The 144,179-nt window shown below is 40.2% G+C and overlaps 3 protein-coding genes across 21 annotated transcripts in view; 1 reads left to right on the top strand and 2 right to left on the bottom strand.

Moving 5' to 3' along the window:
- Nucleotides 1-22,961: 22,961 nt before the first annotated feature.
- On the bottom strand, nucleotides 22,962-26,651 carry p2ry1 (purinergic receptor P2Y1). The gene is made up of 2 exons (XM_063493162.1): nucleotides 26,374-26,651; nucleotides 22,962-26,118 (listed from the first exon to the last, which is right to left on the bottom strand). Exon 2 carries the CDS (start codon nucleotides 26,087-26,089, stop codon nucleotides 25,028-25,030), a length of 1,062 nt encoding a protein of 353 aa, XP_063349232.1. The 5' UTR covers nucleotides 26,090-26,118; nucleotides 26,374-26,651; the 3' UTR covers nucleotides 22,962-25,027.
- Nucleotides 26,652-51,785: 25,134 nt separating this feature from the next.
- On the bottom strand, nucleotides 51,786-114,753 carry LOC134640831 (muscleblind-like protein 1). Of its 19 annotated transcripts, XM_063492809.1 has the most exons (11): nucleotides 114,615-114,753; nucleotides 93,923-94,936; nucleotides 72,198-72,368; nucleotides 67,010-67,234; nucleotides 63,945-64,184; nucleotides 61,878-61,931; nucleotides 60,894-61,044; nucleotides 58,950-58,985; nucleotides 58,031-58,122; nucleotides 57,646-57,715; nucleotides 51,786-55,480 (listed from the first exon to the last, which is right to left on the bottom strand). In XM_063492809.1, the coding sequence occupies exons 2-10, from the start codon at nucleotides 94,094-94,096 to the stop codon at nucleotides 57,659-57,661; spliced, it is 1,200 nt and encodes a 399-aa protein (XP_063348879.1). In that variant the 5' UTR covers nucleotides 94,097-94,936; nucleotides 114,615-114,753; the 3' UTR covers nucleotides 51,786-55,480; nucleotides 57,646-57,658. The 19 variants fall into 19 exon arrangements, with proteins under 19 accessions (XP_063348879.1, XP_063348877.1, XP_063348892.1 ...); XM_063492807.1 differs by lacking the exon at nucleotides 57,646-57,715; XM_063492822.1 differs by lacking the exon at nucleotides 58,031-58,122.
- A 28,504-nt stretch (nucleotides 114,754-143,257) lies between these two features.
- The window catches only part of LOC134641693 (succinate receptor 1-like), a 2,657-nt gene continuing 1,735 nt past the window's right edge, over nucleotides 143,258-144,179 (top strand). Inside the window, exon 1 of the mRNA XM_063494202.1 lies at nucleotides 143,258-143,393. The gene's annotated coding sequence lies outside the window, so the exon portion shown is untranslated. The remainder of the gene's footprint in view (nucleotides 143,394-144,179) is intronic.

Raw genomic sequence — 144,179 nt, 5'->3', positions numbered from 1 at the left:
TAAATAAATAATTCCACAAAGTTACAAAATAAAAGTCATATTTATTCATTCATTCAGTATGACCTGAAGCAACTGAGCCTATAAACTCATACTGAAACATTTTTACAGAGAACATAGAGTAGTGGAGCCAATGGCTGTTTTTTACAAACAAAGCTTTTCTGCAACCACAGAAGTCACCTCCCGCTGGTCATTGCAGAGAATAGCAGTATAAAGCACTTGGGCTTGGTTTAGGTTCTTAGGCTAAATTTTCACACCCAGAGGCTATGTACATCTTTACATTCAGTCTAGGGGGTGGATGTGTGCTTATCCTCCACATCCACCTCCTGTTTGTGACCTGAAAACCGAACTACAAAGGCACTGGCTCTACATACATCCACCACGTGATTCCAAGCAAAAAAAAAAAAAGCATTTCTGACAGCTGCAGAAATTATGGGTTCACATTTATGTTTATTTTGCAACAGCCTTGTTTATCTGCCTCTACTGATGATGACATTTACATCATATGCACACCAGTGCATGACTTGCAGATGCAGAAAGTATCACACTGATGCAAGATAGGCCGCTTACTGCAGCAAGTCACAAACTGTAATAGATTCCTATTTCAGTTTTAACTGAAACTAACACTTAAACTCAGTAATTCAGGTTTCAGCTGATGCACTATAGGGGTTATAAAGCTCTACTTTTCAAAAGTTGATCAACATCTGAGTTCAATTGTGATTACAGGTCCAGATCAATCTGTCTCCTGCTTCATAAAACAGAAGAGTGAAAGTGTGTTCTTGATCTAATAGTTTGACAAAAAAAAAATTAACCTCGGCTTTTCTCTAAATATATCAAACATGTACTTAGCAAAGTTTAGCAGCTTGACACTGACTGACTTTTCCAGAAGTTTATGAACAGGTGTTCACCCTGATTGCATGTTCCTACAGAATACTGGGGCAAGGCTTTTGGAGACAGCTTTTGCATTTTTTTGACAACATGTCTTTTCATCTGATCAATATCACTGATTGATGCTAGAAGTGCTGTGGACAGTGTAGAACCTGCATTTTACAGTATTTTAACAGTATTTTTTGAAGTTGTCTTGGTTTTTGATTCATTTTTGTTGAAATTATAAATGTCTGTTCTGCACTTTCCATCAACAGTTTTGTTTTAATATAAATCTGCGAAAACAACGGTAAACTACACTTGAAGCTACTCAGTTGAAACAAGACTGGGCTGTAATTCTTAACCCTTACAATTTTGCAAATTTGTTCCATATCTATTCAGATGGATTTTAGACCCACAAATGTGGGAAAATGATAGTTTTAGAGAATCTTGAAACCGTAAAAGTGTGTGCAAAGTTCAAAAGGGACCTTGACACTGTCACAGTAATTGTCTGTGTTCCCACCACTTTTCCCAGGTTCTCACAGAGACAGGCTGTTGCTGGACTTTGACAGATCAGTGTAACAGAGTAAGAGTCGTATATGGTGCACAGAGGTCAGAGGAAGCCGTGGCACAGACATAAGATGTGTAATAGAGCAGCATGGTGCTTAGCACTGTCACCTAACAGACACAAGGTTTCTGCTTCAAATCTGGGTGCTCCAGCTTCCTCATTCAGTACAAAGACATTCCTGTTGGGTTCATTTTTTTACCCTTAACCAGCGAGAGAGATAAAATAATTGAAGTGTACAGAATAAAATGTTGTATGAATGTGTATAGGACTTGTGTGTAGGACTTGTAATTAAACACACGTTGAGTAGTCAGTAAGACTTGAAAAACACTATATAAATGTGAATACATTATGTTTGTATCCACAGTGTAAGAAAATAATCAAAAATGAACAACATTCACACTCACAAGGTTTCCTACCACCACTTTGAATGCAGTATTTTGCAAATAAATATATAAATCTTGTGTTATAAGTTTTAATTAAAGGTGAATTAATATTGGTAATCAAAGATGATTTTAGATTGTAGTTTACATAATAAATACCAGCAATTTCAGAAAGTTGTTTCCATTTTAATTTTCATTTAAATTATTAAATTATTAAATCAATTAAAATTTTTTTAAATGAAAACATTTAAATTATGATGGTTGTTATGTTTTTGTTACTTAACTAATATGCACTTATTATGGGTGTATTATGGTATTATTATGGGTCAAAACTGACCTGCACCACACTGTGAAGACAAAAAAAGTGAGTAGTATGTAAAGGTTAAATGAAAACCAAAAATACTTTTCCTTAAAGAGTCGTTAGCTCAAAAGCTATGAATAGATGGACCAGAGGATCAGGTCTGTCTTACGTTTCTGCATTGGCATGCATTATCCAGTGGAGGGCAGCAGACCTGCATCCATCCATGTTGATGTGGTGACATTTTGTACATTGAATTAAAGGCAGACAAGAAGGAAACCCTCAGGTGAGTTAGTTATTAAATTTTAAGCGTTATTTTACACAAAAAGGAAAAAGAAATGCCCAGGAAAATGTGTGGGAGTTGACATGTTACTGTTATATGATTTGTTGTGAAGTGCTATATGATTTTGTTTTTGTTTTTTTTTTTTTAAAAAATGCAAAGATTCTGAAACAGGGGCATATAAAATTCACAAATATACCACAAAAGAAGATTTTTATTTAATATTACTGGATAAGAATTCAGTATTGTCCAGAGGAAATGGAGACAAACGGCTGTTGTGTTCTGTGAAATGCCACTATTGTCACCAACAATGCCAGAATAGTCTGGAGAAACTGATGGGGCCATTCAATCTGTGACATACAACTTTTTAGCTGATCAAAAAAATTAATCAGAAGAGCGCATGAGGATATGTAATCCAGGACAAGGCAGAGGACAAAAAACAGAGAGGACTGGTAAGCAGAAAGAAGCAGGGTGACAAAGAGAGGGGAGACACAGGGTCTTTCATGCAGACCACAAAGCCGGCCTTTCATGTGTGGAATTTGGCCATCATTAATAATACATACAACTCTATCCAGTTCAGTACAGCTGAGTGCTGGGGGTTAAAGTTTAGGGATGAGAGTCACAGAAGCCATCATCATCACAGTGAAGAGTCTGACATTCCCACTTCCTCAGTGAAGCTGATGGGGGAAGTTCGTTAATAATGAGAAATGCTGTAAGCGAGTGTGTTCGCTTCATGGTTTGGAGTTTGAAGGTTGCCTCGAGAGACTGCAGCAGCATTGCAAGTATTCTTGTCATAAACAGATGTCATTCGGGAGAATGTGAAGTCTAAGGTTCAGTGTTGTGGTCAAAAGGAAGCTACTGAATCCCAACAGCAATGCCATTACTGCTGCTGCAAACACAAAGGGAGTAATTCATCTGTTAAAATAAGAGGCACTGTTCCTCTAACCTACTCCAAGCACACAGACACACACACACACACAGTGGAAACAGCTTCGAATAAGCACAAATAAAGTACTTCATATCTCTTTGCCTTCCGCCAATGCAGGATGTGCTCGAACAACATTCAAGTTCGCACTATGAGAAAATATTTGTGTGTCAAAGGATGCCTGCACTTCAGGATCTTTTTTTTCTTTAACAATTTCATCTCATGTTTAACTGTATTTATCTAGAGAAGGACTGAACAATAATGAAAAACCAATGTGGTGTCTTAGCAAAGCAGCTGGTTAAACTTTGGAAATTTAGTTAACCAAGTGATTTCTTTTTTTTTTTTTTTTTTTTTTTTTTTTTTAAACCTGTCCCGTTTGGTTCTTTTGCCATCAGAATTATTGTCTAAAGGCGAAGAAAGATGCCCAACGGATTTACTTTACCAAATGGACCATCCCAGCCTTGCCGTACTGGTCCATTTGATTTACCTTTTATTGTTTATTTTATTTTATTTTATTTTATTTTATTTTTTTTTACTTGCTAGATACGGGACAGGGGAAAAGAAAAGGGAGAAAGAAAGAGGGGGGAAAAAACAAAACAAACAAAAAAAAAAACAGCGGAGAAGAGGGACGGGGATAAAGGGCAAAAAACAAAAACCAACAAAATAAGCAGACAAAAAATACATATATCGATCACCTGGATCACCTGTTGAGAAAGAAAAAAGAAAACAAGCAGAAGAAAACGAGAGTAATAGAATAAACAACATCACAATGATATATGGGAATATAACACTAAATACTTAATATTAAACATTATTGTGCAGCACGTAAGATCGACAGCGCACAGTGTGCTTTGAGGTAGGAGCCAAAAAGGGTGTAGTTTGTGTGTGTGATCACCTGTGTGTACACCTGTGAGCATGAGCGCGCTTGTATTTAAAAGGTTCCTTAATGTAATGATCTGCTAGAGGGTGTGGGGGGCCACAGTCCCATCCTCCAGGGCATGAAGCAGGTATGGAGGAGATCAAAACTCCAGACATCCAGAGGCCCCCAGAACACAAGAGACCAAGGAAGACCAACAGAGGGGCAGCCGCGCCACTGTCCCAGAAAGAGCTGAGGAGAGTCCCAGATGAGGGATCACTCAGCAGCCGCGGAGCAGAAGCCAGGGGGGGTTGCAGTGACGTGCCCGTGAGCTCCGCCGGCAGCCAGCTGTGCCTGAGTGACCGAGCCCCAGGCCGAGAGGCCGAGGGCACCCCACCCCCGAAGTGGCCCGAGCGAGCCCCAGGTTCCAGGCCCCGATAAGCAGCCACCAAGGAGTGAGCCGGTGTGTACCCGGACGCCCACCCCCGGACACAAAGAACCACCAACGCATCGATGTCTGAGATCGTCTGCCACCGGCAGGGGAAGTGGTGGGGGGAGATAGGCCTCCAAACCTTGGAGGGCCTGAGATGTCCCCAGAGAGGTGGCATCTGATACCCAACCTGACATATAGACACAGACATACAGGCACACTCAAATACAAACATCCATTCCCACCCTCATGCTCTCATAGGCAATTACTCCACACTCAACCAACGTGGAGACAGACATAAAGAGACGCTGTACACACAATCACACTCCCCAAGCGTACTCTAAGAACCGGGTCTAGGTACCCTTGCCCCTGGAGGGGGAAACTGCACCCAGACCCAGGTGGTGTTACCCTTTTCCCTGCAGTGGGGAGAAGCAGACTGCCCCGACTCCGCAGCAGCAGGGAGGCCCCACACACCAGACCCCAGTCGGACGGCCAACTCCTCCTCCTAGCCCCCCCGCTCCAGCAGGCCGCAGAGACCGGGGGTGTGAGAAGACTCCAAACCTCCCTCTACCCGCTCATATGTAGTGTTGATGTATATGTGTTCTAAGGTGCAATTAAAACCCAGGAGGGCATAGAGCTACCTGCCAGAGAGCAGCAGGTAAGCGCATAGCCCCTCCTGATAGCCCTCAATGTCTACGTGTATTTAAAATTGAGAGGTGGGCAACGACGCCAGGGGTGAGGTGTACACCCTGATGGTAATTTGGAGTCCGTGTTGTGAGCCCACCCCCAAGATCCTATATGTATGTGTTATGAGAGTGTGAGTAATGTGAATGTCTAAGTTGTGAGATAAAATTGAGGCAGAGGCAGCCAGAAGGGGACAGAGGGGGGGGATGCCTCCTCTGCACCCTGGTGACACACCCCTACCCCAAGGCCCTGCATGTGTGGGTGATTGTGGTGGAGCGGGAAGAGGGAGGCAGCTGGAGATGGGGTGGGAAGAAAGGGAGGGGCAAGTGACCCCTCCCTGGGGCCAGCTCCCCCGCTGACCCCAGTAGGCACCCCCATGCTCTGCAACCAGCCAGGGAAAGGGGGCCCAGGCCCATCCGGACCAGGGCCCAGTGCAGCAGCGCCGCCCGGCCCCACAGAGCCCGGGACAGCCCACCCGACCCCACTACAGAGAAAACTGCACCCACCCCATCATCCACTCATCTTCCAGACTACACAAGACAATAGACGCCCAGGCTGAGATCTTCCTCTACCTCTCCTATATCTCCCCCTCCTGCAGAGAGAATTCCTGAGGAGAGGAAAGCTCCTGCAAGATGTGACAACCTCCCCCACCAGTTGAAGAGTCCCCCAGGTGGTTCGATGCACTGGCGGCGCCCTGCGCCAGGACTGGGCCCCCATATACCCACCCGCCCACAACCCCAGCAACACACCAACCAGGACCCGAGCCCCCGAGGCCCGGCCAGGGCCCCAGCCCAGAGACGGAGCGCCCCCAGAACCTCACGCCCGTCCCGGACCCACCCAGGGGCAGCCAGGCTACCAGGTCAGTAACCCACGTCCATCAGCACAGACCCTCCCCTAGCCCCGCTGCACGCAGCCACGAGGAAACCGTCACCTAAGAGCCAACAGAGCCCTTAATTGGCCATGACCGCTACCCCGGGTTGAGCCCCCCAAGGAAGATGCTCCTGGGGAACCCCTCGACGCCCCAAGCCTGTCCCTACCCCCACACCAATCACAACAGTGAAGGTGGGACCAAACTATGACCCCCCACCCCCACTAGGTGATGGAGCTGATCAAAGGAGCCCAGAGCAATTGATCTGATGTGGTGGCAGAGGCTGTATCAAGACTAATGTAATCTAATAGATAATTTCTATACTGGTTAGAATTAAGATTATTTTTATTTTTCCAGTTCATGAGGACTGTTTTCTTGGCTATGCATAGGGCAGTGAAAACCATGTGGGCTATATTCTTTTCTGAAGTGACATTATCTAAGCTGCCCAACAAACACACTAAAGGAGAAGTTGGAATGTTACATTTCAGACACTTCGATAAGTCTTCACATATCTCACGCCAAAACTTCTGAACTGGTGGACAGAACCAAAGAGCGTGGATATAATTGTCCAGTGAATTGGTTTGGCAGTGTGAGCAGTTGTTGGTAGACGTAAAGCCCATCTTGAACATCCGATGACCTGTATAGTGCACTCTATGTAGTATTTTGTATTGAATTAATTGAAGACTGGGATTTCTAATTAGATGAAAGGTTTTTAAGCAAATCTGAGACCAGAAGTTTTGGTCTAAGTTAACTGATAAATCCGCTTCCCATTTTGCAATAGGAAGTGATATTGATTCATCTATTTTAGAAAGCATTCTGTATATTTTGGATAGTAATTTGGGGGTTTTAAGAGTAAGAAATTGAACCACACTTGGTGGTGTTTGTAGTTCAACTTGACCCGGTTTAAATTTCTTTTTTACTATGGATTTAATTTGTTGATATTCTAAAAATCTTTTCTTGTTGATCCCATATTGTGTAACTAGTCTGTCAAATGAAATAAATTCTGTTCCTTCTAGTATATGTTCTAAATATTTGATTCCTTTACCACTCCAATCTGAAAAGTTTATCATATTATTGTTTTGTAATATGTCAGGGTTGTTCCAGATAGGTGTACGTTTGCATGGGATTAATGAAGACTCTGTCAACTTCAGAAACTCCCACCATGCTGTCAGAGAGGAGCTAATGTTGACGCTTTTGAAGCATTCATGTCGTTGAATGTTTGAGCTGATAAATGGTAGATCTGAAATCTCTAGATTATTGCAAAGTGCTTGTTCTACATCTAGCCAAGGTTCATCTAAGAGGGTATGTTTTAGCCATCCTGAGATAAATTGGAGCCTGTTGGCTAAGAAGTAGTGCTGAAAGTTAGGTAGTTCTAATCCTCCTTTATCCTTGGTCTTTTGTAGTGTTTTTAAGCTTATACGTGGGGGCTTATTTTTCCAAAGGAATTTGGACATATATGAATCTAGAGATCTGAACCAATCTTGTGGCGGTTTAGTTGGGATCATTGAGAATAAATAATTTATTTTTGGTAAGACCATCATTTTTATAGCGGCAACCCTTCCCATGAGTGATATGGGTAGACATTTCCACCTAGCCAGATCGCCTTCTACTTTCTTTAAAAGTGGGATATAGTTTAATTTAGTTAGATCTGCAAGCTTGGGAGAAACATTAATACCTAAATATTTTATATTTCCCGATTGCAGTGGAGTAGAAGAGGAATTATGGAAGGAGCAATTAATCGGAAGGACTGTAGATTTTGACCAGTTAATTGAGTAATCTGATATTCTTGCAAAAGAGTTTATCAATTCAATCACCCCAGAGATATTGGTTTGTGAATTTTGGAGAAAGAGTAGCACATCATCCGCATAAAGGCTGATTTTATGTTCCACGTTCTTGCATTTTATGCCCTTAATTACTGAATTCTGTCTAATTGCTGCTGCTAGTGGTTCAATAAAAATTGCAAACAGTGAAGGGGAGAGTGGGCATCCCTGCCTGGTGCCCCTCAGGAGACAGAAGCTGGAGGATGTCTGGTCATTTGTTCTGACACAAGCTGTTGGGGAATTATATAATATTTTTAACCAGCTGATGAAAGAAGATCCAAAACCAAATTTGTGTAAAGTTGCAAATAGAAATTTCCAGTTAACTCTGTCAAACGCTTTTTCTGCATCTAAAGAAAATATTGTAGTTTCAAGGTTTTTACTGTATGAGTAGTCTATCAAATTAAGTAATCTACGTGTATTTGTTGATGAGTGCCTACCTTTTATGAAACCAGTTTGGTCAGGATGAATTAAGAGGGGGGTTATTTTCTCTAGTCTCTTCGAGAGAGCTTTGCAGATTATTTTAAGGTCTACATTTATAAGGGATATTGGACGATAGCTTGAGGGATATACAGGGTCTTTGCCTGGTTTTAGCAGGAGAAAAATGTTTGCAGAATTCATATTTGATGGGAGTCTGCCATTTTCTTTGATTTCCAACAGCGTTCTGTAAAAATTGGGGCTAAAATCGTCCAGAATTCTTTGTAGAATTCTGCAGGAAAGCCGTCTGGACCTGGAGCCTTATTATTGGGCATACTTATCAGGGCTTCCTGGAGTTCACCTGGTGTCAGTGGCGAATCCAATGCCATTGCTTGAGAGTCTAATAATTTTGGGAGAGTTATGTTGTCTAAAAACTGATCAATTTCCTTTTTAGATGGGTTTATTTGTGGTGAATACAACGTTTTATAGAAATCCCTGAAGATGTTGTTTATTTGTTTCGGGTCATATACTGTATTCCCAGATGAGTCTTGAACAGCACATAGAGTTGTTTTTTCTTTATTTATTTTTAGCTGGTTTGCTAGAAATTGACCGGATTTATTACCATGTTCATAATTTTGTAAGCGTAGTCTTTGTACTAAGAATTTTGTTTTTTTATCAATTATCTCATTTAATTCTAGTTTTGTTTTGCGTATTTTGTTCAATGTTTCCTGATCTTGGTCGGACGCATAGGCTTCTTCTAGTGATTTGATGGTTTTTTCTAATTCCTGGATATTTTTGTTTTCTTTTTTCTTTTTATGTGATGAGAAAGAAATTATTTTACCTCTCATCACAGCTTTCCCTGCTTCCCATAGAACAGAAGCTGATGTTCCGGGAGTGTCATTAAAGTCTAAATATGAAGTCCACTCTTTTTTAAAATATTTAATAAAGTCTTCATCTTTAAGCAGTGATGTATTAAATCTCCAGTTTTTACTAGGCGTAGTATTATTCTTGTGCATTAGTGTTAAAGATACAGGAGCATGATCGCTGACAGCTATAGGGTGAATCTCAGTGTCTGAAATGTCCCTCAGCAGTGAGCTGCTGACCAAAAAATAATCCAGACGAGAGTAGGAGTGATGGACATGTGAGAAAAAAGTATATTCCTTACTGGTGGGGTGAAGGGAGCGCCATGCATCGCAAAGACCAAAGTCGCTCATATACTGTTTGATTATATTTATGGACTGCCAATTACGCTGAGTTCCTGCTGTATTGAGCCTATCCATTTCTTCATTTAGTCCAAGGTTGAGGTCGCCTCCAAGAACAAGTGTGCCATCTAAGTGTTCAGAGAGTGCACTGAAAAAACCGTGAAAGAATGAGGGATCATCAACATTTGGACCATATACACTTACAATACATAGCTTTTTATCAAGTATAGATAGTTTAATGATTAAGAATCTGCCCTCTGGATCTATAACTGTATCGAGTACTGTGAAATTAATTTTTTTATGGATTAAAATTGCTACTCCCCTTTGTCTAGAATTATAACAAGCTGAGAACACATTAGGAAACTCAGGTGTTTTAAGTTCATTCGAACCTCTAAGAGGTCTGTGGGTCTCTTGTAAAAGGACAACATCTGCCTGTAGTTTTTTGAGTTGGTTAAATATTTTTAACCTCTTTTCTCTGGAGCTAGCTCCATTTACATTCCATGTAACGAATCTTAGTGCACCCATAGATGTCTGTGTATAACTAGGGGTGTGCGCTGTGTGTGTCGCTTAGACAGGTGGAGAGAATACATCACTTGTTCGTAAATAAAAAGAGGGGGAGAGAGAAAAAATGTGTGGTGAGATGCTCCCTGAGTCTGACTATGTGTGTGCATATTTACTAATATGAGTACGCTTGGTTTAAGTGTGTGTATCCTATACGACTGTGTGCGCTGTCTGATGTAAATGTGCTGCCGTTGAGCGCATGGCTGTGCGTGATCGTGCTGTGCGTATGTGTCCAAATAAAGGATGTTGTTTGTGGATGAGTGTGGAAGCAGGTGATCGAAGCAGTGAAAGAAAGAAAAAAGAAAGAAAGAAACCAAGGACAAGGGTGAGCAGCATAAAAACAAGAGGGGGAAAAAAGAGAACAAAAAACGAGAAGAAAAAAAAAAATCCGCAAACATTCCGATCAAACCATTGACGGAGAGTGACGGTGTTAATTCTGCTATGAAATCACACCTAAGATGTGATTTGATACTAGTAAGTTAAACAGATGTTAATGCAAGTTAGTGTGAGTGGGTGGGGAAAGGGTGTAGCGGATTCTTATCTGGTGTGAAGTTAATACAGCCACGGAGTGATGTCGGGGTCGCGGTGGAGCTGTCCGTCCACGTACAGCCGGTCCACAGCGATGACAGCGCGGGAGCCCTTCTGGATAAAGCTGCGTCGGATTGGGAAGAGGACCCTGCGTCGTTCCAGGATCTCTTTGGGGAACTGGTCGTTCACGCTGAAGTCCGTTCCTTTTAATTCCCTGCCGCGGCTTTTCACCTGTTCCTTTTGTTTGTAGTGGCCGAATTTGGCCACGATAGGACGTGGTCTCCCGGCCGCAGCCCGAATGGGGCCGAGGCGATGCACCCTATCAAAGACGATGTTCTTCACCGTGTCCTCGGGCAGCTTCAGGTGGGTTTTGATGAAGCTTTTTACCGTGGTCTCCGCGTCCTCTCCAGCGGCTTCTGGAATACCAGAAAATACCAGATTATCACGCATGCTACGAGCTTGTAGATCAATAACTGTTTCTTTTATTTTTTTATTTTCTCTATTTAGCTGAGTAACATTGTCTGTGAGACATTTCACCGACTCCCTTAGCGTGGCATTTTCAGCAGCGAGCGTTTCCACCTGCTGCTGGCTGAACTCCAGGGACTCTCGCAAGGATTTAAATTCCCGGTGAAGAATCTCCACCAAGGACAGCCTTGCATCGAAACTGGACAGTCGTTGGTCGATTGACTCCAGTATGTCGACAATATCTTTGCCGGCTGGCGATGTTGTGCCGGGGGAATCTGCTGGGCGAAGTCTTTTCGACGACGGCGTGTCAGGTTTGGCCAGGGAAGCTGCACTCTGAGCCTTCTTCATCACGAGATCCTGGAAGTACTGATCAATGTAATCTTGGAGAGCCTCTAAACTCTCCCCGTTGTTCTCCAGGGTGTTGGAGATGATTTAGACAAATGTTGTTAGTTATAAGACAATTGATAAGTGTATTTGGTTATACTGAAGCTTAAAGGAATTTATTCAAATCTAAACTACCATTCGCTTTAATTTTCCGCCAAAATCTCCGGTGTCTGACGTCAGTTACAACATGAGTCGCTTACCTTGTCCGTCACTTCCGTCACTTACCTCTCCACTTCCCCTCTTCACCAAGTGATTTCTCACAGATGTTAATCTGGAAATGTTGTTGGACCCTAAATCTGTGGTTCACATTTAGGCTCTGTGGTTCAAGGTGGTTTAAAGAAAAAAAACCCATCTGTTATGATGATAAATGAGAATGCTCGTTTGTTTGCTAATGGTAGCTCTATTTCCACACAGATGGTAACTGATTTCAGAGAAGTGAAAGCAGAGCCAGCAGCAGCTTGTCTAGTACGTTATTCTCCCATCAGTCTCCTGTCAAAGACCAGAGGTTTATCCACAGTGTGCATTAGCAAACAACCTGCTGCAAGCTGCTGGCCTCTCAGCTTGACAAGCTCTAGCCAACAAGGGCATAGACCTACCCCATACAGATTTTAGCATCTCTGTTTGTCAAGCTGCATTAATTCAGGTTCCAGAGGCAAGAGCCAACTGCAGCCACAGGATGGGAAATATATAACGGATGGATGCAAACAGATAAGAGACTTTATGACAGAACGCTGTCTGAAATGAAAAAAGAGAGACGATTTTACTTTGATATGTTACAATGGATATTCATTTTTGGATTTCACTTCACAAGCCCTGCCTGTCTTCCTTGCCCTCAAGGAACACCACTGCTTTGGATGGACTGTTTCTTCGCCTGACATTATGACTCCATGCATCTAATCTTTACTCAAGCCAGAGTTTAAACTTTTCCACTAGACAGACTGTGATAAATGAATATATTAGAACTGTGATCTAAATGAAAGACTAAAATCAGTAGTCCCCAGCAATGACTTGATTATCTTACCCCACTCATTTATTTTATAAACCATTCATTTTATAAGCCATCAACCTGCCAGGGACTGCTGATAAAGAAAATAGCCCATGAGGCTAAATCTGGCACATTTACATAATGGATCCAAGTTCTCATGATAATTAATGGGTATTTTCCCCTTAACCAATCACGTAAAGACTTCCTCTGTGGGCTTATGGAGTTAAAACCAATGCTTTTCATTAGCAATCATAACTGTGTAATCACCAGTGTTGGGCAAGTTACTTTGAAAAAGTAATTAATTATAATTACTAGTTACTTCTTCAAAAAAAGTAACTGAGTTACCATATTCTAAAAGTAATTAATTACTTGAAAAGTAACTATTGCGTTACTTAAAAAAAATGTCTAAGCCTCTGGGGTCCAGGGTATAATTGGCCATTTTAACCACTTTTAAATTTTCCCTCTACATTTCACCTTTAAAAACTATTTACTTTGCCTTGTTTGGTATCATTCTTTTCAGCACAATCTCACGTGTCTGAATTTACAGTTATGTTTTCATTTTGATATACTGTATTAGCACAATTGATCTAGAATCAAAATCAAAAAACATAAAATCCGAGTAGAAAAAATGATATTTTTACTGTAACAACCACAAACATGTTCATTGAATCATATTTCATAACTTTAAATGCAAATATAAATTGTGAATTTTAAAGTCATATGCACAAGTTTTGCAAACAACAAGTTATTTGCAGCTATTTACCTTTTACTCTTTTTTACAACCATTTCAAACTATTTACATAACAATCAGGTGTTCTGCATTCAATAAGATGCCACACAAATTATGTGTTTTCTACCTGGAGACAGCAGTCACCTCATTGTTCTGACACACAACACAAAACTATACACAACACTACACACTAACTACACAAGACAACACATTAACTACACACTCCAAACATGCTAAACCTCACAAATCTCTCAACATCTCAAAACTCTCTCTCTCTCTTTTTCTGCTGTCGCTCTCTCTCTCTCTCTCTTGGTCACTCCTAAAACTTCCCCCTCTCCCTAAACAACAAAATGTCATGTTGCCATTTCATTTTTTGATTGGTCGACATTGTGCATTTTTCCACCAACACAAACGGGCTGTTTGTTGTTTTATTTTATTATTTCTTGGTCATAAGCAGAGAGTGCTTGCTAGCGCTGTCCTTAGACAGCAAACGTGATGAAACTATTGAGGAAAAAACCCCACGTATATATTGTTTATCATGACTCTGGTTTTACGTGGCCTATCAACACAATTAAAAACTGGTATATATCACCTTGTTGGTTTGTCATCTTGAAGTGGTCATGTGATTGGCTTACCACGACTACTGTATTCTTCCTCAGTCAAACAGCAGCACTTATGCGATTGTTTTGCCCCCTTAGCTCCAGGTGTTGTGCAAAAAAGTGATCCTGGGGCAGAAAGTGACTGCCGCCCACAAGAGAACGCGCAGCTGTTTAAAGCTGTAGCGCCCAGATTACTTACAGCTACTTCCGTGCAACTGATATAAGGTGCGGTAAGCTGAACACAGTTTCAGCCGTCTGTTTGTTGAAAAATAGTAACGCGACCGCACTTGTTAGTAACGGTAACAGCGTTGTAACGATAGGAATAGTAATTAGTTAGATTACTCGTTACTGAAAAAAGTAACGCCGTTATTCCCATCACTGGTAATCACCAAGGCTAAACTAATCACCAAGCCTAACTGCAAAAGTCATGGATATCATGGATTCAGTAGCAACATAGAAGATTAAATTACTTTGTTAAAGGCTTGGAGTCATTCAGCCTTTGAGTAAAACTAAAACCTATTTTAGTCTTTTCAGTAAAATGATAAGTGACCGTGAGCCATCATTCACAATGCCAGTACTCTGAAAGTGAAGGCACTAACTGAAAGTCAGCCTTCACTGATTTTATTATCTTCTTCTGTGTTCTTCCTGCTTTCTCATGTCAAAATTTCCTTCTGTAGAAAGGGCAACAGAAATACAAATATCCACAATAAAACCAGAAAAAAAGAATATATACAATCAGAAACATAGATATCATGCTGTAATCAATGTTCTACTAAGGCCAGTTTCTCAAAAAGGAATAAACCAATTTTGAAGAGACCTGTACTACATGTGGATATGAGGGAGAAATGTCTATATTTAATATGTATCAGTACGTACATGACCTTAAACCCACTGCCTGCCTGCAAACCTCAGAGTCCAGCAGAAGTGACTCACACAGCAGCCACCCACTGTTATCCTCAGCTAGATCAATATTCATTTGATCAGCTAGTTTGTGTGTCCCGAGACCCGCAGGCTAAAACTACATGCAGGTGCATGGCAATTTTTAGTCAGACAAAGGTTTCTGTTCAAAGTAGCCTCTGAATAAATCATATCGATGATCATTCAGTCATTGCTGCAGTACCTTGGCTAAGTTTAGCAGGGAATCCAGGACAAGTAGCTCACCTTACACACATACACACACATTAGTACAGAGAGAATAACAGACATAGGAAACAAAAGTTTGTACAGGAAACTGTGGTATGGTGCACTTTTGTCTTAACGGTCATTTTAAGCAATCGTAGTTTCACTGAAAAATGCACAACTCCTTTTTTAATGCTTATCACTTCCACTTCATTTTCACTACATCCCCCTTTCACTTCCCTCTGTGAACCAGCGCACTGAGACACTATTTTGTTCTTGAATCTGTTTTTGTCCAGAGAGACAACTACCCCAGACAAGACATTAACAGGACACCTGTAAAGTAAGTGTGTGTGTGAAGTATGTGCATGTCCGTGTACGTGCATGTGTGTGTGTGTTAGTTGCCATTCTTCACCTCGCCTAAACCCAGACCATTAATCATTTGCAGACATTCGATGGCCACTACACTCTCATACTGGCACCACATGAAGCCTACACAGACATCTGTGAAAACAAACAAACACACACACTGAACTGCTAGGATTAATAGGGTGAGGCAGCCAAGCAGCACAGGATAATAGAATCTAAACAACAAGGCTGGAGGGGAAGAAAAAAGAGGAAAGGAGAAATAGGGGGAGGCATCTGGAGACAGAGTGACTAATCACTGTACGACATCGAGAATGGGAAGGGGAGAATATAGTCAAGTTAGAGAGGTCATGGGTGAAACGGGGAATATGAAAGCAGGTGTTGTATATAAAAACTGTACGTTTTATTGCAATTTTGTGCCTTTCTTCGATTAACGTTTGCCCCTTTAAGATGTGGGCAGGCGCTGATGCTTCAGTTTTAGAGGGCAGAATGTTTCATCAGCTGTTTTCTTGAGAGGAGAATGCACTTGAAGCTGATTGTCTCTTTCAGCTAATGGAGAATGGGTACAGAGTGCAGATGCAGAGAGTGGATGCATCTGTGCATGGGCTTGTTCATATTTGAGTGTATGTGTGTATGTGTTTGTGTGTACCTAGAGCTGAAAGAAAGTATGTTACAAATCAAAAATAAAATAGGTGGTGTGAGAAGACAAAAAAAAGGATTACACACTATTTTCTGGCAGACTTAATTTCTGTTCTAGCTAGCTGATGAAGCCTTGTCTTCATGTGGGTTTAATGGGGAATGACGGGACCTTCCCTTAGTACATTTTACACTTTAAACACACCTAAACCAATAGTGCTGTAGTAATAAAAGCACAATGCACCCAAGAGTCACCTGCTAAGCATGCAAGGAAAAACACTCCTCCCTTGGGAGACTTCATATCTGTGGTTGATCAGTAATAGGCCAAGATATGCTCTGCATGGTGACTGGGTACAAAAATACTGTCAGTGTGCACGTTTCTGAGAAACAGCTACACATCCCATAAGCGCAATACAGTGTTAAATGAATGAGGCGCTAAATTAAAAGAACTCTGAACTCATTAAGTTGGAAGAAGCTAAATCAAAAATACAAAGGCAAAGTAAAATACCAATTAGCACCATGTGTCAGGCTCAGAAGGGATCTGCAGTCGCTGCTTTTTCATGAGTGTTTTCAAAGCTGCCGTTGCTAATTAGATTCTAAAGAACTTTTCAGTTCCTTCGCAATGTTTAAAACTATATTTATTCAAAATCTGACGAATTGTCATTGGACTTGTTTCTAATGTTTTGCTTTGCTGAAGCTGAAACTTTTGAAACACTATTTTCCAGTGTTATTAAAACTGCAACACCCTGCAGCGCTACATGCTGAGATTCTTTTCAGCCTATTGTGATTATATGAATTTATGGCACAGAGATTTGACCACACAGTTGCACTAATAATTATGAGCTAAATTTGTAAGAGCATTCCTTTACATGACGTTTCACATGCTGAAATCAATGTGCATGTCGCATGGTTCAATGCTCATAAATCTCATAGAGGCTTTTGAAATGTTTACACTTTGTTTTTCAGTGCTTTCTTAAGCACTTTGCTCATTTTTCATTCTTCAGTTAGAGAGCAAATAGTTGAACCATTAGTGCTGAAAATATTTGGAATGTGGAGAGGCAGAACGTGTGGGTTTACACAATGTTCTGCTTACACATTTTCACATATGAATTCCAGAGAAATTTGCAGGATATAGTATTGTCCCACCTACCCTTTTGCATTTGCATCACACGGTACATGAGAAATAATTTGTTTGGTGTAGGTGTGGAAGCTGCCTGGATTAAGGGTGCTGTTTACTCTGAATTCACCCGATTCTTTCCTTTTTCAATTCCCATCCTGTACAGCAGGAATGGATGAAATCACATGGACTATAACATGGAGCTGGCAGGCTAAAGACATCTGTATTTTCACTTGAACCATCCATCCATTTTTGCTGTGAGGAAACTGTGCTAACCACTGTGCTGCCCACTTGAACCTTGGTCAGGTAAAAGAAAAGTTAAGGGCTCCAGCACAAGTGGGACAAGAGTTCTGTTCATTGCTCACCGTGGCAAGGTGAGGGCCTGCTATGACATCATTCAGAGTTAGGTGCAAGTGCAAACAGAAAAGGCGTGTTAAAGATGTAGTTCCTCGGGGAGCTGGAGGGAACATATATTAATTAAACATATATTAATTATTAATTAAAGGAAAAGACTGAATATAAGGATTTATTAATCCTTTTATTCTCATTTCAACACAAGCTCCAACTATATACAGCTTGCAACAAGAACAGTGTAGTGGTTAACAGATTTTCTTGTCAATTTCTTTGATTCAGGCCAGAGACACAAATCCTCTTTGGGTTTGTGTCAGGAAGGGCATCTGTTGTGAAATGAAACATGCACACAAACCACTTGCTGTGGTGACCCTTTGTGACAAGGGAGCTGCTGAAAGTAGCCTTTTTAGGTGATGTAAAGCTTTATTTATTTATTTATTTTAGGTCAAATACTGTACAGGAAAAAATAAATTGGAGTCATGAACTTAGGATATGAACTTCTGGCAAAAGCCCTGAACATCAATGCCCTGACCCAAGCTTTAGGGTGAAATTTTAAGAGACTCTTAAGTCTTCCGCCAACTTAACGAACAAATAACCATTTGTGGCCATCTTGCAAGAGTCACCATAATATGATGGATGCTCTTAGAAGCCATGTAATGGCCAAGACATGACTCCTCAGCTTCTGAATATTTTCTACTTCTAAATAAAAACAATTCTGAATAAATTCAGGAAGTTGAATGAACAGCATTCAAGTCACATCGAAGCAGTTATGAATCTTCATGGGATGTTTGTAGAGACATAAACTCTTACACACCATGTATGCAGTGCAAACAAGTGAACCTGTACAAAATGAAATATAATACCTCTCTATAATTTCTGGTTACATGAACATTTATAATGCAGACTTTATTGTTTGGTCAATATTTCCATTATTCACCTGCTCTGTATAGTACTGTGAACTGAGTTCACAGGAGTGCACATATGCAAAACACATGAAGCAGATAAACAGGTTGTAAAACCAAAAGCCAGAGTTATTTTTAGGCTAATTTAGACTCAGAGAATTCCACATCAAGCATTTTCGACACTGTCCAAAGAAAGAAAATCCAATAAACAGGTACAACTAACACAATGAAAGAACACGATGAAAAACTGTGGTGACAAATACAAAGGAAGTAAGACACACGGACAACTAAAAAAGGAAAAGTCTGAATATAATTGCAAAGATAACTAGGTGTGGGAAAGACTTGGGTAAAATTAAGGTCAGAGAAAGGAAGGGAGGAAAGGGATACAAAATAAAACAGGAAGTACAGTGCTGGCATGTACACAAATACAAACACACAGTCTTCGTGTGCATTCACACAACAGGAAACACAGAAGATAAAGAGATAGGGAAACATCAGAAAAGAACCAAAAACAAATTATGGAGCACAGCCAAGTAAAGGGTGTAAGTTAGAGCATATCAGTGACTTGCTCTAAAATTCAGGTTTTCCATACACAGAAGCTCAATTTCCATTTCTGCAAATACACACACAAGCCCACTGTAAATATGGAAGTGTGAATGTAATCTGCTGGAACATAAACTTTGATTTTGAGAGATTTATCATCCATCCTTCAGCAGGGCAATGAGCAGACTGATAGGCTGCCAGCTAATAAAAGCATTAGACTCTCAGTAGAGTGCATAGCTCAACATCCTTTAGAGGAGTTTCACAACTTACGGACAAGCTGCAGGCAAAGGGAAGCCAGTTTTATATTCTTCCTTTATTACAGCAGGCCGTAGCTGTAGCTAAGTTAGCTGTAACTCTTAATTTTATTCCTTTTTTTCCCCTTTTTTTTTTTACATGTGAATGTTCAGTGATTCCATTAAAAGTAGCTACTGCTGAAGGCTTTGCTAGATTTTTTTACGTTATAAAAAGCTCTTGACTTTCTATAGTTCATAGTAATTTCAGGGTGTATTTAGGCAAACACATCCTATCTTTCAAGAAAAGGGCACCAGACATTAAACAACAGACAAATGATGTGAATGGAAGACCAGAGCAGCAGAACATGCACGAGCCTCTTCAGTTATTAATCTAATATGTTATTAAGCAAGCCTTTGTTTCTTCTGTTTGTAACCCTCCCCTGCCTCATCCTTTAGTAATATCCTGCATGTATACTGTAATATGGAGTTAATAAAATGCCTTCATGTACCCTTTTCTATCTTGTGTTTCTTGCCTCTTTTTCCCCTTATGTTTTTATGTCTGCACAACACATTTGGTATCTCCTCAGTTCTCACCTTCTTGTTCTAACACCTTACCTTATCTTATCTCGTCCCTATATTCCCAAGCAGTAGAAGCCCTTTAATTTAACCTCAGTTCATTTTGCAAGGATACTTCCTATCTCATAACTCTTATCAGACAGTCCAGCCTTTCTCTGCACTGTCTGACAGCGCTATCATCACCCAGCACTACTAGGCCCTCAGCAAAACTGCATCTTTTGATATCGGTTAAAAGGGAGTTGACTTTCCTTCTTAGGGTTTCTCTTATTTGGGGTTAAACTGCTTGATGGGCTAATTTTTACCCCACTGTACAGAATCAAAGGCGCAGGTTTGTGGATGTTAGTCAGTGAGACAATCGTTCAAGCTAATTGATGACGATGCCAAGAAGCGGCAGAAAATCAACAAGAAGCGAGACAAGAGTGGCTGCAGAGATATTGATCATAAACCTTATGACAGCAAAAATATGACAGCCCTTCCTCTGCCTCACACACCCCCTCACACACTTGCTGCTCCAGCCTGATCTAATCCTTCCACATCTTATATGCAATAACACACTTCTATGAATGGTACTGGCTGCAGTCCAAGCCATACGCATTTGTGGTAAGTGTTTAGAAAAACACTGAGCTACCACAGAGTATGAAATTCTGAAAGTCCCCATTCATTGCTGTGCATATTCCATACGCTTATTCCAATATGCTCACTTCAGCTGCATTTCTCCACCTATTCCAGGAGGAGATAGGCTGAGATCTGACAGGGAGAGAGAAAGAGAGAAGGACAGCACCCAGCAGCGGGAAACACAACACTGTGTCACGTAACAATCATATTATGCGATAATTACTGGTGCATTCATATCTAAGCGGCAGTTTAATCTTTCAGCCGTGTATGGAGGAGCAAATTTTTCCAATATTTTATGCACTGTTGGCTGGTTTAATTTGCTGGATAATTTTACATACTCCATATCAGTCTGTAATTTTAGCATCCAAAAGATAGCTGTGGACTTTTGGTACTTAATGTAGTTGGTTTATTTCACTGTTTACAAATGCATATAATATGTGGACTGTAACACAGCTTATTTCTCTAGCTGACTTTCCCTGGTGAAAAAAAAAAAATCCATGGCTCCATATCCATGATGCAAATCTCCTGTTCTGCCGCATCCCAAAGGCGCTCTATTGGACCAAGAATTTTCAGATGATTTGAGCTTCGTGACATAGTGTGTTATCATTCTGGAAGCAGCCATTAGAAGATGGGTACATTGTGATGAGAAAGGAATAGTCATAGTCAGCCACAACACTCAAGTAAGCTTTGGGGTGAGGTGAATGATGATAAACTCATACTGAGGGGTCCAATGCGAGCTAACAAAATATCCCTCACACTATTACACCGACTCCAGCAGCAGTCTGAACCACTGATACAAGGCAGAATGGATCCATGCTTTCATATTGTCTGTGCCACATTGTGACTTTACCATTTAACAGTGCAGTACCAGGCAATGTTTTTCCCAACCTTCTGTTGACTAATTTTAGTGATCTTGTGTAAATTGTAGCTTCAGTTTCATGTTGTTTCGAGGGACTCTTCTTCATTGTAACAAGTGCTTACTTGCCTTCCTTATCAGCACAAAACAGTCAGGCCATTGTCTTCTGACCTCTGACATCAACAAGGCCTTTTCACCCAGAGAACTGGATATTTTCGGATCATTCTGTGGAAATCCTGGCGCTATCACTCTGCCTGACATACAAGTAAACACTTATACCTGTAATACTTCTAATCTTTTTTCAACAGCAGCAAAGCAAGTTCAGGTTGATACCTGGCCTCCAAAGTGTCATCTTAGTTGTGATATTATAAAAACACACACGCATTGGCAAAAGGCATGCTGGTTTGCATTTGGGCATGCAACAACAGCTTCAGTCCTTTCACAGGTATGCCGACTGCCAATGAGGTGTGAACTTTCCCTACCTGTCCGGCAGTGTTTGGTCTGGTGTTAGAGTGAGGGTTCTTCTTTCTCAAGCACGCTGCTGGCTCATATGGGTGTGGTTAATGGGAAATTTTCCATGAATTGTTTTCTTTTCTTTTCTTTTCTTTTTTTTTTTGTTTGAAGTCTAGGATAATATCCAAAATGTGTCAACACAGTCTGACATTACCAAATAAGTGCAATAAATTTTACCACTGTTCTGCTGTGTGGTAGGTTGATGACTGATAGGAGCAAGTAAACACATGTTAATATCAAAGCACATCAGTATCAGTACTGCAGCGCTGTAACCAAGAGTCACATAGCGAAATGTTTTTATAACATATTTACTTGGCTGCAGGAGCAGGAAAACACATAACTGGTTGTGTGACTTCTCTTGAAAACTGCTCCATGTTCTGCACAAACAAACAGTTTCATGCTTGTAAAAAGCACTTGAAGCTTTCCAGAGCATTTAAATTGTCCCAGAAGTGCAGTGTTTTCTATAAGGTTTTGTGCACGTGTCTTGTAATATGTTACTATTCAATATCATGAGGCTTTTTCAGAGTTCACTGATAACACAGAAAAAATTGGAAACTTATGTAAACAGAAGTTCATATTGCCTTGTGGTTATTGCAGCACTGTCACATGACGTGAATGCAGCCACTACAATTTGTAACCTAACCACAGCCTTCTCTTGATTGTTTGTATCACAGGACCACACACTGACATTTTGATTACATTTGTTGTTTTGCGGTTAGTGATAGTTTTTGGCTTAAGCGGACAGTGCCCCCTGTGATGGATATGGATCCCGTTCCAGGTCCCACTGTAAATCTGTAGAACAAAGCTGTGTGTTTTGGTTTGGCTGTCTTGACTGTGATTACTCTGTGGGCCGTATACTACCAACAGGGTTCTCTAGAAAAACAAACACAAATTTTCTTTCTCTGCAACTCCCATTACTCTTTACACTTGATTCTTCCTTCTGTTGTCCTCCGTCTTCCCAACAATTACTCAACTAACATTCTGCCTCAGGGTAGTAAAGTAAAGAAAAGGTTTTTGTTTTTTTTTCTGATTCTAAATTCAGAAACGAGAGAGGAGGATGTTGGAGAAAAAAGGTGAAAGGTGGCTAAGATGGCAGGGAAGAAGTACTGGCAAGCATCCCAACTGTTTGCAAGTCAAGATTTGACGCCCATGCGCAAAAGCATTGATGTTGGCAAGATATCTTACTTTGGCTGAATTTAACCTTCCTTCCATGTGCATGCAAACAGTAGCTGCTTTTGAAAATTAAAACACCACTACCTAACAAACCAAAATAAAGGCTACAACAGCCACCCACTGGAATAAGGTCTTCATTGCCTTCAGGCTGTCTCATACAGACACACGCACAAACAGCGAAAACATACACACACACATTTGCAAAGGCCAGATATGCAGTTTGCACCTCAAAGCCAGGAAATCAAAAGCCGTTTGTATTCACGGGCGCTGTGTGGAGGAAGAGGGTTGGTTGCTTTCCTGTGCCCGCAACACTGCACCGCCGCCGGGTCCTGGCGACAGCTTCACACCCCTGTCTGCTTCAATGGGTCCATGGCATTGTGACGGACACAAAGGAAGTCTTAGGATAAGCCAGGAGGAAAAGGTGCCACTCTTTATTCCTGACTCGTCCCCTCATTTCCTCCTAGCTGTGCTAAAAGAGAAAGTCAAGAGCAGTGACGAGAACAAGGGGGAGCAGCGAGAACAGAGCTCTGCACGAATGTCTCCAAAACCAGTGGCGTTTGTTCTCTCACACCTCTGTGAACATTTAAGCGAGGGTGCGTGCAGCTGGTACAAACAAGGTGAAATTATACAAGTGCTTATAAATTGTCTACTGTAAATACAAAGATGTACTGACACAGATATGTGTGGCCCCGTATCTCCTGTACAACTGATTTACTTCCTTCCTTGACACTTATAAATGACCACATTAAAGATTTACAAAGGAATTAGTACAGACAGCAAACATTTACACAGACCAGGGTAAAATATATACCAATAATTTCTCCAGAATGTTTACAACAGATACACAACAGAAGTGATTATCTGCCAAAACTCGGACACAGTGCACCATTTACTTTGAGGTATCTCATACAAACAAATCTTCAATATGTGGATTGAGTCACAAAGCAGGTTATAAAGTATGTGTGTGTTTATGTGTTTAGATCATTTAACCTCCTAAGACCCAAACTCTTCCATGGCATGCATTTTTAATTTCTCTTTGATATTTGGGCATATTGGGACCCAATGAATGTAAAAACAAAGAATCACCAGATTTTTTTTAAAATTTTGATAAAACAGTGGCAGTATAATGTCCTCGTAAGTGGATATCAGGCCCTTGCAGAGCAAAATTTAGTATTTTGGTCTAGAAAACCCAAAATGTGATGTCCACGTATGTGGACGCCAGGTCCTAGGAGGTTAAAAGCTGATAGTCTTTATTTTGTAATATACACTTGAGTTCTCAGAATCTGTTCTGGTGATTCAGTCTGATGATACTGATAATGGATTTTGATAGTAGGCTCATGCATGAAGATCTGCACTAAAGATAGCGACAGTTAAAAACACAAAACTAATCTGGAACATCACGATATTCTGCATAGTCCACCTAAGAGAAACAAAGATATTATTTTTAGTATCATATACACAAAATACTGTCATTATTTTAGTAGGTAAAAGGAGTGAAACTTGCGGTAACAGAGCCGTTGGAGACCTTAACCTCAGAGCTGTCAGAATGAAAAAGTAGTTGACCACATTTCACACCCCTTCAGTAATGGATGTAGAAAGAAAGGAGGAGGGGTAGGTAGCCCTCTAAAGGGAGAGGTCCCAATCGTAGTGCATTACAATGTCTGTATGGCACATCCATGCAGCAATCTCAGGTTCAGTGCATTTAGTTTTTTCCTCTAAAGGAAAAAAAAAACATCATCCCATGTCCACTTCCTTAGGCACAAGCTCTTAGGTGTTCAATAGCTATTGATTATTAAACATCAGCTTGTAAATAGAAAATGTGCTTCTAAGTCCTATTTTTACTGAACAAATGAATGAACAGGTTTTTAGTGCCTGTAGGAAAACCTATTTCCCCGAGCCTGGTTCATCACAATGATCACTAATGATAAGAAAGAAGAGTGATTGCTCAACCATTTAAAGTACAATACAAGTACAGGACGATACAGTACAGTAGCTTATCAATATCAACAGGCTGCAAGCAAGCGATATTTATCACAGGGTTAAAATGACTATTTATCCTACAGTTTTATAAACCGTTGTCCAATGAATTCTACATACAGTGTTCAGGCCACACAGTGCATTTATTTCTGCCAAGTCCAAAATGTTTTCTAAAGCTAAAAGAGATCCACAACCTGGTACACACAGGTACCTCGTTACAGCCTCCGGCCCCCATTCTCCACATACTCAGCTAGGCTGTTAAGCGCTGTTTCATCACTCTTTGATTGAAGGACATTCTCTCCTTTCCTCGAAGTCTTTTTAGTGGCCCGTGACAGCTTCCTCCTGAAGGTGTCTCCAGCCAGGAAGTACAGAATAGGATCCACACAGCTATTGAGGCTGGCCAGACCCCGTGTCACCTGATAGGTGGCATAGACGCGGTTATTAAACTCACACATGTCAGGGGTTTGGAAGTACAGCCTGGCCCTCATGTTGAGGTTCTTCATCACATGGAAAGGCAGGTAGGAGACGGCAAAGACTGCAAGCACTATGATAACTAGGTGAATGGATTTCTGCCGCAGAGGCGCATTGTTCATGTCATTGCAGATTAATGCTTTGACAATCATGCCATAGCAGCAAAAAATGACAATAAATGGGATGCAGAACCCAAACACCGTCAAAGTCATACTGTAGATGAAATACCCCGGCAACTCGTCCTCTGTGGTGGTGTCGTAACAAGTGGTTGCATTACGCTTTAAGCCAGTCCGGGAATAGTAAAGGATGGGGGACATGCTGATAACAACCAAAACCCACACCAGTGCACTGGTAATAACTGCATTTTTCTTCTTCAGTCGACCCAGAGACTTGAGCGGGTGCACCACCCCGGTGTACCTGTGAACACTGATGCAGGTCAGAAACAGAATACTCCCATAAAGATTCACATGGAATATAAAGCGCTGCAGTCGGCACAGAACGTCCCCGAATATCCAGTCTGTTTTGTTGAAGTAGTAGAAGATGAGGAAAGGCAGAGAGAGGACGTAGCAGAAGTCAGCCAATGCCAGGTTGAACATGTAGACAGAGATGCTGCTCCAGGGTCTCATATGGCAAACAAACATCCAAATGGCCAAGCTGTTGCCCACCAGCCCAGTAATGAAAACTAGGATGTAAACAGTGGGCAGGTAATAGAACTGGAAACCTGTCTTGGTGAGGGAACATCCTCTTGTGTGGTTGTGAAGCTCTGTCACATTCATTAGAGAGGTCAAGTTCAAGTCTGTGGTCATGGTGTCAGGGGCAGAGGAACGTCCTTTCACTGCATGAAAGCAAAAGACACATGAGTAAATATTTAGTATCAGTTGAACTACATCAGGTTAAACTGATCTGTTTTTCACACGGTATAGGCTGGCTGCTTTGTTTAAAGACGAACTACCCTGAGTTCAAAAAGCAGTTGTGCGCACACTTGGCATTCAATCGCTTAATTTAGCAGAATTCCTACAGTCCGACAACCACTTGTGACTGAACACACACGGAGCGAGCGGGGGAATGACAGGCACATTACGGCACTCACCGTTGAGGCAGAGTTGTATTCCACATTCCTGAAGCCTTCACAGTTGAAAAGATTTCAGTCAACACGCTGACGGGGCGTCACGAGCTGTCAGGTATTCCTCCCTTCTCCTTGCAGTAATGGAAATTGATTAAAAGTTGCGATTTCCTTCGGGTTGGCGCTGATACACTTTAAGGGAGTGGAAAATCTGCTGTCTGTTCGTCACGCGGGACGAAGATTTCCCACAACAGCGGCGGTGGGACGCAACTGAGACAGCTGCAGGCTCTGGCATGAAGAGCAGCAAACAGGATCCGTAAAGAGAAAGGAGGCTCTTTACGCGCGAGAGGGGAGGTGCGCACACACAAAACCACCGCACGGTTCCCAAACGCATTTTCTGCTGCTCCCGCCTCCTCCTTCATCTGAAAGGCGTGCGACAATTCATTCTAAAGAAACAGGCCTATAAATAATCGCCTTTGTTTACCTTTAACAATTGATTGTTATGCTAGTTAAACTCACTTGCTTACAGTTGGAGTCAGTTTCAATTGACGTCCCTGCTGTTAAAATATAACCTACGCAGATCTGAGATTTTATTTAGCTGTAGATTAGTCTAAGTATAGATTCACAAAGCAAAAAGTTCCCTAAATAACAATACTGTTTTTCAATTTGACATCTAGTGGGAAATGTTAACTATAAGAAGATAAATCAAGGTGATTATCTATTCAAAATATTCTGAAAGTTATTATTGCTCGGTGGTTATAGAAGAAAAACAAATACTATTTAAGTGGGAAGTGGGCAGACTCCTCATTTACTATAGTGATTTGTCATATTTATGGGTTTGTCTTTGCAGCTCTTATTTTGCACGTTCCTCCACCATTACTGTCAAAGCTTAGACAAAATAGATGCATTAAAAAATCTAATGTGTTTCGTATACATGGAGATCGATGATCAGTTCGTGTCTCCTGAAAAGCTGAGACAGACAGCAACATTGCCAAGGACAAACCAGACACTGGCAGAGACATAGAGAGGCTGGTGGAGAATAGTGAAGGCTGTGCAATGACCGAGCCAAAGGTTAAGTTAATTTAGTTGCGATGCCAAACATCTTAAAAATGGTGGAAAATGCAGCGAGCCAAGATTCAAGCAATAATCTAATGGATGGTATTAATAAGACAGACAATAAATGGCCACCATTAACTTGGACGAAGATCTATCAGTGGATATAAGATAAGGTAAAGTTCACCCCCACCCCCCAAAAAATAATAATAATAATACATTAATACACAATTAAATATATTGAGCTTAACAAAAGTGGGCAAAAACAAATGGCAAAACTCCATCAAGGCAGCTCACTCCATGGGCAGTATTTACTTTCAGTATTGCATTTTGTATATATTCATTTTGTTTCCTTTGTTGTTTTTAAAAACACTTTAATAAGTTTGTAGTTCTGTGAAATTACAGATTACCTTAACAGGAATAGGTAATGGAGGCTTGACAAGACTTTCTTTAAAGATATTTTGGGGTCAGGTTAAAAAAAGGCAAATGTGAATTGTAAAAGTGAGATCAAAAGGAACATTACATTTGGATAAAATCTATAATATGGATAAATATATATAGAGAGAGAATAGATGTTTAGAATCCACATATACCAGCATAATTTCCTAAATGCTGCCGATACAAACAAAAGCAGTAGAATTTAAAGCATAGTTTCAAAGATAAGACCTTTTGTGAAAGTTTGACCTTATTTGACCTTGAAGAGGTAATATCAGTATAATTCCATATATGCCTATATGTTGTCAATATAAATAATTACAGTAAGAAACCATTTTAAATGGTTCTATATAGCATAATTGTCACTTTGACCTTGAATTCAATCTGTTGGCTTTGAAGGAGAGGTCAGAGGTCAACTGTGACATGATATTTTAAATCTTTACATGGTACTTGCTATCCTGACAATACACACAACACTTCAGATCAGAATCATAGCTTCTACGTTGTACGGCTTTTTGTCAATTTTGACCAATAAATCATTTAGTTGACATTGAAGATTTTGGTGGATGTAAGACAAGTTTTAATGGATCGTTAACGTGACCCTACTCTACAATCTACAAAGTTTTATCAGAAATGACACCAGTCCTTTTGAGCTTACGTGTTCACAGGCAGAGAGAATGACACGCATGCCGACACTAATAAAAAGATAACCACTTCACTGGAGGTAATAACATTGTGCAAAGGTTACTGACAAGAAAAACTGGTATGACCCCCTAGACTAATTAGCATACTTTATTCCAAGCAACTGCTTCAAGATTAAACTAGAAAAGTGCTTTCCTGGTTCGTTCTTAAAAGCGCCAAAGATATATGCTTAACAAGCACAGTAGGTTTAGTTTCTTCCAGTTAAAACGAGCCTGAGGTTTTGTGTAATACTGTGAGTATGCTATAGTTAGGAAAAAGTGCGTGATTATGATGTGTAATAAAATAAATAAACTGAAACTACTGAACTCAAGTCACAGCTTGGCAGCCAACATGAAGATCAGCTATTAGCTACTGTACAGAGCTGCTTCATCGCAGAGTTGCTTAACAGTCACATATCAAAGTTACTCTCCCGTGAAACTGTATCATTCACATGAATGAAGCCATCACATGAATAGACGGGAGAATGCAATAGAAAACCATTAATGGAAAAAACAGTTGAAAGGTTTAACTGTGTGTAAACATTAAGATTAGGAAATGACAAAATGAAGTAATAAGCAGAGAACATATAGGGCAAATTTGGTCACAACTATGCTTCTTCCACACTATTTGAACATTTGTGGCCCCATACACAGTTATAAAGAGTCGTTTAAGCATCTGTTTTGGAAACTTGCAGCATGGCAACTCTCTTTAGGTATATAATCAGTTCAAGATATGAGATATGATAGATTTTGCATCGGCCAAAAGTGAAGCATGCTGGTTGTAGTTTATCCTGTCAGTGCACTACAAACACAGCAAGTATGCGCTGTTGGGAAAGAGTCAGTCAAAACAGATTTCTTCAGGCTTTCAGCAGAGCAAAGATTGGCATGTGACATTTAGATTTAGAGTGTATGTGCTTCTTCTGTTCTGTCTAACGTGTGTCCACGCCAAGCACTTGTCTTATAAGACCGAAGTTAATGGAAATATGTAAATCCAAGGTTTTGAGGCAGGATTAGCAAAGTCAAAAAAATGCTGCCTGCACTTGCCATTACGTTTCCTGCCAAGGACTCTATACTATTTGGCTCTGGCCTCCATTTTCTTCCCCAGAGGCTGACAGGGACAGAGACATATTGAGCATGGCTGGATGCTCACAGTAAGAGGAATTTAAATCTAGAAACCACCAACACTGGCAAGGTCAGTGGACCACAGCCTGTCACAAGAGCAATTATGCTGGGTTAAGATTTTCACCACCTTTGTAAAGTTTGTAAAAAAAATAGTTGTGATTCACCCATTTAGCAAAGACCACAAATAATAAAGAGTATGTCTAAGGGGCTTGGACTTCTTTAAGTTGCCTGAAGATGTTTCACCTCTCATCTGAGAGGCTTCTTCAGTTCTAAGAGCAATTGGTGGAGAGTCCCAGATTTTAAGCCCCATGGGAGTGTCCCCAAGAGGCTCATGGACCGCCTGTTGATCCTCTACCTAATCACATGAGCCAAGGAGTGAAAACGCGTGTAGGTCACAATCAGCCAAGGTTTCAGGTGAACCTGCTGTGAAACCTAGCCCAACCCTATCATGTGATGTCCTGAGGTCAAAAGACCCAGGATGTGAGTGGGTGTTAAGGCGTCTAGGAAGGGATCTCAAAACTGGATTATAGATGGCAGACAGTTGATGTTGTAAACCACAGTTTACGACATCAACTGTCTGCCTCCTTAAACTACAATGACCTGGATGACTTCACACACAGACAAAGAGTGTGAGTTTCTACAAGTCATTAATACATATATATATATATCATAGTTGCTTTTATATATTATATATATATATATTTTTTACTTCCAACGGCTGCTGACATTTTGATTAAATATACCTGAATTCAAGAATGAGGTCATCCAAAAGATAAGTTTGCCTCAATTCCAGGCTGTAACCTCCAGTGAAAAAAGATGTCAAACACTTAGAACAATAAAACACATAATATACAAGATTTGGTAGTAACCTAGAACACTGCACAAAGGGATGGACCGTCAACAAAAATAAGTGATTTCTGGCTGCTCTGGAGCTTTCACTGATATCACATTGGTTTTCCTTAGCAGACAGAGTTGGCAGTGTTTAGTATTGAGGTTTATATTGTCCTAAGTATAATATTAAGTGTATAAGGCTCCAGTCACACAGGCCTAGAGACCACTCCACCACCATCTAGCAACCACTGGAAAAAGACATCCATATTGCCTGATTGGTTGGCAAGAGGCCAATCAATTTCCCAATTTCACTGGGAAATTGATTGTTAAAACCCCAGATACACTGATATTGAGACCAGTAGGTGACGCCCTGGCAACCACTGGTTGCTAAGATATAATATTGGCAAAAAACCAGTTGGCGAAAACCTTGTGATTGTTGCTTGTGTTGTACTTTTCATGGAAAACTCCCACATGTCTACAAGCAGTTGGCAGCTACTCTGAGGTGTTTTTCTACCGTTCAGCTCATAATTAGATATTATTTACAGACAGTTTGATGTCTTTTAGGCAAACTACAGGTGACTGCAGATATGTGCTAGCAACTAAACCAATCACAAGGAGGTTTTTGGTGCACCACATACTTCACAGCCAATTTCACCTAGTAACAGCCAGCAACCTCCAGTGACCACTCGCCAACTGCTCGGGGGAATACATATTTTTTCCTTAAAGCTGGTGGTTGTATCACACCAAATATGACAGACAGCTCTCAAGCAATGTCTGCATGATGTGATGTGAGGAGGTCCTGAAGGTGATGACATTTTTCTCACCAAAGAATTTTCCCACAGTTGACATGGATTAAAAATTAAATAAAAAGTATACACATCAATTTAAATATTTAAAGTTTATCCAAAAAAGCACGTTATGATTTGTTTGTTTTTGATGAAACATTATAATGTAAATTATAACTGCAAAGTTGAAGCCAAAAGCAATGAAACGTAGCCTTGAACATCTCAGTGCACTCGGGGGGTTTGTAGCTTTAATGGTTAGAAGCTAAAGGTGGCAATCACATGACAGACATTCTTGTCTTTTGAAAGGATCATTCATTTTTATATAGATTTCAATTATGAATGTATATGTATAGTTAAATGGTATCGATAAATCTAGTATGAAAAAAACTGCAAGCCCAATGGCATAAATTCTGCACTCATTACAATGAAAAAACACTGAGCTGCATGATGAACATAATTTATGGATAAACCTGGCCTGACTTTCCCTTACTCTGCGCACACAGTCATGGATTTTGGTGAGTCAGCTGTTCCCAGTCAGAACCAATCCATGTCTGAGGGAGCAGTGTTCCCTGCACATGCTTCCAGGTGTGAAGCTAGATAAGGACAATGCTGAAATTACCTTCTGCAGCTGTCATGGCCTCACCCCCATGGATGATGGCCTTCCACTTCAAAATATCTCAGCTGTCAGTTTGATTTGTGTAAAGGCAAAAAGAGAGCAGCAAGAAGCACGACTTTAATTCAGGCACTTTAAAACAGGTCACTGTTTGAGAGCGATAATTGAAGCCAAAGCACGTTCTTAACTTTGAAAAGCCCTTTGGATCCTATTGTTTCTCAGTGGTTTCATTCCCAGTGCGAAAATTCTCTAAAGCTATTCCACATATCGCTGATATGATCATAAAGTAAGCTAGAAAGCACAGAAGGGGAATTCTATTTGTCTCCATCTCTGAGCTGTGTTCATTTACATCCTATTTCACTGGCTCCTCTCACAACCCATTTATTGCAAGTTGAGATGGCTATCAGTGTTTCCTGCTTATTTTAATTTCATTAGCTGTGGAGGAACTGTGCCCCTGAAAAAGAAGTAACAAAGATTAAACCCTAAGTCGCATTAGTATAGTTACACCAACATGTATCTTCCTCAGAAGCAAAATCTAATTTGGCAAATTGACATGTGTGTGAGAAAATTATTTCCCACTGTATCTCCTAAGCTCCAATGAGTGTACCCCAATTAGCTCTTTTGTTCTTCTTCTGTCCTGTCTGTCATCTTTTTTTCTTTGACAGTCTTTTCCCCATTTTTTTCTGATACATTAAAAATTTTCCAATTCCAGCCTCATCACATCCCCACAAGAAAACCAAAACATGCATGACTGTGATGAGCATCTCAGCTGGTTCTGATCTTTCTTATCTACGCCCAACAGACTGGGGTGGAAAATAATGAATTTTTCTTTTGCAATTATTCTGCATCACTCATCTGTTCTGCTTTCTTTTTGGGGGCTCTTTTGTGTCCCATGCTCTTTCTTTCATTTATCTTTACTTGTTTAAGATGAACGTGGCATTTCTTTCTTTTTCCTTGAGTGAAAGAAAGCCTGCAGACGAGAAATGGCTGGAGTTTAAATGAGATTAAAACTAAAATAGAATAACCAACACTGGAACTAATGGTAGCCTGTGTTTTCTCAAGCCAGTGAGTGGCTGTGTTCCCAGCCTAAACACCTACCAGCCTTCTCTGAGGGGTCTGGGAGAGCAAAACCTTTTGCCACATTTCCAGTAAGAGCACGTCTGATTGCCTGCTTTACTTTTCCCCGCGAGACTCTTGTTGTAATTATGCTACCAAACACAGTGTGACACAATCTCTGGCTCAGTTTTCAAAAATGCCAGTGCCGTGTTTAAAATAGCTATTAGCAGGGTAGCAGGGCTCAGATTTTGTTTTCTAATAATAATCTTTTATATTTCGGATGATTTATTTTAAATTACATTTTTTTAAGTTGGTGTTGAGAATGTGTTGTTTGAAAGACGGTTCAAGTTGGCAGGATGAATAAACTGATTGCACAGCTCTAACTATGATGATTTGTGTAATCCCTGTAAATATATAAATCCATGCTGGGTCTCCAATTGCACACTTCCAAACTTACACTCCTCATTTCAAGTGCCTTAAGTGTGTGTTCTCTAACAAGTATAGCTACACCCATTTTGTGTTAAGGTCAACAACTAAAAAGTTGAGTTTGGAACCCTGCACAGTAAAACAATGTGTCCTCCAGTTTGAGGACAGCACATGTGTTGTTGATGTGGCATTCATGCATTTTAATCTGTCCCGGAAGACCACGCCTAACAAGAACATGTGTGGCCTGATGCTCGATAAGTTGGGTTACTATTGCCAATCAGTATTATCTGGTTATAAGTAACAGCTTTATAGAAGCTCACACCAACAATGAAGCCTATAACAGCTAAAGAGCAAGATAATTTCTAAGTCATGGTTGGAAAGGCCACACCAAATCAATGCTAATTTTGCTTGCTTCTTAACAAGTTTGCCCTATCATCCCAAAAGGTGATAATATATGAATGCTGTGTTCACTGCAAATATTGTTACTTGTAAACATATAATTTTAGTAACCTTGAAAAGTTGTTATTCATCTAAAGTGCCATGCTGATCTGCTCGCCTGCTATGATTGGCCAAGAGCAAGCGTTCTCACTGAATGGGCCTTGAAAGAAAGGTCAGTTAAGTCAGGAGCGCTCTTTAGTTTTTAGTAAACAGCTTGGTTGTGTTCGCACACACAAGCACACACATGCTCACACAAAGGTCAGCTGCTCCCTAGGGCTCCTCTGCCTGCAACTGTGATCAACAGGCTAAACCTTTTGACCAAACCTACGTACAGTCCTCTCTCTTCATCTTTAATCTCTCATCTCTCTCCATTTTCCTATCACTCTAAATGCATCCGCTTATCCACTGTGTGTCCAACTTAACCAATTGGCAATGCATCCATTTACATTTGTTGGCCCATATTTAGCAACTGACTTTTTAGAACCTGATCAATTCAGTTGAATGTCACAGAGGCTTCCTATCAAGTAGAGTGAAGGTCAGTGTGTCTGTTCTGTCTAAATACCACAGTAACATAGTGCCAGACCGTTTACAGTGGAGAGATTCAAAAGGTGGCTGATATTTGAGCTTTTGTAAGCTGCAATGTGAATAGAATTTTTTCATGTTCTTCTTCTTCATTCACCAACCCTCTGCATGTCCTCCTTTGCTACATCCATGAATCTTCTCTGAGGTCCTCCTCTTTTCTACATCCTGGCAGCTCCATCCCCAACAACCTTTGCCCAATATATCCACTATCCCTCCTCTGCACATGTGCAAACCAGCTCAGCTTTGTCTCTCTAACGTGTCTGAGCTGTCCCTCTGGTGTGGTCATTTCAAATCCTGTCCCTCCTGGTCACTCCCACTGCAAATTTGAGCATCTTCAACTCTGATGTAAACTTTCACTTTCGCTCTTGCTGCTAAACACCACCTCTGACACTCTCCATCTGCTCCACCCTGCCTGCACTCTCTTCTTCTCGTCTCGTGTCCACTTTCACCTGCTTTAGTTTGTTGACCCTATTTAAACTAATCTACTTTCACTGCCTGTACTTGCATCTAAGCAGTCTCCTACCTGTTGCCTACTCTACATATAGCTCACAATCTCATATGTGAAGATGAGCCCATGGTGACTTCTGGCTGACCTCACCTGTCCATCATCAGAGCCACATGTATGCTCGGCACCATCTTCACATACTTCTCTGCCACTCCCAACTTCCCATTTGAAAAAAAACCCCACCTAAAATCTGAGTTGATTAACAAGTGAGGCAAAAGATTTTGAGTGAAAAGGCACACGTTAATACCAGATGTTTTTTCTGCCTAAATACCTTCTTAAGTTTGTTGAATCTAAGGTGAGATGCAGTCAGAGACTGTTAACATAGAAGCTTCAGTGTCATGAACAAGTATGTACTTGTATGGACACCTACAACAACAGGCAGCAGTTGGGTATAAAGCAAAATACTTCCATGCTGGATAATTTAGTTCAACAAACTTGGTGAAATTTTTTTAAAAAACACTTCAGGTAATCACAGTTTGGGGATTTGTCATCTCATTTTCACACCAAGTACAGTTTTCTTCATAGAGCCAAGTTAAGAGAAATTAGAGCCTTTCTTCAAAAGTCTGTGTTTTTCTTACCTTGTTGATGTTTATGTTTTAATCCAGTCATCAAGACAGCAGCAAATTCTTAATAATTGACAGTTTACAAACTACCATCTATCCGTCCATTCGCTTCCGCTTATCCTTTTCAGGGTCGCGGGGGGCGCTGGAGCCTATCCCAGCTGTCATAGGGCGAGAGGCGGAGTACACCCTGGACAGGTCGCCAGTCTGTCGCAGGGCTATCACACAGAGACAGACAACCAGTCGCGCTCACATTCACTCCCGCATTCACACCTATGGGCAATTTGGATTAATCAATTAAACTATCCCCACAAACTGAAAGTCTTTGGATGGTGGGAGGAAGCCGGAGTACCCAGAGGAGGAAGCTGGAGTACCCGGAGGGAACCCACGCAAACACAGTGAGAACATGCAAACTCCACACAGAAAGACCCTGGCCTGATGGTGGAATTGAACTCAGGACCTTCTTGCTGTGCGGCAGCAGTGCTAACCACTGTGCTGCCCGTTAAAAAACTGTTTACAAACACTTTTTAAAATTTTCTGCTTAAGAATGCATATATACATAAAACACTGGAGACTGCAAACCTGATCGCAAACCTTTAAGATATACTACACTGAACTTTCCCAATCAGCCTGCATCCCAGCCTGCTGCGCCTCCTCATCGGCATCCTCTAAGGAATCGCAAGAAACATGAAAAAGATCAAAAATATTGAGTTTGTGATATTTTATACTATGAAAAAGGTGACAAATGCATTTTGAAAGTTGTCAGGTGATATTCTGCTGACAGTGGGGTCAATCTGCTGATCCTCTTCTTATTCTCCCTTTTCAAAAAGTACAGAGACCTTTCAGCTGGTGGTATTCGTGGTTTCCAGTGAATGGGAGTAAGTCATCTGGCAATTAAGGATGTAAATGCTTTAATGGAGTGGGCAGCTGCAGTACACTGAATAAAGCAAAAGCAAATTTTGAAACATCTTTGTGGATGCATTAATGTGCTAGGTAGTGTGATGACTGGCCTCCACAGTCTGACATTAGAAGTCTTTAAAAGGATATATTCTGACATGCATGGCACTATTTAAATGGACACTTAAAAAATCTGCAGTCAGACCATGAAAGTGTATAATTCAATATTACCTTTTTTTTTTCTTTTAAAGTAATATTAACTATAGCACCCTAAACAAGAAACAGAGCTTTCTAAAGTCACAAGCCAAAGTGCACAGTATTCATTGTTTTTGCAAAATGATCACCACACACACAAGGGACAAAGATACAGGAAATCTTTCTCGCAATTTATTGTGGATATTATGAATTACTATGAAATTTACACATATGTTCGTTACATTTATACATGATGTGGTTGTTCATGGGTCTGTGTGCATGTACTTTGATGTCTTACAGTCTAAACAAGACCAGTTAAAGTCTATGACATGGCAGCTGGATCAGGAAATAGCTGACTAGACATTTCAGTTTTATACACTTTCATGTAATCCTTAACCAGTAAAATAAAATCTGTGCTGATGACAAGTAGTTAAACTAAATGTGACCCTTAGGCCATGAAAGATGCTTTTATTCAATCCCAATTTTATTTGTTTACCTCATGGAAAACCATTTACAGGCCAAAATACATTTTTCAACAGCGAGGCTGTAAAAACAGACAAAGACAAAGGCACATAACCTGATATATGAGAGGAGCAGGGTTAAATGATCAACCATGCCCAAAGTGAGTTCAAAGTATCAAATGTAGAGTGGTGAGTAGGAAAGCTAGCAGTAAGGGTGAATAATGGAGAGAGCTTTCTGTTAATTTTGTTGTCCCAGTGACTGGAAACAAAAGGAAACTGAGATGTTTCAAGCAAAGTGGGAGTGAAAGAGGGTAATGCTGCATTAGCGTAAAGCTTCTTGTGTGGCAATATAGTGGAGCTAATGCTGACTCACAAAGACTAAGGAGCTTAATTAAATATACAGGATGTACATTACTATGTTTTCAGGAGAGCCTCTATTGATCTGGGGATAGAACTAAGTGACATTACACTCAAATATTTAAGGATCATTTTCATTTTTACAAATCTTATCCATGAATTTTGCACTAAAGAGTCAAAAATGTGTTGATATTTCTGTGCATATTCACGTGACTTTATATTGTTTGATTAAATATCCTCTCTTGTATGAAAGAAGAAAGGAACAGCCATCTGAATTCAAAGTGTCACATGTTTATTCTTAGATCGTTTTAACTTCCATCACTTTAAAGCCAGCCTTCCTTTAAGCCAACTTTCTTCCAATTTGCTCAAGTGGGAATTATCTAATGTCAGGAAAAAGAAAAAGAAAGTCAAGTAACACAATTTAAGGAATACAAGTAAAAATGCATATATGTATCACTGAAACTGCAGTCTTGAGTATGTAGGAACAATTATCAATGCATAGCAGAAAATCCAGACTAGTGTAATATTCCCACAAATACAAAAGCATTGTTTAAAAATGAAATACTCTTATGAAGAGCTATGCCTTTTGCTTGCACATGCACAGAGCTCTTTATTTGAAACTTTCGCTATGTTTGTGATCATGTTACAAATGTGATCACCCACCAGAGAAGCTCTGATTCACACAACTGGAATAAAGCAAGACCATTAAAGATGGCAGTGACAAATGGAGGGAAAAAGGGATTAAAAAGAAAAGAGAAAACAAAGTGTCAAACTTTTCCCATTAATGAAGCAAACTGGTGTAAAACTGCTTCCGAGTGTTTGATAAATGAGGTGTTGGATTTTTAAAAGCAATGTGCACCAGTGAAAAATACCAAATTTATTATATTTGAGACAAAGCATCAAATGTAAGAAGTAATTCATTTCTCTAGAGTCGGTACTGTACGGTGTGTAAACGAACATGTCTAAACGTGCTTCGTGGCATTACAGCATAATCAGCAATAACAATGAAAGAGAGGGAAAGGAAGACTGAATGAGCAAAGGAGAAATGAGAGGGTAAAAATGGAACGGGCATGATGCAACAAGTTTATGTCCTTATTCACTTGCACGCCGTGTCTCGTTCTCACACACACTTGCCTTTAGCCATGCAAGAAAATTAATGCAATTAAGTACTTTTTATCACGTTTCAAATAGGGATTAACCAAATTCCAGTTCCCTCTTGATTCGATCATCAATTCCATGGTTTACCACAAATCAGCTTGCCAATGTCTCACAAATAATGAGGAACATTATGTGAAGGAGTTGCAGTTAAGGGCCATCCCTGTCAGACTGTGAGTTATCAGTATTCGGCACCAGGAGAGGTAGGGAGATGGATGAATCCCAGGAGGGAAGAAGGCTTAAAAGGCAGATGAAGGGACGACACATAGAGAGGAGAGAGATGTGACAACGGGAAGCATTAGTACAGAGAAAGGGACCAAAGGGTGAATGAATAAAAGTGAGGAGGAGGACAAGAGGGAGACAGTCAGAATATAAAGCGCCAAACAGAGAGGGAAACTGGCAGTTATGAAAGGAGAAAGGAAGCAACAGTGTGTTACATCTGGAGAGGAGGGAGCGCCAAGAAGTGAAACAATTCATCCTTTCTTATTATTGAAGGCAATGAAAGAACAGGAAGGCAGCAATGCACCATGGGAGTTCTGAGGCATATAATTGGAGATGAAGAGAAGCGGGCCAAGAGGCAGGTTCAAATTGAGTAGCCCCGAAGAAAATCATTTCAGACTGAGAATGAATAACTTTTCTAAAAGTATCTAACTTTTGGAGTGTGAAACGGTTACTGTGAAGTTTGGCTTCAAAGGTTAGAAAAACTATTTTAATATCCCAATAAAAGCACAAACAGCTGAAGGTCTAACCTTTAAACCTTTTGGAGCCATGGCACATATTTCACATTAGAAAAATCACACGGCACACCACCAAAAAAAATGTCACAAAAAGCATATTGATAATTTTTCCCTGTGCACCAGGTATAGAGGAATTGTCCCTTGCCCCACAAGGGACATTGGAGGAAAAAAAACATGAAGATGAACTTTTGCGAAATCCCGAGTTACCTTTGCGAGATCTCGCAAAATAGGCCGCATCCTTTGGAGGCCGACAGCTCAAAGCTGACCAGGAGGTCAAGGTACAATGTGCTGGGAATGCGGTGTTCTCGCCAGCTCTAGTGGGCCTCGACCTCCCAGTCACCTTCGAGCTGGTGGGTAACAGAAGTCTCCGAAAACCTCAGAGCACTTTTGCAAATATGCGATGTCTTGATAAACCAAGCAAATATTTGAAGTTTACACAGCTACATTCTTGCCTGAAAATATCTGAAATGTTTATTTTGTGACTTAGAAAGAGTAATATTAACACTAAGTAGCTGCCGCTATTGTTGGAAAGTGGAATTGCCTGGGCCGCGCTATGAATTCTGGGATAGGTTGGGCCACGAAGGATACACCCGACCCATCCATCAAATTCAGGGAAATGAAGGACGCATTTGGAGCAGCCTTCGAATTGGGACAGCCTTCGTCGCCTGGCTGTGACGTAATCGGCCTTCAAATGCGGCCTCCGAAGGATGCGGCCTAACTCAGGATCTTGCAAAAGTTTTGTGGGATCTCGCAAAAGTTAATCTTCATTTTTTTTTCTCGAATGTCCCTTGCGGGGCTCCTTGGAATTGGCTTGGTTTGTCCCCAGTATATCTTTTTTGCTTTCTTCTGACTACTAATCATGCTAGGGCCTTCATCTGGATCGTCTCACAGCATGATTGTTATGTAATTTCTTCTTCATCTTCTTCTGTTTTCCTGGCAGTTGGCAACCAATTTAATTAGAGCAGGTAGTTGTACTGCCCTCTAGAGGAAGATAATGTAATTGTTCTGCCCGTTACTCACACCGAGTACTAATCATGTGGAACCAGATAAACTTCCACGGCACACCTCTGCAGCACAGTGTTTGGGAAACACTGCTTTAAACATGCAGTGCTGTGAAAAAAGTATTTGGGCACTTGACGACTTTTACATATTTGACCCAATTAAATGTTTCAAATTTTCAAACAAATTTAAATTTTGTATTAAAAAAATTATTGGGTAAATACACAGTGCAGCTTTTCAATAAAGATTTCACTTGTTTAGGGGAAAAGGGCTCCAAACTACTGGCCCTGTGGGGAAAATAAATCTGCTGTATACGTGATTTGTAGCAGTGCCACCCTTGGCAGCAAGAACTGAACTAGCAACTGAGTGTTTGCAATAACTGGCACTGAATCTTGCATATCACTGCGGAGGAATTTTGTCCCACTCTTCTTTGCAGAATTGCTTTAATTTAGCAAGATCTGAGTTTTTTTTAGTATGTTTGCGATCATGGCTAAGCATCTCAATAAGATTTACTTTCACTTTGCTTGATTTTTTTCTTTGTTTTGTTTTGGTTTTTAGCCATTCAGAGGTAGACTTGCATAACCCAAGTATGCTTGGGCTTCGGGGCATGAAGTGATGACCAGACATTCTCCTTTTTCTGGTAGAGAGCAGAATTCATTCATTTGGCAAATATGGGATGATCCTTTGTCTTCTTTTTGGTCTGCAGTGGTTTTCTGGGCTGTAAGGACAGCAGTGGAGCTCTCCTATGGATGCCATTTTTCTCATTTTTAATTCATGAACCTTAACCGAAGCAAGTGAGATCTACAGTTCTTTCGATGATGTTTTGGATTCTTTTGTGACCTTAATGAGTTAATAAGCTCTTAAAGTACTTATGATAGCCCAGCCACTCCCAAGAAGGTTCAGTATTGTTGCAAGTTTTCTTAATTTGCTGTCTCAGACACTTAGAAACGGCTTTGTAATCCTTTCCAGACAGACAGATGTCAGTGACTTTTTTTTCCTCAGCTGTTTGTTTAGATCATGGCATGATGTGTTGCTACCTGAGTTCTTTTAGCCTACTTCTTTTTGTCAGACAGGTTCTATTTATATCATTTCTTTATTCAGCAGGTCAGTCTGTAATCAGGTCTGGGTGTGGCTACTGACATTGAACTCAGCTTCCCAAACAATGTAGTTAATCACAGTAATTCATGATTTAATAAGAATTACTTTCTTACATAGGGACAGATAAGTTTGGATAACTTTTTTAAATAAATAAAATCCTCATTTAAGAACTGCAGTTTGATTTACTTGGGTTGTCTTTGTATGATATTTAAATTTATTTTGATGATCTCTTTAAAGTGCGACAAATATGGGGGGAAAAGAAGAAGAAGAAATTAGGAAGGGCAAATATTTTTTCACAGCTTTGCAGCTGTAGGAGATGATGATGTCAGAGACTTCAAGGCATTAGAGTTGGTGGACATTAGGGATGTTAAAGAAAGCTATTTTTTAAATCATGTACAAGGACATGAGTGGTCCTGATAACTGTGATTTAATGGCTTTAAGTAGCAGATACTATAGACAATGCTAATGTTAATTAGTCTCAATATGGAAAGCAAATCTGTGCTCCAGTGGTACTGAAGCTTCCTGAACAGCAGCTTACTTACAGATGAAGTTATGATTTTAAACTTGCTCTCCAGTCATTCATTCACTGACTCTGTGGTGTCCTTATTCATTTATTGCAACTATTGCTTTCCCCTTCCCTCACATTCTCCAGTCTTTTTTCCTTCCAGCGTATCTCACAAATGAAACCAAAGAAAAGTTATGCTACATTTTTCACTTCACATTAGATAGCCGTATGGTCTGGTGAGCACCATTTTTCCGTGCCTAATAAGGTAACAGAAAGGATTACAAGAGCGTGTCGGTCCAACTTCAAAACACGCCTTCATTTCATCCACTGGAACCTGGTGATTTTTTGCTAATTATTAATAGTAGATCTGCAGATATACAGATTATTTGATTTCACAATCATACAATCCAACAGTGACCCAGATAAAAACTGTGTCCTGAGCAGCTGTGGGTTTGGGGGGAGGGTTCAGGGGATGCTTGTTTTTTTGGTGTCTCTGACTGTCACTCTGGTTTTAAAAATTATTCACAACCAGGTTCATAAGAAGCTGCGTGCCTTATGTTTGGCTGTCTACGTGAATACAGTCAGGCCAAGGTCACATCAAGGAACACAGTGGTGGGATGGGCCGGGGAACAGGAAATAGCAGAGAGCACTATTTTTCTCCACCCTGGTGGGTTTTTAAAAATACTAACATAATGTACAAAGATTGTGTTTAATGTGCCTTTTGATGTACTCTACTGTGTGAGTTCAAGGGACGAAAAAAAATAGAAACAAATGTAAGCACCAGAGGAAATGAAACATGTTCTGTGATAGCTGTCTTTTGTATACACGGCAATAAATGCTTCCTGTTTCCTGTTGGTGCCAAATAATTAAAGCTAAAACAGGAACAAAAGCAAACAAAGAGGAGGTGCATGAGTCCCAAAATGTGATGTGGCATGACATGCTAGAAAAGAGTTAACTGATAAAATTCACTTTTTTCTTTCTTCTGTTTCAAAGTGTTACATGAGAAAGTAAATACCACTCTCCCGTCTGGCCGTTAATCATATGATTATGCAGACTGATCTCATTTATGCTTTTTCATTGACGATGAAAAAAAGAGTCACTACTAATGACTTGTTTACAGTAGACGCAATGGAATGTTCAGTAACAGAAGGCTGCTAGGTTGTTTGTTCACTTGTTTGCAAGTAAGAAATGAGCTTAGATTTCAGTTATTGGAGATAAAGTATTGGAATTTCAGGAGCGGGACCACACCTCCAAACACGCTCCTTCCGGTTCTCATCTATATATGTCCCCCCAGCTCTACAAGCTGTTCATTCTCGTTTATGTGCCACACCCACCTTCCCCTTTTCAATTCTTTAACTCCTTCACTTCTGTTTAGTACATGGGGATCTGCCAGGCCTGGGAGCCGCAGCCAGTCCTCTTCAAGGTCTTCCCCAAACCGCAGCTCAACTCATGTCCAAGCCATTCATCTTTACCTACTAAAACGCTGTCAAACCTAAAATGAGGACGTGGGTCCAGCTAGTGAATACAGACCTAGACCTCCTTGGCAACCATGGGTCACAAGGGGAAAATGGACACTTCAAGACCAGCTTGTAAGTAGTTGCTGGAAGTTGCTGTGAAATTGGAGTTTCTATGTGATTCTGTGAATTGACTGCAAATATGGTGCTGTACCGCAACCCCCCCTTTGTGATTGACTTGAATGCTACCAGACTGCTACGATTGTCCCTAGTATACTTGGAGGACACCAAAACATGTGCCAACTACTGACTGAGCAACATTGAAACTGTGAAAAGTATAACACAAATTGAAAATGCCTTCAAAATCAAAGTTGCACATTTTGAAACATGTGGATTGCAGCATGTTTCCTGTTTGCATCTCACTTTTTCCAGTTTCACTTCTGCTTATGGTGAGCGTTTGCAGACAAGTCAACTATGGGCAAGTGCAGCAATACACTAGCAACCAAAGTAATCACAAAGAGGTTTTTTGGCAATGCACACTTTTTGCGACCGATTTCACCTAGCGACAGCCAGCAACCAGTCAGGGAATACAGATTTTTCCTGAGTGACCTGTGGTTGCCAGGGGTCTCTATGCCTTTTTGACCAAGGCCTTAGGGAAACAGCTTGTCTTGCTCTGCTCAAAGGTAGGTAATGCACTGCCTAGAATTCAGAGTAGTAGTTCACTCAATTCCTAAAATGTAAAAAGACATATAGGTTTTAAGGATTTGGGGAAAAAAAAAAAGATGGTCACATTTCTGCACTAAGCCATGCTCAGCATATGATGGCTTATGTCACCATTAGAGCACTGGACCACTCTAGTTTCATTTGTACATTCCCAGAATCAGAGTCAATCAATCTTTTCTTTCCACTCACAAGCAAGAAAGTATACACTTGTGCAACGTCAAACTCTGGCTTTTAGAAGACGTGTGTGTAGCCCAGTGAGTAATGAAAAAGCAAGTTTTTATTGGATATTTTTGGGATTCAGAAAAGTGTCAGCTGCAGAACCAGAAGTAGATAAATGAAGTTGAACCTGATGAAACACAGCGAGCATTCTAATGCATGCATTAGAAGTGGAAAAAAAAGCATATACCTGGCATATCATGTGCCTTACAACAAACTGCCTTTGTGACTCTTCCTAAATCAGAGTGAATTAATTAAACCACCTGTGATTTAGGTGCCAAGTGTCGCTGTGCTGATAGCCTCAGTGAACAGGCTGCTTTATGAGCTAAACAAGAACGACACAGATGGACTACATAAGAGTGAGGGGTAAAAGAAAAGAATAAGCTGTTGAGGAAACCCATTAATCAGAGTAATGGTTTAAGGGTAATACATATACACACGCAAAACATGAGCGGCATACTGATTTCTGCTCTGTCTTTACATTCAAAGCCTGTGAAAGGGCGATCCCGACCAACCTTCTTCCATTTCTGCCCTCGCAGACTGCAGGGTGACACTGTGAAAGAGTTGACTTGAATCCATTCTGGCCTCTCACTCATGACTCCTCATTTCATCCTCTAGCAGTCCACAGTCCTGTCACAAAGCTGAAGTTTGGCCGACATAGCAGCTGTTGTAACAGATTTTTGTTTTCTCTCATTCTTCCTGTGGGCTCTGGTATCACTGTGAGATTTTTCTTTTGGGGTTAGGATTAGGGTTTGTCTGTCTCAGTGCAGCTCTTACTCTCCATCAGGTCCTCCCAAGTGCAGTTTCATATTTCTCCAAATAGCACTGCAGCTCTACAAGGAGAAACGTCCGGCTAATTAACTCACAATAAGGGATATCATACAGTGTGCCAATACTACAGCATGCCTCTTGTGACCTTCAGTCTCTCTCATTTATTCCCGTCTTTGTGCGCTACACGTAATGCCGAGGGACATCCTGTCACCAAGTGAATAGTGGCTGTTCATCTCTGGGTACAGCTGTGCCCTCACTACCCTCTTTGTGTGACCCATATTCTGTCAACAAAAAGCTCTGCCAGTTGTTATGTACCCCCTTCTTCTTACATTATCTAACAGCTAAAATATTCAGTCAACTACATTCTATTCGGTATCGGCTAAAGGACACACTATATACCTAAAAGTTGATTTGATTTTTTTTTGTCTCATTATATTGCCATATAAATTATGAAATGGGACAGATGTGCCCACTTTCTTGTTTCGGTTTTATAAATTATAAACTTTTGACTAGTAGTGTGTATCTGGCTTAGAGTGCACATTTATTGCATCCAAGGCTGGTTCAAGGCTTCTAACCTGGGACCAGTGGAAAAGCATGCCACCTGCTTGCTGCCCACTCCTGACCTGGGAAATGCAGGGGTTGGATGCAAAATGTGTTGCACATCATCTCTTTATAACTAGCTCCAGCCAGCTGTCAACTGTCTGTTACTGTCCCCGGCATAGATGGCTGTTGAGAAGTCCAGGGGACTTCCATCCATCGGTGGTACGCTCAACACACTGGTGCAAGATACAGTAGGCTACAGGCTTACCAACAACTAGTGATTTGTGGCTAAACTGGTAAAGCATAATCCCAATAGAAGTTTGTCTTGCTTGGACAGTTGAGTTCCAGTTGGTGGTGTTGTATGTTAAATCAGTGCAATTGCATCAGACTGGTGTCCAGCAGGGGTGGGGAAGTCCATGTGTGTGCTGCACCTTGAGGGGCTCATATGTAGCCATGTGAATCCCCTGCAGGACAAATAGTTATGAAGAGACTAGTATGTTGGCAGGGAGGGCTTTCATAAAAGTTGCTAACCTTTTCACTGCACAAATGTAGCAAGCAAGCAAGAGTCAAACCTTGTTAGTACCAACACCAGAGAGGAGGATAGTGTTACCGAGGGACCAACATCCCGTCATACTCCCTAGAGTATGACGGGATGTTGGTCCCTATCATATTTGATTTGAGATATTTGCAGGTAATTTTTGGTCAATTTATGGGGCAGAATAGATGATTTATTTACAAGGTTACAAGACTTATGGTCCCCTCTTGCAGCCTGAGTGCTACTGGCCAATCACATTTAAACTGGCTTTGATTTGTTGCTGTTAAACAGTCCACATGGAGAGGAAAGAACAGATTGCGTCTGGTGAAATTCAATCTGAGAAAGATTTTGTTTTTTATGACCTCTATTTGCAAAAAGTGACTCACACTCCAAACATTAAGTCTTGGCCTGGAAATGGTTTATTGTATTTACTAGGACATGATCCATAAACATTTTTTGGAAACAACATTTAATAGTTTATAATATCAAAAGACACCATAGCTGAGGAACTCATGAGATCTTAAACAGTAAAATGCATAATATCCAAGGACACTGAAGAAAATGACTTGTTTGAGTCAGTAGCAGTTCTATCTGAAATGAACAGAAGATATAAATTTCGTGTTAGACGTAAGTCAGACAGTGTCAAAACCATCTCTAAATAACAGCCTTTCTAGGGTTGCCTCTCGCTGATAGCTTTACTGCAGATTAAACTAATACAAAATCATGTAGTTGTCAAGTTGTTGCTTTGAAATCAACACATAAGTGAGAAGTTTGATCTCAACTCTAATTTACAGCTAAAAATGTTCAAGGTTTTTAGTCAGGCCTAAATTGCAGCTATGCATCCAGCATCTTTGGACAGGCTTCAGTTTCACGACTCCATCAAAACACAACCAAACACATGCGTGTTACTGGCAGAGCAACAGAGAGCTGCAGAGATTCTGCAATGGACTTGAGCTGGTCGGATTTATACCTCCCTTCTTGCTGGAGGAGATGCGATTAGCTTAACATGTGGCAACTCTTCCACACTCTCTCTGTTCCACCAACACAAGAAAATATTCACAGACACTTACTGTAAAGAGACACACGCCAGCACATTTCTGTAAACAAACACCTGGATGCTGACAGACACACACACACACATACACACACACAACACTCCCACTTACACCATAGAGAAGATCGGGCATTTGAGCTGTGCTCCAGGTAGCAGTCAGTGAAAGTCGTAGTGACTCAGCAGTCAGACAGCAGTGAGGGAGAGACAGCGACATCACTTAAGTGACGGTGGGGACATTGGACAACAGAGCAAAGTAATAAAACCATTCCGTTAAAGTAAAGGTGACAGTGATAATCTATGCTGTCTGTCTTTTTGATCATTGTCTATCAGCCTTGGAATTACCTGTCATAAATCCCTTTATGATGCCTGTTTTCTAAGATTTATTATTTACCTCTGGACCTAAATGGAAAAACACGTACGCTCCCTTTAATGTCATTGTGCATTTTGTTTTTCCTCTCTTCCTTTATTTAGCTCTCTTCCTCTTTCTCTAGCTCCTCGTCCTTTCATGATTGCCTTCATAATGAGGTCAGAGCATTAGTCCATTATTGGGTCACTTTTAACTGCTTTTCTAACCCCTTACTAGAGCAGACACACTGCTCTTTACACTGTATCTACAATTTAAAAATAGAAGGACTCTTTTTTTTTTCATTACACTTCTCAACATTTTTCTCCCCTGAGAGGAAATTCATTAAATGACATTTATTGTGTATTAATGCACACTTATGGCTGAGTGCTCAGAGTGCAACTCATCTGCTTTTTGTCCACATGGCAACTTGGCTGGAGGTTTCAGTCTTCTTGTATTCACACAAACAATGCACACACACACACACACACACACACACACACACACACACACACACACACACACACACACATTCAGCTTTATATATTGTTTTAAAGGGAACCTAATTGAAAAAAAAACTATGACATGTTGAGGGGGTAGTAGTAAGTGAGATTCATGGTGTGTTGAGGACATGAGGTCATATATCATACTTTGTGCAGCAGGCGACAGAAGCTGCCATTATTGGATCAGCACTGCTTCATTAAACCTCCACACGCCGTTGGACAGAGAGATGAAGGGAGGGGGAAGGAGAGGGAGAGAGACTTGAGAAGGAAAAGTGAGGACAAAAGCTGTGACGGAAAGGGAACAGACAAGGCAAAAGAAGGAGGCTTATCACTGAGTGAAGGAATGGAGAGAGGTAAAATAGTTTTATTAAAAGACAATGTAAAGAAACCTCAACCATCCAAAATGTTCTCTAATGACTTTCTTGTTTGTTTCAAGCAGATAATCTGCCCTCGCCTGACAGTTTCCTTTCAGTGCTGTCAACATTTCCCCAGAAATTTAAATGATGCGTTGGGTCAGCAGCCCACCAGATCTTACAAGTTCCACAGGTTGATTTCCCAACATTTTTCTATCAGTCTAATCATCATGTAATTTCCCTGACATCTCTCATTGTCATTCTGTTTGATTTAGTCAAGATTCAGAGCAAATGGCATCAACAGAAAGTTATGGAACCTAAAAACTGTCATAACTTTCAAAAGTGCACTTTGAACTGGGCAGCACTTTTTTGGAGATGAATGGAGATCCGTTTGGATGCCATAAAAATAATGAACTAAAAGATAAGATTGAAAATTAGTATGACCACCTTGCGGTCTGCTTAAGAGTTGCAACCAGCTCCAAGTAACTGAAAAGAAACTAGCAAGGAACAACCATTCTATTAAGAGAACCATCCTTTATGATATCTACATTACTTTATCTTTTAGTTGTGGGCATATCAAATATTTAGATAGGTTATTAATAATAGCTCAGGCTTTGTTGAATAGAATAAAGATTTGGCATCTAAAATAGATTAGGCACTCCTTTACTTGATATTGGTATGGCCAAAGGAAGGGACAGCGTCAGAAGCAATCATTTCAGTCTATATATAGACTTATTACTAATTTAAAAAAATGAACTGTTCAGAAGCCCTAATTCACAAAGAGAGGGTGCCATCTGGTGGGTGTTCTTTGAATCGCACTTTTGAATCACCATAATGGTCCAGCATACGTGTTGGGTCTCTGAAGGAAAAAAACTCGACACCAAAAAGCTCCTGAAAACTTGAAGTTATACATTTTTGTGAGTGTGTAATAAAAAAAAAACAAAGAGGAAGAAGACGGCTGAGTGTGAACATGCACGTGGTCTGTCCTGTGGCTCCTGAGCACTGGAAATACAACTTGCTGACAGCAAAGATGGTGTAATCCCGCGGCAACTTGATCTTTACTGTCTCATCAACATCTTCTGTTTTGGCTGATTAAAGATCCTTTCGGATTATATGGGATAAGGAAACATTACCAATGTTAGAGAACTCTGGGGTTATTTTAAGGACTAAAATGCTGACATAAAACTTTACAAAATCTTTCTTTAATTAAAGTATTGTGCCAACAAATCAAACAATTCCTCATTCTAATTAGATAGCTTGCTTTTTAAAAGACTGCAGCCAAGTCACGTTTAGATTCTATCGGTTATTGCATCTCTATCTCAATTAAAATCTTTCCTCTTAATTGGAAATTTCGGCAGGTAGGACAAACTGATCCATCATATATAGAGAGAGATAAAACAAAATTTTAATGAATGCTACAGTATAAGTGTAGCGAATTGCTGGCTGGAATAATTTTGGTTTTGGGGCGGGGTTACATAAAAATTACACGTATTTTATTTGAAGACAAAAATCTTTAACTGTACACGATAAAGACCTATCATGTTTGTAATGTGAGTTTAGAAAACATTAAATTCCTACTGATTTTGTGTGGTGGCTGTCATGTATCTTGACATCATCCGTTGTGTGGTTGTAGTCAGCTATGACTGCTGAAACAGAAGCGCTTAAATTAACTAAAAGCTGAAGCCTGCAGCTCATTAGCGTTAGCTTGGCAGAGAGAGTGGAAACAGCTAGGCTTTGTCTTTTAAAGAAAAACAGGTCGCAGGCAGAAATTTTATTTGTCTGCAATGAAATAGAATTTCAAGGCATTTTATTTTCAATTACAATGTAAATGAAAATAAAATGCTACACCCCTCCCGTTTTCATGGGAAACAACGGCATAATTATATTGTAAGTAAATTTAAGTATTGTGTAAGTCATTTTAAGTTGTGCAATTTTATGGTAATTTTGCAGTAAAACAATATTTACACATTTCAGATACTAAATTTACTGTATTGCGCTGTGTAGTGAATAATTGACGAAGACTTGTTTACCTTTTAATACTGCTCTTTTATTATCTGGATACGAACAGAATGTGTAGGCCTACCTGTCAGGCAGGTCGGCTGATTACAGATGCCTCAAACACAACACACTCACGCTCCTCTCTCGAATCAGGCAATGTTTTAATGCTGCCACTTTTAGCCACGACTTCTAAGAGAGGGCGCCATTGAGCCAAAAAACCGTCGCAAATACATTGCTGTTATTATGGGAATCACAGTGGAATTAGATGCAACAGTAACACTGTTGCAAAGGTAACTTACAAGAGAAAAAATTTGCAGGTCTGTGGAGCCAATTTAGTTTATCTTTCACAATCACTGTTCAAAAATACATTTCAAAAGGAGTATACAGGAAAGCAGTGTCCCCTTTCCTGAAAAAAATCCCTGTTAGGCAAGGTTATGTAAGATGGGGAAATATCTTTTGTTTTGCTGCAAAATCATGCCAAAACTATGCAATGCTTCAGATTATAACAAACTACTTAAGTTTACTTATTATTATTTGCTACCTGTGGAAAAAAAAAAGACTTGCTGTGCTCTAATTCTAGTGTAACAACATTTATGCATTTGTGGGTAAATATAAATAATTTCAAATAAAATTAAGTATTATGAAGTGTTACTGTGAAACATGTAAAGGTCACTTGTTTAACACTGAATATTCTGCTTAATACAGCAAACATGTGGCTTGGGGGCCACAATCGCCCCACCAAAAACTCAAATCGGGCCCACTTAAAGGCTTTGGAAAATATGAACAAAGACAAAAATTTTAGACTTTTAGCTGTATTTTTGTAAGTTTTGTAGTTTTTTAAATGATAAAAACTCCTGGGATCAATCATAATACACCAGACTATTGAAGTCATTTGATGTCAATAGATCAACATTTAAATAACATGTTTTTTTATAGTTAGTCTGCACAGTTTCAACAAAAAGGATAGAAAATAAAATTATTATTATTAATTATTACTACTCACAATTCAGTCCCAAAGAGTCGTTCTGACAGATTTCTTCTATTTACTATAGAAGCATTTCTTTATCGTTTACTGTAGAAAAACAGAGACATGTTGTTGAAATAGTGCTTGTTTTTTCTTATATGAAGATATAACTGAGGGTTTCAGTGTGTGGTTAAACTTCTTAACAATGACAGAAAGGGAAGTTTCACCGGTGTGGCTCACTGAAGGTCAAAGTGGCCTGTATGTGGCCAACAATGTAAAATAAGCTTGACATCCCTGGTTTAATACAAAAACAAAGATGAATATGTTGCGTTAAGCTTCATTTAACACTTGTGCTACACACAGCCAGGATAGCCGCTCGCTGCTTGTTGTGCACAGAAATGAGCTCTATTATTGTAATTTGTGTTCCCTTAAATTACCCAGAACATCCCAACCTTGAGCTCAAATGAAACGACACATTTTAAACATATTCTCCTTTACTTGAGTTCATTTGTAAATTTTTATTACATTTTTTTTATTCATAACAGCAAGAATCAAATATAGCAATGCAGGCCCCGTGAATAAAATGAGTCACGTACTTTTCTCTTAACTCCACACATCCATCAGTGTTGGCACAGCACACCACAAGCTATACTAACTACCTCCATGACTGGAATTATTGCATGATGCTATAGTTAATAAAAACCAAGGCAAACACAATCCTGTGCGATCCAGAACATACCACACCCCACCTCTTTATCATTTTTGATTTCTTCTCATATTTCATTCAGATGATTGGATTTTATGGCTTTAGACTGTTGCAATCAGTGGTTTCCTCTACACGTGCTTTCCAGACGAGGTGACTGGTATGCAAACATGACGCATCCTTTCAGGGGGCCCGGAACAGTAAAACAAGCAGAAACAAACTGCGGCAGAAGACAGAATACATCATCTTAGCACTACAAGCAGAGAAAACAAACGACAAACCAAAAAAAGTTCAGTTTACATTATATCATAAACGTAAGCATGCGTGCTTGTAGAAGATGAGAGATGACTAAGATGATCAGGACAAAATTTCAAACTAACTGGTTAATAACCAAACTACGAAGCAGTATATCATTCTGCAGTTATTCTTAAATTCTGACCTGATGTTGAACTACGATCGGGTTCGGTCAGTTTCATCTACTAGAAGCACAGCTTACATAAACATAAAGAACATACTTATAGCTATGGTGTTTGTGTTGCATGTATTTTAACTCTCCAAGTGGTGAAACTTTAGTGAGTATATTCTCAGGAATCTTTTTTTTTTAAATAAACCACTATTCTATTTTTATATTTTTTAATATATATTTTATTCCATTACATTGATAGAATATTGTATACTGTAAATACATCTTTCTGTGTAAATGTTTTCTTAATCAATATTACTGTGTTGTGATTTCTTTTTTTAAACTGTATATGTATTTCCTTTAACATGCATTCCTCTCTGAGTACAGTAAAGAGACAGGACGTGTTGTGATTGGTTGGGCCTGGGCGGGCGTGGCCATGACACACACCTGTGCAGTACAGGCGGGTTGGGGGACCAGACAAACCCAGTCAGGCCCTTACCCTGGAGGGTAGTGGACTCCTCCTCCGGAAGGTTACCTGGCAAACTACAAGCTGCTGACAAAAAAGAAGAGCAACACTTGGCCTTTTCTGAAAGGGGTAGGAGAGTGAGAACTCGGTGCCCTTTTGATGCAAGCAATTTTGTTCAGCCTTTCATAAGATTTTTTTTTTTGTTATCCTAGCAAAATTCCTTGTCTTGATAGACATTATTTTTTTTATTCAAAATAAGATCTCAATATACATGATTCTCTCTTTTTTGACTATGTACAGAAGTGCAAAAAAGTCAACCATTATCACCTCAAGATTCCCCACCCCACCCTTGTTGTTTGCAGATGGCTGGGTAAGAAACGAGAGTTCAGACTCAGTTTCCTACTCGCCACGTTCACCTGACCCCGCCAGCAACGCCCCCAAAAGTGATCAAATATGCAGCTTGTTTTCCAACATGGCCCAATTTCCAGGGAGAGTAAAAACATTAAAACAATAGTTACTATTTGAAATGGATACAGTAGAAAATAACATCTTTACTCTAAACATCTAAGAACTAGATTTTTATAATAGTCTTTTTTTTTTCTTATATGACTAGTTACAAACCTTACAATCATTAAAATATTACTCGTTTATTGGCGACGGTTGCCACAGCGACAACCTGGGCCTCTCTGTTCTATTATTTCATTACTGTTAGATACTCATATAAAACATCTTTGTTCAAAGAAGACAAAAAAAAGACTAGCGAAATGAACAATATGCATACAGTTCAACAATATGCATAACGTAGAAAATATTGAGTTTACAATTGTAATCATACTAAAATTAACATTACATGGAATTTCAGGGAACTGTGCATGAGGAACACGCAAACACACACACTGTACCTTATATTCATTATAAGAAAGATAAATATAATAAGCCAAACTGAAAATCTGAACTAATATCAAAAAAATCATCCAAACAAAAAAATAAAACAATTGTCGTTGTCTAACAAAGAAAACCACAAGAGAGTTAAGAAAACACAGACAAAAAAAGTGACAGTTACATAGTGCTCTCTCTCTGTGTTAATATGGCGTGGATTAGGCAACTGGATGGTTCAAAATGGCATGTTGCATTGTGCTGACCCGATAATACATTCTAAGGCTTTGGATGAGTTATACAATCGTTTATATTCTTGCCACTTTCCCTGTACTATCCACCAATTGACTATGCCTGAAAAAACACCCAGAATATTAAAAAATAAAATAACATAAAGAGTTCTAGAGATCTACTCCAAACACTCGATCCTTCTTTGGGCTACATATTTTTAAGAATTTAGCCCCACTAGTCTATCCACAACACCTAACAACAGTGACACGAAAAGACTTTGGCTGACTATCTGAAAAACAGTTCTCAGGTAGACATAAGAACAAATACTCTTAAATATGTCTGACTTTATATACACTACACTGAATTTACTTTAACCTGTCTTAAAATATGAATAACGATACCAATGAAAAACAAATCGGGTCGTACAGGTCGCGTATTCGCCAGTTGCACTGTAGATTTTGACTTCTGTCTCACAGCAGCGTGGACATCATCTGATCCTGACCCTGTGGTGTCTCACCCAGGCCGAGATCTCACAGTCTACTCGTCTGACGTTTAGAGTCAACAGACTTAATGGCCACACAGAGCTCGGATTACGAATCAAGTCATTTCACGTCTAAACAACTGACATCAACAACAAAGTTGAAGAAAATAAAATTAAAAGCTAATCATTCAGTAGAAGATTTATGTAAAGCACACGATCCGGGGACGGTCATCTAATCAATGGGGCAATGGCGCTCTTAGGGAATCACAGACAATGACGGGCTATGACATTGGACACTTCATGCTGTCCAAAAGAGAAAAGAGACGTATTAAAGGGAGTCGTTGAGTTGCAACACTTTGTAACACTGCTTCTATACCATTCATGTAGTTTGAGATGTATGGCACTTTACAGGGATGCCTGCAACATTAAAGACATGTGCTTAAGAGATAGAAAGGTAGGCTACAAAGGTTTGAAAGACACCTCACAGACATTCAGTTGCTATTTTGCCTCTGAGTGCACTCATGTAATTTCCCTTATATCTGGTTTAACAAAATCAAATCATTAACAAAATCATTGTGCATGCATATGTGATTCAGTCAGATTATTTGTTTCGTTTTCCTCAAATGAAATACAAGGTGCACCTTTGTGTAAACAAAAGACCAACAACCGATGAATAAACACGCACAACGTAAGTCATGATTCTTGGTCAACAGACGTACCGATTCAGTCGACTTGTTCAGCGACTGCTCCACACATTTACCTTATGTTAACATTCAAAGTGTGTCTGGTGAATAAAGGTCAGTTGCCTCTACAGAACGCAAGGCAGTCTTTGATGCGATGTTGTTCTTTTCTCTTGTTGTGTAATAGTGTGCATGAAGTACACATGAAAACGCTTCTAACAAACTGTGCCTCCTATGCTAACATGCAGATTTATTCCAAACCAGTTCGGTCCTCCGTTTCGCTCCTGATGTTACGGGCATGAAGGGTGACCACTAATCTTGGACTTGACACCAGCACGCTCCAGCTCCATCTGAAAAGAAGTGCATGAAGTACAGGGGGTCAGTTGTGAGGAACGACAAAATGGCGTAGCAAAGCTAGTGAGTTTACTGCTGACTTAGAGTTCAATCAGACAAGAATGCTGATAATGGAAGCCTCAAAGTTTCTTTCTAAAATTTCTGTCTAAAACAAATGAATGTTTGGTTTCCATAGTAACTGTGAATTACAAACTGTACTGTGCAAAACTCTTGAACCACCCATTTGTTTTATTTATTTGCTTATATATACATATAAAGCACTGATTTTTTTTTTAATGTGCAATCATATATAGAAACACAGCATGTAAGGCAAAAACTGATAATTTACAATTTTAACAACCTTGAAAGTCAATACTTGGTATGACCACCTTTATTCTTCAACGCTCTAAGGGAAGCTCTCTTGCAGTTTCTTCAAGTAATAATAATAATAATAATAAATTTTATTTATAAAGCACCTTTCAAGACACCCAAGGACACTGTACAATAGATAAAAACACATAATAAAGTAGTGTTCAGGAGTAGTTGTACAAGATTCTTGAAGGACAATAATGTGATCCAGGCTTTGGAAAACCACAGAATAACTGGAAAATGTTCCACTTGTTTTTCTATCTGCTGTTACTGCAGTGTGTTTGCGATCACTGCCCTGCTGAAAAGTGAGGCGGAATTGCACGGTGGATCAAAATGATGATAATTTCATCAGTTATGTTCTCCAACACCACAGGCTGAAATACACCTCTAAACTTTGACAGAGCCTCAACACTGTTTTACAGAGGTCTGTAGATGCTCACTGTTGTACTTGTCTTCTGACCTCCTCTTTGCATATTGATGATGATTTGAATCAAAAATTCAAATTTACTTTTTAACAGCGTCTTGAAAACAATTCAGCAGATCCATTTATGATGGATCAGCTGAAATGCGGCAGCTGTGTCAAACTCCTTGAAAACAAAATCTAATGAATGAGAGGTGGCTCAAAACTTTTGTACAATAGTGTACAAAGTTATAGTTAGGGAAAATCAAGGCAAACAAAAAGGTTAAATGAAGATCTCTGAGGGGAGGCAGACTTAGGGCACACTATTTCATGCACTGTTTCATGTTACTGAATATTAGAACCCATTAGCTGCACAATTGTCCAATATGAACATATTTCTTAGAAGCACAAGCTGCTTTAGAACAAGATGTGATATTTGACATATTTGATGTTGCTTATTTGTCATCAACATTATTAGTATTTTATTATTTCATATATTTTATTTACTAATTTCATTTTTATGAGTTTTATATCGACACAGGTTATATCAATCAATTCTATAATTCATTGTTTATGTTCTACTTTACTAAAACACTTAAAGATCTGAGATATTCACAGCTGTATTAAAAACAAAAGATTTTTTTACGATTTTCATACTGATCTTAAAAAAATATGTAAAAGTATGCAAACACTGAGCGGCTGAAATTAATTTGATCTAGTTCAGCTGTATGATGATTATCATATCGTAAATCTCATCAGCAGGGAATCAGGAGCGCAAGAAAATCTGATGGATCACTGTGAAAACTTCCACAGTGGCCAAGTCATACAAGGCAAACAGGATATTAATTCATCTCTGTTGGCTTGTGCTGTTTGATAGTGTGGAAGGTACGCTTATTTGCTATTCCTGGCATGTTGTAGCTGCTGGCAGCTTACAAGCTAGTTAATGTTTCCAGCAACCATTTAGAATCACAACTTTAAATATTGGCAAACATTTCTGTATAAATTTCAACATGCAGGGAGGGAATGTAAACAGATAAGCACTAGACGCTCTACTTGGCAGCTTTTAATATATTTATTTATTTATATTTTATTTAGTTTTTTTTTTAAAATTCTACCTGTTTTGCTGTGTTTCTGTTGATTATTCTAAGCTAAGTTAAGCAGCTCCTGACTCCAGCTTCATCTTTAACCTTCAAATATGAGCGGAGACGTAATCCTCTCTTCTAACTGCTACCAAGTAAGTGAACAATTTTGTTTTGTAAAAAACATTCTAGATTAGAACCTTAACTCCCCCAAAAAACAAACAAAAAAAAGCTTTTGCAACTCTGTCACATCAGGGGTTTGGAGGTCTTTTTCAGAGGAAAAACTTTTATTGTTCGAATGCATTGTGTGAGGTGCTGGAGGTGCAGTACATACTGTTCTGAGACTTCTACATCTGGGTCACATACTTGTGACTAGTCAGATGGTCTGCAGATATTATTGGAATCTGATTGGGAGGAGAAAAGACAAATAGGGGAGGAGGGGGGAATGGGAAGACAGAGGAGAATAAACAGAAGGGTCTACTGCAATGAGGACAAAACACACTGGAACCACAACCGCTAACAAGGATAAGCATAGCGATTATGTCTATAATCACAAATTGAGATATTTAGAAATAATTAGCAAAGACCAGAGGTGAGCCTTGTGCACCACTCATGCATTTTTCATTTCATTCACATTGAAATCGTACGATTAGAGGAGAAAAAGTCAGAGGTGATAGCAGAGGTGAAAGACTGTGAAAGAAGGCAGGAGAGGAGCAAACCTGATTGGCTGTTGCTGTTGCAAAGGGAACACTTGTGGCAGATGTGGTGGCTGCAGACACAGTGGCTGGGGTAGCACCGTGCATCATGGGTACTTGGAGGGGGAAAGATCACACAGGCAGTTGAACCAGAGCAGATTTAAAGCTTTTAATGCTTGACACTTCATTTGTATGTCTGTGTATAGAATGCTGATAAACATGAGATCTAAACAGCTTCAGATTTATTGTCTGCTTTCTAGTGAGCTTTAACATTTTATCTACAAATATCCCAGCAATTTGCGTAAACTCATAGCAAGTCACCTGCTGTGGAGAAAGAAAAGAAACGTCAGGGAAATTATTTAAATTGCAAGGCTAATTGGAAATTGGACGAGCATATCATATCAGGTGGCAGCGTGTTATTTTCTTGGCGGGGAGCATTCAAAACTGAATAAGAGAGTTCACTGGGTTTTGAAAAAATTACAGTACAATTACGATTGCATAAACTTCACGCAGCATCTCTATCCTTTCTTCCGCTACCACTGATAAATCCTCATGTTTATATGGCATTTATAACCAGACAGTATAATGAGGTGCTCAAGAGGTTAAAGAGCTTGAAATGTAAGTTAAACAAAGCAGGGGTCAGGGGATTTTGAACTGCAACAAGCATTAGGTGACAGACAGATCTGTGGTGAAGCAAAAAGGTCTACAGTACAGAATAGTAAAGCACATCATTTCCAATTGCAATTACACAAGTATGCTCACAATCAAAATTTGCAATTTACATTTTAATAGCCTGTGTTGAAAAGACACTGAATATTATTTTGAGTACATTTCAAAGTCTAAATTAAAAAAAAAACAAAACTGTGCTCACTTTATGTGGTGAGTTAAATGAGTGTGACTACAATGGGTTCAAAGATAATCAATAAGGAAAGCTGGCACCTACCAACACTTGTTGCAGGTGTCATGCACAATATCGAGCCTGCCCATCATGCATTGCAACAGGGAGTGGAGTGAATAGGGGGGAGAAGAAATCAGCAAAATGCATTACAAGTGTTACAAAGTCAGACAATATTGGATTCATCCTGGATATAAACATGTGAACTCTTTCATAGAGTGGCCACAGCTTATTATATAACAGCTTTGATTATTATTACTTTCATGGCGTGCAGTTGCTGTAACTGCACATACTGCATATTTAAGAAAACATGCATGAAAGTTCTGAGTGGGAAGAGGTGTGAAAAACTGAAAAGAAAACAAAACTTGCTGGCCAACTCCAGTTTACTGTTCAACTTATCCATTAAACTGAAGGGCAAATTAAACGCTACCACTACCCCAATTTGCCTGTCAGGGCCATGGCAGCTGTTTGTACGGTGACAGGTTTGAATGGCTTGCTTTTTAAGCCCTCAAACAGTGTAGCTGTAGTGATCTGACAGTCCAATAGAGTGGGACATATGAGGATCTGAGTATCTGAATGTCTCACAGATGGGAATCGATGGCAGGCTATTCTTAGGGTGTCAGAGGAGAATATGGGGCACAGTTAAAGATGACTATGCAGTGCCCAAAGAAGAGCATTTAAAAAAGCTGTGTGTGTGTGTGTGTGTGTGTGTGTGTGTGTGTGTGTGTGTGTGTGTGTGTGTGTGTGTGTGTGTGTGTGTGTGTGTGTGTGTGTGTGTGTGTGTGCATTTTGTGCATGCACATGTAGTGTACACCTTGGATATAATTTACACTGGCAGAGAGTGAAGAAGTGCTCCTCATGTTCCAGGAGTCGTGGATTGTCTTGCCCCATTTTTCAGAATTTCGGTTCAGTTAACTAAGCCATATCTTGCTCCTCCTGTTCCTTGTATTTCATATAATGAAAAAGTCTTATAATGAGCCCATTTTGAGCCCAAAATGTTGATTTGTAACTAATTTAATTAAATGTATATTTCCCATGTAAATGTCACATCAAATGTTCTACTTAATGAACATTTTAATAAATATTTAAATAAATAAAAACTTTGATTTATTTATCTCAGTTGCATCTTATTCAAAATTACTGCTTCCTGTTTATTAGAATGATCTTTTGAGCATGGTTTATATGTAATACTAAGGGTGTTTTCACACCTGCAGTGCTTAGTTCATTTAAACTCTGGTTTGTTTTTTTCCCTCAGTGCGATCATTTGGGCAGATGTGAAAACAGTAATTGGACTCAAGTGTAAAACAATCGCACCGAGACCCTTTGGTTCCAAATGGACTCCAGAGCAGTTCGTTTTTCATCTGAACATGATCCGACCCAACTGCGTTCCAAGTTTGAGCTAAAAAAGTTCTGGTTACCATGTATGCTTTGTATTATGAATGCGGCAAGGTACCATAAATGTGCCAAAGTCTGTGCGGGCTACCAGGTAGCTGTGAAATGAATATAAACTCTCCACTAGTCTAGAATGCAGCACCTTCTTCCTGTATTTACTGTTGTTTCTCCAGCCCCAGACTCATCTGGCCAATAAGCAGCCTGAATATTTTCACGTGGTTTATAGTGAAGCATTTTGGTTCACTTGGATTTCTCTGTGTGTGAAAACAAACCAAACCACCGGGAAAAGCTACAAGTTTACAAACTCATGAACTGACTCGGGCCAGAGAAAACGAATATAGGTGTGAAGACATCCTAGCACTGCCTGCCTGTTTATAAATGAAAAAAAAAATAAACCTTTTGACTATTTCTCTTCCCACTTGTGACACCAAAGTTTTGACCATGCAGTACATATATGTGCAAATAACACTGTGCAAGTTTTTCCCCCATCATTTCACACATTCAGCCAGTCAGTGCAGATGCCAAACCATAATCAAAGGAGTGTGAAATGTGAATAGGATTACTGCAACAAACACCAGTTAAAGAAGACTCGGACCTTACCTGATGGTATGAAGGCAGCCTGCTGCTGAAACTGCATGTTGGCCAGGGCCTGTTGGTACGGGAATACACCAGCATTGAACATAGTGGTGGCACCGTTGGCTTTTTCAAGTGCAGGTCTCTTTGGTAAAGGAGGCAAGACGGGAGGGAGCCCCTGAAGAGGGGACAACATCAAAACAAAAGGATGGGAGTGAGGGAAATCGAAGTATGGTAGCAGTGACATTCAGGACAGAGAGAAGAAAGAAATTCATTAGAAGATTAAATTGCCCATCAAAACAGCGATCAAATATATTGGCAAGCAAGCAGTGGACTACATTACTTCTGTCAGAGCAGGCGGACAGAGGTGCTAGCTGACAAAAAAAATGTGTGACATATATCCTACGACAAGCATAAAAGTCCTCAAGATATTGTCATGAACCTTTTTACATGATTTTAGAATATTACAGTAGATACCGTCAATATTTTGCTGGCTGAGAACTCGAATTTTCCATAAAGGGAACTTAGCAGCTGTTTAATATAAGCTGAAGCACAGATTGTTGGACCATCAATGGAAGTGATGTAGTTAGGGAAAGCTGCGCTGTCAGCTCCATGATAATAGTAAACTATACGCCATGTTAAGACTGTCATGACACCTCTTTACCAGTTATGCATGCAGTATGGGAAATGACCAACACATGCAAAGACTACCATAGCTTATACCACAATAAACTTTTGCATTTCCATGCTTCCAGTGAAGTGTTTTTTGAGATTCACTTAAGGTGATGAACTGACATTGGAAAATGTAGTACATTTCCAGTTTTGTGCCACTGTCCTTATTCTTCGCAGATGTGATTGGAATCTGTTTTTAATCTTAAAACGTCAAACCAAAGGTTACAATCAGTTCATCACCCTTCAGTGCTTTCTCATTTAGTTAGTTAAACACAGCTTCAAGCTATATCTATCACACCACAGCTGCATGCCAAGCTAAAAGGTGAAAGGTCATAGTACCAGATCAAAAGTTGCGTCGAGGGGTCGCTTCAGTGATTTGACAGCCGACTGAGTCTTAATTAGCAGGCAGCGAGCACATGATGGCAATGGGCCAATGGGGTTCAAGCGCATTAACAAAAACCAGCAAGCGAAGGTGCGTCATGGGGGCAGCAGTGCAGTGTGGGTTGGTGAGGAAAAAAAAACAAACAAACAAAAAAAACAAACAAACAAAAACAAATCATTGGAATGCAATATACAACAATTACAAGACTTGTGCATGCACATTAATGGCTTTAGGGTTACTGAAAAGAATTACAGCCCTTGGCAAACTTTGCTGTCAGAAGAAAGTTTTTATTTTCATGAATACGAAAATTCTATGCTATGGTCCAGAAAAGATTATTAGCCAATGAATGAGCTTTGATCAAATACATTCATTTGAAACAGACTATAAATATTATCTAATGTGATTCTGCCCTCTGGTCCAGATGCACTGCTTTCTTAAAGCCTGTGGTGGCTGGACTATGGCAACTGTACTGAAACAAATTTCCTAAAGTGGCACATGACACTTGGTCCTAGGCCCGTTTTAAGGGTCTCAAATGACTGCAATTTCCAGTACTTGTGTGATTCTCCTCTTCCCGTGTTTTCTGTTTCATTCACATGATTTGAATATACCATAAAAAATCATTGACATCTTCAGATGTGTTTGTTCCTAAATTCTTACTATAATGATCCTAGGGTACATGTATGTATCCTATCTCCTCTTTAACTGGTGGGCCAATCTGAACGAAACTTTTGTCTCACAAACAGTGATTATGAAATTGTAGATACATTTTAAAATGTTTTATTACTAAATCCTTTGTCCTGTCTCTGTCCCATCACCCCCAGCTGATCATAGCACATGGCTGCCCCAGATGCTGCTTCTGCTGGAGGTTTCTTCCTGTGCAAAAGGATTTTTTCCTTCCCACTGTCGCCAAGTGCTTGCTCATACAGGGTTGTCTGATTGTTGGAGTTTTCTTTCTAATATTATAGGGTCTTTACCTTACAATATAAAGCTATAAAACACTTTGAGGTGCTTGTTGTGTTCTGGCGCTATATAAATAAAATTGTATTGAATCGTGTCATCCCCCTGCGAATGCGATGCTGTGTTCTCTGTTTGAGTTTGTTTCATGTGTCACAACTAAATACTCAATGAAGACTTTGAAAAAGCATCACAGGTCTGGCTATTTGTAATAAAAGAAAAAAAGAGAACAATAATTTAGTCTAATTCTATAGATACACTGTAGTAATAATTATCATTGTGCCATTATATTCATACTAATTGCCATTTTATATCCCAGGAAGTTACTACATTTTATTTGGAAAAGATAAGATTGGACATGAAAAATGGCAGGCCTGCTCAAATTGTGCTGAATCGATAGAAATAAACAGAAATGAAAGGTTAACTGAAATAAAGCTGACCCATATTTTTGAATTCAATGATGCACAATATTATCTACTGTACAGTACTTGGCGGAGGACGACCTTTTTCCTGTCTCTTTAGAGAAACCGATCGCTGCATTGCGGAAACAAGATCCAAAATATGCCGCAGTCTACACAATTGTCTTCTCAGCAAAAAATGTTACACATCTATTGATTGTGAAAAAGCAAAATGTAAAACTAACAAAGCAGCAAAACAAGGAGGAGCAGGCGAGGGGAGGCTCAGTCACATACTAGCACGATTACTGCTGCTGCTAATAAAGCACAGACTGACACAAGCTACAACTGTATCGTTTTAGGGCGTACTGAGTCAGAGCTGCAGAGGCACAACGGAGACTAAAGGTTGAGGTTAAAAGCAGGGTAAAAGGTACTGGCTCAAGCAACGCTGTCGATACATAGAAAATTATCTCCAGATAAGAGAGTATTTGTGGTGCAATGCTTGTGCTCCAAACTAAAAAAGAAATTATTTTTGGAAAAACTATACGTTTTAAACTTTAATGTACATTAAATGACATTTAGCTTTAATTGTTAACAGCAGGTTATGATATTGTAATACATTAATGTTTCTTAGTTTGATTTGCTTTTGGAGGTGTAACGTAAACAGATACCTACCATGGCTGCAGCAGCTGCAGCTTGGTTGACTTGGTGTTGGGCGGCTTTGATTTTGGCCTGCAGGTGAGCCGGAGGGTGAAAGTACTTGCACTTCTCCCTCGAGCAGCGGCCCTTTATGTAGTCCATACACACGGTGACTGTGTTGTCGTTGGTGTCGATCATGGTGCTATCTGCAGGATGGGCAAAGCGACAGTCGTTCTCCCCACGTGTGCAGTTACCCCGCTGATATTCCCGGCATACCTGGGGCAAAGGTAAGGATTTGATCATAAACCTAACACACATACACACACATACACAGTTACACACATAAGTTACAAAGTTACTGGTGAGTCCACGTGATAAAGCAATCAATCTGCTCTGTCATTTCAGATGGTATCAGACAAGGTAACCGATCTTAATGATGGGTTCAGCCATTAATGTTGATTGATAAGCAGAACAGATCCTAACCAACGTTTACAGACTCATTAATCATACTGCATTCATCCATTATTTAAATGAGAACTGTTTTTGTTCTTCCTGAGTCTGACAGAAGGGGGCAGCACTTGCATGAACAATTGGGAAAATGCCTTCTTCATTCTGAACGTACAGACTCAATGAGGCTCATGGGAAATATGAAGCTGGTTACCCTCGAGGGAGGCTGTAGCTGATGTAATTGTCAGCCGCTGGCACACAGTAGCAAACACACACGCACACACACACACACACAAAAGGTGGGTGTATATATATTATAAGGCAGCACTGTTTTTTTTTTTTATTTAGGCACTTAAAGAGCCTTGCAATAACTTCAGATCTCTGCTCTCGGCACGCCATCAGACTGTTGAGTCTGAACTGGATTCGAGACGCAATCCTCCACCAAAAGAAATGCAATTTCATGGTGCGTTGTATTGATCTATCAGTTACTGTGATGGAACAAGCCATTTACTAAGTCTGTTTACCAGTCTCCCTGTCTGCGTGCATAAAGGTTTTGATTTGTGGTGGACCGGCTGCCAGACAAAAGGCCACCAGCACCGTTATCTGCAAACTGCTCTGTCTCCAGTCTTGACAGCTCATCATCTACGTTCACTGACTGCTGTGAGTGATGGCGTTTCTCTCTTTGCCTGTCCCTTGTTTCTCGTGGGTACCTCTCCCTTTCTCAGATATGTATGCCTACACGTGCACACCACCCCACCACTGCTAACCAGTAACTACTGTTACTTGTCTTATTTTTTTTTTAAACGAGAGACTGCCTTGTTGTCAGGCAGATGTTGTAGAGGCGGGTGAGGGAGGGAGGAAACTTGGAGAGAAGGGAAATGTAAGCGTGGTTGACGAATATAGAGTAAAAAGACGAGGATGGAGATGGAGGAGAAAGTGAGAGCCTTTGGTGATGAGGTGTATGTAGGCTGTCATAGGAAAAAAAAAAAACAGAAGAGGACTGAATGATAGGATTTGATGTTCTCGGGACCAGATGTCTAGTAGTGTGTTTGTCTTTGCAGTTACAAATTATTTAGAAGACGCTAAACCACTAAAAGTGCTTAGTTAGACAAACAAATGGAGGGTCTGCTAATCAGATTTCTGTCCCTATGGTAACTATCCCCCTGAGCCACTTGCATCACCATGGTTGCAGGTAACCAACATATGACTTTATGCATGCTGAGATGTTGCAGCATACCATATGTAAGGAAAAGACAGCGAGACTTCTGGAGAATATTTTCTCAGGAAAACTGTCTGGGGCATTGTCTTCTAAAATAGGAATTTCTCACAGCCTCAAGGAAACAGTCCGTAACACATCAACTGAGCGGTATGTGTGTCGCTCCACAGAATTCCAGCTATGTTTACTTTGAACGACACACACTGGAAACTGAAATATGACTGGCCCCTTTCTCTAAGATATTTTTAGCAAACCTAGTTCCTTTCAAATGAAGAAACTAGGATATGAAATCTCCTCATCAAAAAGCTTCACCCACACATGCAGCCTCACTACCTCTCCTGCAGCCTGACCACCACAGATGCCGTTGACCAACAGGCCTCTCTATCTAAAAGGAAAACAGTGGAATGAGGAGAGTATTTCTGATTTGGTTGATAAATATTTCATATCCTTTTGCTATCGATCTTTTGCAGGACAAATCGTTTTAATCCTTAGTCTGAATTGAGAGCTGCATGCTCTCCTGCTCGCAGCGTCTTGCCTCCACTTATCCTTAACCTCTACAGCATGACTTGTACTAACGCCTCCATAAAATTCAGTCAGCGCCCTTTGCTTTGTTTCTGGTATCTCTGTCTCTGCCTGCTCCAACCCCTCCCCTGATGACCACAACAGGTCTACAAATTGATTTCCTATCTTCCGCCTTCATCTCTCTTTCCTGTCAGTGACCTGTTCTGTCGCTCTGCATGTTGTCCATTCATTCACTTGGTCCAGAGACTTACTCAGCCTCACCCCCATTAATTACCCAGCTACCCAACATTACATCTTAAATGTAACCTTCCTGCATTCTTGCACGCCTCCTGCCTGCCTCCAATGATTTCTCCATTATTCCGCTGCCACTGTTTCTCGGGTGGGGCTACATAATGGATGAGATTGACTTACTGTCCAATTAATGATTATCTGAACGCAGCTGGAGGAGGGGCGCTCATCAGGTTTCAAAGAACTAATTGCTTTCCGAGAAGAAGTAAAGATTTTTCTGAAAATGACATATGTACATTATAACCCGAGCTTGTGCTAGACAAAGTTATCCCCTTCGTATCGATAGAGTCAGCAATGGTAATGTTTGTGGATGCTTTCATTAACATCTCATTCTCTTGCTTAAGTCTGAGAAATAACTCTGTCTTGGTAATGGCATGTAGTTAGTGTAACAGAAATGGTGTACATACACAGACGTACAAACAAGACAGTTAATATTGAATAGACAGATCCTACATCTGAAAAGCTTCTGTTAGAAAGGTGTGAAAAAGGTATTTCTCCCAATCGATTTTTATAATCTGGGAGCGGCAAAGGAATCACAAAAAATTATGCAAATCCTCCCGATGTACTTATAAATATTTTTTCCCCACTTTATTTGCAAATGTGTGTAAATGTTTGTGTTCCTCCTCACCTCCAGTCTGTCTGTCCTCATGAGTTTCTGCGCAGCAGCGGCGGCAGCAGCAGCAGCAGGTATGGGAACGCTGGGGTTGCTGGTGACCAGTACGGGGGCACTGGGCAAGATGTCAGCGGGCATCAGGCCGGGCGACACAGGGCCAAGGTAGGGGTTAAATGCAGCAGCCGCTGCTGCAGCAGCATTGGCATTGGTTGCAAGGCTGGGTGTGACTGAAAACATGGGCTGAGAGCACATGCAAAATAAGAGAGTTGGTCAAAATTGATCCACAATGATTTCTCACAGTCTATATATAAAGATGCTACATATATAATTACATCGTTTCTTCCTCATATAAATATTACCCTGGTGGATATACAGCATATGAGGCAGAAATAGAAGATTATCAGTAGCAAAGCAAAAAATAGGAACTCTGATTGTGGATGTGGAAGGAAAGATGCAAAAACAGATAATTAACAGGCTTACATCTGAGGAAAAAGAACATGGCTGCTTGTCTTTCATTTGCACTAACGCGCAGAGCAAGCGCCAGTATGTGGTGTCACCTTCTCCCATTGATCAGATGGAATCACATGCTTCATACCCCAGATATCACACAGTTAGCAGTACTGATGAAGGACGTCAAGCTGTATGAGCATGTGAGTGGGGAGAGAGGCTTCACTGTAAGATAAAGTACTGCCTGTATGCGTTGTACTGGAGTTTGACAGAGAGAGGAGTATGCACTGCAAAGTTTTCCCTGCCTGATCCTGACCTCAGCCCCAGTCTAAGGATTGTCTTTTGAGCCCCTGCCAACAGGACACAGTGAGTAATAGAGGAGCGGCAGCCAGGGCCGTACTGATACATTCTTCCTAAAACCTCCTCACTGCTCAGCGATGACTCAGAAAATCAGAAATAATTCTTTCGGCACTGCCCTCTGGAATGTCTGAAGAGTTGTTTGCAATCATAAGGTGCTCTGGAAAAGCAGATGTGTCTCGCTCCAGGTGCTCAGATATCAGTTTGAGATATTTGCAGCTTGGGGTTTGGATGGAATAAGCATGATGTCATCTAAAACATTTGCGGTCATGGGGTTTTAACTATGCAGTGATATCATCTTGCAAAGAGTTTGAAAGCTTACTAATAGGCCTTTTTTGGAACACGTCAAAGTTTCAGTATCGATATGAAATTGAATATTCGCATTAATTAACAAAAATGTTATAACAGAAACATCTATAATTGCATACAGGGCTTAATTATGGTTCAGCAGTATTTGTTTTCACTATTCCCAGTAAAATGTCTTATCCCCTCTTTTTCTGGTGCATGTTTGCTGTTGTTGTTTTTTGCATAACGGTGGAAAACCTAAAGTTAAGTTTTGCTGAAAAGTCCCCACTACAATTAAAATGATCATGACGGTAAAATGTGACGTAACAGTCATTGCACAACTTTATTTATCTAAATTGTGGTTTTACCAATTAGCCACTGAACTGATTATAATGGACTTTTTAAACAAGTTTAAATTCAGATTTGAATATTCTAAGATTTGTACGTCAGACGCACTGACCTAGTTTGACCTTTCTTTGTTGTAGTGCAAACACTTTGCCACATGAGCCATAACTTCAGCTCCTAAATATTTAAACACAGAGATGTGGCCAATTACACCCCACCACTGGAATGTCATTGGATTGTGGCTTTCATGCTTTGACTTATTTTATTTTCAAAGAGGATCTGTACTAAACAGGTCCTTTCCTACTGTGAGTGAGTGACAACCAGATGTGACAGACCCTAACCACTTCACTGTGTTCATGGTCCAATGCATGAAATTAAAGTAGGTTACCTACATACACTGAGGAAGGATGGATAGCTGCAGATAAAAGAAAATAAAGGGGGAAATAAAATGTGGTAGAGATACTAAGGGTGGAAGAAGGAGACTGAGCTACAAACACAAGGTGAGGTTAGGAAGAATAAAGTCTGATTCCTAGAAAGGTAAGTACCCGGTTTTACCCTTTGATCCCTGTGCACAGAACATGCTCTATTTTCTTGACTTTTCTTTGTAGTGGAGGTCTAAAGCCATCTCTCCTCACTGCTGTCATCCTATCTCCTTCACTTTACCTACCTGTCTTACCCTGCCCATTTATCTATTTCGGCTGCATTCCCTTCTCCCTTTCTTCTTCTGCTGTGTCCTTCTTTGTCAGCTTGTCTTCCTGCTTCTTCTCTCGTCTTGCTTTCTCTCTCCCCATGACATAAACAGAAAGGAAGGCTTTGCAGTTCCAGGGAGATCTATACTTCTTTAAACCCCATCCCTCCCAATGGGGCTCTCAACTCAGCCTCTCTTTTCTAGATAGGGTTGATAAGCCATCAGCTAAGTGTGCACTTGCAGATGTGCGTCCAAGCATACAGAATCTTTTGAACTCCTTTGAATAGTGTTAGACAAATTCACTCCAGTGCTCTCACTTAAACATAAAGGGACAGTGGAGATGATAGAGGAATTACTTCAAGCCTGACTGGCAGTTCTCATTGTTTCTGTAAGGTCTCTGGATCGGTCATGGAAGGATTCATTTGGCTGAACGGGGCTGTGGCTATCACCTTGAACATCCTTGGAGCATGCTGCGCATATATAGAGCAACATCTTAACTCAGTTTGCTGTGTGTGTATGTTATACGGCTTTATGGATGTGCTGCTAATCATTTAAAATAATTCCCTTCATTGCCTTATACCAGGACTGGCTATCCATCCATCCATCCACCCATCCATAGTTAGAACCTAACCCAACTGCCTATTTAATCCATTCTGATTTGCTAAACATAAATGACCAAAATAAAGGTTAACTTACTAGTTTTGTAAAGCAGTTACTAGTTTTTTAGTTTTCTATATTATGCAATGTACAAACGAAAGGAAAAGTAAGAATAAACTTTCATCAAATTAACTAATTCTGTCAATTCTCTTTAAGCTAAACATTTTTTTCAAACTCAGTCACAGAACTGTTTTTCATGGCTTTCATGTTTTTCAAGTTCATTTGAAGAACACTAAACAGACAAACAACCCTACCCACTGGCAGTCCTATGATCAGCCCGAGTGCTGATCATATGATTGCCCTTATGATCGGTTTACATTGGACAAATGCTATAAATATTATTTTTAGGGGGGTTTAAAATCAGGAAAAAAAAACTTCTTTATTAACCCTTACACACTATTTATACTTCACACCTTTGTAATATGGTCCTATTTGGAATGTATTTGTTTTGTTGAATGCGAAACTGGCAAGAACATTCTGGAACTGCTGGGATTTATTATATAACCACGTATAACCACTAAACCTATAAACACTGTCTTTATTGTTGTCATTAAGCAAATCCTAGGAAATTACCAAGTATAATTATGAATGTTAATTTAGCAATAATAAACCGTTAGATGACAAAGCACACAAAATTGCTTATTGCAAATTAGTCTGTGCATTCACAGCAGTGGTAGGAAACTTTGTGTATGTGTACATGTAGAATACATGTGTGACTGTTTTTCCTATACTCACTGAAATGGCAGCTCAGGTGCTTATATAATATTAGGAATCCCCTAATCCCACTTTTGATCTGTTTCCGGTAGTTCAGTTACCTCAGAATAAATAGATTCTAATCTTTTTTATTTTTAGATTATTTTGTTGTATTGCAGGTGTTTTTAGTTGAAATTGTGTGTATCTTTTGTCTGTGTCAAGGCACCCTGTGAACTCGGCATGGATTCTAGTCCTTACGAGCGTCATGTCTGATCGATCTTGTGCTATTTCACATACAGTGCTTAACAAATTATCAGAACACCCAGTATAAAGTCTGTGTCACAGATGATCTTAATTACAAAGCATAATTACCAAATTACCAAAATCACTGCTATCATTGTTTCTGTAATGATTATTCCACCAGTAAACATCAGCTAATCAAAACTATGCTCCTAATGTTAAAATATAATTGCTGCTGTTATCCATACATTTTCAAATTTAATGTTTTACAAAAGAGTTGAAAAAATAACTAGAATGTCATTAATTAAGATTAAGATGCAACATTTCAATTATTTACTTGCTGGACAAACAAAAATGTATGTTATGCTTGATTAATTTCTGACTTCTCAGAGGGAAGTCCAGTGTGCCGACTATTTGGGTCTAAAATGTGAATTCAGTTTGTTAGCTGTTCAATAAATACCAATAAAACAAGACAGCTTTCTGAAATATTTGTGTTTTTTTGTTGTTTTAATGACAAGTCGTCTAATAAATTTGTTAAGCTCTGTAGAGTGGTAAGCAGTATGTGCTGCACTGACACTCGATCGAGCCAAAGTTTATATTGTGCTGGCCACTGTGCTAAATCTGTACTGTGTAATTTTTTTGTGCCTGCTCACTGTCTTCATATAGAGTATGTGTGTCTGCTTCCCATCATTCTTTGTTACTACTGGTCATGTCAATGCAGAAGCTTCCGAGACAGCATGTTTGCATTGCACCTTGCCAAACCATTCATGCACGGTACAAACCACAGGAAATAATGGTTTTCAGAGGGCGGCGGTGCTGGTGCTGATGTTACATTTCGGGCCCTCTACAGGAACCTGGGCAAATATGGTGGGAACGCAGCTCTCGTGACAGTGTCAGGTCTCCTTTGAGCTGTCACTACTGTCCCATAAAAAATTCACACTGACATCACATGTGCAGTTACACAGTTTCAAAATTCACTAAAACCACCATTTTGACACAGACTAGTGGACATAAAATCCATCTAAATGGATATGGGCCAAACAGAGCCCTCAACTCATTACCACCAAAGGACTGACAAACACAAACACTTTTACAAAACACCTTACAATACAATGTAGACTCAAAAACAAAAAAAAACTTACACAAATCCACTACAAACTGGACCTGGGAACAATATGCTTATTTGCACACTCAGTCACATAGTTAATGAACACACATCTAAATTATACTATATTTGCAGATTTTGCATCTTGCACGTCTTCGTCTTGTCTCGTCTACAATATATTGACGAAAACCCTGAAAACGTGGCGAACCGTTCCAAGTCGATCTGAGTAGGTACTAATGGAAAACTGACTTTTGACCATGTCTACATGTCAAAATGCACTCAGTTGCTGCTATGTGATTGGCTGATTAGACATTTTTGTTAATGGGCAGTTGAACAGGTGTACCTAATAAACTGTCTGGTGAACTGTCTGGTGAGTGACTACTCACCACTGGTTGTAGCTGTGTGCCGGGCATCATGGCGTTAGCAAGCTGCATCTGCTGGGCCAGCATGGCCATGTTTTTCTGCTGGATGAGGTTGTTTCTTCCATTGATCTCCAGCTGGGTCTTTAGGTGAGGAGGAGGATGCAGGTACTTACAGTTCTCTCTGGAACAGCGGCCCTGATGGGATGAGAGACGAAGAGAAAGGAGGAGACAAGGAGGGCAAAATCAAGGGAGGGGGGTGGGGAAGACAGAGACATGGGAAGTGGTGGATTAGAATACTGTTCCCTTTAACCACAGCCTAATGTATAGAAGTAATGAGCCTTGAATTAAGTCGCTGCCCTCCTATTTTACCGGCGCTGACCTCACATCCTTGACATCTGGGCCTGCCACTCTTTTTGCCATAAAGCAGACCAATCAGTTCTGCAGAAGATGTAGGCTTACCACCTTCTCTATTTTCTCAAGGTCCATTGGGAGACAAATTAGCTCCAAGAGCAGAGATAAAGAGGATTAACTGTCTATCTGCTCTTTCTAAGAGATTGTTTTACACAAAGCAAACATTCAACAAACACAATGTTGCCGTGTGCCTGTGATAAAAGGAACACTTCATTGTCTGGAAATTATTTTTTTGGTTTCATTTGTTTATTATTTGATCAAAATCACGAACTTTGTGATCATAATTTCTTCAATGCTGAAATAACATCTTTAAATTAAGTCTAATTTTAAAAGTAAAAACAATTGCGTTGAATTGATTCGGCATTGTTGGTCTAACCCCAAAGAAAATTTGTTTTGGGAATCTAAATTAGCAAAAGCTCCCCAGTCTCCTCCATCCTACCACCTAAGAAGCTGTTCAACTTGATGCTCGATGTTTTACAAAGCCCTGCGAATCACCATTGATCTCCACTCAATTCAAACAAATGAGCCACGTGTCAATATCGGACATAATTTCAGTAAAGATGAGGCGGGAGAACTGATGCAGGATCGATACGTGATTGGGGACTCCTGTGACACGAAACATAAACACATTATGGCAATCTAATGCTGTATTATGCTACTATGCTAGAGACTGTGGTCTGTGTCTGTGCGGACTCACTGCTGTGGGTGCTTATATTCATCCTGCAGCCAGCAGCCCAAAGGGAGGAGAGAATGTAATTTACACTCTCATAATGCCTGCTCCACTGAACACTCCCCTGGCTAGGTGTAATATCTTAGATATCTCCACCTCTCTTTCACTCCCCCTTTCTCCCTCATTCTCTCCCTTTCACATCAATCCCCATACATCCTGAGCCCCGTGCTGATATTTGCTCTCCTCATCATGAATACAGAGCAGCGCAAGTGCCGACGTACTGCTGTGATCTGTGTATATATTCATGTATGTGTGCAGCATTTGTACTACTCCTTGCCTTTGTCAGCTTCTCTCTCTCTCTTCTTCTTGTGCTTCAACCACCTCATCAAAATGCATCCTCAATCCATCTATTCCCATTACTGCTTTATGTAAATCTTTTTCCAGGGGGATTGGGAAACCAGCCCTGCGACAACTCCACAGTGTCCCCTCCCATGGGGAATTAAAGGTTGGCTGTCATGCAACTGCTTATCTCAGTGAGATTACCTGCTGCTCACTGTGGCCTACTATGACACCTTCCTTCACAGCCTAACACATACACTCTCCCACTCTGGCTTTATGCTTAACACCTCTCTTCTTTCTCCTCCTTTCACTTCCTGGTCTTGCTCTGTCTCTGCCTCTCTCCCATTTATTCTGCCTAGCTACAGCATGAAAGCTACTTTGCATTGGAGAGCAGCAGAATGTCAAGACTTCATCCAGCATTTTGATTGGCTAAAAGCTGTGAGGAATAGTATTCCCAGCCTGATCATTGGCCCAAAGGCACACATTGACAATGCTCCAAGTCATCCCTCCCGGTACATCCCTATGTGGCTGTAAACTATTGATCAGTGTTAATTGGTTAATGTCTTTTGATTTTCAGGGTACATTCCCTCTGGACTCAAGCATGTCAAATCCAGCCGCGTGTGTGTGTGTGTGTGTGTGTGTGTGTGTGTGTGTGTGTGTGTGTGTGTGTGTGTGTGTGTGTGTGTGTGTGTGTGTGCAATCAACTGTGACAATGCGGCCCCTCAATTACATAAATTACAGCTCTATCTGAGGGCTGTAATTTATGTAAGCTCTTTTTCAGCGGGGTTCCCTGCATCAGTTTTTAGTGGTCAAAGCTCAAAAGGTTTTAAACACTTACGCATTTTAACAAGCCATACTGGGAATAAGCTGCAAAATAATTACTTCAAGAATAAGAAACTTTTGTAAAGGTTTTTACAAAAGAAAAAGTTTAAGCTTCTGGTAAACAGGTGGTGGAAGTGCTTTTCTATGACGAGCAAGAATGTAGATGATCTCATGTTGCCAGTTTTTTATCGAAATATTTATATAAAAAACAACTACTTGACATTCTGGTGCTTTTAACTGGCGCCACTCAATCGTCACTGCAGTCAAACAGTGTTATTTTCAAAATAACATGGACAAAATTCTTAGGTTATGTTTTCGAAAAAGGCATTTTCTTTCACGAAGATGAACAATATCAGCAAATTACGTGGATCCTGATGAAGACAGAATCTGAATTATCGTTTATTGGCTACATTCAGAAAGGTCAGCACCCTGATATATTCATCCCCCTCTATTTTCACCAGCAGGCCCATTATCTATAGCAGCGTTGTTGTTCTCTGAACAATGCCATGCATGAGCCCGAGGTCCTTGCCAATCATTGTCTGTGATGTTAATGTTTTGGCTTCTCTCCTGTGCCTTTTCACCTGTCTGCCTGTCCTCCATGGAGACGTTAATATGCTAACAGACTGCCAGCATCTGTCTCTCAAGACTCTTCTTCTCCTCTCATCTTATTTTTGTCTCTTCTTCTGTCCATTCTTCAGGTCCAGTTCTCTGCAACTCCCTGCCCCATTCTTTCTTCTTAAGAATTAAGAAAGTTTCACATGTTTGGTTCACTCTCCAAATAATGGAGGTAGCTATTCCTCAAATCCAGATTCTAACACTTGAACCAATTTACCTTCCCAATATTTGCAGCAAAGAATAGTTAAATGGTTAGCACTTTAAAGACAGGAAATCACTTTTCACTCTTAAGGTGTATGGAGAATAGAGCAATCTGTTCTTAAAAATCACCTTAGCCTCATTAAACCAGATTTCTCCCGTGTTTATTATAGTTCCACACATGCAGGTTATTCTGGTTCGGCACCCAGTACCAACTTTCCAGCTGGTTTCCAGCTTCACTATATAAAGGGGAGAAATCTCATTAGCTTTATCATGCACACCTGTCCCTCCAACCTCCCTGACACTGCCCCTTGAGCTCACAGTACCAAACCTCCCCTACAGCTGAGCCAGCTCCGCCACAGTAAGTAACAAGGAAGTCTTGGCCAAGATGATCGACAGCTACACTGAGAGTTTCTGAAACCCACAGAGGCAATAAGTCATAAGTAATAATAAGTTATAAGTCAGTAGATAAACTGATTGATTTCCAGATTGTGAGTTTAACCCAGAAAATCTGAGTTTTGGTCGACAGTGCAACATCCTCGACGTCTGGGCAACCACCTTCGGTTGCAAGGTGCAGTCGCAATCCTTGTAGAAACTGCAGTCCCTCTCACACAGATTGGAAAATTTTTACAAATAATTGCTTACTAAATTGCTTGCTAACTTAATAAATGCAACAAATTGTTACCAGATTCCAATCAATCTGCCCAGATGAGCAAAACTCGTCTGTGATGAGTCTCTTTGCAACAGCGGACTTAATTCATTTAAATGCAAGGTGTTTAAGTTCTGGTTATATTCCTATATAATAGCATGGCTGCCAAGTACCTATGTAGTTTTAGAGCAACAGAGGCAGTCAGCAGACTGACTGTCTCTGTTGTTTTATCACCGTCTTGACGTACCAAATTCTCTCTGAAAACGGCACATGACTGTGAGTCGTCATAGACCAGGTCCCTAACTTTAACATGGCCATTTCAAGGCATTTCAAGATCGCAAGTTTATTGCACACCATTGTAATAATTCTGTGACTGAAGCCGGTACAAAGATTAACATATCAATTTGTGTCAGCATACAGTGATAGATAAGTGAGTGGATATCAAAAGATTTTTATTTTATTCTGAAATCTTTAATCTTAAGGAGACCCTTGGTTGTGACTTGTGGGGCACAGAATTGTTAATCATCTGCTTTTTGTTTTTTCCTAATAAGTATGTCATGTATTTATAAGAAAGAATAAAACAATTTAATTTCAGGAATTATATAAACTATTACTGCTGTAGTAGTAGTAGTAGTAGTTGTTGTTGTTGCTGTACTATTAATACTACTATTCCATAGCAGTAACTACTGTCAATATGTTTTTTTTAACTGCTGCTTTATTTTATCATCAAATGTAAGTGTATTTTTTGTCATGTCTCGCTCCCATCATCCCCTGGTTCTGAGGTTTCTTCCTGTTAAAAGGGAGATTTTTCTCCCCTTTGTTGCCAAACGTTTGCTCAAAGTGAATCGTTTGATCATTTTATTGTAGAGGTTTTACCTTCAAATATAAAGTGTCTTGAAGCGACTGCTGTTGTGATTTTGCACTATATAAATAAAATTTAATTGGACTTAAAATGTATTATATACATAAAGGGATCAAGGGTCAAGACACTGACCCACATGTTTACAAAGTCATCAAATCACTATTTTTGCGTACATGTAAATGTTTTGGGGCACTGTGATCTGAAACTCGCAATGACGGTCTTACTTGTTGCCTGCGGTGCTTTGACAGCTCTCTGAAAGATGTGCCTGAGGAATTCCAGTGAATAAAACCTGTGGCAGAACTCCTCTCAGAGATTGGCAACAGAGGCAAAGACAAGAACAGAAGAAGTAGAAGGCAGACAGTCAGAGAGAGCTACAGAAAAGCAAAAGGGAGTGAGACAGACAGAGACACAGATGCAGAGTGTGCTTTTCATATTAATATTAATCAAAGTGGCCTGTGCAAGTGATTTCGGCTCTGCCTTTGTTGGCATGTATCTACAGTATATCCTCCAAAGGGCTGAATGGCACATTGCTTTCCACAAAGTCCTTCTGCGCATTCACTCCCGTAATCACACACTGATTCTGAATGATCTTTTAATCTACCCATCCAGAATGACTCATTCCAACTTAACCACACATAATCCAACAGCCTCTGATCTTTTCCGCATTTTCACTCTGTCTCTCCTCTCGGTGTGCCTGAGCTCCCCTCAAACCACGGCTGCACAGTGAACACCGTGACCAGTGTGACAACTGTAGAGCTCAAGTATGGACAGCCACCGTTCCAAGTCCCTTTGCATTATTAATTCTCTCCCAGTGGAACTGCCTTTCCCTCCTGCTCCCGAAGACAAGCATCAATCAAGAAAGTGCCGTCTGGTTGAGGGCTGTAGTGAGAATACACAAGCTCACACGCACACGCAGACACGCACTCTGGGGCATGTGCTTTCCTGACCAAAGGTTCCTGTTGGCAAGCATACGTCAGACAAAATATGACATCAGATACGGTACAAAGAACAGCCTGTCTGAGGACTCAGAGTGCTGCCAGACAAGCCAATAACACACAGAAGTACGTGCACACATACACCCCGCACACACAGACACACGTACACACTCTAAAACAGAATTTTTATTAAGCAATACAGTTCAGCTGCAAACCACTGGCAAATCAAGCAGTATGTTAGTAGGTAAACCCGATGACAAACATGTTTTTCGGAGACAAGAAAACATCCTGTGTTCATTGCCTTCCCTTTTTCCACCTCTCCCTGTTCCATAGCTAATACCAGCCGGCTATATAAGTCTCATTATCTCGTTCCAATCATTTATTAAATCTGGAACACCCCAGGTGCATTAGTATATTAGCCTGGATCAGTTAATGACCTTAAAATCTCATTTAACTGGGCAGAGGGATAAGCCGTTGAGACAACGACAAAGATAGACGTGTGGACAAAAGAATCACAGACAATGATAGACGAGGTGACGCAACACACCTGGTAGAAACTAGTAATGGAACATAACAGCGGACGAATACTGCCGAACGTCACGGCTGACGTAGAATCCGAGGAAAGCTTTTAGCTGCAGTGCTCAATTAGCCAAAACACCAATTACATTGCCCAATAGCACACAGAGTGTTAGCATGTTTTGGGTGGACGTTGGTACAAAATCATTAGCACAGGAAGTTAATGACGGGGCAAAATCATTAGCCCCCGTGGCTAATGACAACACTCTGCTGCTGCTGAGCTGAACTGCTCTGAGTTTGTATCTATTACCATACATGATGGACATATCTACCTCAAGTAGCTCATGTCAAAGGAGCATTTGACATTTTGATTCATTTATTACTGGCTATCATTCTCCTTTTTTTTTTAATTAATATTACGCTCTGCATTAATCAGTCCTTTTTCAAGGTAAGATACAGAGAGAGCTCAAACTAACAAATCCCAGTGCTTCTTTTATTTGCTCTGAATACACTGGCTAAATCACATCAATCAAAATATCAAAAATTAATGATAAAAGCCCAGAATTAGGATATGGTAGGATATTTTTGTTAAGATTGTCTGGATTTAATTGTGAAAAAAAAAAAAAACAGATCCCATGCAGGACAGATTTTGAAATTCTTTCCATTTTGCTGTGAGGAAATGAATGAAAGTCTCCAAACAGATGATCAAGAAACAGGCACTTGCTGAAATCACATGAAGTGGACAGAAATGTCTGAGGAATTACAGTGGCATTGCTATTTTACCACCAGTACTGACTTATTTCACAGTGGGCCACCCGACAACTAAAGGAGTGCACTGGAATTGGTTCAGAGAGTGTATACCATGTAATCATTAGACTCCCTTGAGGCCGGGCAAATCAGGATAAGGCATACCTTCTGTATCTGCTGCTGACTGGTCTGAAAGTGAACACCAGCATGGTTAAAAAAGTCAGTATTAGCACCCAAGAAATAAAAAAGGATTAAATGAAATGTCAAAGTGACCAAGTCAGCAACAGAGCCTTTTTTCATCTTTGCTCACTATGCTCCTTTTACTAAAGTCACACAGCTCAGACTTCTTCATTTTATTTTCACTTGGTTATAGAATCTGCTTTAAAATGCGGAATGAAAACGTTCAAATAAAAAAAGTCTCTGTGGCGTCTGACCCTCTCGGCTGCATTATAGGTGGGAAGTGTTGTCCTGGCTCATCGTAGAGTTGGGTAAGGCAAAGTCCCTAATTAGCTTTGTTCTCATTTAGTCTACAACACTATCTCCCCTCAGACACACAAATACACACATTTTCAAACACATATACACACATATAGACAGCAATGCAGAGAGAGGCGAGAGAGACCACCCCACAGCCCCTGAGATCTGGCCCTTCTTCTCTATTTCTCTTTCAATTAACCCTCTTCCTCCATCCTCTATCCGTTCATCTTTTTCTCTCGGCCTTTATCTCTCCTTCACTCTCTGTCTGAGCGTTCCCTATTCACAATCTTTAAAGTTTAGTCTAATTCAGTTTTATCTCCCATTCACTCTGCCAAAAAGGCAGGCAAAGAGCAGACCCATTAAAACAGGCTTAATGGAAGACTGTTGAACAGGCAGACAGGATTCAACAGCTTTTAGACCTAATTATTTCCTGCCCATCTTTGTAACGCTCGTTATACTGTATGGGCGTCACTGGCTGCTGGGGGCAGACCTCTGTTCTTTTTTTGAATTTTCTTCATCTAAACCTTCCCCCTCTTTTCATATCTTGCTCTCCATCAATTTTCACTCTGCTTAAATTGCTTTGCACTTATTGTCATTAAATGTTCATTAAGAGGTGGGCTAAAGAGGTTTTTTTTTTAATTGTTTGCTTATGACTCTATTTCAAGAAAGCCAGAGTTGGTTTCACATCCGCAAAGAAGACTATTACAAAGCATTGGTTCAGTCCTGACATTTGTATGGAATCGTTCTGGATACGATGTCTTATCCATGTTATTAATCTTGAACATACCACAGCAAAATTGAATAAAGCTCGACCCATGACTGTTGAAGCTTGGAAAATCTTCTCATCCAAAGTTATCTCCTGGAAGAGGCACTGACTGGTTATGACTTTGTGTTCTTGTGTTTTTTTTTTTGTTTTTTTTTGCTGTCCCTGTGCCTTGTGACCAGTGTTTGCTGTGCTACTGCAGTTTCCGATTGTGCTGTATATGTCTGTATCCCCCCCCCCCCCCCCCCAACCCCGTTTTAAATCAATAAAATGTTGATCACAAAAAAAAAAGAAAGCCAGAGTGAGCCGGCGGGGAAAAAAAGGAAAAAAGATGGAGTTGTCCTTGTAAATGAACAAAAGATGCTTGCTGACAAAGACTGGCAGCTGCCTTTGGTTTGTGCTGTGATCTTTAGCAGCTACATAAAGTGGCTCCGAAGTGAAAACAAAAGATGCTGTTGGCAACAGGAGACGGGCAACAGAGAGCGCTGCTCTCAGCCAGTGAAAACTGCATTTGACCTGGTCGCTGGAGAGCAAGAAAAACAGTTCGATGCCTTCTCTGCATAATGACCTGAAGAAGGCCTTAATATCAAATGACTGTTCTTTTTTTATGAGTCAGGATCAGATGCAGTAAAGTCAGCTGGCTGGAATGTTTTATTCAGCTCTTCTGATGAGTCATGGGGGACATGGCAGATAATCACAAGACCACACCCTAAAGCTTCAGAGTGTGAAAAACTGAGGGCAAGTTGTCAAATGCTAGTAGAGACATCTCTTCTTACATCCATGTGTGGCACATCTTCATTCACGCTCACACATACTCCTTCAACAAAGGGTGTCACTGTACTGGCATCAGCAGCTAGTGTCATTGCCTTGAGGTTAAAGCAGATAAGAGAGGATTAGCATTCATTACTCCACAGAGTGATGATATACCCACTGCAAGCACACACAAAATGATGCACGGGCATTCTTAAAGCACACACACTCGAGGAGCATAGCCAAATGCTTTTCTCCAAAGATTATATTAATAATAGAAGGGAAGTACAAAGGAAACAACAGTAATACAGCATGTAATCCTTTGTATCATCAACAACTGCAGAGCTGGAAATCCTTAAACTGAAGCCTTTGGGATACATGACGAGTTTTGGCATTGTTGGGGGAAAAGAAAAAGAAAATAAGCACAACAGTAAAAAGGAATTAGCTATTCAGTGCAAGATCCTTCTATTTCCATGATGGTTTCATGATGAAGTTACCCGTTTCCCATGTGCACTACCCAAGAGCACTCGGAACAAAAGTAAGATTTGTTTAAAAAACTGATAAATAGGCGTCTTTCCCCCCCCTCAGAATCTTGTCTTCTCTACAGGAAAGGAGCATTCGGCACAGAGTGTCTTTTTCCTATAAAGAGCCAAAAGGGAGCAAAAGTAAAAGATGGGCAGAAAGAATAGAAACGAAGACTGAGATGGAGTCACGGGTTAAGGATGTATTCTGTTGGGGTGATATATCATGTAGAAAAGCATGACACAATGTGTCTTAATTCTCTCCCACACACACTGTGCACGACAGAGCAAAGGGCCATCACCCCCCTCCGTCTTCACATAGCGCCTTCCGGCTGCACACTCATCCACATCGATCCACATTGATCAAAGTCGGCTTGTACCACTTCAGCAAAGAGCGGGGAAACGCTGGACAGGGTGATCACCTTCTCTAAGCCTCTCTCACAATGGACTCATCTCGTCAGAGCTGCCACTGCCACGTATTGTATCCCGCTGTAGTAGCAAAACGTAATGTTGTCCATCAACAAAGCCAATTAGAAAGAAAAAAGTATGAACAAATTCGGGCTAAAACTGAACAGAATTTATACAGGAGCTTACATGAAAAAGCTTGCTTGAGAAAATAAGGATCTGACTGCGCTCTAGATGTCATTCAGATCAAATATTTGTGAGGACATGTAGTCCAGTCTAGACTTAAAATACCAGCAGGGAAGCTGCGGTGATAGACACTGCGGTGACAGACAGCAAGCTGTCGGCAGACCCAACACAACACAGCTGCTGTAGCCCTTCTGATGGCTGAGCCTGATACCGATGTAATCCAGTTAAAGCCTCCTGAAGAATCACAATGTCTAACAGCAAGCCCTGCAACATGCACTATAACAATAAAGGGATATTACAGACATTCTTCAATATTGCACATGCCGAAGAGCCGACTGGCACCACTCCCGTTCACTTCCGCACTCCCTTTCTCTGTTATTGCTTTCCTTCCATCTGTACACCATCTTCCTGCACTTCCCTTTTCTCGACCTGTCCATCATTGTCCATGTGACATAATTTGATTTCTGTCCATCACTCTTTCATTGTCTTTCACTTTATTTCGTTGCTACACAGTCTCTTTTCCTTTCTGACGCCACCCTCGTGCCTCATCCGTGTCTCTGCAGGGATTACACTCTCGGGGTCTTTTATGTCACGATGATGCAACTGGAAATTGGACACTGTCTCATTGTGTCATCTCACCTTGTTTTATTTGTCATCGTTTACTTGTTTTATTTCATTTCATGTGTTCATTTGCTCAGGTTTGCATGAGTTGCATGTTTCCGGGTGGGTTTTGCAGGTTGCCGTAAGAGGGTGAGTCAAAGTTGATGTATTAGTCTTTGTAGGAAGAAAAAGCGAGAAAAGCCGTGCAGAAAGCAGCCAAACATCCGCTCCATAATGGTCATGAAGGATCAATACTGCATGGCGACAAAGTGCTGATAAACAGTGTGGTTTCTGTTAATTAGCACTTCTCTAACGATCTCTCTCTCTCACACACATTTTCTCCTCCTCTTTTCCCTACTCTTTCACTTTCTATACTTCCCTCCCACCCTCTTCATTCCCTTCCATTAAAACCCTTTCTTTCTCTGACTTGATCGCTTGGTCACTCCTCTAAGTCTGCTGACGCTGTCCTCCCAACCAACACTCTATCTCTGAGCAAAGAAAACAAAGTGAGGGGAGGAATCCGAGTTCTTTTCATAAGCGTGATGAATATCCCACTCCTGTGTTTGTGGCTGACGGCTCTCAAGGATGAGATTTAATGAAGCTCTCATCCAACTCTGATTATTTTCTAATTAAAGGAAGGAGTGATGAGGGCAATGAGTAAATTCATGAATGCATGTTTATAACTGCGGGGCAAAAAAACAAAAACAAAAAAACCCCCCGACAAACACGCCAATGACAGACGCCAAAGACAGTAATCATACTCAGCTGAATCTTGTTTACTGCGCTCCATTGGGAATGGAGGTCATTTGGCAGGAATACATGATCGTAGCACTTAAACAAATTACAAATCTAGCACAGAAGTATGTTTAACATGTTCAGCAAAATGCGCATGCAGCTGCTGTAAATATTTTTTCTTAGTTGCATTAATCCGGCTGGACTTCATGGCTAAGAAACTGGATATCTGCAAACATTTTTTTTAGGAAACTTTAGAGGCAGTTTTTCATACCTCTTGTATCTTGCCATTCAGTTCTTGTACCAATAATTTAGTTATTTTTCAAATGTGTTGCTCAGTTGGCCTTTTTAGAAGGTGAAAAAATAAAACCCTAATTAATATCCATGCTGTTTAATGTAAATGTTGTGTTTAAAAGTCCTTGTTGTATTTCAGAACTGAAGGTTGTACAGAGAGCGCAGCTAAGGTTTGGTTCTGCTAAGAGTACTCACCAAGCGTAGCTGGTCAGTAAATCCCTTCAAAATATCAGGCTTAACCATTTCTAATTTAATATGTCTTAACATTAAGGATGTTAACCATTAGCTTTTTGTCAAATGTTTGTGAAAATAATAATAATATGAATAACAATAAAAAAATACCTTTTTAATGAGTAATGCATATGTTGTTTTTATAAGTATTTTTTTGATATCAATACTGATTGTTAGGATCCGAGGTTTGCTTACACAAATACATTTCTTGTCTTTCAGCAAGGCTTTGACGTTTTTAGCAATTAGCCTAATTAGCCAAGACACTGTTTTGTTTTCATCCTGTAATCAAATGCAAAGAGTCTATACTCCCTAAGCGTAACAATAAGAGAGCAACAGTATGCAGCATGGGCTCAATGTTAACACCAGCTGTTTAGAAGTAAAATGTTAATAATGTCAATGATCCCAAACATAATGCCATGCATGCATGTTTGCAAACCATGATAGAAAAACATATAAGGGAACACTATGAGTTACGGGATGGCCTCCCCAGAACCTCAACATTATTGAAGCACTGTGGGATCATCTTGACCCTAGAATGAAATAAAAGGCAGCCAACATCCAAAGAGGAGGTTTGAATGTCCTTCAAGAAGCCTGGAAAATGAGAAAGCTTTGCTAAAAGAGTTCAGGATGTGTTGAAGTCTAAGCTACTTTCAACTGCTTGCTTGCCACAAGGGAACACCACAGCAGGTAGCTCTGCATGTTTGATTTCAGTTTATATGCCAGATGCCCTTCCTGACACAACCCCAAGGGGCATGTGTGTCTCCAGCTAAAATCGAAGCAGAGACCTTTCTCTTGCTAAAAGAATGTGTTAACTACTACACAACTGGAGAATAAAACTGTTCACACCAAATATTGACTTGTTAAAATTGTATAACCTCTGTTTTTGCCTTATATACTATGTCTTAATCTGTGTTTTTACATGTTTCATGTGACCCGGGAGCAGCTAAAAGTAGTTTGTTTCAATCACTGCACCTATTTCTCATTTTCCCAAAAAATGCACAGTACTGTAGATGAAAAACTATTTTCAAAGACACAACAGTTTGTCGTGTGGAGACATTCATTTCAATCCAGTTTGGTTTCACACAACACCACAACTATCAGCCTCTTATTGGAAGCAGTGCTGCAGACTGCCCGCACAACACGTCTGCCTTTGTTTCCACTTTGATCATCCAAACGCTCTCCTGACCCATTCTAATTTCTCTGTTCCAATGCGTTGTGATTTGCAAGCTATCCTGCCGTGGCTTCCATGACGACACATAATCGCTTCAAAATGTCCAATGACACAACAGCGTGAGACTTGCCCAGCCTCCAGTTTCCTGCCTGCTCTAGCCTGCAATATCATTAACCAGGCACCAAAGCCACTCTATCGTGATCACCTACCTGAGGTGAATACTTATTATTTTTCAGGACCCTTTGTGCTTTACTGAGATCAGCGAGTGTGCTTGTGTCATTGTGTGAGTGGGTGTCTGCAGGCGAGAGTAAGTCTTTGTTGCTCATGTCAGTTTGTGTGTTTATGTGTTGGAACCTGAAAGTGAATGATTACACTTCAGAAGAGTTACTGCACGATGCCCGCACTGGTGCAATCGGATGAAGAGTGCGGGGTCAGTGACGGATAGAGAGAAGCGGAGATGGAGCAAAGACAGGGGTAGGCAGAATTACGGTGCAGCCAATCGACAGAAGCAGGAAAACAAGTTGGCAGATGACTCTCTGTCCTGGGGTGAATTAATGTTCTGTTGCTTCCACTCTCCATTTACTTCACCCTCCACCCACGTACACCTTACTTGTCTGCAGTCTAATTTAAATGTTTGTTTTATTACATTAACCTGAAAGAATTACAAATGGAGAGCTTTGAAAGGAGTCCGAAGATAGCGAGAGGTGAGGTCAAAAAAGGGGAGGAGGTGGAGGAGGGACAGCGATCAGCACACGCGGAGAAAGACGATGAGTTAGTTTGGTGAGACGGGGGACGGGGATGGGGGGAGTCGAGACAGGCTAACAGGAATGGATCGCGCCATAACTGATTAGATATTCTATCCACAACAGCACTAGCAGCAGGAGCAGCAATAGCAATGGGACATCACGACTCAGCACGCAGATATCCTGATATTACCTTCAGACTCTCTAAATGTCCAGGGCCCTCCAGTTTGTTAAGAAAACACATGCAGAAGTACGCATACGCAATGCAGGAAGAATGACACACATATTTGTAGAGAAATACGCACAAAAAGATCACAAGTTGAAAAATGAAGGGTGCCAAAAGGTGAAAGAGGGAAGTTTCCATGAGCTGGGAGGCTATTCCTGAATGCCCTTGTATATATTTTGGCTCTGGTGTTGTTGTGTCATGTCTCCATGCTGATGCAGCATGTTTAAAGATGGATGTGTGTGTGTGTGTGTGTGTGTGTGCGTACGTGCGTCTATGCTGATGCAGTGTATCCACAGATGGATGTAATGGTGGCCTCTCTGAGGACAGAGAGACATTTAGAGGAGACGTTTCAAGGGAGGACCTGCCCATGAATATAGCCAGAGAAAGTTAATAGCTGCTGTGTGAAAGATTATATATAGTATATCCTGCTTAGTAAGACCAGACAATATAAAAATGGATCTGCAGAAATCATAAGAAACAAACAGAAGTATAAAAGTACTGATTCCACAGTGACCGAAAGGCGACGTTGGGGTCAAACTGAAATTTGTATCAGCTAGAAAATATTAGCAAATACTCTCTGGTATGTAACTTGTTCTGTATACTTACTTGGTAAAAAAAAAAATACAGTCTATTTTATTTCACTCTAATTTTCTGCAGTTAAGCAGCCCTTGACATAAGTGTTTTTGCCACAGAGTGTAAGGTCTAATGGGAATCACTGCTAATTTTAGCAATCTAGGCTAACTAGCTTTCACTTCCTTAATTTTTCAAAGTGTAATGGGAGCTCCCAAATGCCAGGACACAGCATCTGCTAACAATGCTCACCCGTGACTGCCCAGCAACTGATTACTCAAAAAAAGAAGCTTGTTTACTAAAATATGTTAAATATGCAAAAAAGCATAATGATTGTAGACTACTGAAGTAATTACAGTGAAATGAGCAAACAGCCTGGAAACGAACTAAAAACTGCACTCTAATTAAAAAAAAAAAATATATATATATATAAAATGAATAAAACTTATGTAAAAATATTACACCATAACTCTGGTCCCCGGAAGGCCAAAGATAACATAACAAAGACGCTTAAATTTTGTCCATCGTCTAACTAATAAAGCCCCAGACAAACAAATGTCTCACCAAAATATGATGAAAAGTGATAAAAGATAAAATCGCTGTGTGTGAAATGGAAATGAAAGTGTCTGGGATGCCTGTAAGGTAAAAAAAAAAAAGAAGAAGAAGAAGAAAGGGGAGAAAGAGGGACGGAGGGCGGGATGGGTTGAGTAGAGACAGATTAACAGAGGTAATGAGAGGAGAGGATGAGAGCGAAGAGCATGGCAGGAGAATACAGATACAGAGCAGATTAACTCTGTCGGAGTACGTTTCCTTTTCAAAGAGTTCTTATTCAATATACTGCATCCCTCTGTGGACTACACACTAACACACGCTCACACCTCTACTTCTGTTTTCTGCCGGGCTCTCATCTCAATATATATTGCCTAGCCTATTCTGCTGTTATCTGTTCTCGTTGCTTTCTTCTCGCCCGCTCTTGCTCACCCCTTACATTTTTGAAAACATTTTCAAGGACTTTGAGGTATACAGTATAGCTATGTAGGTCACTATACCTTCCCAATGCTGCTGGCTTGTGTGTCTCTGCAATGTGGCGATGTATGTGTGACTGTTGAGTGTAGCTTTTAAACACTGATCACTGTGACAGGGACACCTGGTGATCATTGCATAAATATATTTGTATATTGCAAACTAAGCATACAGTATTGATTCAAACACTAGAGCTTTACAACACAAATACATCAGCGTTGTTGGTTCAGAGGATAATGAGTTTACCAAAGCTGGAAAGTGGGGCTTTTTTTCCTCTGACTATCTTGCTTGAATTATTAAGGTCCTTTGGGCAACTTTAAACAAACATAATAATACTCCATCTATTTGATTAGAATGTGCTTCTTTAGTCCCCACTGGTTGGTACATCAAAGTCTGTTTTTTTAAGTAAGGATTCAGCAGAAATCAGACCTTGTTGTAGACTACAGCCACATTCCAGCGACTCTGATAACAGCTAACCTTTTTTAAATATTAACATGAGCTTTCGTGCTTTTTTCAGTGCCTACGAAGCTTTTGCTTTTTACAAGAAAATATTGTAATAACCTCACTTGTTGCTTGCGCCACTCTATCACTTCCTTAATGCACTTGAACAGGCACTCTGGTGTTTATGGCGGTAATAACACACATCACCATTGGTGTGATGATAGCAAGGGATTCCCTGTGTTATTGCAATAATACAGTCACCAGATCTCAAGTACACGTGGAATCACTGGTATAATCCTGAATGCAAAATAAAACATGTGTTGGCACATTTAATATGCATAAACAGTGGCAGGACTTTATTAAGCTCAGACAATAACAGCACATTCACAGGCCAAACTTTCAGTTAAGAACTTGGCTGCGTTGGGTCTAACAAACAGCATCTTGGAGAATATACTTCAAATGGTCTGCTGAATGAAAAGATCCAGGAAGGAACGACACTTGTATGCTCAGCTGTAGGCCGTCTGGTTCTTCTGCGCTTTATGTGACACATCACTGGGGTTTGGCTCGAGTGTGAAATGAACATCCCCTGGATTGCCAAATCTAAATATGTCCTTACCTAATAAAAGTCAGACCCCACACTGGCCATAAAACTTGAGACAAAAGGATTGCAGGACTTCAAACAGTGTTTGATCTTTCATTGCTGAACTTTCTCTTTGTCTATGTTGGTTTTCTTTTGCCTTTTTCTTTCTGGCAACTATAGTTTTGAACACAATGAGCAAGTCAAATTAAATCAAACCAGCGCCCCTCTATAAACACATTCTTTATAAGATGTTTTTTCTGGCTTTGTACAAAGAGTCAGAATTGAAACCCCTGCTGCCTGATTGGTTAATTACCATAAATCATCTAACAGCCCATTATTCAACATTACATCAGAACAAAATTGCTGACAGACTGTTAAAATTGTGATATACTATATTTACACCATACGTTTGACCAACTTGAATGTAGGCCACCAAAATACTTGTAGCTCAGTGTAACATGCAAGTATGTTTACTTAACCAAAACTATTAATAATAAAAAGAAAAATATTAAATTGTGCAAGAAAGAGAGAACAACTTGACAGCACGCACTATGCTGTTTTTCACATTTATTCACCACATGGCAAAGAAAGGCTGCAGATTCAGGACATAATGCCCTTGAAGTTTACTCAGTGAAAAGGTGAGGAACAATTACAAATACACTCAAGCTAAATATAACTTTTTCTCTTCATAATCTTTCATGTAACATTTTTTTCTGCCAAACCTCAAGTTCCACCAGCATAAATAAGGGAAGGGCAGAGAAAATGCATTACTTATACAACATTTAATGCTCACTTCTTACCACAGAATTTCCTTTAAAAACTACTAATATATGTCTGTGAGGACTTTGAAGTTTTTGTGTGTGTGTGTGTGTGTGTGTAATGTTGTTTTCTTTGAAACAAATAATTTGATCATCCTCAGTGGGCTTGTTAGAATTCATGTAAATACGGAATAACAATATATTCCGTACAAGATGAAAAAAATCTTCGTAGGGAAATTGTGATTATAAAAACTCCCGCTCCCCAAAGAGCAAAACTAAACTTCCTCATGTTTCCTGTTAAAATAATGTATTTTTAAGAATAGAACACATTTTCAACAATGTATCATTTGGTAACTTTGAAAGTAGCTATTCAACACACACAAGCTTTAAAGGGTTCTAAACTTCTTATAGAAAAAAGCCAATTTACAACACTTATATACCCAATAAATATCAAACGGCCAATTAAAAAACAAATTTTAATGAGAAGAAATTGCTGAGGAAGTCAACTCGCTGTCAGATAATTTTAGCACAGTCATCAGTAGCCAGTCTGTTATACTTCAGCGGAACCCCTTTGGCTTTTTTGGCTCACTCTCACCTGTTTCCCATCACAGTTCAATGGTAAGTTTATTGTATTTCGTCAGCTTAAATGCCCCCAGATTTGCTTTTTATTCACTTGCAGTGAAACCAGCTTTCTGTCCAGCTGCTAATAGCAACAAGCTGTTGAATTCCTTCAGCAGGAGACAAAAGAAAGAGCATATCCCACTGTTTTCCATTCTCTCAAACAGTTAAAAAAATACATTGTTTGTTCAAATCTTCTGAAACGGATCTGCATCTCTTTCTGTTTAAATGTAAATAATTTTAAGAGTAGAGATTATTCAAGGTCACTCCAATGCCATGACATCTAAAGGTGAATTCAGCAACCACTCTCTTCTGCAGAGTTTCTGCACCAGGACATGGCATCAAGCTACTTCTGTGCTTGGCAGGCTGAATGGAGAAATCTTTCAATACGACAATACGTCACTCAAAAGTGAACACCAACTCACAGAAACTCACTGTTAAAAATGAGAACTCGGGTTGTAGACATGTCTGGTTCATTTGAAAAACTTGAAAAAATGACCTATTAGAGAAGAGTTTTGAGTATTTGAACAAAGTGGTAGATGCTGTTTGATGTATTATCGTAGACAACCTCTAAACAGAATGATGGCTGAAAACATTTGAAGACTGGTAAAGAAGCAATGCATAACATTATCAGTACTTCTTCCAATAGCAAATTAAAACTAAATAAAATCATTTTGAAGTTGTGCTGTGTACCTAGACAGATTCCTAATGTCTTTGCAAACATCGTATTCTTTGTTAGTTGAGTTACTTGAGTCCAGGCCATGAGGGTCAGTCTCACTGTAATATCGGTCAATCCTAAAGAGCCTCTGCCTCTGACTCATTTCCTGTCCGCTTTTATCAGTCCATCCTCTGTTATGTAAATGGAACTTTCCACCTTATTCACCACTGACAAAAACCTATTTTTGTGACATTGCTGAATGGCTGAATGAAGTTTAGGTATAAATAAAGGTATTATCATAGACCAACTGGTAAGAATTTACAAGGCTGTGATGTGAAAATAAAATGTGCATTTACTGAATCTGAGAAAGACTTGATTCAATACATAAAGAAGATAAAATTAAGGAAGCTATCCATGCGTCTTTCTATTTCTCCTGCTACAAGTCCTCCTTTCCTTTGCTAGCCTGCATTGTAAAAGCACCGAAGGGCGGGTGGTGTGAAAAATTATCCAGGGGTGGGAAGCCACGTTTAGCACCATCCATCCCTTTACTCCTATTTTCTATCCACATTCTCCTGCCTGTCCTTCCCTTATCCCCTTGCCCCTTCTCCATGCCTGGCTATGTATTATGAATTCATCTGCAGATAAAGCAGATCTATCATTCTGTCATGAAGGCAGGGAAGGGAGGTAGACTGTGGAATGCCCTGGCACTGAGAGCAGGGAAGGGCTGTGTGCATAGTGCTATGCTTCCTTGCGCATTCCCTGCTGCGCCTGCTCTTGCCCTCTCCAGCTCTGTCTGTCTGTCTGTTCTCATGATCCATGCGAGGCCCCAGCTGCCCCCCTTATCCATTCCTGTCTTACCTGTACCAACTAAACCCACACAAGCCACCTTAGCTTCAGCCAAACAGCCCATAACTGTAATAACACAGTGCCTGGCTTAACAAGAAATCCATCCCCAGGTATAAACCAAGGCCTGGACTGCTTGACTGACTCTCAGCTCAAGTCTCCAGTTACACAGAATAACACCCTGCTTGCCAATCAGATAGGGGACAAATTACAAGACGTGCACAAGAGAGTACACAGAGCTCTAGGATCCAGAACGACTGTGCCCACTGGAGCCAAAATATAGAGATTTACCTCACCGATAGCTCTGCATTCAGCACATATAAAACATATGAAGTAATGAGAAAGCAGTTAGAGGCATGTGAGTGCATGTTGTACATTTGTCTTGTGTTTACCCCGTGTACGTTCACTTTTATGATCTTTCGATGCAAAACAACCTCTCAGCCATCATGTTTGGCTCTCAGCCATTGGACAGCCTTTACACCCAATCTCGTTAATGTTGATCAAATAAAAAATGAACTGCATATTTGATGTGTATGAGTGTTTATAACATTTTGAGGCATCAAATTTAAGAATACATCCATCCAGTTTTCTTAACCAATCGAATTCCTATCCCAGATGTCACTGGGGTAGAGGGTGGATAGAAACAATCATTCGCTCTCACAGTCATACTTAGAATCATATTTAACCTAACGTGTTTTTTGACTGCAAGAGGAAGAACCCAGCAAACCAGCAGAACCAAACCCAGGACGTTCTTGCTTTGAGACGGTGCTAATCACTGCACTGCTGTTCCACCTACATATGTGTGTTATCAAAATTTACCTCCTTGACTGTCTTATTTTCTCTTCTTTTTCTTTAACTAAGTTCACATCTGACTTTGTCTCCTTAAAACTGTGTTTTATATCAAAAGAAAAATGCCTGAATTAAATTACGTCAGCATCTCCTTATCAAATTAATAACATCTGAGATATCAAAATGTTTATGTTGGCATTTGTTCCCCTAGAGTATCTGCATTTCAATATACAGAGTATAATGTCAAAATGAGGTGTTTATTCTTTAACTATGCTAACATTATGGTGGTAGGGTAAGTTTTGTGTCTTCTTAGTGATTTCCTCCAGAATCACCAAGAAGCAGATGTTTCTAGTTTGGACTGAACATTGTTTAGACTGATTTTGTTCTATTTGTAAAAGTATTAACATTCCCATCAGTCTCAGCTATACTTTGTGTTTAGTTGGCAAACATTTGTATGCTAACATGCCAAACAACAATGGGGGCAGCTGTAAAGCAGACACATTAAACATTATCACAAATCTTAGCATGGCTCTAGATTCAGTTCTGCTCAAAACTGTCTCAAAATCAGAAAACTCTCCAACCACAGTAGTTAGCTGCCTTAAGCTAACACTCATGAGTCAAGATGCAAAACCTCTACAATGTCTCCAGTCGCCAGAATCAAACCTTTGTCCTCTGTCCACCTTTCGTACCACTTACACTGACAACAAAAGCAGTTAAGCTTATTGCAAAATGTATTAAGTAAAATTGGTTGAAAGCCTATAAACAGATTTGGTGACAAGCTACACTGCGACATAAATATCTGTGTCATTTCTTCTGGAAGTTTTAATCAAAACTTTACTCGTGCCTAGGGCGTTTTAATCTCTTTTAAGCATCGGATAAATAATTCTCGCCCCATTTATTATACCTTAATATATGTATTTGTGTTTTCTTCACAACTTCTCAGCTCAGTCCATTTTCCTCCCTCTTTCCATCCACTCTGCCGTGATTTTTCTTCCCCTGTCTCGGAGAGAGGCGCTGCATAGTGGGAGTGTGTTGTCTCAGTGCCAGGGCAAAAATAGACAGTAAATTACAGAGCCTTCTGAGAACACCCCACTGTGCTGCATGACCTCAAAATAACACACACAGACATATACCCACAGACTTACATACAAACGTGAATTACACAGTATGCTGTCCTACTTCTCTATTTCCCATGCAGCCTGTTGATGTGACGATCACACAAAATCCCTTGCAACTTTGTGCCAACCAACAGTCCTGCACCAGAGTTATGTGCCTGCAAAGGAAACTCTGAGTCTGATTCACAGATGTTAATGCGATTATGGCCTCATCTCAGCTTACCCTGACACACAAACATACTTTTAAAAGTATTTATACAGATCTATATACATTCTATTGCCAAAGTATAACCAAATGTAGTCATAAGAAGCACAGCAATAAAATTTTATGTCTATTTTAGTCGAGTTAAACAAACTGATCAATTCTCCAAATATTCAATTCTCAGACCATCCTTGTCAGCAGCATAAACTCAAAAATAAAAAAAAAACTCCACAAAAACAAAAAAACAGGGCAGTGCTGATTGAACATCACAGGTGTTTGTCATACTCACCTTGAGAGAGTCAAAACAGGCAATGACTCTGCCATTTTCCACTTGACAGCTCTTGGCAGGGTGGGCGAACTTGCACTCACTGTCTGGTCGTGAACAAGTTCCTCTCTGGAATTCCCGACAAACCTCCAGTGTCAGCCACTTTGTGTCCCGGATCGGTGTCACATTCACCGCCATTTTAAACCAGGAAGGAGGGGTCGATTAAGAGTAATAGATATCCAGCAAATGCAGTTATGTCTATTTCTGTATGTTTCTAATAACACTGAGGCAAATGATGAGAAAGTACAGATAAAGGACATGGGAAAAAGGCAGACTTTACAGGTTTTCTCCCCAGGGTCTGACTCTGAATTTAAGCCTAAGAGGCCTTGCTGTCGTCTACCACCTGTGGCCCATCCTAAGAGTTTGTTTGGGGCTCCTTCAGCACCTGTCACCCAGGGCTTAGGCTGCTGACGGCCAGAGAGACCTGCTTTGTAATCGCTCTCTTTCAAACACCCACACCATGCACACCAGTTCTCCCTGTGCCTTGCTTGCTCCTCAGCTGAACTGTCAGGTGAGATGAATGGCAAAACACATTATCGATCGAGTTGGCCCATGATGAAAAGATGCATGGCTGGAGGAGAGAAGAAAGCAGGAGAGGAGGAGGAGGAGGGGGAGAGGGGCCGGTGGAGGGGAGAGCAAAGAGACAATCTTCTTCTGCTAAAATGAGCCGATAAAAACGCTGTGTCTTCAGTATCGGCCTCTGTCTGCGGAGAAAGGTGGCGTGTTTGACTTCCACAGAGGAGGGCTGAGTGGCATGGGTGGAGAGAGGTCTGGCTGGCAGACAGAGGAAGAGATGGAGGGGAGGAGGGAGGTGTCAGTAATGTGGAGACAGCCTCAGTGGACGAGGCTGGCAATCATGGCAGTCCTGGTGCTCGTGGTGTGGCTGGCAGCTCCAGCAGACAAGGACAGGCGCAGAGGCACAGGCGGCTTCAGCGGAGCCAAACAGCCACAGGGGTCAGCGAATGAAGGCACTTCTCTCTGTGGAGAAGGAGGGAAGAGTATCAGGGTAACAGCGCTTATTGCACATACATGCTCACAAACACAAGGCTAATACTCTTCCTCTCAAACACACACAATTGGATTCAGACACAAAGCCTCATTTGAACTTGCCTCCCATTCATTTTGTCACACACGCTCTCCCACAGTAGCTCTCGCAGACACTACCAGGCTCTCAGCTGGAAAATCAAACACCACATTGCTAACAGGAAAGTTCAGCAAAGCTCAAGCATTCAGGCACAGACAATTTATTTCAAAAGTCGACCATGAAGAAGAGAGAGGGGGGAGACAGAAAGTGGAAGAGGGACAATTATGTTATGCATCTTTGTCTGCATCAGTGTTAATTAACATTTAGAATTAGCGCCATAAACAAACAGAAAATAATGAATGACAAGTGAACGATAACAAGACAATACAAAGAAGAAAAAAAAGAAACACAATAAACAAAAATCAAGTAAAAAATACTGCAGCCAGTACTTACACGCAGCTAATGGCGAGCACTCAAGTATCAAAGTATTGATTCGTGATTTAACAATCGGCCCATCCCCAGTAAGAATAAAAGTAGCCTATCAGCAAGCTAGACTGTCCCAGCGTCACTGCTGGAAGGTTGCCGGGTAGGACAAACAAGGCAATGACTTGATAAAGGTCGCTACAGAAGAGGGAAATATTTGGGACATGCTTCTTTGTTTTGCTTTTGTTAGACTCATTCCTGCGTGATGTTTTAAGCATTTCATCTGAGAAAAAGTGGTTGCTGAAAGAACATGACTGTCCCTCAGATCTCCAACAGCTTACAGGAAGTGCCCCAAAACCTACATCCCACCAGTGATTACATCACTTCTAGGTCTCCCACACTTTAAGAGATGAAATGTTTCTGTGACAGTGCTATCATGAAACAGTGGTATGATGTTTATATAAAGCATCCAACTCGATAGGAGTCCTCTGGTAACTTCAAAATGACCTTATTTAGAGTGACCTCTCAGTCAATCTCACCGTGGCCTGTGATTCACACAGAGGCTCTATTCCTAAATATGTATTCCTGGTATTAGGTAACGCCTCTTTAACTCCAAAGCATGGTATAGTTTCAGTGGGGTTAAATTAGCATTTAAAGTGTGTAGAGGAAAAAAACAAAGTCAGAAAAAAACAAGCAAATCAACTCACCAAAGTCTGTGTGGATAGATATCAAGTCTTAAACATGACTTTAAAACTTATTCTCAGGTGGTTGTATTAAATCAAAGCATTTATCTCACTGGGCTGTCACAAAAAACCCCTTAATGATGCCAGATATTTAACAGTAAAGGAGCATCAAGGACCAACTTTTTTCTGATTTTTAATCAGTAGTCTAGCAATGTGGCCAAGAGTTAAAAATGGCAGTTTGAAGAAAAATGAAGAGGTACATTACTTAGGAAGGGAAAAAGTATAATAAAATGAAAGTACTTGGTCAAGCATTGATTGCTCCTATTTGGGACAGTCACTTCGTGAACTACTTTTTCAGCCCAAAGCTGATATTTTGGGCAGTGCGGATATGTGCAAGTGGCAGCAGAGTGAATAGAGAGATGGCTACTGCTTGCCAAAACTAGTCTTCTACATCACCCACTCTTTCTTCCTGACCTTTCTGGTATCAACATATATTCAAACATTGTTTTTTTTTTATGCTGAAATCTCTAAGACACACACGTCAAGATGTGAGTCAACACTTCCTGTATGCAGACATAAGTACAGGAAGTACAGCAAAAAAAAAATTAAAATTACAAATTACAAATTAAGCATCAACAACTAACAAGTCAGGAAAACCACCGGTTACATTCAGGAACAGGAAGCCGTGCACCGAAAAAAGAAAAACAATTCTTTGGACAGATGAAATCAAGATTAACTGTTAAAAGAGCGATGGGAGAAGAAAAGCACAGAGATGGAGAGAAACGGTTTATCACCTGAAGCATACTGTAACATCTGTCAAACACAGTGGAGGCACTGTTATGGATGCTAGTGGAATCGAGTCACTAGTGTTTATAGATCATGTGATTGCTGATAAAAGCAGCAGGATGAACAGTGAAGTGTACAGGGATATACTCTCTGCTTAGATTCAGCCAAATGCTGCAAAACTAGTCAGATAGTGCTTCACAGTGCAAATGGATAACCCTTAACATACTGCAAAAGCAAAGCCAAGAGTTTCTTAAGGCAAAGACATGATATATTCCTTGGTGTCCTAATCAGTCACCTGATTTCAGTACATCAGAGCATGCTTTTCAATTATTAAAAGTAAAACTAAATGCAGAAACCCACAAGCAAGCAGCATCTGAAGGTGGGTGCAGTAAAGGCCTGCAAAGCATCTCCAGAGAGGAAACACAGCAATTACTGATGTCCATGGGTTCAAGACTGGACATTCATTGACAGCAAAGGATTTTCTTTGAAATGATATAAAATGATGTCCGCCCAGTTACTTTTGATCATCTAAATGTGTGATATAAATGTATAAAATGGCTCTAATGCCTAAACATTTATTGCAAAACTTTTGTTAGACCCCTTAAATTAAAACAGAAAATCTGCACTTCCATCACATCTTGACTGCTTGATTTAAAATTCAAAGCATCACGGGGTCAAGGAAAAGCTTGAAAGAGAATTCGTAACGACTTTGGAAAAGAGAACCAGAAAATCGAAAGACCCAACTAAATGGTACTTAATGACTTGACAGCAAATGTCGTGGGTACGTTGTACCTGCTGGAGCTGAAGCTAAAATATTGTGAAGATGAACTAGAAAAAGCACATCCAAGATACTTTAACTTGTTGTTTTTCTTTGTTTGTTTGTTGTTTTGCAGGCTATATAAATGTGGACATCTGAAAAAGATTACCTCATTACCACCGTTGTAATTTTAAAACGCTGAATCTAAAACATATAAAATAGAATAAAACGCTTGTCACACAGAGATTAGTTGCTCATCCTGTAGATTTATATTTTCCCTTCCCGCTGTGGAGATGATCCAGTGTACCTCAAGTCTTTATTAAGGCATTCGGCATCTGTGACTGAAGTCAAATTAATTAATGATAATCCTGAAGTCTGGCAATACAGCAATGCTGAAACTGATGGTAAACCTTAAATTTATTGTACTGATGTATGTATTCATGCTATTTATTTATAGCACACTCTCTAAACCTGTCATGGTCCCTGTGCCTCATCATGTGTTTTTGTTGTTTTTGCTCTTTCTCTCTCTCTCCTGCCGGGGGCGGTGCTCATTATGGGCTCCCGCCCCCGGCCCACGCACCTGCCATCTCCACACCTGCTGCCTATCTTCGTAATCCCGAGCCCTACTTAAGATGGCAGCACGGTGCTACTCGTCGCTGTATCCCTGAGCTATCAGCGTCAGTCCCCCTGCAGTCAGAAAAATAGAATCTGTGAGTTTCTTTCTGTCAGTCTGTTTCTAACCGGAGTTTCTCTGGACAGATCTTTCCCAGACCCGGACCTGCCTGCGAGCGAGTGTGTGGCGTGTACGACCTTGTGGTGGAGAGAGGAGAGAAATTTGGAAACGTTTGGAGTCTGTTCGATCCCCCTCCTTTTCCCTCACGGACCCTGGAGCCCTGGACCTCCCCCCTTCCCCCCCTCTTGCACGTGTACATATTATCACCTGGTGTTGTCTTTTTGTAAATAAATTCACTGTCTTCCTTGCAAGGATCCCTGGTCTGCGCGTGAGTCCGTTTACACCCCGTGACAAAACCTATGAAACCTTGGTACTAACTAATGCAGATTCTAATAAAACAGCATGATATCCATAGCTCACCCACGAGAATAACAAACTGTTGTATGTCTAAAACATATCATCACATCTACAAGTTATAGTAGGAAATGCACCGGTAATTAACATTTACACGATTTGTGTAATCATTTTTTTCCTCGAACAGCTTCGAATTCTCCGAACTAAAGCCATTATCTTCTTTCCTCTTATTAAAGATGCACTAGTGCATCCGATGGTAAGCAGTGTGACAAAGTAGGCACCGAAGTACCTTTCCTTAGTATTTACAGAAGTCATCTGTCTCGTGTTATGGCTGCCACACAGACGCTTTCAGTTTGAACCTTTGCAGAGCAAAACCTTCACTTTCATACAAAGCAGCATACGTTTCTCCGAAAACATGTATTATTGGTGCCTTTATAAGTGTCAGCTATCCCATGTGCTCTGATTATATTTGAACTGTGAGCCAAGTGGCTATGATGTCATATTTAAATTTGATTTGCCAGACTACAGGACAGTATTCTTCATAGGACAGTTCCTAAGCCTTGCAAACATTTCCAGTGCAGAATCATACCCTATGGGTTAACCACAACAGCTGTGCAGCATTCCTACCAACGTTTTTAAGGGACACATAACATTTTTTTTTTCAAAATCCACATTAAAAATTCAAAGTTTCAACATTTTTTATTGTTTTCATTTATTAAAAGTAGTTTCAAAAGTGTAAATGTCTCACATGCACTATATTATGTTTATAATTTTTCAAAGTGTTGATCAGCATGACCAGAAAATGGACAACAGTTGTACTTTTCTGTAACCTAACTAAACAATGTAACACAAAATAATGGAATCATAACTGAAGTGCATCAAAAACTATATTCCCACGTGGGGGATGATCCTGGGTCTCCTGGTTAGAAGTCTTGTTTTATTTGGTCTAAGCACAGAGGACATGAGACATCAGAGCATAACCCCACAGTTCAGTTGCACTGAACTCTAGCATATGCTCATATAAAAGGGAATATGCCTCATTTGCAAGGCTGCATGGATAAAAAGAAAGCAAACAGAGAATGTACATGGATTTGATTAGACAAACTTACCCTTGAGTCCTAAGGCAATGGCATGCTAGTTTTCTGTTAAGAGTTATGCTTTCTGCGGGTTCTGGAATATCCTAAATGAAACAGCTATGACAAAATAATATAGATGTAATGGGGCTCCACGTTTACATGCATTATTAGTGCCAGTTCCACACCAGGGAGGGAGTGAGGCACCTTAGTCGACTCTCACCTCGAAGCAGGATTAAAACTAAGAGGTAACAAATGTGAGAAATGACTCTGGCACAGAGGAAATATATAAATAAAGAAGTCATCAATAAGCATCTTACTATGTGTGAATAATGCATGTGGCCATTTCCCATAGCCTGAGGCAGAAGATATTATTACACCATCAGATCAACTAGCCAAAGTAATAAGTTGGAGTGCAGAAACCTGGGGATGCTACACTCCCACAAAACACCCCGATTTCTTCAAACCCCAAACAGACACATGCACCCCTACACACACACAGATAGAGTTCATTAAAAAGAATAAAATACTGGCTGAATATTCTGTCTCATTCCAGGCCAACCCCAGCTGTTGACATGTGGTCAGCACAAAGCAGACTGTAATGCCGAGTGTCACCAGGGTTCACGTATCTCCTCGTTTAAAGAGAGCCATCTGATCTTGTGTTAATCTGTCTGGTAAAACGGTGCCATTCATTTGGCCCAACTCTGCATTATTTCATGCATATGACAACTGTCCAGGAAAAACACACTGATTTAGCTCAGAGTGACACCCCTGCTGTGGAAGTACTGACTACTAAGACCGTCTTACTAACATATCTGCAACACCTTTATAATATTGCAAAGGTAACACTGATTTGGCAACTTCTTTGAACATAAATAAGACTCAACAAAAATAATATCATGTTATGTCTGTGAGAAGCTGCATGTAAAGCTCAAAATGGAGAAATCTGTGACTCAATGAGCGACTCAGCCTAATTTGCCTCTGGGGACAACAGCCAATTTTTTTGTGGCTTTCTGTTATCCAAATATTTGAGTCAAGATTTCCATTTTTGTCCTCTGGTCATTGTTTCCACATCCAGATAAAGAACAACAAGGTAATAAAAAGTTACAGCTCATGGTTTCTGAACGCTATATCCAATTTGCTTGCCACACGCAGCTTTTATCTGCATGCAACCACAGCCTGCTCACACATGAAAAACTCAAGGTAGGCTACAAAAACCTGAAAATATTCATGTAGCAAAAATATTAATTTGTTAAGTAGCTATTGGTAATAGTAGAGACTTATCCACTATTAGCTAGAATTGAATGAAAAGATCACCAAATTTATTGTAAGTCATTCTGAGCTGCACACCAATATCAACTAGCAGTTGTGGCATTTCACATAAAAACGCAAATGTCACCCTGCAGGTGGCACCACTGAAAAAGTCAGCAGGGTTCATCCTCTGGGCACCATGAATGTCCACGTAAAATGTCATGAGACTTAAATCAGGAGTTGTTCAGGAGGTCTGAGCCAAAAATGGCAAGCCAGCCAATAAAACAGAAAGACAGGCCAAACAGAAAAACAACACTGCCATTTGTAGCATAGATATAACTAATTATACATTAGTTGCTCAGAATGATGTCAGTGCTATTTTTTATATAGTTGCGTACCATAATATTAATTTGGACTGTTGAGCATAACACACATGAAACTGAGCTGTTAACTGAAGCAACATGCAGCCCTGCATCTGAGAGTAATGAACAGACAAAAAGAGGAAGAATGAGGAAAATTTTGTGAACGCAGGCCAGAGATCTGAGTCATTTATTCACCTTGAATGACTTCCAGAAAAGGGGAAAAAAATAAAACCAAAGGTGAAGAAAAGAAAGCTAGAAAGCAGGTTCCTTCATGTTTGATTTCCTACGGATGATCTACCAAACACAGTTCACTGAGAAACAGAAGCTTGCTGAAAACTAAGAGAAAATAATATGCTTGAAAACAGAATTCCCCAAGAGAGTCACAGGGTAAACTCTGATCTACTAAAGTGCCTTCGGAGTTGCTGTCTAGCATTTGAAAGGTCTTGTGTGTTCATGCAGTAAGTTGATGGTTCAGCCACTCTTTAAGTGTTACAAATTCAGCCAAGAGTTCAGAATCTGGTTTTTTATGCTCTTTCTCTTTGGATTTTGGGAATACAGCAGGTTAGAAACAAGGATTTTTATCTTTTGGCTCAAATTTAATTGTTCAGTAAGTTTACACTGCAGGTATTAAGGAAGAAGTTGGTGGCGTAAGAGGCGAGGACTGGGAAAAAAGAGAAGGGGAAATTCAGTAATGTGAGAGGTTAAAGGGCGCTGACTGCAGCAGCAGCAAAAAGCAGATGCTGGACGCTTCATATTACACCGCATCACCGGCTGACCAGGATATCATCTATAAACGACCTGAGCTGCCCTTTATACTGATAGGCACATCAGGGAGAGCCTGTATGGGGTGGGGAGGCTGCGAGAGACAAACAGAGTAAAGGAGACCAAAGGTGGTGACAGGAAAAGGCTAGAAGCTGGAAAGGGATTGATAAGAGGCAAACAGGAGCAATTAGTACAAATCCGTAAGAGACAGAGGTCGGTGTCTGGTAGTAAGACAGGAAAATCAAGGTGTGAACTGGCAGGTACACAAGAGGAATCAAAGGGGAAAGCAGGGAGGGGAAAAAGCAGAGTTTTAAAAAGCACGCCTGGCATTCTGCTGTGATACCATTTCAACATTTCTCATCTCTCTTCATTTCTCGTACCCTAATCTCCACCTGTTCTCCTTTTCTGTTTCTTTACACATGCATGCTTCGGTGTTTCACTTATTTTTCTCTCCCCAAGTCTTTATTCTTCAAACAAATCTGCTCGCCTTCTGCTAAGTTGCACTCGCAGTATCATGTGACATAAACAACTCTGTGAACGTGGCTAGTCTTTTAATAGTAGCTGTCCTCGTTTTATTCGCCCACTGTCTCAGCCCCCTCTATCTCTCCTTCTCGCTGTCTCTATACTCATTCCTTGTTCACACAACACCTTATGCTGCAGTACCACAGTAATGTGCTGCAAGGTCACCATCGCCACGGCAACTAGATAAACCATGCTTAAAGCAAGGACAAAGTGGTTAATGGTGTCAGGTCCAGCCTCATATCATAGCAATATAAGGGAAAGACACAGAGTTTTCAAATGACACTGTGACATCGGGAACGGCCACTGGGCTGTCCATTAATGAGGCTGCAGTGGTTAGGAGCAGGGGTAACGCCTGTATATATGCATATAGCTTTGCCGCAGGAGTGTCAAGCATAAGGTCCGGGGGCCAGAATCGGCCCGGCAAAGACTCCAGTAAGGACCATTGGATGGCTGTGGAAAATGTGGACATAGATTTTGGACTGGTAACTGCAACTTTTTGATATAAAAGTTTTAGACAAAGTTATTAACTTATTAACTTTCTGTCATTTTACTTCTTACGATACATGTTGACAGAGTTCTTTAATTTAATACAACAGCATTTCAACATCCATACATTCTCTTCCGCTTATCCTTTTTAGGGAGCCTATCCCAGCTACCATATGGCAAGAGGCAGTGTACACCCTGGACAAGTTGCCAGTTTGTCATAAGGCTAACAACCACTCGCATTCAGATTCTCACCTCACATTCACACCTAATTTGGAATGACCACTAACTGCATGTCTGTGGACTGTGGGAGGAGGCCATAGTTTCCGGAAAGAACCCAAACAAACACAGGGAGAACATGCAAACTCCACACAGAAAGGCCAGGTGGTGGAATCGAACTCAGGACCTTCTTGCAGTGAGGCAACACTGGTCTGGTCTTTAAACCACACATCTATTCAAGTAGTTTCAAAAGTTGTTTTGGTTATTTTCTGGCCCAGAATGGTGCATACTATTTAAATACATTTTAATAATGGAAATAACAGATACATAGTGCTGCAAAATTGAAATTTAATGTGCTATGACTTAACACACTTGATTAATGGTGTCGTTTCTGACCTGTTTTGGAATATTGCATGAGGGATTTTGTTTTCTGAATACAAGTTATATTGAAGGTTTACATGCAGTCCTAATTAGAGAGGAAACTAATTTCCTCTATACGAAAACATCAAATGTCACAGTGACAACGAAAAATGGATTGTTGCCTTCAGATGATCCGCAGTTCTGCAGCGAGAGTGCTGGCAGGGAATAGAAAGAGAGAGTATATATTTCCCATATTAGCTTCTCTTCATCGCCTCTCTGTTAAACTAACAATCACATTTAAAAGTCTTCACATACTATAAGGTCTTGAATAATCAGGTCACATCTTATTTTAAAGACATGATAGTACCTCGCTCTCAGACTGCTGGCTTACTTGTGGTTCGTAGGATATTTAAAGTTAAATGGGAGGCAGAGCCCTCAGCTTTCAGGCCTCTTAAGTGGAACCAGCATCCAGTTTGGATTCGGGAGACAAACACCCTCTCTACTTTTAAGATTACACTTAAAAACTTCCCTTTTTGATATAGCTTAAAGTTAGGGCTGGATAAGGTAACTCTGAACCCTCCCTCAATTACAGTGCAATAAGCCAAGGCTGCTGGGGACTTCCTATGATCACTGAATTTTTTTCACTTTTATTATCAGTTATTAGATTAACTATTACATTAGTTATTATTAATGTCTGGTTCTCTTCCACAGTGTGTCTTCTGTCCTCTGTCCCTCACCTCGCTGCCCCTCCCTGCGCCTGGTTCTTGAGGTTTCTTCCTGTTAAAAGGAAGTTTTTCTTCCCAACTATCGCCAAATGCTTGCTCAAAAGGGATCTTTAATGGTTGGGGTTTTCTCTGTATTATTTTAGGGTCTTTACCATAAAATATAAAGTGTCCTTAGGCTACTGTTGTTGTGATTTGGCGCTATTAAAAAAAACTGTGCATTAGTTTCTCTTTGATTTTAGGCAAAAAAAAATGAATTGGTCTCTTGAATCTACAGTACCTCAGTAAAAATAAAGCCTTTGCTTGGTTTCCTCCCTCTCAAGCTGCTAGATGAACAGTGATGGGCATCTTAGTCATGCACAAGTGAACTCAAATACCTTGCCGGGGGTATAACTGAAATTATAAGGCTCACACATGAACCCTGTCAAACAAACGCAATGTCCCACTCATGCAAGCTGGAGATTTGATCTGACAGTCTTCAGCTAAGTGTTAGTCATTGTGGAATGATACTCCATTATGATGACGGTTAGACAGATTGTACCATCAGGGTAATCTTATACCTTATTCTGATGCCGGGTTTGCGACACTCATACACACACGCATTAACACTGAGACAGCAGGCCTGCATCAGCTAGAGGAAACACAATTGTAGTGATAAACATAAGGTCACCAAGTGCATTTATAATCAGGATACTACCATATGAGTGATACGAATGCATATGAACATCAACGATCTCTCGTGCACTCTCTCTAATTCACACACACACATTAACCACACAGTCTGTGACTCCCTCCTTTAGCTGTAAGACAAACAGAGGGGAGGGGAGATGACAAGGGGCAGTCAAGTGGCACGTGTGCAAGCTGTCGTCTGCACTGTGGTATCAGCACAAGTGTTTAAAGAGCCTGACATGCACATAGACAGAAGGGGTGAGGCACTTGTAGCACACTCATATGACTTGGGATGTGTGAGATCATACAGATTTCATGGTTAAGATATGTGGTTTGGTATGCTACACAGGGAGAGGGGATTACATGCAGTCCCCATGTACACATATATTGTGTGGATGTACACATTGTCTTCCTCCTTTACTGCAGTACGGTTACTTTGCTGTGGTGATGCCAGCCTGGTGTAATGCAGCGGCAGCAAGGGTGTCACTGAGTTCATGGACATAAACCAACCCACTGCCAGACCAGTCTGCTCCTCTCAGGAATAGCAATGGAGGTGGTGTGTGTGTGAGTATATGTGTGCAAAAAAGTGTGGGTGGGAGGGTAGATTTTGAAAGATTGGAAAACGCTGAGAATGAGAGGAAGAGTCACAGACCGAAAGACTGATAGAGACAGTGAGTGATAGAAGAAGATGTCCAGGGGATATAGATTTAATGGCTGGAAAGGTGGAAGACAGATGCTCATGAAAAAGTGCCCTTTTTTAAAGGAAAAAAAGCCTAAATTGTAAATTCACTTGGCATCTCAGCATGTGTCATTTCAAGCACAGGGCCATTTTCAGCAAATGCACAAACACAATCGATGTCATTGACATGACTGTGCAGTTTAACAATGTCTGTTTTGCTTTGAGACATGTCAGCCTCGAAAGACAATACAGGCAGACAGGTGAATGCAAAAGTTATAATAAAGAAAAGCGACACAGTTAAAGTGACAGACAGATTGAAAGACAGGGGAGGGAAAGGTGGCATGGTCTGAGAAACATAAGAGATATTTTGCAAATAATGAGAGGAGTGAGGAAAATGTTTCAGACAGCAAAAGGTACAAAAGGTAGAGCAAAATGAGAATTATTTATGAGCTACTTGGCTGTGGAATTCCTTTACAGAAAAAAAAGATTAACTGTGAGATGATCCCCGATTAGGAATGGAAGTCTGAAAAAGCTTAATAACATAACGTAAAGTTCAGTAGATGAAGATTATTAATGCTAATGATTTGACCTTCTGGGACTTTTTTCCACATCCTAGAGTCTGGCATTTTTGATCAAATTAGGAAATACCAAAGAAGTGGTGCTCTCAGAAGAAAATATCACCACCACACCCACATACGAAATGCAGGATCCATGGCTTGTCATCAGATCAGCAATCAGCCAAACATGGGGATAATCTGTACTCTTCAGCTGTCTCTGACCAGCGATTCTGTTTGACACCTTAATCTGTAGAAACCACAGAGGGCTGCTCTATGGAGCCAACTGTATTTACTATAGATTACATCTTCCACTAGTGTGCATTAGTCCGGTGACAGCTTTGCAGACTGCAGGGAAAACAGCAATCATACACCATTGACTGACTCACTGTGATTTTGCCACTCGCCAAATGGCCTCGTAGGACTTCCCCAACCATTTGTCTGAGTGGCTGTCTATCTGCCACTTACCCGCTCTGTGTCGAATTTCTGAGGCTTGGGATTCAAAGTCATGTCCGCTCACGTTCTTTTGCTTTCACCTTGATCAAAGCATCCACACTATTTTCTTATTTTCTGGTAATTGAATAATGCAAATCAGAGTAAGGGTGAGCTCATGTTGTTATGCACATACACTTTAGCTTTTTCAAACAAACACACTGCTCATCTGCATTCAACAGACTGCCCCATGGCTGCTGAAGACAGCAGGGAGATGACATCACTTCGAAAGGACAGAAGAGGTGGTGGATGAAACTAGAAGGTGGGGGAGGATGAGAAATGAGGACAGACCTTTTCTACATTTTTTTTTTTAATTGCAAAAAAATTCACAAACGCAGGTAATCAAGCATTCTCTCACTCTCCCTATTAGAGCATCTTCTTGTCTTACACACTCCTAGTTGATCAGTCAGAGTTATGCGTGCTGTGAAATTCAGTATGTATCTGAGTGCCTCCACACGCCGCTGTTCTATACCCTAATGACCTTGTAGATTTGCCTGCTCTGATCTGCAGAGAAGTTCTTTCAACTGACTCAGACACTGAAAGAGAAGCAAAGCGAGAGCCACAAAAAAAGCAGGCAGACAGAATAAAAGTGAAAGCTGCAGGGAGAGACAGAGACAGAGATGTGCAATATGAGAAAGTAAAACTGTGAAAGAGAGTGGCAGGTGTGGAGATAATGATTGATAACAAGCAGCAAGGAGCGTCAGTTTGGTAAATAACAAAAATGTGCATGTGAGCTCAAATATGGTACTCATTTTACTTCTACCACTATACATAGCGGTAGGTGTGCCGCCCACAAACAATCAACATTCAGGCATCATTGCATTTTTTTTTTCTTCTAAATTTTAAACCTGTATTTTCAATTTTGTGAGTCACTATCAATTGCCATGACACCGGAGCAAGATACCATTAAGGGAAAATCACCTCGCGGCATCAAAATAAGTCTTGCGGTAAACCACCGCAATGCTTTTGTTGTGTTTTTATTGCTCTGGAAAGTGAAGGGATAGTCCTAAATGTGAGCAGCTATAAGCTGTGCCTTTGATACATTAATATTTTACCTTCTTTTTGATAAGTGGGTTGGTGTTTAAAAAAAAATCAGAAAGTTCAAAAGATTTCATAGAGAATTTTAGGTGTGAGGCACTCATGAAGCTTAAAATGAAACCCTCCATTCTGTCATCGAAGAGACATCATGCACCACAACCCCTTTTTGTGCAGTGTGGAAAATGTATGTAGATGAGTGGCAAATGAGATGTGCATGAAGATAAACTGGGAATCACATTTTTATTTTAACAGAAATTATGCACATGTAATAATCATAATTTCATCACACGATTGCTCCTCATTTCCTAACCAATCCTGGTGCAAAGATAACAGCATTTAATGTACTTTTCTTAACAGACACACAGTTAAGCCCTGTACATATTGTGAATATTTTACATTACACACAATATTCAACAGATTTCTTTTTTCTTTTTTGCACGTGCGTTTGTGTGTCAGTCTGAGTAACGTTCAGGTCATTTCCTGAGGGCAGCTGCACTGTAAACACCAGTAGCCTTGCTTTTGTACAGAAGTGTAGGACTGTTCTCGAGTCAGAGATTGAGTTGGTGTGTGTATGCGCGTGTATTTATGTTTCTCATTCAGGTATCCATCAGGGTGAGAGCATATTTAGCATTAGTGTTACCAGCAGTTTTCACACAACAGGGACTTTATTGCAGTCCAAAAAAAAGACAGACACAGTGTAAACTGCCAGAAAAGGGAATGTGTGTCAGTGTGAGTGTGTGTGTCTTTGCGGGTGAGTGTGTGCTAACTACTCTGCGAAACATTAAACACCAACCTTACCCATTCTTTTTTGTCTGCTCAGCTCTTTTCCACATTTATGCTCTCGCACCTCAAAACTACCACACATTAGCAGCGAGGCGCAGTGTCAATCTGCACATGTACACACATACTTAGAAACACTCATAAAACTCACTCAAACACCCATCAACACATCAACACACTCAACATCCAGATGGCGAATAAAAATTTTCAAAAGCGAGTCACGGCAGAACAAAGGAGAAAAAGTAAGAATGAACAACTCGGTCTTGTTAACGCAGAGTAGCACGCAACCCACACAAACACACACACTCACACACACACAGACACACACACACACACACACACACACACACACACACACACACACACACACACATATAAACTGAGTAAACAGCAAGACTTACTGTATCTCTGCATGGACTCATCTGACTGCTGCTGAGGGGAGAATGGAAAGCGAAAACCTCATGCTTGCTTCGCGGCACTCCTCTCTTTCACTCCCTTTGCCACCGCCCCCTCCTCCTTCCTTTTTCCTTCGCTTTCTCTCTCCCTTGCCTCTTTTCCTTCCTCCTCCTCCTCCTCCTTTTCTTCTTTCCCTCTCTCCCTCCTTCCTTCTTGGCAGAGCCTTACAGTATTCAGATACACCAGTCTCCATATAAGGCAGCACAGCTAAACATGTCACACATAATTTATCCACAGCAGGCTGCAAGTTCACCTTTCACAGCCCGTGCTTGGATCGTATGCAAAGGAGGGAGGGGAGGAGAGAGGGAGGGCAACGCAGGGGAACAGACAAACTTCTGCTGTCAACAGCCACGTTCCTACGATTTGGCAGCGCGAGGGAGAGTGCATGCATCTGTGTGCACGTGTGTATGTTAACAAATGCTGACAATCAGACCGTGAAAGTGCTACCGGAGACCGAAATGCAATTCACCTGCACTGTTCCGACACCTCCCTCTCTGTCTCTCCACCATCTGTATCTGCAGTCAGTTAATCTTATACAGATGATGTTTGCGAGACCTGTCCACCTGCACGCCCCCTCCTCCACCACCACCCCGCTCTCAGGAAAAGAGAGAGAACTGCAAAGGAGGAATACACAGAGACTTGAAAAAAAAGACAGGAAGAGTTCTAGCGGTTTGTTTTGTGACTGAAAGAGGGAGAGGCAGCAAGTGAGAAGGGTGAGATAAAAATAATATGTCAACAAAAAAGATGCTATCCGGAATGCTGTCTGGTTGCAGCAGGGAGAATCAGCGCAATTCCCTCTGATGATGTGTCAGGTTTTGCAATCGATGGCTTCAAAAATACATAGTTCCTGACCTCTCTTCTGCCTCTCTCGGTTGAGTTTTTCTCTTTTTTTTCTTTTTTGAACCTCATAGTCTTTCTAACGGTCTTGAAGAAAAACAAAAGCACCATAAAGATAGCTGCTGTGAAAGGCAAGAAGAGGAAAAAGCAAGGAATAAGAGAATGGGAATAATAATAGCTGCACTTGAGAAGCCGTGTTGGCTGTTAGCTTTTTCCTCCCTCCTCCACAGCTTCAGTCCACTCACAGGACAGCAAGAGTCACAGCTCTGTTGCCATGGCTTCTAACTCCATCAAACACTACGTCAGGTGCATGTGTGTATGTGTGTGAGCATGTGTGAATATCTGGCGTTGTTTTTGCAGAGGTGCGTGCGTGTGTGTGTGTGTTCATGCGTGTGTGTGTGTGTGTGTTTGTGAGGTGGGTGTTACCGAGTGACTCAGAGCCACATCACTGACTTATGGCAGCAGTATTTCATCCTGTATATTATTTATTTGTGCATGTGTGTTGGTGTGTGCGTGTAAGACAGTAAGTGAAGGTGTTGACTGAACAGCAACCTAAAGCCCGCCTTCAAAGGCACCTATGATGGATCTCTGCACTGCTCTAAGTGTTTAGCTCCAGCTTCTATAAATATTTATCGGTTCGTTCATAGAGTCAAAGCAACACAATACAGACACCAGCAATATGGAATTCAGATTTTAGAGATGGCAAGTCATTGTTCTGTGCCCAAAAAAGGTCCTTAGTTGGCTTACAGGACTATGCTCAACTGGGGTGCTGTGTCTCCAAATGTGTACATGTTGCACTGTGATCTTTTATAAATCAGGTGAACTCTAAAACACTAGGAGTTTTAGAGTTCACCATTTTTGCACTGGAAAAAGCATCATCTGTAGTCGGACTATTGATGAGTGCATGCTGGAATAGTGTACTTATGATAACGGTGAGGAAGGTCAGTTTGGAATGATGCGGACTTCTTGCCCTTAATTATGAAGCAGCGTGGGAAGGACAACCAACCCTGATCAGCAATTACATCACTGCTAGTCAGCTAATATTAACAGCCGCTGATGTTGTGGCTGCGTTTGGTGTTAATGTGCATAAAACAGTCATTTTCAACACAGAAGAATTTAGTACTTGATGTGTTTCAGAGGCTCGGCGAGTTGTAAATGTCCAATAAATGCAACAGTTAATGTGACACATTCAAATGCAGCGGTGTTACTTCAAATAAGTGCACAACTTGCCATGTTTGATTTGAAACTATCCTGTCAAAATTACGCAAGTGTACATAGTGTAACTACTCATCTACCTCATTCAGAACACTCATCAACACTTCTGCAGGCAACACGGCAAATATTACAATGTTAAAATGATCCTTTTAAATGTAAGGAGAATATTGTGGTTAGAATTGCTTCACAGCAAGAAGGTTCATGAGTTCAAATCCAGGCTGGGGCCTTTCTGTGTTCTCCCCATGTCTGTGTGAGATCTCTGGGGATTCCTCCCACAGTTTAAAAACATCTATGGGGTTAGGTTAAGTGCATGTGTGCACTTGTGTATTAATGTGTTTCTGAAGTAACCGTGGGTATGGATGTTTGTTTGTCTCTATATATTAGCCCTGCGTGAGATTAGTAACCTGTCTAGGGTGTACCTAGATGGATGGATGGATGGATGGATATAGGATGGATGGATGGTTAATATTCATCTTGGTCAATTAGAGACACATAAAATAACTTAATATATATACTTTGTCTACCCCCACATGCTCAAAAAATATTTGTCTCCTTAACAGCAAAATATTCTGTGTTCATTAGTCTTCAACTAGGATCTCACTGCCCCTTGCTGTTGGCTGGGTAGTGCAGCAATAGCTCTTGAAACAGCTTCCCAGTGCAGTGTGTTCAGTGTCAACCCAAGCAGTAACACAAGCTTCAGTGGAAGGCAGAGCTAAGTCTGTAACTGCAGGTTGAGGTGATAATGTTTTGTGGATATGTCATTAGGGGTGACATGTTTTACACTATTTTTGCAGCTTGTCTCTTTGCTAACAGAAAACTATTGATTAGTCTTATAAAAAGCTACTCAAACTTCAAATGTAAAACTGCATTTCTTACTTCAGAAAATCAATGGCTGTGCGAGTGTTACAGTGCAGCTATTTTTATTTGTTCTTTAAAATGCAAGATGTATACAAATGTTAAAGTTGACTGAACCCTATTTGTAAGGAGCTGATGTACTCTGATTACCAGCTCCAAGGTATGAATCTCATATGTTCCATCTGAGACAAAGTGTAAGTAGTGTGAAATGGAAATAATCAAGTAAAACGCAGTTCTTTTAGAATTGTTTGAGTAAAAGGACTTTCCACAAGCAGCCTTCTAGTCAAAAGGGATAAATATAGTGATGAAAAAACAAGGCACAGTGAAAGGTCTTGGACTTGCAGATAATTGCTGCAATTGCAGATAATTTATTGCACACTAAGGTTCCTGCTCACCACTCTGCTGATGTCTGTGTATGGAAGAGAGAACGACAAAAGACTTTTGAGTCACTGCTTTCGAACATAAGCTGTTACACGTTCAATCCTCTCTCATGCTGATCATATCAAAATGAGGTCATGGACTCGTGAACATGTGGAACTTGTATTCCAGGTCAATAAAGGCAGGAATGAGGGAAAATCTTAAGTAGAACACCAGAGACAGCATCAATTGTAGTTGAACGAGCAGATCTGGACCCATATATCACTTTTGAGCCATGCTGCTGAGCAAAGCCAGGGTTGGGTCCAGACCAAAAGAAGAGCTACTACGGTACCTTAAAGATTTTGCAGAATCGAAAATCATACAGGGACAACCTGACATAGCAAGTCTGTTGTTAAACATTCAAGGTCTAATCACAAACACTTAACCTTCCAGAAGTTCATCCTCAATCCGAACAGCTCTGTGTACAGGTACCAACATATTTCGGGGCCCTGCTAGTGTGACTGTACTGAAAATGAGGGAATCTTTCAACACAGAGCTTTATAACAGACCAGTAGTAGAATATGTGAATATCATTTGTTTTAAAACCTCTTAAACTCACCACTGAAATAGTTCTGGTATAACCACTGTTATTCAGAGAAACTTTGGATTTACTCTCACGATCTGCTTGAGCCAAACCACTATTTTTCAAGCCCCCACCAAACTTTTAACTAAAGACAGGCAGGCATTTAGAGCGTCTGCAGAAAACACATGCAACAAAGCAGCTATGCAGATACATACATGCACAAACCTGGAAATAATCTAGTACATTTTTAAGCACCAACACAGCTACTGAGAAGATTAAGAGGTAAAGAGGGTACAGTCAGCAACAGATATCGTGGAGGGAGACAATTAATGAAAGCAACCATCATGAAAAAGAGAATCAACTCCATTTTGAATTTGACAGGTGGATTTTTTGCAGTGGAACAGCAAAGAGAAGTGGTTTTTGGCCAGTGCTAAATGGAGACAAGCTGAATATTCACAAGACATTTTTGTGCGATCTGCATTGTAGTTTCTTTTTTTCTGTTCTTTTTCCTTTTTTAAATTTTATTTGCAAAAAGCTCTTTGCATAGCCTGTTAATGTTCAGCAAAAACAGATCCCATATCTACATAATTGTTTCCAAAAGGTGCAAGATACACAAATATAGTTCCTCGTGTCATAGCTCCTTTGAGGGCTCTTTTGTGATAAAGAGCACTATAAATAAAACTACTTTCAGCCGTATTTCATTTAAACACAGAATTTGTATTTCCTCAGAAAACACATTCAAAAGATGTCTTTCTGAAATTATGATTTAATCCAAAATAACCAGTTTTACTGACTGATTTGGGGTTTGTTTTGTCTTTCTACTTTAACATTGTTGAAACATGATTTTACACTTGAGTCCCAGAGGGGAGACTTCTCAGTTGAGTCCCGAGGTAATAAAGTTTAAGAGTGTGTGCGCTAAGCTGATGCAATTGCGCTTTTCAGGTTGCATGAGTCTCTGGCGCAAGAGATATGGTCACAAGCCTCTGTGACAGTTAAACCGCAAAATGACCCGTAAAGCAAAAGCTACCCTTTTACCTGTCAGCTTACACCAGTGTCATTTAGGGCATGTACAGTAGACTACCTTAAAAACTTATACGTTTTACATAATTGTATAATTGTTGTCTTTTTTATAGATAAATATATTTTTTGTCCAATGAAAAAAATATATGTTTTAGTATAAAATGAACATGTTACGCTGTTTCTGATGAATTTAACTGTCCAGAATGACAATGCATGACAATTTGTAATTTCCTGAAAGTTTCATCATGTTAACCAGCACTATCTGAACAGAAGTGCACACAAAAATCGCATCCAGTGTATTCAAACTGGCTACAGTTAAACAAATCTGCTAGATCAAAGGAAAAAAAACATGCAAATACCAAGCCAAGTAACAGCCAAAAACTAACATGGATATATCACAGGCATATCAACTATTTTGATTCCGCTCTATTTAATATACTCTTCCTCTTGAATAATCCTAGTTTCAGGTTTTTTTGAGACAGAATTTAGCAGCAGTCACAAGCAACAGGCAAAGAAGTTGTCGGGATCATAACATGTCAAATATTAATCACACCCTGGCATCTGTATAGAGCCACTCTTCTCTTCTCACTTGGCAGGGGCGAACAGAGAAACAGACGATCTCGAAAAACTCGGCGCTATCTGTGCGGTCAGAGCAAAGCTGTCTTACCTGCCTGGACGTCCGTGTATTTTCTTGCTTCGGTCTGGGTGTATGAGTGCGTGTGCGCTCACAGACAACCCCTTGAACAGGAACTGATGAATCTGCACGACTTCAGCCCTGCAGCGTGCGGTGCATTATGGGGTTTCAGTCAGGCTCTCTCTCTGCTCTCGCTCGCTCTCTCTCTTCCTCTCTGGCACAGTGTTAGAGGGGGATGTCCTCGCCTCCTGTCTGAAGAGAGGAGGGTGAACTCACACACGCTGTGTCCATACACACACACACACAATGCAGAAGAAGCCTCGTGATGACGATTGCGGCGGCTTTGGTTGCCATGGCAACAGCTTCCCTCCCCCCCCTTTGCTGTTGTAGTTCAGACTGAATATTCGGATAAAATACTGATAAAGAGTCAAACAAGAAAATACTTCACATGCTGAAATCTCTCTGCATGCCTCGATTTCACATCTGCTTGGAGCCAGCTGACGCTGAAATGAGGAAAGACTCTTGTGGTCATGTGACCACTAACTGTTGCTTCTGCCTTCTTACGTTAAGAAAGAGCAGTATGTGGAAAGAGGAGAGAGACAGATAACGAGTGTCTGTCTCGCTGTGTGTGTTTCTGTGTTCTGAGCATGCGGGTTGATGTAATGGTTACTGGAAGCAGGCTTCCTGTTTGCGGTTTCTTTCCTTTTCTCCATTGCTACTGCCAGTCCACTGAGGCCTGCTGCCCTTTGATAACACATTTCAGTCACATTATAAACAAGGGAAGTACAGCTGGATAGCCCAGTAAAATGACTGGGTGGCTACACATGTTCATGCAGGCATACAGAGAGACATACAAAAAGACTAACGGTTCCCTCCACTATTCACTTTTCTGGAGGTTGGTTAGTTTTTTAGTGCACAGATTTATCAACAACTGTAGACTGATAGACAGAAAATGAACAGAAACAGAGGGCGAGCAAAGGATCAGTATAAAGAATGAGAAGTAGAGGGAATGAGACTGAGGAAGAAAAAGAGACGAGGTCTCCTCTCTACTGTCGCCCATGGAGACAGAGTGGGTGGAAGGTCGTGGCTGTCCTTCAGGCCCTATAAATCAGCATATCACAGCTGAGTCCTGCAGCGCAACCATCACGCTGGTAACCCCCAACGCTCAGTCTTTAAACGTCTAGCTTCGCTTTTCGTTTATTTTGCATCTTCCACCGCACTCTCTGCCCCTCAGTATCTCAGTCTTGGAGCAAACCATTCTGCGTCTAATCCATTTGACCCTAAATTAATCAACAGAAACATGTATTTTTGCATGTTCCAAAAACTTAGTAGACAACATTTAGAACAGAAACATCCCCACTATGTTCTCTGTCTTTTCGGTAGCCATGGGAACAGATAAGAACTGGGATCAGTGAGCATCGATTGCTGAAATTGTTTTGACAATAATTTAATCAGCGAGTTTGGCAGCAAAAGGCAGAAATCCAGGGTAAAGACGAGGTCAGAGGCAACAGGTCATAGTGAATTTAAGCATGCCAAGATAACTATATTGATTGAATTTAGAGATTTTTAGTTTAATGATATAAACTTTATATTTATTAACTCTACAGGTCCTTGTTTGAGCTGCATGATAATAAGACCTGTACTTGGATTTAGGCAACAAAACTTTACACTTATGAATGCAGATGAAACCCTCAAGGGGGAAAACATGAACTAAAAGCTCTGTACGTTAGTATACTAAGGATTTATGAGATGTAAATGTTTATGGTCAAATCATTATTTAAGTCATTCTGTGCCTGTGTCATTTGGTTTTAACAATTTGGTGTGACCTAGGCCGAGCTAGCAATGCTCGACCATGAGAGTGACTCCTGGAGTAATTAATCACATGCGACTAATGTTCATCTTTATTAACCATGTGCTACATGGAGTAGGGAAATTATGACAAAACCTGAAGACAGGATTCATGTACAATGGTATGCAGTTAAATTTGACAGTATAATGGATACCTAAATTACTACCAGCATTACATAGGATCTATACTTTGGTGTTAAATTTGTGGTGTAGAAATGTAATTACATGTAACTTCTAGGCCATAATGATTGTGATTGGCCTGTTTAGTATCATCATTTTCTCTTATGCATTTCTGAATACTTTTTGATATACCTTTTGAATGGATCAGTGACAGAATAATAACCCCAGCCTCAGTATAAGAATTCACAGACGGCACCAAATTCTCAAAACTAACAGAAAGGATGTGAGACAACATACAAATGAGTGAAAAAACACGAGGGATGCAAAAACATTTGCTCTAAATCCACGAGAGAAAAATTCCCAGCGTTTTATTGCCACTGCATATGAAACAAAGTCATTTAAGACATAATGCACTCTGCACAGGCATGAATACTGGCAATGACGTCGGCCACCTGTGTAGGTTACATCATAGCCTCTACACAGATTCACTACAGAAGTTTAAATCAACAATTATAGTGTAAAGCTCTTATTCTATATACAACTATATAATCACGGGTTACCATGCTTCTCTGAGCTGCCAACTCAAACTCACCACTCTACTTTTTTCTTTAAGTATGCAGAGAACATGCCACTAAGTTTCAAGCTGCTCCTGCAGGCAATTCTCTGAGGGGCAGAAAACTAAATTAAATCAATACACTGGGCTTTTCCATGGGTTTTCCATTTTAGCCTCTAGAAGAAGCATGTATCAGTACAAGCATTATTGCTAAACACTCAGGTGGTCTGTGTAATGAAGGGTCCTTGAAATTGAGGGACACTGAATCACCTGCTCAGATTTGAAAGCCAGGATGATTAGTCTGCTCTCTGGGACTAATGGTAGTAGCAGGTGTCCACAGACTCTGGGTGCCACATCTATTCATTAGAGACATTAACACTAACCCCACACACACACACACACACACAGAGCAGGAGTGAGTGAGAGAGAGGCAGAGAACTCACTGCTCATTGGAACGATTCATTAACAACACTTTAGCTCCCCTTAAGCGCAATAGCCATTGATTAGGTTTATGCATAATGAAGGTGGTGAAACTGTTTAATTATTGCAGCTCTTAGATTTTTGTCCACTTTGGTTTAGATTTTTATAGCACATCTGCACTGTAAACATCGTGCACCTGTCTACACTATACTTTGGGAGTATTCCTGTATACATTAGAGAGACTAATGTGTACAGGAACTACAACTTCATCAACTGCTCCTCATCTGTGCAAGCAATTTTTCCCCGTGCAGCATTGTTGCAGGGTGGGGAGGTGTGACTTTGTGGGAAGTAGCCTACTGCTATAGATAATTCACAAATATAATACACCCACAGACTTTATATAAATCATGAATGTAGCCACCGTGATATCCCCCAAAGGCTTAACATTGGTGGTTTGGATACAAGTTAGTTTTAGTTACTCCTTTTATGCCAGAAGCCACCTCCTTTGGATAAAATGTCGAAGTTATTAGCTAACGCCAGTGAGCTTGGTTAGCAAGGTGTTTCCAGAAAACCAATGGCACAGACACACATATTTGCTAATTAGTACTAAGTAAAAGCCTATTAAAAAAAATGTCACTCACCAACACTGAAGGACATTGAAGTGCTAACTTTCTGGATGGGTTGCACCACATTATTTGTCACATGATTCCATTAAACATGGTAGGTAGGTCCAGTTCAGTGATTGGCTAGCTGAGCAGCCCTAGCCAGGAACTAACTGGCTTCAGCTGCCTGGGTTCAGACATCTGTCAATCAAATTGATGAAATCCCTAAATTCAGTTTAGAGATGGATGAGTAATTAAGTATCTATAATAATAATTAAATATTATTTAATACTGTAAAGTTGGGCAGTTTAACATGGAAGTCTGTGGAGATTTATGATCTAATGGAGGCCACTGGAGGATCTGCAGTTTTTGACATTTCCTCATTGGCTACATTTTTCATTTCGACATTTTATATTTCCTTGGAGATTACTGGGTACCCTTGGGACAACAACTTAGAATCATCCAGCTAATGCAAAAAACAAAACAAAACTGGTATTAACATAAAGTTATCACCAGTGTGTTAACTTTGCACAATTTGGTTTGCACATTTGCCTAACTTGTGAAGTCCATTTGGGCTTGTATCAGGATGGGCATCTAATATAAAAATCTTCCAAATTAAATATGTGGCGTAATCTGCTGGATAGAAAAAGGTTTTGTTCATGGAAGTTAGAAGGTAACGTTAGCTTGCATAGTTGAGTGCCAGTCTGCTACCAGACAAAATAAACAAGTCTGGTTATATATCTGTACTGTGCAAACAATTTGAAAGCAAAAGGCTGCTCACAGAGCAGAAACTTACCTCTCATAATAAATGCGGAAAGAGTTGTAGTTAGTATTACAATAAACAAATATATTTTAAAAAGCTCCAGGGAACAAAAAAATGAGACCTAGGGTCAAAAAATTCCCTTTTAAGTTCCAGTTACTGGATACATTTTTTGTTCTTATTTTTGTGTTATGTCACACCTCACGGTGTGATCATTTTATTCTATTCAATGATGCTCTGATATGTCATTTCATATCAATGATATGACACATCAGTGTGTCACCTTGGCCCCAGCTAGCTGTGACTACCTGTGGAGTAGGTCATCTACCAATTAGAAAACTGGTGGATCCGTCACCGGCTCCTCCAGTCCACATGTCGAAATATCCTTGGGCAAAATAGCGAAACCAGAGTTGCCCCCTGTTCATCCATCAGACTGTGAGTGTATGCTTAGGTGCAGATAAAAGTGCTGAATGAATGTGTGCGTGACTGGGTGAATGAGACTTGTAGCCAAAAACGCTTTGAGCACTCAAGTTGAATAAAAAAGGTGAACCAGACCATCAGAGCTAACCTCAAGAAGAGTTTCAACTGACACGATCTTCAAGTGTGCAAAAAACTAAATTAAATCAGTCAACTAACTAATTAATCAAAAACCACAACCTTAGAGGTTGTTTAGATTTCATCTATGATTTTAAGTTTATAGTTGAATCCTATAGGTGCTGTCACTCTCAGCCCATTACGCTGGGATTGACAATAAATATAAACACTCAGGAACCACAATTACAGGACTGTGGACATCATATGATAAAAAAAAAAGTTTGACGTCATGATCATAGCAGAAGGGAAGTCATTATAGGAGTTTGGGATAATAATGGTCTAAGGTAATTACGGTAACATCATCGAGGCACCCCATCTGGGAATAAGGTAATGATGAATGGACTCATCACTGATGTGATGGACTCATTTTGTGGCTCTCTATGATATGTCACAAACTTTCACTGAGACAGTTCCAGGAGTATTATGCTAATATTTCTCTCACCTCTTTCTATATGAAGACCTTTATAGACAGTGTTTGAGCGGTATCTGCATAGATAGATGTTATTTCAAGCACATCTTTTTATGTATTTATGTCATTCAGAATGATGGGGGGAATTCTTATGCACATATATTTTCTATCTTTATTCTCAGCAATATTACACTCCAATGGATGATCTTGCAAAGGTTGATCAAAGTTTAAAAAATGAGAAATTTTGACACCGTTCATTATGGATCCAGGTACACCAAGGTAGCGAGAAGGAACAAAAACATTACATGCAAATTTATTTAGGAAGCCTGCACTAAAACCATAGTTTATTCTGACAAACTCCAGGACATTTATATTTTAATTCTTTCCCTGCTATCAGGGGATGTAGAGGCTCTGCTGGACAGTTGCCATTTGATTTAGTCATCAGGGTGCTTTATTATATTGCTTGCAAAGTGAAAAGACCCCTTTTTGTGATTACACCCGTAGAAGCAGAGCAAAAATATTTTATATCATACATCTAAATAACACTGAACTGGTGATTAAATAGTGAGCGCTTAGATTAATCTGTAAACAGCAGAACGTCTAGTCAAGACTTGAGTTCCAGTTGCTGATGACGGTCTGAGCAGGCTTTTTAAACAATATATCTGACAGCAAAATAATATTTACCCATTTATTTTTAAACACATCTTCCCTCGTCTCTCTCAGAGAAATGGAGCGGGGATGGGCGAGGGGTTCGATGTCTGCCTCTGTAATAATCAGACTCTTCCCGCTGAGACAAACTCACACCAAACAGAATGAACAAGCATCACTGGGATGAATTCTTTTTAAAATTCCTTTACATGCAGATTATCAACAGTGCCACTGCTGTATCATCCAAACAATATGAAGGAGGCTATTGTAGAACAATCACAAATCAAAACCAAATAAATACAATTATGTTTTGTGAAGTCTACAACAAAACTGTTTTAAAACTGTTTAAAAGAGACACAAATGCACAAATACTTTTTCCTGCCAGAAACTCAAAGAGAATACCAGAATGTTGTCATCACCCTTAAATTAAAGGTTGTTGAGCCTGAGTAAGTTCTGCTTACACCAGTGAAATGTCAAGAAGAAAAAAGCAGCAACTCTCAAGAGTTTGGCAAGAGTCAAACTTCAAATTACCAGTAATTCTTTCAAAATTAGCAACACATTTTCACAAAAGCAATTTTTTTTTCAGAGCTGATATTTTCATTACTATTTGTTTTTATTTGAAAATGGTACTTTAGTTTAGTGTGGGTATAAATTATTCAAAGTATGAGAAGTTGCTGAAAATACATACACTATATATCCCTGTATGAAAAAGAAATGGAAAAATGCATAGTAAATGTTTATATGAATCATACCTACTGAAAACATGAAGGTGGGCACTTTTGTCAGTAAATCATGAGCCACTTTCACATAAGAATTCATCAGGACAGCAAGTTTTCCAGTTTTTTTTGGAGGGGTAAGGGAGTTGGTTGGTTGTTTTGTTTGTAGAAAACGTAACTAACACACGTGACGCCCACTCATTTATGGGGAATGTACAAGAACGTAACATAATGCAGCGGTCCCCAACCTTCTTTGCGCCACGGACCGGTTTATGCCCGACAATATTTTCACGGACCGGCCTTTAAGGTGTCGCGGATAAATACAACAAAATAAAACTAGTACCGATACCGAAACAAAGAAGATTTATTCATAACACACGTGAAAAGACCCAGGAAAACCGAGTTAACGATAAAAACGATAACAAAATAACGCTGAAAACCGATAAAAACCCTGAAAACCATACATTTCACACCTGAGCCTCAACTCTCGCGGCCCGGTACCAAACGACTCACGGACCGGTACCGGTCCGAGGCCCGCTGACATAATGTATACTTTTTTAACACCCATAGGGAATTTACTCCTCTGCATTTAACCCATTTACTCAGTGAAGCAGTGGGCAGCCAACAATCCAGCCCGGGGAGCAGTGCGTACCTTGATCGGGGTAACCGTTTAACGGATTTGAACCGCTGACCTTCCAATCATGGGGCAACCACTCTGCCTACTGAGCTATCCCTGCCCCTGCGCCCCTGTACAAGACCTTTAGTTATGTTATGTGCACAGGCAGGATAAACAGTGGGTAATGTCTGATAAAACTGATTTTACCAATTATTTACCACCAAAATCTTGCTCATGATGGACCATAAAAGGAAAGCCATCATTTATAAGATGTGAGAACTTGTGGCCAATTGCCATTGCTTTCAGAGGTTTCTGTAATGGCAGAACTGTAATCACAATCTCATCACACGTCATTCATCTGCATGAAACCATACAAGGAAATGTCTAAACTGTAACTGCAGGGTAGAACAATTAACTTGAGTGCAACAGAATGTATTGCAAATAACTGGAAGTGCATTCCTCCAGAACTGACAGTGTTCAGTGTCACAATACTAATGCCTAGATTCTTTCCCCCCAAGAGTTGCACGCATTTCGTGTGAAGATTTTTAAAACTTTTAGTGGGTAGTTCATTTCACTATTGTGAGTATGTTGACCACAAGGACCATCAACCACACTGTAACTAAAGGACAACAAAGATAAATAATGGGTTAACTATGCAATCAGAAACACAAGCATTGAGTAGACAAATAACCCTGCTTGTTCCAGTTATTCAGTCAGATCTGCTCACCAGGTTGGATTGTCCTCTGGCTGTCAGCTTGACAAGCAGTTCAGCACTGCCGCCCCTGACTGCCTTCCACAGATGAATGCCACTCAATTGTTGAGAAAATAATGTAAATTGTTGAAAAGTGTTCAACAGAAGAGCATTCATTGCAAGTGCTACTCAAACAGAATAATGCAATCTTGTTGCAACCTTGCTTGTTGCTGTTTAACTCGAAAAAAATGTGGAGACACAGAATTATCAGTTACCTAACAATGCTGTTAGAAAATGCTCTGCATCAAATTTAGACTCAAGCTAACCTCAAAATAAATAATGGAATGGGGCTCTTAAAAAGGTTTGTGTATGAGGTACAGTAGGAAAGGCTCTGTATGTGAAGGAGGCCTTGATGTCTCAGATAACGTAGGTTACTCTTGGGTTTGATCGAAGTATACCTAAGGCTACTGAGAGAAGAGTTAGAATTCTGAAAAATAAAACACACCCGGGCAAGCACATAAACATACACAGCACAGTCTGAAGCACACAGAAGAATGGATGCATGCACATAAAATATGGTGGGAGTGAACAAATCTCAGCAGATTGCCCTTGGTAACTTGGTGTTGGTAAATATTAATAAGGGCAATCTCTAGACTCATTGCAAGTAGCAGAAAGATGTGTAAATGTGTGAGATGGCAAGGGAAGGACAGGGAGACATAATGAATACTGAACAGAGTGCCGAAGAAAGAGAACAGATGCTAAGACATAGAGACAGACGGGTGAAGGATAACAGAGGAAAAACAAAGCTTTGGTTTCATGGCAGTTTAGAAATAGTTGAGAAAGAAAAGAAATGCTTTGGTCTAAGAGATGCACATACCTTTTTCAACTAACTGGCTATTATAGTATGTTACAATGATACAAAAAAAACTTTGTTTATGCGCAGATTTTATCTGATTAGTGATGCATGAACAAACACTGACTTTCTCTACTAATGGGCTTGAATTTGAAACCCCAATTCTAGAAGTTTTTCAAAACATGTGAGTTTTTATTGCTTCATTTATTTCAATAGTAACCCTTTTCATACTTTGAAATGTGGCCAAATTTCCAAGAATTCCAAGTGAATTTGAACTACGAACTGCAGATAGTAGTTAGAATGTATAAATAGCCTGTGTTAATAAATAGATGATTTATTCTGCTTGTTTCAGAGGGGCTGGGGGGATTTGGGATTCTGTTTGCAATACCACCTATTTTCTATGAGATAAAAACACAACAGCCACAATGAGTTTAAGTATATTCTACAAAAAGTGAAAATGGCAGGAACATACTGCAGCTGATGGGATTTATTATAAAACCTTGTATAAACATTACAGCAGTGAAACACTCATCATAGAATCTCACCATAAGATAATTCTCATAACTACCACCTATAATTATTAATACTAATTCAACATTAATTAATATTTAGAATACAAAGCATAAAAATTATAAGGTAATTGGAAAAGTGGTAGGAAACCTGTGTTGCATTTGTGTTTTCCACATTCATTGAAATTGCACTGATTCAAGCTTCTCAAAAATCACCATTGTCCTTGAACTGACTTACACAGGTGGATCTAAAATGAATCTGAACAGATATGGGTTCAATTTGACCCAGAACAGTCTTGGTTTATAAAAATTAGTGGCAACTGTACAACTATGTCCAATTTGTTTCAAAAAATATTTTCATTTATTTCTGTATTTTGGGTAACTTCAGGATAATTCATCTAATTTGAGGCTAAAAGAATAACATTTGAGGTGTTTTATTGTCAAAACAGGACAAATTTGACTCAAACTGTATGTAAGAGTTAAACTGCTAGCTCTGTTGTAATCAGAAAAACCTAAGAAAATCATCTCCAGCAGCAGCAGGCAGTATAAAAGATGTTCTGTTTTATTGGACAAACAAATGTGTTGTGAAATAATTTTGCCATGGATAATTGTGAGTTCTTGATACACACTGCACACATTCGTAATGCTATGATATTTACCAAATGAGGTGATTTGTGATTTAGAACACTTATTAATTTTTTATTTTTGCATTTATTTTACATTAAATCTGAACAGCTTACCCTGAAGGCATGCATTCTTCCTCAACAGCTGGTTTATAACTATGGGGAAAGCCTGATGGACAATCAAGAGCATACCTCCTTTGTGTAACATGTACTGTATACTGAAATCCGCTGATCTTCCACATGTTCTTTTTCAGTAGTGATTTACTGTTGCCTTTAGGGTCTCTGAGAAAGACTGTTTTATCATCCCTTTGAACATCATGCATATTTAAACATTCTCATGTATGCACTGTAGTGTATGCCTGCTACCAGAGGAACACAGATACATTATATAGATAGATAGATAGATAGATAGATAGATAGATAGATAGATAGATAGATAGATAGATAGATAGATAGGTGTGTGTGTGTGTGTGTGTGTGTGTGTGTGTGTGTGTGTGTGTGTGTGTGTGTGTGTGTGTGTGTGTGTGTGTGTACGGGTTCGTACTATCCTGGTGGGGACCAAAATCTGACTTTTACTATCCTGGTGGGGACTTTCTGCACCGTGGGGACCAAAATCCAGGTCCCCTCGGGGTTGAAAGCAATTTTCACACTCAAAATGCGGTTTTACTGTCAGGGTTACAATTAGGTTATGGTTAGGTTTAGGGTAAGGGTTAGGGTTAGGCATTCATTTTTAATGGTTAGGGTTAGGGTAAGGGGCTAGGGAAAGCATTATGTCAATGGGATGTCCCCACGAGGATAGCAAACCAGACATGTGTGTGTGTGTGTGTGTGTGAAAGCAATGCTTTCTTTCTTGGCATCCTGCAACATATTCTAACAGACAAATAGGAGAGAAGCCAATAATCTGTGTGCAATTTTAACTTTACCTTTTTTGAGGGGAAAAAAATAGAGTCACAACATGTATATATCTCTTTTAGCTAAAAATAAGTCTGCTTCTCAGAGGTGCTGGCCAGCCTAATAGACTAATTAACTCAAATCTCTGGAGTACCTTGATAGTCAAAAGAAATGTAAAAAAATAAATAAATAAATCACACAACACTTTGCATTGAAGCCATGGACTTGCTGTCTTTGTTGGTGTGCATCGGTTTATGTGGATTTCCTTTAAAAAAAAAAAAAAACACCTTTCAACATGGATCCAAACATGCAAATTTCTGTCACACACACATTCCCTGACGTAATGATTTCTCACTTTTCACACCCTTTTCCCCCTTTCCTTTGGAGACAGTAATCCCCAGCTGCAGCACTAATAGCATTAGCAGAGCATATCCAATCCCCTTATAGTACTCTGCCAGGGAGCTCAGACCTACCCTGAGACAGACACTCTGCGAGACTACATTACCCATACTCCTCAGGAGTTACCTGGTTACCTAGTCCAGTTTGGATTCATGGAAACTAAGACAAATATTAAACACAAAGTAAAAGGCATTTTATACAAGCTACTGTCTACTCTCAGTTCTACCACGGAGGCACAGAGCGCCAGCTTTAGTATCACACAGTTACTGCAGTGTTTATTGCTTTGTCACAAGTTGGGAGCACTATGGAAAAAGACAGCACAGGATAAAAAGGGCTAAGTGTAAAATAAGGTAAGCCCTACATGTTTAAGTTTAGTCATTATACAGCTGTGTGAAAAATGATACTGAAAGGTTGCAGTGCGTTAAAATAAATCAGTGTTTTTTTTAAATGTAGGTCCAGGGATGGAACAGTCAAAAAGCTGCTTAAGGCTAAAGAATCTCAACAATTTTAACACCCGTACAACATTTTGCACATTTATGGATTCAATCCCTATTATTACTCCTAAGCAATACAGTTGCATCCTTTGAAACATGTTTGCTGCAGCAGTGAAGCACAGCTTTTACTTTAACATTGAATGATCTCCTTTTCTCATTTGTGGTGCACTCCTCTTAGTTTTGCAACCACTTGGCAAGTAGCAAATCAGCATGTTACATATAAACAACAGGTGACTGTGGCAATCTGCTAGAATCCAAAGCAATCTCAAGGAGCTTTTTTGGTTCAACAACATATTTCCCATTTGCAAGCCATTACATGTAGCGACAGCAAGCAGCTAGCTGGAGAAAATAATTTTTTTTCTGTATCCACTGGTGCCTACTAGGGGGTCATGGGCTGGTCTCCCGGCTGGTATGACTGGAGCTAATATAAAGGGTTAGAAAATGTGTGTAAGAAAGAGCGAGAGAGCCCTTTTGGACATGATCATTTTCCAGTGAGACAAGTTTAACCTCTCATGGATTTAGCACCGAGATTTTTAAATTACGGTTCTTTGTCTAATCAAACTAATTGTTAGTATGGGGTCTTATTTGTAAGCAACTCACATATTATTACATATTATTACATATACATATTTATTTAATTTTGCATGCACAACAGACCAGATTTTTAAAAAAGATTATGAAAAACACGCTTTGCATATTCATGTGTTTTGAATGAACAAATGGTATGAAATAATTTGAATATAAAATTCCAGACCGGCATTAACAACAGCATCATTCCTGAATTATTCATGTACACGCAAACAACACAAAGCACTGTATGCACATTTCTGCGTTGACATACTTTTACTCACAAGTGCTCTTTTTTGTACTAAGAGAAAATAAAAGCAGACAAATAGGAGGGGATGCTAAAAACAAACCCTGTTCCCAGACACAACCATCTAAGGCAGAGCAGCACCAAGCCAAACAGCAGAGAACTTGTCTTCCTTCATCCCAGCCTCTGTAAGCCAGCTCTCAGCTTCTTGACTGCAGCTCCATCTCTCAGTCCTTAACCATTGCTCACAGTGAGTCATTGACTTAAAAACAGGCTGCAGTCTGCCACGGCATCAGCTCATAAGTAATCATTCTACTGTGCAGTGTAAATATTGGTGTTTATAAGTGTTCTTTCTTACTTTTTTTTGCATGTGTCCAAGGAAGGATAAAGAAAACTAAGCAGATATGGGAAGGAAACACGGAAGCTACAAAGGGGTTAGAAATGAAAGAAAGATGGGGAAAAAAATGAGGGTTGTGTGTCAGGCCTAAGAATGAGCTGTAACCTAATGAGTCTAAATGAAAGCTGACTGTCTGAGCTAACTCAATTCTTTGCTCTGCTAGTCACAGTTCTTAGCTTAATGATGTTTGCTGCAGACTACTGATGCAAGAGCCAATGCTGGATTGTCTTTTTTGGTCATATGTTTTCCTGCGTGTGGCGTCCCTCTTCGCCACTTGCATGTGTAGAATGTTGAACTTGGCTCAGGGAGCACACCCGATGACATCACCCACACTGTGGAGCAGACATCCGTTTAAGATATGTTTACCGTGCTTAAACCATCGGCATGCCTCTGTCCCTGCTCGTGTAAACACAGAATGCGGCTGACCATGTGCCCGCTTGCGTACCATGTGTATACAGCGTTTACACAAAACAGATAAAGAAATAAAAACCAGAGTGGGGAGTGCGGGTAGAGGAGGCAAGGCTGCAATCTGTGGTGATTTGGTTAAATATGGAACAAAGATGAAGCAGCGCAGGGGTGAGGATGTTCCAGGGAGGTCTCTCTGCAAAGGGTATAACAGATTTTGAAAGGAAATGTGTAGTGTGTACACAGAGGTGAAGAGAAGACATAGTTCATGCTCAGGAATGCTATAAAGCTGTTTGTAGAGTCAGCAGGCCAGCCCAGCCTAGGTGTTGAAGCTTTTTCATACAGAACGTTGGCAAAAAAAGAGAGCAAACGCAAAAGAAATTGTGGGAATTGAATAAAAGAAAAATAAAGGATCTATAGAGAGAAATATGTCATGTTATAAGTAAAAGAGAGTTTTTAACTCAGCAAGAATCCAGGCTCAGATTAGTGGAATCTGGGAAGCTTTCTTTAGAATGACATGTAAACCTCCTCCTGCCCTACTGCACCATTTCTACCCGTTCAATGGTCTTTGTTTCAGTGTGCTTATCAGCAGCACATCTGTTTCACACGTCGATGTGATTCCAGAGCAAATTTACTATATCTTTCAGAGCCAGGTTTGTGTGTGTGTGTGTGTGTGTGTGTGTGTGTGTGTGTGTGTGTGTGTGTGTGTGTGTGTGTGTGTGTGTGTGTGTGTGTGTGCTCATGCATGTATGTATGTGCGTCCCCTGGCCCAATATCACAAAGACAGAGAGCAATTAAGTCATGCACACACCGGAGGGGGACACAATTCATGGCTCTCCCCTGACTTTTTATTGCTTGAATTCTTCTCCTTCTCAGTTCAATTTGTTAGCAAAAATAAATAAATAATTGAAAAAGCCTAAAACCTGGTTGGATGTGCTACCAACAGGGTAATGAACCCATAACTAGCATTTCATAAGCTGCAAAACTGGAAAAAGGAGATAAAATTGGATACAGATGTGAGAAACGATGAACTCGGCAAACTTATTTTTTTAGGTTACTGTATTTCTGTGACATAAGCTAAAGCACTTTGACAGTGTGCATCTTGTAGTAGAAAGTGGAGGTGGGCTCTGCTACTAGAGAGCCATGAGTAATGTTATTTCCTTGTACCATAACTACAGTGGCTTACTAACCCAAGCTTAACAATACCCGAGGAGCCAGAGCAAACCTCTGACATAGGGAGGTCTTGTGTTTTTGTGAAAGTTTCATCCCTCAGTTCATATAAGTGGATTTTCTTCTCCTGTGGCCAATGTCTAAGGAGTAGACATTTGTTTTTTTAAAAAATACACAAAGCTAAGTAATGTGTGAATGTGGTAATATACAGGTTATACAGGTAAACAAACTGGCTTTTTCGTGGTAAAGAAACTCATTTTAATAGGAAATATGTTTCATATCTTTGGATTTTTCACTGGAACCAATACTGCATGTGGCTGGTTTTTGTGTCTGCAAACACAAAAGAGGAAAATGTCCATTATCTTGAATTAACAGATTGAATTTCATGACTATTTCATAAAACTGCCATGAAACTGTGCTGGTGTTCCACTACAGAGGCAAAGGGACAGAGCATATATTTATTCAAATTGTGCTTGTGAAGAAAAATAAGTGCAGTGCCACTGCGGTAAAAGCACACTATCCAAAATCTAATAATCTGAAGTTGACGTTTAAAGGTTTGCAATTTTAAACAGAGCCAGGTTTTAGGAAAAAAAACTGCAACCTATACAGATAGACTAAACATTAGACCTAAAGTGAGTCTACAGTTGTGCTGTTATCTACAGATGCACAGTACTGTGCAGAAATCTTAAGCCACACTTCATTTCTTTATATTTTGTTTCCAAACTTTTTTTGGAAACAAACTTATTTTTTTTTAAATGGTCTTGAACGATTTGTTCACCAGGCTTTCTGAACGTTTGTACATTGGACATTGTTCATTATCAGAGGTTTCTTTTTCCTTTTTGTTAAGGTACTTTATAAAGCATAAAAAGGCACATAACACAGAACACAAAGGCTACCAACAACATACAACTACAGGCACTATGCACGTTTCAATTCAATTTTATTTTATTTATATAGTTTAAGTTTATATAGTAAGATTTTACTTGCGCAACAGCTGTTGCCTCAAGGCACTTTACATTGTAAATACCATACAGAGAAAACGCCAACAATCAAACAAACCCTTTTGAGCAAGCACTCGGCGACAGTGGGGAGGAAAAACTCTTTTAACATGAAGGAACCTTTGGCAGAACCAGGGAGGGGCAGCCATCTGAAACAAACAGTTGGGGTTGATGGCAGAGAGACAAGCGAGGCAGAGATTAACAATAACAATAACATTTGAAATTGAAAATTTTGATTCAATTCATCGTCATCAATATGTATGGACAAAGTCAGGAGAGAGATACAACAGTGAGTGTCTAAAGTTATCTGTATAACACATGAACACATTCATACTTTGATGCACCATGAAATACTATCTGGATTGGCACCAGCTTTATACCAGCCTGGAGATCTATTCCTGAAGACTACTCTATTTTACATTTTCCTAGAAAAGCATAAAGGGGTGAGGGGTGACTCAAGACTTTTGCATCTTTTGAATCTGCTCAATACCCTAACTTTCAGGTCTTTCAGACATTTCAGGCAGTCATGCATTGGTTCTCCACTATATCTTCACCTTTTGAGGATTGTCCAGGGTTTTTCTTCAAGTTTAGTTTATGTCTGGTTTATTCTGCTCCATGATCACGACTGTCTAAACCAACTCTGACAGGATGCAGTCACTATCTCGCAGTGAGATATGTGATCTATGATGTTGCTTCTCATCAGTCAGACAACCAAAAATATTTCAGTTTTGCATGTTTTTTGCAGTACAACTTTGCTCTTTATTCCAAATTGTCTCACTTTAACAAAATGCAGGGACTAAAGCTGCACCGGGACAAATGTTACAGCTACTGTAGTGTTGACAAAGACTAGTCTGGCTAAGTCTATGTCAACAAAACCTAGTAAGTTTTTCATCTCAAGATAAAAAAAAACAAAACAATAAAAATAAAAAATTCATTCAAAGGATTAAAGACTTAAAATGTAAGCGTTTATGTAAAATGTAAGCAACATAAAATTATCCCCAATGCCACTTTTCCCCATTGGAGACATTGGGGGTATGTATCATAACCATCTGTATACAATGTTTATGTAATTATTTTCATTACCAGCAGAGACAAAAGTTCCACGCTGCAAGATTTAAGCAGTCAGTGTTTGCCGTGTCCCCCATCTGTTAGCAGCAAGCTAATATTGCAAATGAGCCCTTAGGTAAACGTTACTGACTTCTATTTTTTTCCTTTATTTTCCAGGTATTTGCTCATGAACTGTTTTGACCTGATATTTGTGTGAGAGTCAAGGAACCTTGCAGTTCATCTGAAATGGCAATATAAATATTTCAGTTATGAATAGAAATGCGTGCTGACAGACGTACCCAACATTGCCATTCACAGAGAGGTGCGGCGTGTGGAAAATTTAAAACAAAAGTACTGTTTGTATGATTTTTCTAAAGACAAGGTCATGTTTTGAATTACAAATCGAGTGAGGAATTGTGGCACTGACAGAGCAGAGATTCTGCGCGGGGTTATTTTAGTTTTCCATCTGAGCAAAAATCTAATTTAGCTCCATCCCTCCTTGACCGCATACCCATGCAGACTCTCCCTTCACAGTGCAACATAACTCAAGGACAGTGAGTCAGCCAGCCAATATGAGCCTAATCAAATCCACGGTCCCAAAATGTGAGCCACCGTGAGACTAGCAGAGAGTTGGGATGTCATAGGGCAAGACCTTCGCCCCATCTACCTGCTGACAGAGGCAATGACAGAGGACGCACGAGCAGAAATGGGAGACGGGAGAGATGGCTTCCTTTTGTTCTGTTACCATTTTTTCCATGTCTGTGTGCACCAAAGCACAGAGATGAGACACTGCCGTGCATAATTGCCACCTGGGGAGAGAAAAGAGAAGAAGGCAGCGTTACTGACCAATAACAACCACGAAGGTAGAAACACTAGATAGACTGCTTAGATAAACACACCACGTGCACAAACAATGACGAGCACATACAAATATGCATCTATTATGGATTTTTCTGTATTTCTTTTATACATATGTATAATAAAAGAAACAGAATAACTGTTCCTGACCACAGCATTGAAAATCTTAATGGTTTAGTTTCTCCTGGTGAGCACCTCCAAACATAATCTCTCTCCATATTTCCTCTATTTATTTTCTTAAAGCCAAGCAGACCAAGAGAAATTCCTGTGGGTGTGCTATTTAGGAGAACTTTTGACCACTTCAACAATGGCTGGCAAAGTGAGCCCCGTCATCTAGTGCCAACACATACAAACCAGGAAGTCAAAGACCCCACAGAGGAAAGTCGTAATTCTTCACCTCTGACACGGATGCCTTTTATAGTAAGATATTTAGACTTTAAGCTGTCAGGCTTCATATTGTGAACTCGGCTAAGTGTGAAACCTTAGTTCATCGTGTTACTTTTTATCTTGTCAAACTGATGTGAGAATACCATCCACCTTCTGTTCAATGCATTATTTTCCCTCCAAGCGCCTGTTGCGAGCTCTGTGTTCTTAAGCGTGGAGACAGATTTCAGTGATGTTCTCTGTGGTGCCTGAAAATTTCCTCATCCCCTGACACTTTGTGACACCAATTAGGAGGTTGCTGATATGACAAGCCATTGGTCCACTGACAAAAAAACCTCTCTAGCTGTGTTAATGTGAGCTGTGATTGATTTTATACTATAGCATAGTGAGGGAACGAAAGAACAAAAGTAAATATCGTTGCAATGATGGCGACGGAGAAACAAGAAGAATCCAGACAGGAAAGAAAAAGGGAGGAGGAAAAAGGAAACAAGCTGAAAGTTAAAAACTTCTGATGTCATTTTCGGAAATGAACGTGTGTTTTTTTTTTTGTTGGCCCACTTGATTGTCAGCTGACAGAGACACTGATCTCCAGTGAAAGAGTGATAAGAGAGCTGGTGTGCTCATTGAATACTCCTGTTATGAGCACCTGCTGTCTAGAGCAGTGTACATGGCTTCAGAGTCATCACAGCAGTTTACAAGACACTCGCTGTTCTAAACCATTACAGTGGGCTTTACATAATGCAACCTGTTTCACGGCTCCCAGGTTCCCCATCACCAGCAGCAGTATGATGTCATCAAGTCAAGATGCAGAACAGGAGGACCATTATTTTGTGTGCACTGTGGATATGTTCACATCAGTAAAACTTGCGATGCCAGTAATGAAACAAGAGAAGATCCTTAAGAGTGTGTTTGTGCATGTGTGCGTGCCATGTGCTTGGAAATCCTCCACAGAAAACTCACACCTGCCAAATGAATGATAACAATTCATGTGGACTCTGAGCACGAGCAGGCAAATCATAGACAGATGCTGCCATTTAGAGTGCACCCCTGTGTGTGTGTGTCACAGTAACTGGCAGTTTAATATGGGGAACAAGTTTCGTAGCTTGTGAAAAATCTACAAGCTACTGTTGAGGATAATTGAAAGCAGGTTGCTGCTGACGACAGTCCTGACAGTTCACCGTCAGAGAACATATGCGCAACCTAACCAAATGTTATCTGAAGCTGTACTGTAGGCCATGAGCACAGCAGGGCAGCATTAAAGCGGAGAGCTCGCATGACCATAACAGCATACAGCCATAAAGCGTCTGGATATAGCCACAACTTAACCTTGTGCTTGACTAACTCTAAGGGCTGCCTATAAGAGATTGAAGTGAAAACATGTAAAGGTTATACGCAGCACCTAGCCGAGGTTGAGAAATTTAGCTTTCAGCAACGTTTTCAGTGACTAGCGAAGCGATTACCTGACAGTTAGCTGACCTGATGGTGGTTTTGAATTTATGTGTCCCAGTAGACAGAAGAGGCAATCATATCAGTAACGCTGAGAAAGCCTTACACAGCATACACCACCAGCGTGTGTAAAACAAGCTTCTGGAACTGCAGTGACTGAAAATGAAATAGATGCACAGCACAGCAAAGAATACCAAACGTTATCAAAGGAGATCAAGGTTCGCACTAAGAGCGTCTGCAGGAACATGAACACATCACTGAACTCATTAAAGAGAAATATAGCAATCGTGTTACGTGTGAAAGCGAATCTACAAAAGTAATTAGCTTATTAGCTTATTAGCATAGCATATTATTACACATTTTCATACGGATTTTAAACATAAAAAAGCATAAAAAAGCAGCACAAATAGGTAATAGTGATCTATATCTAAGAGAAAGCCGTCCAGTTGTGGCATCAATGTGGCTTCTTATACAAAAAATAAAAATGTGCATTAAATTACTTTTTTTTTACTGCTTATGCGTAAAACTATAATTTTTAAAAAATATCATTTTGATTAAACAGCTTGTGTGTAGAGCTGGATTAGCCATTACAGAAACATTTTTTAAAAAGTGTTAATTTAGAGCAGCTGTGGCATAAAGCTTACATTGGGTGGTGGGCTAATAAATTACATTAATAAATGGTAAGCATCTGACATGGATAAAACGTCCTGAGTCTAAGCAGCTCTGAAACTGCCCCCATTCTGTCGCTGTGGATGCCCACTTGAACAATGAAAACAAGAAGTGTTTGGAGGCTTTTAAGAACATTTTTAAAATCAGCTTGCGTAGCTGGACCTGCCTGTGACCCCAACAAGGGGACAGGAGCAGGTGAAGCCCCCAATCTCCCCTCTGTCTGCGAAGGCCAATTTGTGCGCTGCTCAGACAAACACTAAATGAATTACTGAAACACGACCTGATCGCGCCTCTGAGAACATTTTGGAAATTGAGGACTGGAAGAAAATGAAGGACATGATTTTAAAAAAGAGTTAGGTAAGGCTGAAATGATGATAGAGGAGAAACAATGAAATAAGACAAAAAGGATTCAAAAGTGCATTCATGTAGAGAAAAGTTTATGACAAACTCAAAGGTTTTGGACATATTTCAAGAATTGAGGTAATTTATCTCTCATCCTCACCTCTGTAATTTCATACATGTTAAACCTTTACGAGACCATTTGCTGTGTCGAATTGTGATCCAATTAACCCACTGTCAAATGTGAACCATGTCGATAATTAGTGCAGACTTGTAGTGATAAAGCTCTAAGTGTGTCACCTTCCAGAACTAGGACAGCCGTCTAAGTTGCAGAGACTAATGGGAACACTCACTGAGAATCAGCCTGCATGAAGCAGACATTCACTCACCTCACTCATGTTTTACTGCACCATGAAAATGTCCTTAAAATTATACCAATTGTTGTCAGACCAAACAATATGGCCTTATTCTATCAACAGATGTGATTTTTTTTCCTTTTGGGCCACCCACTCCTTTCTCTTCCCTTTAGTCATTCTTGTTTTCTTCATCTTTGTGTTTCTTTGTGTACACACAAATACCTCAGGGTACATTTGGGACTAATTGGTCGTCTCAGGTGGAGAGCGTTCGACTAAGCAGATTAAGTTTGTCTCAAACAGAGATCAACTAACACATGCATACAGACAAATACAAATTATGAGAGCGCTGTGACATTGCAGGCAGATGCACCCTCTGCTCTGTTATCTATATTCTTACTGACTCTTATTCTGTCTCCTTCTTCTGTATTATTTTACTGTCATTCACTATCCCACAAAAACGCATCTTTATGATTCTTAACTTGTATGCTTTGTTCATTTTTAGCTACAAATGTTTATACTTTTTTAAAACTAAGTTCTTTGTCTATTTCATTGTTGTTCTATCTACACAATTCCATCTTTGTATTTCTTTATAAACTAAGGTAGGACACTTGGAATTTAAGCCCAATATGTGAGTATTGACTTAATGCTGCCCTCTGCTGCAAAAAATTGGCATTATACAATGTTTGCTGAGGCTGGTACATAAAATTTGCAAATGTAATAAAACAATATTATGGTTTGTATACAGTTCCCGTGAATATGAACACAGTCTGCTTATCAGTGGATCTCATTTATATGACTTACAACATGCAGCTTGTCTTTTGATGTCCTGTAAACAACAAACACAACTTGAAGCACATATTTACACTTTCGTGGTTTCATTTTACAGATGCTTTACTCTGCTCCAAAAGCACATACACGGCAGGTTTGAAGGGGACAGATGCATTTTGTTGTAACTGCATTCAGCATTCAATAACATCCAGTTAGTGCAGCAGCTGCACAGAGTTGGCAGGCCAACAAGAGGGGCAAACAACAGTAAAACTAAAGTAAACCATATAAAACAATTATGCTACAAGAAATTCAATTACATTTTTTCTCTTTATCCCATTTCTTGTAGCAAAATGTCTTATTTCACTCCAGGATACTACAGAGCACCAAGTTGTGCATTGGAGAGTCACTTTGAATTGTTCAAATCACAAAAACCCCAATTCCTCTCCACGTGGTCAACGTAAAAACACAAAAAATTTGTAATGCAGACTGCACTTGCATGAAATGTCAACAACCCTTCAGCTGCACATGCTGTCATGAAGATGCGCAAGACTTATGTTTGCTTAGGCCTGCCACCAGAGAGCACTCTTGTCCTACACAAAACAGCAAATGAAAAGATCTTGAACTATATTAAATATAAGAAAGGCATTATTGTAAAAATAATAATGTGACTGTTTCATTATGCTATTTAAACAAAGGCTTGCATGCTTCTCTTTTCCCAGCAGCAAAACAATGTAAAAGAGATGAGAAGGGGAAAAATTATTTTAATTAATATGACTTAATTAACTTTGAGAAAACTAAGTAAAGCATATTTTATGAGTATCATTATTTAAAGAAATAAATAATTTAAATAAATTAAACTAAAAAGAGATGCAAGCATATCTAAGTTTTTTTGAAAGGGTCAGGTTCCACATTTTTGTCCTTATCTTTGTCTGCCTTAATCACAGATATCTTGCTGTCCTGGACTGACAAATGAAGTATCAGCAAACCACTGCTGATAAGACTTTGTGTTTTTTCATGGTCGACTTTGGATAACCATGTCTTTTACGTAATCTGGAGAATAAAAATGAATTCATAATTCAAAGATGATTATATAGCCACTGTAAATATAAGCAAACCATAACGTGATTTTTCTCACGTGAGAATTAAAACAGACTTACATCTTTGCCCTAGCACTGGCCTCCGCTAGAACAAACTGAACACTATTAAAGACAGGAATGCTGAAAGATTACTTTTGATCCCGTAACCAAACAAACCCCTCACAGTCCCTGCCTGGGTTTCATAAGGACATGCCAACTGTATTATGTCTGGCTTGCTTTATCTGGAGTTCAAGGTTTTTCAAAAAAAATCAAATAAATCAATAAAGGTCCAACCTGACTTTGTCTCACACGAATGTGTCTTATGATCTCTCAGCACTATGTCATGTGCTTTCAAAAGGCTGCTAAACATTGTAAGCTCTGTTGCCAAAATATACTGTAGGCTCACCATCAGGCTCAACATAATCACGATTAGTGTGTTATGTAACCACAGGACAGGTGTTGAATACAATACGCTGGAAAATGAACAAATCAACAATGTCGCATTAACGTGTTAGCCATTTGATTTACTCTTACTGATGATGAGAAGTGTTTTTCTTGATGTGTAGACAGCATTTGAACATTTTTCATATAGGCTTATTTAAATTGTGCCAAGTCACAACAACAGTCGTCTTAAAGCACTTTATATAGTAAGATTAGTAAACTACAATATTAGACATAGACAGAAGAATGAATTGGAGAAGTCCCCTAGCAGCTTAAACCTATTTAAGCATAACTAAGGGATGTTTAAGGGTTACCTGATCCAGACCTAACTGAACTCAAACTGAAAACTGGTTCCACAGGAAAAGAGCCTGTGAACTGAAGACTATGAAGTGCTCTGCTGGGATAACATCATACTATGAAGTCTTTAAGATATGAAAGAAGCTGATTTTTCATTAGACGGATCTTAAATTCTGGATTTAACAGGTGCCAGTAAAGAAAAGTGTGAGAAACAGGATCTCCCTTTTTAGACCCTGCTAAGCACTTTTGCTGCAGCGTTTTGGATCAGCTAATGACTTATCAAGGAGCTACAATAGTCCTGCATAGAACAAATGAATGAACTAGTTTTCAGCATCAGTCTGAGACACGATGTTTCTAATTATGGCAATACTGTGCAGATGAAAGAAGGAAGCCCTAGATTTGTTTAATGTGCAGATTATAGGACATATTCTAATCAAAAAGACACACGCAGCGGTATTGGAGGCCACGTCTGAGTTTTTATGGCCAAAAATAATATAACTTCACTATTTGTTTTTTGTTTGATTTAATTTTTGTATGTTTTGTTGTTTTGGATGAAAACATTTTTAAACACTGCATATGTACCTAGCACGCAGTGAAAAAGAACATTATCACATGACTGTGAAAAACAAAGTATACCTATACTGCTTCCTTATGAATTAAGAGTCTGAGTAGCTGCTAATGAAATGCACTTGTGAGCAAGTGTGAGCACCTTTATAAAAGTCAGGTAGGGCTCCTTTAGGGGCATCAAGCCTCTCTTACTGTCTTTGCAACTTTGTACTGAGTACTGAGGTCTTCATGAATAAACTTTGAATTCATTTCAATCAGGCAGTGCTCGGGCGACCCCACTGGCCTGTGGCCCCAAGGAGAGGTGCCACTTGTCACCTGTCCTGTCTGATGACAAGTGTACACCAAAGTAATCTCAAGTCAGATGTTAGGCCAACAGCTGAAGTTTGGCCCAAATTGTGTCATGCAGCAGGGCACTGATCCCACAACAGCAAATCTACAACAGAATGGCTGAAAACAAGAAAAGTATCAAGGTGTTGGAATGGACCCCTGCATTAGATTGGTGACCTGTCCAGTGTACCCACTCTGCAATGAAAAAACAACATTTCATTTCTCATGCACTGCAGCCCTGAAGCTTTCTTGATATTGCCTATGTAGTGGCCCCAGAAGGGGAGGAAAGAATTTGGCTGAGGCAGGTTAACACCGAACCTACATCCCGTCAACACACACCAAATGTAGTGGCGCAAGGGATTACTTAGGGACGAAACACCACCAACCTAAATGCTATTGTTTTTGACAACGCCACCTGGGGGTAGTTACACCCCAGGAAAAGATGATTAATAGATGTACCTATTATCACAGGCATGCAGGTTTGTTATCTGCAGCAGCGGTGGGGCAAAGAAACAAACAAAACTACTAAAAATACTTTATTTGACAATCATCAATAGAAGTAAAAAGGTTCATTAAAAGGACTGCCTTTGTACAGTAACAGCCTGACAAACAGGTAAACTAAATATAAAGGGGGAATACCGACCACTTGGAGGCAGACTACAGGGAGGAGTGCCCAGTGTGCCACCCGCTACTCACCCGTGCGACCTCACCGCAATCCTCACTGCGATCTAACCGGTGTGTTATACCTATACCCCAGTGTACACACGTGCATGCTTTGGAGGAAAGCCTCCCACAAACGGCCGGACCTTCTCGAAAGAAAAGGACAGAAGAATTACACAAAATAAACAACTAAAATAAACAACAAATACAGATTCTGTCCTAGAGTCTCCTTTAAACACACTTTAAAACATCACCATCAAGCGTAAAATACCATCACACTAGGGGCAAATAAATGCCGACCCTAGTTGGAATAAACCCAATTAAAAGTAGAAACAGGACAACAAGTAAACAAGACCATAAGACAAGACAGCAGCGGTGTAGCACGATCCTGTAACGATACAGAGAGAAGCAGTCGTCAGGGTCCACCCTACTATGCCACATTATAACAAGCCCGTAAGAGTCTTGCTACCACTCTCTAAGGGTGATACTAAATGAGCAGCTTTCCTGAAGAAATAAAAGCGCTCTGCAGTGCTTAGCCGCCTAATGCTCTTGGCCACCTTGGACGGGGAAAGAATGCCAAATGCCTCGTGTTGTAGTGAAGCATGGCTGTTTCTTATAACGGCCTCTAATGATCAGCTGGGGAGGAGTGGATGTTCGCGCTACATTCGCGGACATCACGTAAAAACCAACCTACCCAAAATCTACTTCACTACAATCTACCCCCGGGATTTGAATCGTCGTCCCGACGATTGACACTTTACTGCCAAGGTCTAAATGGGGTAATTGTATTAGGCACCAGTACCTGGGACTCGCAGCCTCGATTGCTCTACTCCCTGCGACCTGGGGAAGATGATGCGGATTCGAGGGCATTCCAGCATTAGCCCGAGTAGTCCTACGTAAAGGGGTCACACCATTCTGGACATCAGCAATACCTGGCAGCGAACTGTGCAAACCACAGGGGACGTTGAGGGTTCTAGCTCGTCTGGTCTACGGGGGCTAGGAGTCTCCAGTCTTGGTTGGCAATTTCTTGGGGCCGGAGTAGGTTCAGAAACCAATAAAAACCACTCACCACCTTGCATAGGTTCCGCTATGGGGGCAGTTTTTAGTGGTTGAACTGGAGCACTGAAGGGACAAGGGGTCTCAGATTCCACCTTCTTCTGTAATAGTGAACGGCGAACATGTTTCACGTGACTCGGGTTATTTACCGGAGCAACAGTGTACACGGACCCATTTTGGTCAGGGGCCTTAAGCACTTTATACACCACTGAACTCCAAACATCCTGAATTTTATGACGGCCTCTAAGCCCAACTTCCTTCAGATAAACCAACTGACCTTCTCGCAGGGGAACTTCCTTTACACGCTGGTCGTGGCGTGTCTTACACCAATTAGCTTCAGGGATTTGCTTCGGTTGGGATGCGGGCAAATGACCCAAATAAACATTAGGATGGGTTTGCGCATCTTTAGCCGACTGGCATCGCTCACACTCCTGGCACCACTGTTGGATTTCTCCATACATCCCTACCCATTGAGAAAATGACAGGCCATTGAGCACCATTGAGAAACCACATCTACTGTTCTCCGAACACCCTGATAACCATGCTCCTGGTGCAGCTGCTGCAAAACCTGACCCTGATGGGACTTGGGCAACAATACCTGCAGCGTCTCTCCTCTCCCAGGATGACAGACCTTCCGATATAACACGCCATCCCGCTCCACTAACCTATGCCATTGCCTGACCAACCCGAGGGCCCGCCTTGAAGTGCAACCACGTTCCTTGGCATCAGGCCCCCGTCTCCGTCTCCAAAACTGCAGAAACTCCCAGATCATGGGGTCAGTCTCCTGCAAAACATGAAGGTCAGACAATGCATACCCAGGGAAGACTGAGGTAGTGGCTTGGACAGCGGGTGTTACTGGTTTCCTACCAATAACCTGGGGCAAAGGGTCAGGTACTACAGACTCTGAGCCTAAGACGCCTCCACCTTAACCTCGGCTCAATGGTTCAGGGGGCGGAAGTTTCCCTGAATGGAAGAACAAACAACATTACTTGAACTGGCTTGCGCTGCTGTACCAGCTGACTGAGCAGGCATGTCTGTGGGCTCACCAGGGCACTCTCTGGCAAAATGCCCAACCTTCTGGCACTGTCTGCAAATTACGATCTTATTACGTAAGGCAGGATATGGTTTGGAAGCACTATTCAAAGCAGCAAGACTCCTTGCGAGCTGATTCAACTGCTCTTGCTGACTTTTAAGAATCTCTTTTAACTCCTGTATTTTAGATTCATAGGGTGCAATACCTGCCAGACTACCTCTAAAAAGGACCTCCTGGACACTGTGCTGAAATCCTAACACCGGGGGAACTGAGTAACTTCTATCCCTACTGCCCCTTGGCATACCTCCACGCTCCCATAATATAGCCTCCCGACAAATATCCATCAAGGTGGCCGCGGACATACTGCTTTAATTCTCTGCGTAGAAACAATCATTTTCAACATACTGATCTCTAAGCAAGACATCTTTGTTCAGCAGATCACGAGGGGACTGTTTCACAACCCTATCCATGAGACACATAAGAGCATGTGAAAATTCCTGTAATGTCTCTCCCTCCTGCTGTCATCTTGAAAAGACATCCTCCTGCAGAGAAACATATGACTTAGTACACCTATACAGTTCCTGTAAAATAGTCAGAATCTTTTCGGGATCGTCTTTCTCCTCTGGAAGCTGATATTTAATCTCTTCTCTGGGCTCGCCTTCCAGGTGATCATAGATAAACAGGGTTTGGTCAGCTGGTGAAAGATGTCGTACCCTCAAACAGGCCTGCACTTCTTCCACCCACTCGGCAATACCTATACCAGACTTACCGTTGAACCATGGGCACTACCTCTCCCGAGGAAGATAAATCAGTCTCTCAGTCACAGGAGCTTAAATAGCAGAATACCCATGGGTGAATGAACCCGTAGAAGCAGCACTGGTTCCAGGTTGCTCCAATTCTCGCTTTTGCCGCATCTGCCGATTTTCTGCTTGCAGCTGAGCTACCAAGTCCTTTAGCTGTGCGAGCTCTTCCTCCATAATAAAACAGAAGAGTATTAAAATATCACTTTATAAAACCAGAAGTCCGTCCTGACGCTGCCGCTGCTGCTGTCTTGTCACTACCCCCAATAAAAAATACAAACTAACTTGATCCAAAACAAAAAAACAAATGCTCTGCCTGCAGAGATCCTGTGAAACAACGCCAGATTGTGGTGGCACGAAGGAGGATAGCGCGAACATCCACTCCTCCCCAGCTGATAATTAGAGGCCGTTGTAAGAAACAGCCGTGCTTCACTACACCTACATACAAATGCATTTGCAGTGTCAGACATTGCATAGTCTACCAGCTGCCTTGTACAAAATTGTTGTGATGCCCACTAGCAAGAATTTGAGCCAATATTGTATTAGCACAGGTAATAGTCCCATGTATTCATGCCTCCAACATGGTCTACTCAAGTAGCACACTTGCTCTAACTAACATACAATTTATTTAGAAGTGAGAATGTGGCGATTTTCAACATGTGCAAAATCATACCACTTTATTAATAAAGTGCCTGAGGGTGCCATGCTGAAATTATCCACACTATTGATTGAGTGACTGATAGTGAAGAAGAAAAATTATTTTGGGTTCTACATAACACATTATTTATAATACAGAAAGAGGAAGTATGAGTTTACTTTGAAGTGAGTAAAGAATTATTTTTGAAAATCATGATCTAACTAAAAAGGAACTCAACTATTGGTTGATACAAGATGTACGTGACTGAAATATTTGCAGTATAACCATACAGTGACTCAAAAATACCTTCTAGAAAACATTTCAGTGCTCTTAGAACGTACGTCTTTAATGTTTGAACAATAAATTCCAGGGAAATAGCTCTGTATACTAAAATAAAGTAGCACTGGATGACTAGACAAAAAACAATGAAATAAAAACATTTTTGATTCATTTTTTATGAATTTTACCATTTTAGTCAGGACTGCCAGAAGCTACCAAGCAAGACCATCAGCTCAAAGGAGACTGTAAGTAAAACTATAGAATCATGCAATGAGTGTGATTTCACATTTTAACACATTGTTGCTGTTTTAACATGAAATGCATACAGCTTCAACTTTTATTAAATGGATGAAAATATCTTCTTTATACGCTGATGCTGTGTTTTAACCAAATCCACTGATGATGTGCTTTTCAGATTTAAACACATCGTTGCTTTGTTTACATATAAAGAAGACATTCTCAACTTTAGTTAGGCGTGGCTCAGAAAGGGTGAAAAAAATCTTATTTTCACACTGATATTGATATTATGGTTTAACCAAGACCATACATGATGCGTTCTAAAATTATAATTTTTCAATATGTAAAAATAAGACCTTCAGTAACTAACTTTTGAGCATCAATAACAATCGAGAATGTACTGTCAGAAAATCCGGTGGAACTGAAATGGAGGTTTTAATTTGAAACAGCACTCAGTGAACCTGCTCTGTAACTTTATGTGGTCTGTCACATCATGGCTGAGTCACTGTGGGTCATAAATGATTCACTTTGCAATAATTTTATTTAGAATTTATCATTACGAATGTCGGAAAGGAAAAAAAACGGTTGCACAAACTGACATGTTGCAACAGTGGTTTCCTTTTGCCACACTTGAGTTCAGTGAGCTCTTCGGAACAACTTATTATTTTACAAATGTTTGTAAAGGCAGCCTAAGGGATCAATTCATAGATAATAATAATATTGAATATATTACAGTGATGCTAGCAGTCATGCATTGTAACCAGACAATATAAATATTCGAGCAGAAATATGTG

The sequence above is a fragment of the Pelmatolapia mariae genome, linkage group LG14, assembly GCF_036321145.2.
Source record: "Pelmatolapia mariae isolate MD_Pm_ZW linkage group LG14, Pm_UMD_F_2, whole genome shotgun sequence".
Lineage (NCBI taxonomy): Eukaryota > Metazoa > Chordata > Actinopteri > Cichliformes > Cichlidae > Pelmatolapia > Pelmatolapia mariae.
The sequence above is the reverse complement of the archived record's forward strand: the minus strand, read 5'-3'. Positions and strand labels throughout refer to the sequence as shown.

Excerpts from the sequence above, each read along its gene's own strand:
- p2ry1 (XM_063493162.1), bottom strand. The coding sequence starts at position 26,089 with ATGACCACAGACTTGAACTTGACCTCTCTAATGAATGTGACAGAGCTT.
- LOC134640831 (XM_063492807.1), bottom strand. The coding sequence starts at position 94,096 with ATGGCGGTGAATGTGACACCGATCCGGGACACAAAGTGGCTGACACTG. Across the intron at positions 64,185-67,009 it reads TGAGGACAGACAGACTGGAG|GTATGCCGGGAATATCAGCG; the intron begins GTGAGGAGGAAC and ends CCTTTGCCCCAG. Across the intron at positions 61,932-63,944 it reads CTGCAGCTGCTGCAGCCATG|ACTCAGTCGGCTGTCAAATC; the intron begins GTAGGTATCTGT and ends CTGCTAATTAAG.